Genomic DNA, 104,880 nt, shown 5'->3' with positions numbered 1-104,880 from the left:
TGTCAAGATATAATCTCATTGGCTCACATGTTGTTAGAGTCTTGGCAGAATTTTAGACAAGCAGGACAACAGCAGCAAAAGAACAGAACGCTCATTTTCAACAGTGTTTACCAGGGATATAAGAAGAATGTAACCATGGCATGGCAGATACCTAACAGACGCCTTGTAAGGTCAAACCGCTGGTACGGAGGTGAAAGGCTTGATGAGACTTGGCAACCCTGTCACACCTGTGTGTTGCTCTCCTAATCTTTTCTCGTCAGCTGTTTAAGCTTTGAATAATCAAACGTCAGCACCACTGAATTCTTTACACACTCGTAATTTTATACAGCTTGTTTGCATCTCAGCTCAAAACCATGGCTCAACATAATTCATTTCTGAAGTTAGAAAGGAGGATGATTCATGTTAAGGGGGGGAAGAGGCAGCCAGTTTGTTACATCCTCTAGACTGTGAAATTAACATTTCTGTACACTTACAGCATCTAAACTATTCAGCAATCAGGAAATGCTACATTTAAATGCAAGATATCGTTAACCAAAGTGTTTTCTTAAGTATTCTTGGGGCTGGCCAGCAGGGACGCTCATGGAAAGGGAAGCTTGGAAGGCTTTGGGAGGAATACAGCTAAACACAATCTGCACACAATTTTAATGTGACTAGTGGACTAAGCCCCTGTGCTTCAGTGCCAGGGTAGCAAAACTGTCATCACATCATTCCTTATTATCCACTTTCTATAATGAGTGTTTCCTGTCTCTGTCTCCCTCTCACATCTCTAAAAATATGCCCCATGTAATCTCATTTTTAAAGTCAGCACTGGACACTAATGTTCACATAATGTTCACATTGTTGTCATTACAAAAAGCTTTATATTAAATCAAACAGTCTCTTCTTCTCTTTTTTTAATGTTCAGCTCCATCCAAACACTTATTAAAGAGCTGATGAAAAAAAAAAAAACTAAATTTCCACAACAGCTCCCATTATTTTCCAAGTACAAGAGAAAATTGTTTACATGCAGCTCCTGTCATTTTCATGCCATGACAATACTGGGGAGCAATTTTAATCAGGTTTCTGGGCATGTCACAACACAGAATGTGCTCTTTTCAAAGTCTCAGAAAATGTGCACTGCTATTAAATGTGCTAGCTCTGTTTCTGATATTGCTGGTTGTTGTGTGATTAGTATCATATTGTCCCACACCATTTCAAGAATTGGTATGGCATCTAGCCCACTGACTAAAACTGGGCCCTCTCTTTGACAACGTTTGCTTGGTGAAGTTAAAAAAAAAAAAAATAGAGAGAGAGAAAAAGACATGTTTTGGGACATAAAAGCTTGTTCCTGGAGCAGTCCCAGTTTTTGCTTCTTCTTTTTTTTTTTTTACAAGTACACTGTCTGGCCAAAAAAGAAATGAAAAAAAAAGCACCACCTGGATTTAACTAAGAAGATAGGTAAGAGCTTTCCATTAGATAATTAGCGCAGTGATTATTATCTCTCAGTTGGCAACAGGTTGCTTAACCCCTAGTGAACAAAACAACCATGTTCCTGGATGCTGTGGCAGTTTCACATCTCATACAGTGTCAAAGAGGTCACAAAGAGCATGCTGAACCAAAAACCTTGTTATGATTGCTTTGGTCTCTAGCACATTTCCACAGCTGCCTTCTAACTGTCTGCAAACACTCACCGTCCACTCTGCAAGTGGCAGTGAAAATGTGAAAAGTGCAACACAATCTGCCAACAAAGACTGTTCACCTTCCTAGTAAAAGCTTCTGAAATGTGTTGGCTGCAGTTGTTAGAAACAACTTTTATTGAGAAGGTGTCCTTGTCCAAATTGTGAAACACAAGTTTTACTCTGTTATTAGCGAGTGTTTGCAGACAAGTTGAGGTCTTCCATGCAAACTACAGGCAATTGTGGCAATCTGCTAACATTCAAAGCAATAACAATGGAGTTTTTGGTGCAGCATCCTCTTTGCAACTGATTTCACCTGCCGACAACAACCTCCAGCAACCAATCAGGGAACGGATATTTGTCTCTAGCAAGCAGTGGTTCGCAGGGGTTGTCAACTACTTTCTCAGTCTGTGACTGGGGAATAGGAGACTGCTAAAGCTAGTGGGTTAAGAACTGTCCAGCGCACTATTAAACCCTGGAAGGATAACTGTGAACAATCATTGAGGAAGAAATGTAGTCAGAGTAAACGTGTGGTGAAATGCAATCATTAAAAAAAATCAAAGGTATATCCCATGGCTGTGTTTAATGAAATTCATTATATTTTTAGCTGCGCAATGCACAGAGAACTCAAGGGATTGGGACCAAACAGCTGTGTAGCCTAAAGAAAACCATTTATCAGTGAAGCTAATCGGGAAAAAAGTTTTCAATTAACCATAGACCATGAAGACTGGACTCCAAAGCAATGGAAACAATCTGGTCGGATGAGTCCCTGATGCAGAGTGATGGCTGCATCAGGGTAAGGAGAGAGGCAATGAAGTGATGTGCCCATCATATGCCTGTGGGGAAAATCTTATGATCTGGGTTGCTGGTCAGGTCTACGTTCATCTAAAAAACATCAAAGGACCAGGTTTTCAATGTCAGGATTCATTGAACTCAAATTGTTTCTGGCATTGTCTCTTTTTTGAGCCAATCAGCCGCCTCTCCGTGTGGTTTAAATCTGTGCTCTCCTTTTCAGACTCTCATTCGTGAAACCCACCTCCTCCCCATCCCCACCTCACCTAAGTAACTCAAAGCTCCATCCAAGCCTCAGTCTACCTCTTCACCACATCAGTGTATGGACCCTGGGGGTGTCCTGTCCTAAATCCTATCACCGCTGGGATTTTGTTACGCCATGATGGGTCTAATTATCAAATACCATTAAATTCACTTGAATAACACTATCCTTGCACTCAAAGTTTTTTTTTCCTTCAGTAAACATTAAGCAATTATTTTTATTAAAAATAAAGTGTAACATATTAAATTAAAGGTTTATTTTTTGAGGGTAAGGATTATTGTGTGAATGTGAGTGCGAATGGTTGTCTATCCCTCTGTGTTGGCCCTGCAACAGACGGTCGCCTGTCTGTTGTCCAGCGTGTACCCTGTACTCTGCTTCTCACTCCATGGTAGGTTCAAGGTTCTTTATTTGTCACATGCATAGTTATACAAGTATAACACACAGTGAAATGTAGCCTGACACGCTCCTCGACATGTGCAAAAAATAAATTGGGGGGGGGGGGGTGTAGAGGAAAAACATATATATATAGTATATACATTGGGTGAATGTGCAGTAGTAGCAGCAAGCAGGTGAATTCTGTACATTAATATGAATAGACATCTGACTATTTTACAGGATAGACAATATAAACATATTTAAAATAAAGGAATTGAAATGTACATTGTGCCTTGGTTTAGTGTCTGGAAGAGTCCTGACTCAGTCAATTATAGATGATGTGAGAGGGCGGGTGTGTGTGTTTAGAGCACGGATGGCTTGGGGATAGAAGCTCCTCTTGAGTCTCTCTGTCCTTGCCTTCTACCAGAACCTTCTACCAGATTGCAGAAGTTGGAACAGTTTGTTGCCAGGATGGGACGGGTCCTTCAGTATCTGCGCTGCTCTAGTCCGGCATCTCCTGGTGTAGGTGTCCTGAAGCGGGGGGAGAGCAATCCTGCAGGTTTGATAGGCTTTAGTCCCACTAGAAGAAAATGGATGGATAGGTTTATTTATTGAAATGACTAATCACTGAGGAAAATCTGCTTGGTATAAACCGTATTACCCTATTACCAGATTTCCTTATTAGGCTAAAAATCTGCTTCCTTTTTTGCTTCTTAGATACAGTGTCCAGAGCTGTGAGTAATGACTTGCTATGACCCAAAGCACTTCAAACATAATACTGTTTATGCACATACAAGTTTAGAAGTGTATGTCACTTTTTTCATTCTCTAACTGTAAAATAAAACCACTTGGACTGACTACTGATAAATGAGAATGAATCCAAAAGGTGGCAAGCAACAAGTCTCATTTAGTCTCACCTCTTGTTTAGCTTTTAATGGATCACTCAAAATTAGTCAGTGCTGGGAACTTAACTCACTAAAACACTGTTAGTCTGGCCAAACAGCTCTATCTTTGATTCATCTGTCAAGAGCACATTATTTCAAAAAGTCTGTTTTGTTGCCAGCATGTACACTGGCAGAAGGTAGTTTTGTTTTAATGTTCTTTTTGGACAGCGGTGGCTTTCTCCTGACACGCCTGACGTCCAGGTCACATTTCTGTAATCTGTTTTAGACATTAGACGTGTACTTTGACCAAGTGTTGCATACTTACAGACACCGCGATGAAATCTGGGGGTTCTTGAAAAGGGTTTTTTTTCTCAAGTCTCCAGCCAGTCCTGGATAAATGGGCAGTTGCTTGAAATCTGTGCCACTTGATGGTACAAGACTAATTTATTGCAGATAATTTGGAGATTTTTTAAATCTGTGCCAGATATTCACAATGCCCTTTGAGAGCTGTTTAGATTTTGGCATGAGGACACTACATGATGCACATGATAGGAGACCCTATGTCTGACAGTTACATAACCCAGGTTCCATCTGTCAGAGGATTGTAACTACAGGGATCTGATATGGAACCCCTAAGTTTCCATTTATCCAGTAGATAAGTGGTATATTTATTTTTTCCATGAGACAGATTTTTTAACTTATTCATTGCAATTATAAATAGGATCTATGACAATTCCATGTCAAGGCTTTAGTAATTTATAAACTGCCTTTCCCTGAATAGAAATAAAGAGTGGCTTATTTTTAATTACTTACTGTTTAAATAAAATATATTTTAATTGTACACTCACAAGCAACTTTATTATGTACACCTGTTTAACTGCTCTTTAACACAAATATCTAATTAGCCAATTATGCTGTTAGGCATGCCATTTCCCTGTTGTTTCAGAAGCTGCTGATCTACTGGGATTTTCCCACAAAACCATCTATAGGATTTACAAAAAATGGTGTAAAAAAAAAATTGACCAGTGAGCTGCAGTTATCTAGGTGAAAATGCCTCGTTAATACCAGAGGTCAACAGAGAAGAATGGCCAGACTGCTTTGAGCTAAAACAAAGGCAAATAACCACTTTTAACAACCTAGGTATCCAGAAAAGCATCTCTAAATGCAAAACATGTGAAACCCTGATGCAGATTGGCTACACCAGGAGCAGAGGGGCACACCGGTTGCCACTAGGGTGCCATTAGAGTCCAACCTGTGGTCAGGCGCTGTGTGTCTTTGCTTTCTCTCTCTCTCACTTCCCCATCTAATTATTCCTGCTCCCAATAAAGGCAACCCCCCCAAAAAAAAATCTTTAAAAAAAAAAAGCATTTGACATAAACGACATGAAAACATGGATCCATCGTGCTTTTTGTGACTGGTTCAAGCTGCTGATGGTGCTGTGAGCATAGTTTAAACATCAGTCTACCAGAATGGTGATTGTATTTTGTGTCAAGATGGGTACAAACCTGAGTCACTAGACTCTGCCTGGAACTACTGTTGATGGATTAAGTGGACCACGGTCACTGCTCAGGAATTACCTTGTTTTTTATTAGATTTTGATACTGACACTGAGTTGAATTGTTGAAGATATCTGTAATTTTCTGTCAGTAAGTGCTGCTGTTGGCTGCTGTTACTGAAACTTTTTTGATGTGGTTCTATCATGGGCAGACTCGCATTTAAATAAACTATAATATGATGAGAGAATGTAACCAAACTGCCAGGAGTCCAGAAATGTGAGGGTCACATGTCTGATCTGCCGACGATAACTAATTGAAACAGCATTAAGATTAACTATATTCATGTAGGATTTCTAAATTTTGAACCCTAACTTCAGTTCAGAAGTGAGGCTTAAGGTGAGGAAGAAGAGATTATGAAAATATGAATGCAAAAATTTTAAATACTCTGCTTGAAACAGACTGAATTTTAAAAATTCAAGTAAGTTATAATTGTTATACTGTTATCCATTATTTTCTTATTCTTCTATCTGAAACAAGAGAGTGATTAAAAAAAGATTCTCTTTCTGTCCTTCATGATTGCTGCTCTTACCTGCAGAATATAGGCATTGTGAGGGGGGAAAGTAATGATAATTTCTATGTAAACTATGAGTGATTGGATGTGATCGCTACCACTTATCACGTCCAGTATGGCAGACAGCTCTTTAACGACGTGTGTGTGATGTCACGTGCAAAATCTCTCTGAAGAACGTTTCCAGCACCTTGTTGAAGCTGTGCCATGAAAAATGGAGGAAAAAGTGGTTCCAACCTGGTACTAGCAAGATGTAAGTAATGAAGTGATCAGTGAGTATATCTTCTGTTATCAGTAAAGTTTCAGATTTAAAGAACTATCGGTATCAGGTGTGACTCTTTAGATACAGATGGTGTCTCCTGCTCCAGCTTTAGCTTTCCTCTGAATGACCTGTAGACTTGTAGAGTGCTTGAATTGTGGGTCTCTGTCAGGAACATACAGAGCAAAAATGACACAAGTCAGGTCCTTTCCAAAAAATCATCAACTTCTTAAAGTGTCATACAGCTTACAGCTTGTAGGGAATCGGATAGTTCTGCTGTGAAGGATCTGACCAAGCATTAAACACCTGGGCTGACAGCAGGAGGAAGAAAGATGCTGTTACCATGCCGCCACTTTTAATTCAGTCTGTGTTTTAAAAGCAAAACACCTGTCGACATAGGGCTGTATTTGCTTTGATTACCTTCCAACAGCAGTCCAGGCTGCCAAAAATGAATTAAGAAAACCGCCGTGCCAGCATTCAAGCAAAGACACCAGAATCCCAGATGGCTAAAGTAAAGAAAACAGTCTTATCTTCAGATACCTGAAATTAACAGAAACAGATTCATTTTTTCATAGAATGGACTGTGACACAAATGCAGTGTTAACAGGTATAGAAGGCCTGGTTAAATCGTCTCTTTCTTATGTTCTTTATAACCTTCAAATAGCAGTTTACAACTCACAAGAACAACAGTTTATTTTATCAGATATTAGGTGGGCTTTCCAATCTGGAAAGGTTTAGAGACTGGCAACAGTTAAATGAAATCATAGTTCAATGTAAGTTTCTATTTGGCCCATTTCATGGGTCAGAATCTGAATTTAATATTAGATAATAATATTCATTTTAATATCATCGTGATATCAACACTTAAAAGGGACAAAATGTGGGTGACACCCTTCCAGCTAGTGTGTGGCAATAAATATGAATAATGTGCAAAAAGTAATACAAAAAGTCAACAATGAGACACAGCCAGAGGGCATGGAGAACAGTGGATGACATAAATTTGCCAAGAAATTGTCAAGAACAAACAAAAGCAGACCAAGAATGTAAAGCAGCGCTGACATGTTGCTAACTTGGAGCATGAGACAGCCATATGGGTGAGGTATTTTGTTTTCTCTGTCATGCTTTCTTAGCAACGACTAGACTTTTGATTTCAAAGGGAACCTTATGTTGGCAAATCATATTTAGAGCTGCAATATGTTTCTCTGAACCGCAGTTATTTATCTGTGCACACGTCTCTGAGTGTTAACAAATCATTAGCAGTGGCCTGAGGTGGTCCTTGAAGACCGTTTTCCAACATGAATCTCCTGCAGCCAGGACGAAACAAATCAAGGAAGCATTTATCTCACTGCAATAATGAGTAATAATGATCATAATTAATCAAATACTGTTCAGAAAGTCACTTCCCACATTGCGAATGACCCCAGCGCTTTATGTGTCAAAATGACAGATACCATATTTTATATTTCTAAGCAGGTAAGTTAGGAGGGTTTATCCAAGTGCTAAAGTTGTCATTCTTTCTTTTAATAGCATTTTAAAATAAAATATTGCAGACAGTAAATCATATAAGTTATAAGAAAATTACATTTACGCCAGTGCTTGAATTTGGCCCAGTATATTCTATACACCGGACGAACTTTATATCTTCCAAAGAATATTTTAGGGCACATGGGACTTTGTCCAGCCAGTCTGTATGTGTTTTGTAGACTTGGAGAAGGCATTGGAGTGCATTCCTCAGGGTGTCCTGTGGGGGGTGGTGGAGGGGGAGCTCTCATTACAATTGTAGTGAGAGCTTTGCATAGCCTGCAATAAGTCAGACTGGTTCCCAGTGAGTGTTGGACAGTGCCAGGACTGTTTTCTGTCACTCGTCTATTGAGATTAAAAAATAGCTTTTTCTGGGGAAACCTAACAATGAAGAGTCAACACTGAAAAGATTACAAAGATTTTAATATTAAATATGACATAAATACACATAAAACAAAAATAAAGCAAGTCAACGAGCAAGATAATACAAAATACTACTGCAAAACTAAGGTGCAAAATAAGATAATGCTGTTTCGCTAAGTTCCGAAAAAATTCTGGCTACATTAAAGACGAGCATCTTAGAGAGGACAGCCACATCTGGTCAGGGGGTTGTTGGGAAAAGGGGGAAGAAAAAGACAGCATAGGGAGACGGGACAAAACACAAACTAAGGGAGAGAGAAGATGAAAATATGACGTGTTGCTGAGATTCATAAACACGCATCTGCATCCACTGGTAGCTCTACATTCCTGGCTTCACCTGTGGTTAAGAGCTCCATGTAGTGACCAAAAGAATGAGATTGTGGATACACATGGTGGAAGCCTTAAAGATAAGGTGAGGCGTTCGGCCATTTGGGGGGGATTCATATGAGAGTTTCCACATTGGAAGGAGCCACTTGAGGTCTTTGACTATTTGCACCTAGTCAAAGAGGGATGTCTGTCCAGGAGGAACCTCCAGGGTAGATTCAGGAAATGCTAGAAAGATTATATCTCTAAACTGGCTTGGTGTCCTCCCAGAAGAGTTATAAGAGATGGCTGGGGAGATGGAGGTCTGGGCATCTCTGCTTAGACTGCTGCATGGATGGCTGGATGGATGTTTTATTGGTATGTTTGGACCTGCCCATTCTCAAACAGCAGGCATATTGGTTCCCAAGGATTGTAAACCATTGTTCTTGAAGTAATAACCACAAATCTTAAATTTTAGCCATCATTTTTATTCCATGTTTATTTTTGTTTCTTTTGACAAATGATGGCTGAAAATGAGAATTAGCTACCACAGTCAATTCAGCCAGCAGAAACAGACCACTGCTCTGTCATAACCAAGATAAATTTCTGCAGCTGTAAGTCGGGCATGTTGACACAGTGTTCTATACCATAGCTGTTAAATAAAAACAATTTGTTGGTTCATTACAGATAAATGAGAAAGAAAGCTGCAAGTCAGTTCACATGACCTCTGATTAAGTTGTCAGCAATCACTCTCAACAAAGTCAGGCATATCCTGGGAAAGCTAAACACGCTAAAACAATAAAGTGATAAGCAGTTAGCCGCACTGCTGTATCCTGTCTGTCACCATGCTGGCAGGGCTTGCTTACGCTTGGAATTCAGAAAATCACACTAATGCAGACACATCGTGAGTGTAAGCCTGAAGATATGTCTTCAATATGAAAGTGTAAATTGCCAAACATCTGTGATAACATTCGAAAGGCATCGTATTTTACAATTTGGAAAGCATAAAAGGAACCTTGTTTTGAACAAGAGAATGAGAGCTTGTGAGGGAACAGCATGCACTTTAGCTTTTGGAGTATGTATACATACTATATACTACCTTTAACCTGTTCAAGTATTCTACTCCATTCACTACCACTGAGATGATCAGACTGGGATTTGCTAGGAGAATACAACTTTCTGCAGGGCATGGACTTAAACACTGGGTTCTTAACCAAACAGTACATGAATATGATGAGAGTAGAATGACTGCTTGTGTTAAATTGTGTGATTTGGGTTGTTTTTTTTTGTGTCTCCCACATCTAGTAGGTGTATTAAAAAGGCTAGTTTCTACACAACTCTTAGACTGTGGATGCACAAATCTAACAAAGAGTTTGCACCCTAATTATGGTATTCATCTAAACGTCTTTTTAAATTTCACACACACAAAATAAACAAAAAAAACCCCAAAACCAAAACATGTTGCTTACTATGTGACCCACACAGTGGCTACACTGAACCATTTGACAAGCAAGTGCTTCACCACTGACACTACACAGAAGAAGGAAAGATTAAAGGAAAGAATACTGTCATGCAAAATCACTGCACAAAAAACATTTCGGGAGTTGAACCTTGCAATTAAAAATCAAATGCCTTACCACCACCACCAGCATGTTATTATCAGGGTGGTGGTAATTTAACCTGACTTAACTGACAGCTAATGTTTAATGGATATGAAAAAACACGAAATATCTCTAAATGTTTCATGTTATTACAAGGAAAATAACAAACCAACCACAAAATGATGGCCAATAATGCAGTGGCTTCATAACCGCAGTGGCATGTCAGCTCTCTGCTCTCAGAATCGGCTTTATTGACCAAGTAAGGGTATGCACACAAGGAATTGGGCTCTTCTTTTCTCTGCTCTTGGTGTACTTAACAGAATAGAAAACAGGCAATAGCAAATACATTTGTATTTATATCTGCAATGGTGGATGAAGATGTTGGAATGGCACGTACCACCAGCAGACAGAAGAAATGGCTGATATTGAAAAATCCTACTAATGGCTGAACAAAGATGGCAGCACAGGAACAAACTCTGATAAAGGCAGTGTAAAGACAGTCCAGCACATAACAGCAGGGTGCAAGATGCTAGCGGGAGGTGAATACATGAAACGGCAAAACCAAGTGGCTGGCATAGTATAGAAAAACATCTGTGCCAAGTATGCTCAGGAAGTCCCGAGGTCAAAATGGGACACGCCTGCCCCCAGGGTTGTTGAGAATGACCTAACCAAGATCCCGTGGGGCTTCCAGATCTTGACGGACAAACTGGTCACAGAACATAGCAGAGGTGGAAAAGTAGAGGAAGACTGTCGTTGTGATAAATGTAGATATATCCAAGTGACAGCAACATCAGGAAGAAGGAGCTTGAGAAACGTGAGAAATAACAAGGGAGGAGCTTGAAAAGGGGAAGGAAACAGTGATCCCTGTGGTAATAGGAGAACTTGGGACAGTGACCCCCAAACTGGGTGATTGGCTGCAGCAGACCCCAGGAAAGACATCCAAGACCTCTGTTCAAAAGAACGCAGTCCGAGGAACAGCAAAGAAACTATGCAGGACTCTGTATCTATATAAACTTGTGTGTGTGTGTGTGTGTGTGTGTGTGTGTGTGTGTGTGTGTGTGTGTGTGTGTGTGTGTGTGTGTGTGTGTGTGTGTGTGTGTGTGTGTGTGTGTGTGTGTGTGTTCATCAGAGTGATGTCTTTAAAAAGAAACTTTACAGATGTCTGGTTGTTTTGGCGAGTTGGGGAGAAGTTGGAACAGGTTGTGTCCAGGGTGCAATAGGTCTGCTCATTTCCTGATTCTAGATTTGTACAAATCATGAATCGATGATAAGTTGACATAAGACAGAAGATGATCCGGGTAACATATTGTAGCTACCCGATGGGGCGGTAACTACAGACAAGTTTGTGTCAAAGAGCTCCAAGAGTCATGGGACTGTTTATTTTCAATTTCATGTGTTTTTGTTAGCAGTGATGTCGTTATCATGCAGGCGTCTTGGATCTGTTGGCTCTTCGATTGTTTTGTGGGTGTTGTGGGTTTTTTTACCGCTAAGTGTTGAGCTTAGCTCATCCACTGAGGAGAGACTCTGCTCAGTGTTCAGGCTTGGTGTGAGCTAATGCTCAGTAAAGCAGGTTTCCTGCAATTGCACGATCTGTGAAGCACGGGATTCACAACTAGCGAAATGAAGCGTCTGCTTTACAATCTTCGTGCAAGAATTAATCTTTAAAACAAGCTAGTCTGTAATTTCCCTTGCAAGGAAATAAAGAATGGCAGACCGTGAGGCAGCTGCTTATTCTTATGAGCATCGTCTGCGCCCGGCCAAACAAACTGCTCTGTAGATATTAGGCAAATTTTTTTCCATGGTGCTGTAGACAGATAACAGAACAAAAGGTTGGACTGCCAACAAGCAAGGCACTGTTTTCTGTGTGAAACACTAACTCATAGGACTTTTGTAACTTAGCAGACATCCACATAAAATAATAAAAAAGGATGACAGCCTTATTTATTGTTGTCACGTGTTTCAGGTCCACTTCATGGCTCAGCTTTTATTCCCATTAATCAGACCCCAGGTAATCGTAAGAAGAGAGGAATGCACTCTTATTTCTGAAATCAACTCAAGGAATATTGCTCAATATAAATAGGATGAATTAAAAATGCTTTTCAGCTGTAACACATTTGTGTCAGTGCTAATGATATAAACCTTCACCATACAGATAGCTACTGTAGAAGCTATGTGGTATTAACCAGTGTTCATCACGGTCCACTGCCACTAAGCTGTGTTCAAGGCAGGATTCATTTGTTTGTTGATAAATAAACACGAACAAAAACTTTCACATGAGGACAAAAACAATGACGAAGAAAAATGAGATGAAAATATTCTGGAGAGCTCAGAGCCAATTAAAACTCATTAGGTCGTGTAGAAAGATGGATGAGTTTGGAAGTGAATCCCTTTGTGCAATAAGGTTAGATGTGCACATTTGGTTTGCCCCCAGGAAGCATTGCAGATTTTTTTGTTTTGTTTTTTTGGAAACAGTACAACTGACTCCCATGCTCTTTGTAAATACGCTTTGTAAACAGTGTCGAACACCTCTCACTGGTAAAAACACAGCAAACTGAATCTTTATCTGAAGAATATATATTAAATTTATATTTAGTCTGCTAACCTCATGATATTTAGTCAATTACAACTAGACTAAAATTACAAATATTTAGAGGCCTAAATTGTGAATAAAAGCAAAAGAAAACTAAATGAAATCACTAAAACTAAATGACATTTCTGCCAAAAGCACTATTAATTTAACGATTAGATTAAATAAATAAATAAAAATTGGACGGTAACCTCCTTTAGTTGTTGTTTGGTAACTGACGAGTAGTTGCACCAACCAACTGGTCACCCAGAGGTGCAACGTGCAACATCCTTAACCTCTGGGCAATATTGTCAGTTGTGCAAGTTGAAGCAACCTGTCTCCAAACAAATCCATTCTGTCTCAGACTGCCTCCAATCACTCTTAGACAGATTGGCAAATGTTTGCACATAACTATTGTCTAATTAACAAACACAGACAGATGCCAACATGTTGCAATTAATCTGAGTCAGTGTGTCCCAATGAGCACAACTCATCTCTTTGACATAGGAGATGTGACTCAGCTGGTTGCATCCTGGTTATATTTCTATATAAAAGTAAGCTTTTTGAATGCCTATGCCATTTAGCAGTTAAATTGCTGTTCTGCACCAAATATGTCAGTATTTGTGGAAGAATTTCAGTTATAAACACTTTACTGAGTCACCAAAAGTCTTCTGGTCAAAGTTCACTGAATGTGAAACACTAACCAGTATAAATAAACATTAATAAACTTTTTCCGTACAAATTATCATGCGGTATGTGTTTCGTACATGATCATTCATTATACTGAATACTTTATGTACATACAGCTTTGCAAATTTCACAGTCCTTGTAAAAGTGAGTGTTAACTAGAGAACTAGAGAACCTGATGTGTTTTCCAGGGGTAACATTACGGCTGCTGATGAACTAGGAAGCCAGAAACATGAGGTCACATTCAAATAAACTTCCCATGTCATACGTCTCTGTCACAAATGCACAATGGGACAACAGAAAACCTGTGTTTATTTCACTTCTTTGCAATAAATCACTTGTGCCTTCACATTTTTCTGGCGGTGAATGTGTCATTTATTTTATTTATTTTTTTCTGAGTAACAGCCCTACAAAAATGCAAAGTGCACAGGGGGCTACTAGTCTGTTTAGACATGAAGTAACATGCAACTGCTTTCCTGGTTAATGATCCTCCAGGTGGTCTGTGCAAGGATCCAACTGCTGATCTATCTGTGCTGCTGTAGGAAAACTTAAAGAAATGTTGCTCTATGCTAAATGGTTAATGTATACTGCACACTGATTAATGTGATTTTGACCACATCATTGTTGTTGGTGCCAGTGTGTTCTCATTATTTCAGATATTTCTACTGAGATTTCCCTGCTCAGCCATATTTTATATTTTTCAGAGTGGTGTGAAAAAGATAAAATACCTAGTGAGCACAAGTTCTCTGGGTGAAATTGGCCTGTTGATCCCAGAGGTCAGAAGAGAATAGGGAAACTGCTCTGAGCTGATAAAAAGGCAAAATTAACTCAAATATCCACTCATAACACCCAAGGTATGCAGAAGAGCATCTCTGAATGCACAACATGTTAGACCTTAGATAATAGATGGGCAGAGTGTGCCACTCCTGTCAGATAAGAACAGGAAACTGAGGCTACAGTTCACACAGGTTCCCAGAAGTGAGAAAATGTTGCCTCTGCAGAGTCAGAATTAGGTGTAAAGAACATGAAAGCATGAATCCATCCCACACTGTATGACTGATTTAAGCTGCTGGTGGTGGCGTAATAGTGTGAGTGATATTTTCTTGGCACACTTTGGGCCCCTTAGTACCAACTGAGCATCATTTAAAGTCTACATGAGTATTGTTGCCGACCATGCGCATCCCTTTATGGCCACAGTGTACCCATCCTCTGAAGTTTTCGGTTTTACATAACAATGAGTTCATTGTGCTTCACTGGGTCTCCAGAGTCACCAGATCTCAATCCAGTGGCACACCTTTGGGTGGAAAAGGAGATTCACATTGTCATGTGCAGCTGTGTGATATTGTCATGTCAATACTGACCAAAATATCTGAGGAAAGTTTCAAGTTTCTATGCCTTGAAAGATTAAAGGTGCTCTAAAGGTGCCCCGGTGCTAGCATACCTAATAAATTGGCAGGTGAGTGCTGCCAATGAACAGACCTACTCCTTACTGCCAAGTGCATGAGAACTACAGTTCCTTAGATTACCCTTTCAGTATGTTCATTGTGTTTACATACTATTAACAGGGATTTCCCCTGTAAGTACAGGATAGACTAGAATTAAAAAGTGCAGACAAAATGAAAGCAAGGTGTCAGGTTCAGTGCCTGCGGATCGATGCTTTTTGATATGACAGGAAAAAAAGTTCTGCGTAAATATTAAAACAGTAGTTAATCTATCGTACAGCACGCCACTGAGTGACTGCGTTTATCCGCTTTCACTGCATCTCAGGCGTGAAAAGAAACTAATGATGGTTAAAATCATGTTAAAAACAACAAATTTCAAACTCATAAACATTTACAGCAAAATCATCAACCGAATGAAAACCAGTGTTCGATGGGCAAAACTACATGTGATGAAAATGAACACTGATACTCTATAACAATACTTGATTAACCTAAATGGCAGCCCACACACACACATGCACAAAAAACAATTATGTTTGTCACAAAACGGACAAACAAACTCAGGTTACGGTGGATTTTGCTAGTAAATACTACAGCACTGTTAGCCCTGTGGAGATTCACATCTGGGTAGCATCAAAAAGACTAAATCAGTCCTAGATTTCAGGGTCAGGTTGGCACCAAGTGCACCAGATGATCCTGTTTGTTTGAGAATTTGGCTTCTCAGAAGTTCACTGGAGACATCCAAGCTGGTTTGGCAGACCAGTGTGGCCGATACGCAGTCGAATAACAACCAGCAACAGGACTTTTAAGTGTTGACAAACCAGAATGCAGCATTGTGCTCATGATTACACTTGAAGAAAGACTTGATTGGACCATAGATATATAATATTACAGCCTGTCATGAGGACACTGCCACACTACTAATGCAATAGTTTGACTTTCATTTGTTGGCAAATGTGCACTTCTGGGCAAGCGCTCGGGTTAGGCATTTATTTGCAATTTTCATCTTGTTCCAGGAAGCGTAAGGGACACATTTCTTTTATCTCTTTTTCAGACGTTTTAACATTTTTCAATGCAGCTACTCTGTCACAACATTTCAGAGTCAGAGGTCAAGGTGTCAGTCAGACAAGTGCTGACTTGAGCGGATTACACACTGGCCCAGTGAGAGCGTTGGAAATGCACATTACCCTTGAAGACAAAACAGTGCTGCTAATCCTTTGGTCAAACTTTTTTTTTTCCCACTATATTTTTAATTTTGGAAACAAATATTTCAAATCGAACGCAGCTTCCAGCACTAAGATCTGGAGTAATCATTTCCCTAAACTCAGCCATAAAATGCTTAAATCCCACTTCACTGCTCTCTTCCAAGCATTAGCTTTGTTGATTTATGGTGCAGCCAAGTGGTGGAGCAATACAACACATGCTGCATATCATAATCAAAAGGTTTAGCTTTCCCAGAATACACTAACACGGAATTATTGCTCAAAACTGCAAAAAAGAAGGGCGTTGACACCAGTGTAATGACTGAACGATGAGTTTGTTCAAAGCATTATAGAAAATACATTTAAAGGAAATTTATGAAAATCCACTGGCCAAGAAAAGAGATGATGCTGCACACTAATGCATGCCAGCTGTAATCTCTGAGTTCACAGCTACAAGTGCTATTTAAGACTTTAGGACTTGTCATTCACATCGCATTTTATTGATTATTCTGCAGTAACAATGAGGCAAAAACAACGTAAGCACAGACGAGAACATTTTCCTGCAAGCTTGATTCCAATAAAATCAGTGCGTTTCATAAAACAAAACAAAAAAACAAATGACGTGCCATTACGTTTGTCCTGCCTGGCTAAAATCACGGGCCATAGTTTGACACGTATCAATCAATCCAGACTCACCGAAAGAAAAAAGGAAGCCACGGTTCACTGACTTTTCAGGGAAGATTTTTTTTTCCACCACATGGATGCCGTGTTTGCCACGTTCTGTCAGAAGATCTTTCTGTTGTATTGACAACAACATCTCTTTTGGAGGAACTTCTCGTAATTTCGCTGGAACGCATCGCCAGTTTCAGAGATGCGTGCATCTGCATAATAAACATGAACCAACCACAAGAATATTACTGAACAAGCAAAAGTCTTACCAAAATAAACCCTACAGGATTTCCCCATTAATTGAAACCATCTGTTGCAACCTCCTGCAAAAAAAGATGAACCCTCTGACAACATCCCTGTGTCTAATGCACTGGTGACATGTTTTGCATGTTTAGCACAGCGCACATGCTCAAGGACTGACCCTCAGCATTTGTTTACGCGACACTGTCACGTTATCAGAAGTTGATGCAACACTGTACAATTGTGATATCTTTATTTGCATGATTGTGAGGGGTTTTTTTTCTCAAATCTGAGAGAGCCAGGATACAAAATCTTCCTTGTTTTTGTTAAATAAAATAAAATAAAATACAGCTCTGTCCCTATACATCTCAATTTCATTCATGGAAACAGTGTTTTATAATAAAGTTCAGATGTGCAGTCTGGCGCCAAGCTTTTGAACAGCCTACTACATGTGACCTAATACTGCAAACATTTGGCTGAGTGAAAGGTAACACGGTATCTCATAAAATGTTGATAAACGTCGATGGTACTTACAATGAGGAAATGGGAATGAGGCATTAGCTGTGTCATCAGCTTACCTCCGCAATAAGCGGCCTCAAAAATCTCAGGCGTAGTTTACATGTAGTTAACTTCAGTATTAGTGCAACTGCTTGCACCAGCTTTACACCAGCATCTACAGACATAAAGATTCATATCAATTTTATGGGGACGTTGCACAATGAAGGAAGCACATCTGCATTTGTCTGCCACTGAAATCCAGCTTTACTCTGTACTGGCTCCGAGACGCAAGTTGGATTTGTCATTTGGTGATAATCACTCTATGACCTACCTGTTATTGTCATTCAAGGCCACATGTGGTACTAAACTGAGGTAATCTCAAGAGATTCTGATGCACTGCTGCTACACATGGAATTCATATAAGGTCGCTCTTTTGGAGCTGGAATATTACGTCAACATTAACCTTATTTTCAGTATGCATTTTTATGCAATCTGCTCCTTTTAAAAAGGGCTCATGAACAAAAATCACTGTGAGCATTCATATCTCTATTTTAGATCTGAATTTGAGCCGTCAATAGAATTAAGCATTAAACTCTTAATTCAAGCTTTACACTGCAGTTGTGTTAGTTTCCCCTAATATTGCACTTATGCAGGCATGTCTCTACTGTTGTTTACATCTTCATTTGAATGCTTGTTAATATGTGTCAGCAAGGGTACTAAACAAAAACTATGTAGTTTGATGATTTAGAACCGCTACATGGTTGCCTTTGAGGAAAAGTGACTGCATGAGGGTGTCAACAAAGTGCTGGAAACATTTCTCAGAGATTTCGGTCCATATTGACATGATGATATCACACAGTTGCTGCAGATTTGCCAGCTGTGCCTCCAAGATGTGAATCTCCCATTAAAATTACTGGAAGATGGGTAGCCCGTGGTCAGAAGGGGAAGGACGTGGTGAGCAACAATACTCAGGTAGGCTGTGGTGTTTAACAATGTGCAAAAAAAAAAAAAACACCATTTCACCAGCAGCAGTATGAAACGTTCATTGAAGGCAGGATGGAACAATGCATTCATGTTGTTTAGTGTTGTAATGAAGGCTCAGAAAGTTCCCGGGTTTATTCAAAAGAATGATTTGCAAAATGTTTTCAGCTAGTGAAATGCAAGGTCAGAAAACAGGCAGGTCCATAAATCCTTTCCTCCACAAGATTCTGTCTCAGCAAACACCCTCAGATCTGCTTCAAGGCTTCTGCGCAGAAGAGAATAGAGGTAAGTAAAACTCAAAGGGAAAACACACAAGGAAGAGTAGTCTGTTTACTAGCAGTGTTAGCTCAACAATCAGGCATCAACTAAAGGTCTTCAACCTTCAGGCCGATGAAATGATTGTTGACAGGTGAGCTTGTTACCTGCAGGTGTGCAGAGTGTGGTTAACTTGCTCATAAACTCAGAAGGCAGAACAGAGAGAGAGAATAACACAGAGAATAGACAGAGAGGGGCGAGTCAGCACAGGCGGACTGGGAAACCATGACGTTTACACCAAATTCTGACATTAAAACGTTAACGTCACAGTAAAGACCATACTTTAATCACCTTTCTTCCTCATTCTGATGCTCAGTTTGAACTGCAGCAGGTCATATTGACCACGTCTACATGCCTAAATACATCGAGTTGCTACCACATGTCTGGTTGTTTAGATATTTGCATTAATTAGCAAAATGGTCAGTGATGACTGTGCTAGTGTAAAAGTAAAACGCCTGGTTCCTGCTTTTTTTTTATTTCAAAGCAAACTTTATTCATGTCACATAATTTGATAATAGTAGCACAGACGGATGATGATTATGATACACCCTGACATAGAATACAGGAAGTTTCAGTCTCAGTATCACGAGTAAATAATATTGTTATCACATCTGAAACTAATGCTTTAGTTCCTTTGCTCACTGACTGCATTCACAGCCATGATGTTCTGCAGAATGTCATCTTCTGAAAGGGCTTTAAGAGCTTACTCATCATGATGAATAGAAACCTTTTTAAGGTCACTTCTTAATACTGAAGAAGCTGGAAACTCTCAAAATTCTGGCATCTTACATTCTTTCGCAGTCTCCGGGGTTAACTATGAACCATCTGGTCTCGTCTACAATCACATGCAGGAAAACACACTGTAACAACCTCTGCTCATGTAATCCCCTATAATTCCCCACATAACTATGCATGAAAGTACTTTAAAGAGGCATCATTGATGCTTCCGATGCTACCTAATGTGCATGAAGCAGTAGGTTTTATGCTTGCAAAAACATGCAAACCTGGACCCAGTTTTGTATCCTTGACTACAGATCATCCAACTTGGGAGGTATCTAAGCAAAACAGCAACAGAAATATTGGTTTGGTTTTTCTTGTTTGTTTGTTTTTTCTCAGCAGTCCAATCTGTGGCATTCTTCTGGGAGGCTCTTCCTTTTTTAGCCAAAGCTACATAAATACAGGCACTTGTCAGCAAACAGTGTAACCCTCTATCCTTATCTTAATCTCCCACTCCACAATCACCAATCACAATCCACTGACATCAGTGTGCACCTGCCTTTTATTGCAAAGGTGAATTATTTCTAAGATCAAATGTCTGTTTTAAAGAATTTAGTATGAATTGGCTGAATCAGTGATGTGCAATGAATAATAACTTTATTTTTTATTACAGCCAATAATATGAATCTGTTCACGTCTTTTGCAAAAAATAAATAAATAAATAACTATAATGCTGTTTCTAATAATAAAGCAATCAATGCACTCAATTTATTAAAGAAAATCTCTTTCCTGTCTCCTCTTATTGAAAACTAAACATGATAGCTATTTTGAAAATAGCTATCTAGACAGCCATATTTTCTAAACACCCTACTTGGATTACAGTAAATCTTACCTTTTGTGTATTTTCTTTTGTTCAGAGTATTCTTCTACAAGCCAAATGTTCTGCTTTCGTCAGTGTTGCTTGTTTGCATCCAAAAGGACTTCAGATCGGCATGTTTTTTTCTGCTTTGGCAGCCTGATGCAAAAGCATGGAGGTCAAGACAAGTTCTTCAGTTCCAGCTTCAGCTTCTGACTATAATCAAATGCAGCATCACATCTATGCGGTGCAGGAGACAGCATGGATCTTCATCCATCCATTTTCTTAAGCGCTTATCCAATTCAGGGTCTCCGGGAAGGTCCTGGAGCCTGTCCCAGTAAGGGTGAGAGGCAGGGTACACCCTGGTCAGCAGTCCATCACAGACAACTGCTCATTTTCATATTCACACCTAAAGCCAAATTATTAATCACCTAACCAGCATGTTTGGAGTGTGGGAAGAAGGAGAGCTGCTGAGAAACAGGGATAAGATGCAAGGTTCAAGCAGAAAGGACCCTGCGCTGTCAGGGGGCTGGGTCTACGATCCAGCATTTTCAGTTATGTTATATTTTTGATTTCTTATGTTATATTGAAAAAATGTGAAGTTCTGGTGTTATTATTAGTTAAGGTCTAGTTGAGTTTTAGTTTAGTCAATATGACCATCAATGCCCCCTGGTTTATGTTTCATGTTTCCTGTCCAGTCTGCGTGTCCACACAGTCAAGCTCGTGTGTCATGTCTACGTTCCATTATATTTCCCATTTTATTTTGAAAGTCTTGTGTTTCCATGTTCAGTGTTTTTAGTTTTTAGTTAGTTCCCCTGTGGCGTCAGGTTCATTTGTTTCAGCTGTGTTCCCCCAGGTGTTTCCACTTCCCTCATTATCCTTCTGTGTATTTTAGTCCTCTGTCTTCCTCTGTTCAGTGCTGGTCTGTCTCTGTACCTTGTGTACAGCCATATAAAAGCTCGCTTTTTGTTTAAACCTCAGTTCTTCTCTCCCTTGTCTGCATTTGAGTCCACACTGCAAACATACCCAGCCATGACACGCGCTCACTTACCTCCAAAATAAATGACTGCCTGTTGCAGAAACTTTCACAGCCCAGCTGCTACTACAAAATCAAACATACTTTGATCTAACTTTATCTTATATAATCTATTGTTACGTGAAAATTTTTATTGGATTCGTGTTATATGGAATAAAGTGTTTTGAAATTAAAAAATAGTCACATATAGAAACTATTCTGTCATAAATCACCGTAATGTATAGAAAAATATTTAATGTTACCTGGATATGTTTCCATCTTTATTGTCTAGGAAGTTCATTGTCTTTTTTTTTATTCCTGACTATATATCTTCTTATTTTTTTGTAATACTTAAACTTAATCAAAAAGTGAAGAAAAATAGATTTTAACCATTGATGAAAATGGAGTAGCTAGCTAAAAAAATGACATAAAATGAGCAAAATTTAAATAACGCTTCCAAATGAGACACTCTACTGCCCACTAACCTGCTTATGCTTATGTGCATATCCTTTTAGCATTCTTATATACTGCAGGTAGCTGTCCCTTCTCACAGACAGCAGGGACAGCTTTGGAAGTGCCCTGTCTGCATTTAACTGAAAAAATAAATAAATAAAAGGATGCATATTACAATTAAAAGCATTGGAAAAATGTTAGCTGTTTTTGCAGTTGTTTAGTAAGAGTTTGTTTCTCCTCTAAGAGAAGTAAACCTAACAACCAGAGGCTTTTCCAGGATTTCTTAAATGTGGCACAGAGGACACAAAGAGCACAGCAGGAAATACAGCAGGAGAGCTCAAGAAGATGTGGAGGGTGAAGGTTCCAGGTCCCAGTGGTAATTGGAGCACTCGGTGCAGACGAGTGACTCCATCAGATACCAGGGACAACATCAAAGATCTCTGTCCAGCAGAGCGCAGTCGTAGGAACAGCAAAGATATTGCGCAACACCTCGAAGCTCCAAGGCCTCTGGTAGAGAACCCAAGCTGGAAGTATAGACCGCCCACAGGAACAAGAGGGGACTGTTTGTTTTTTTTAATATATAAAAATTTCCCTCTTGCCCCTGCATGCGGTATTTATCACCCTCCACATCTAATTGAGTTCTTCTCTGAGCCCTTGGTTCTTCTCCAGCGTGTCATGTTCCTTCTTCCTGATGTTGCTGTCATTCAGTACAGCTACATCTGTCAGTACGCCTGTTTTCCTCTGCTTGTCCCCCACTACTATGTCCGGTTGGTTAGCCATCACCGTTTGTTTATCTGTATCTGGAAGTCCCACGTGATCTTAGCTCGGGACCTCGGGACTTCCAAGGGAAACTAGGCATGTTTCTGTATACTATGCCGGCTACTTGATTATGGCGTTCCCTGCCTGCTAGCACACTGTACCCTGCTGTTATGTGCTGTATTGTCTCAGGGGCATCTTTACACAGCCTACACCTGGGGTCTTGCCTGGTGTGTCAGACCCTCTATGGATTTGTTTTGTTTTTTTGTTTGTTTGTTTTTTACGACTACAGTTAAAAAAACGAAACAAAGCACTGATCAGTCTGGGTAATGAGCTTTGAGAATGTTTTCTGTAATTTTACACATTTATTTCTTACTATTTAGGTCCAAAGAGTTGTACTGACAGATTTCTTTATTTGTCACAGCAGCTTTTTCTTTATCATGTAGAAAAACTTTACACTGTCAGAAAGCTGAGTTTCATTGTGCCAGCCGGTGTGCTGTATGCAGACTGTGATGTAAAATGAGTTTAACACCCCTGCACTGCACTATGCAGTGTGCCTGGACTCAGTTTCCCATCACCACTGGGACCACTTCAGACTTTACCTTCCACATCTGCTCCAGGTGTTCCTTCAGCCCCTGGTATTCCTCTTTGTTGTGGTCTGCTTAGATCACAACATTGTTATCACACAGCAACAGTGTTTCGACAATGATACAGTTTTGGAAACAACTGGTTGGGGGTTTGAGTCCCAAGGCATGAAACGTGTAAAGGTCATCAGGCTAGACCAACAACCTGCGGCTCCGGAGCCGCATGCGGCTCTTTAGTCCTTATAGTGCGGCTCCGGTGGTCTGGGAAAATAAATTAGTTTTTTTAAGTATTTAGCTGAAGTGTATTTTATTTATGTTTATTTATAACTTGTAGTTCTAAATTGGAAGAGTATGATATTGAAATATAAAATTATATTCTATTATTTTTTGATCGCTCAAAATAAGCCTCACACTCGCGGAAGCCGGCATACCCGCCGAAACGCCATGCCTTTATCAAGACTTTCACCCCCAGGTAGGCCAATTATGGATCTTCGGATCCACATTATGTCAGCAGCTCCACCGTGAACTATGTTAACAACAAACACCGCTCGCGCCTCACAGATGACAGCTTACAGTCCTGCGTAAAGATGAAGTGACTTCGTACAGCCCCGATTTGCAGACGCTGTGAGCAGAGGTTCAGGAGCAGAAGTCCCATTGTAAACATACCACGGCAGACCCGATGATGTTTCCATGAACATGCTTTTCAGCATCTACCACTTTTCACACACGGTTGCTGTACGCATACAGCCGGCTGCAGCTTTTCAGCTCACAGCCCGACACATACCAACAAAACAGCATAGAGAGCACAGACGTTAAGTGCCGCTCAGGTGCGTCCGCCTCCCCTGCAGCGGCGCTGCAGACCACGCCCCGCCACACACATTAACCAGGTGAAATACATATTTAGGCAGAATTTTGCAAATATCTATTTTCATTTTTTTTTAGCAGCATAGTGCTCACAGCAGTTTTTGTTTGCTACATGGATCATTTTAGTTCATGGGTGTCTTTCCTTTTGTTATATTTCTTTAAGAGTTCAAAATGTGTTAATTACATAAATAAAATGTAATTTTCTCTGTAGCACTTCATGGATTTCACAAGCAATAGACCTTACTTGTTCACACAAAGCATAAAGGTAAAAAACAATATATACAGTGTTATCTTCATTTTAGATGTCAAAAAGTATTGGCGGCTCACAGTGTTTTCTTTTGCGTGGAAATCGCGTCCTAATGGCTCTTTGGGTGTTAAAGGTTGCTGACCCCTGGGCTAGACCCACATGCTACCCAAATCTACCTCAGAACATGAGCGAGAAGAATCTGAGTAAAGTCTTAGCGGCTTGGCCATCACCTGGTTCAACAGTGTCAGGTGTTGAGAAGTCCTGATTAGAAGTGGGCCGTGCTAGAACATAGCATTCCTATTTTATGAAATTGTAATTAATTTAATCTTATTTAATAACAGCAGCTTTTATTCTGGGTCTTGGGGGAATCCTCATAACAGTCAAGATTAAAGAAGCGGTTGTGCAACGAAGTTTGGATTGTATGTTACAAGTAAATTATGCTTTTAGACCAAAGTATTATCCTTTTTTTATTTTTTTATTTTACATAATCAATCTGATATAGATCTGGACAACATGCAGTTGCTCTGCGAAGAGCAAATGGAACAACAATCATTACAAATTCCAAACTATTAAAGTGCTGGAAGTGGAAGCAAATACCAGAAACAGTTTAATATCAGATGATGAGCCACCCATGTGTTTAATCAATCCTTTGCAAAGATTTCAGTTCAGATCAATACAACTTTGCTCGTGCACATGGGGATATTAGGTCATTGCGTTAATAAAAGTTAGATGCTTCAGCCACCTGTGATTCTGAAGGAGAAATATAATATGGAAAATAAATGCCTGACTGAACAGACATGACAGCAGATGTAGCTGCAGATCAGTGGATCATTTTTCTGTGAGGAAAAAAAATTCCTGGATGATCGACTGTAAAAAAAAAAAAAAAAAAAAAAAATTTAAATCACATGCCGCTGTATCTTGTGATATAGTCCATTTACTCACAACAAAGCCTTTGCATGCATTTGTTTCAGTGAGAAACATTAAATATTCCTGAACAGATACTAGTTCACTTGTTCCAATTGCAATGGAGCAGATCACATAATGACTGATTTAATTATGGCAAACTGTCTACCTCTACCAAGAAATAAGAAAACATGTGGTCTGAAATACCAGCAGAATCTTTGATCAGAACAAAGAAGAGAAAGTATCTGGCCTAACCATTCATCCATCATATCTCAAAAGCACATTCCCTCACATACATCCAAGTCGAGTATTGGGAAGACGGCCCATTCTTTTTGTCTGGCTTTTCATTAAAAAAAAAAAAAAAAATCCAAATCAGTGGGGTGACCTTATAGAGTGGAGTATGAGAAAAACATCACTGTAAATCTGTGGACACATTCCCTTGTGTCTTAAGACTTAACATAAAAGCCAAACTGCTTCCAGAGACACATCTCAAAGGTGAAAAAGACCTGCTGAAGAAGGTGGTTCTCACCTTTTTAGAAACCTAACGTTTAGCCTTGTATAGTTACCTTTTCAACCTCTTTCTATATGTGTTACCATACAGAGAAGAAGTGCAATGCAGCAGCGGCAGAGACGGAAAGGAGGACCGGATCCAGCGTCTGGAAATACCACAGTAACTACGCAGGATTCCTTTATTTCCCAGGACCCTTCTCTGTCCTCTCTCAAAGGCTGATAGTCATACCATTTAAGATAGAACACATCATGCAATCCAGAGACTGTGCCCTTGTCGAACACAAAGGTTAAAACTCAGACATAACACTTGATAATTGCGCTTGTATAAGATCTAGTATGATTCATATTTTTTTCCTTTAGAAATAAATCAGCTAGACAGAGAAACACACACACACACACAAAACAATTTGGCACAGTTAATCAGGTTTTGACAACTCAACCAACTGTTCTCAATTTGCACTTCTTTTGTATAATTTTCGGTTTCAACACTGTGCTTTGGTGTCAGAGCTCTCATTTGGGTCACCTGCTCTCCCTCCATAAATTATGGCTCTTTCCTTCAGTTATTAGGCTGTGTAAATAGAGTCATCAGTCTTTTAGAAAGTTGCGCTGCAATTCATAACCGGCGGAAATCCATGTCCTGACCTCAGTCAAGACACAAACAGTGAGGAGACAGACGGGGAAAACGAATTTCACTGTCCCTTTTCTCCTTTATGTGTGAATCATGCCTGACTGTTTCCATTTGTGTGTTTGCATTTCATCCTTTTTTTCAGAGGCCAGGATGTAGCTGCTAGCGAGGTAACGTCATGGGTTTTCGGTGTCATGGAGTACAGTTCTTACCGGGGTATATCCCATTGGTAACTTATGCAGAGAAGCTAACTTAGTCCAGAGCAGGTTGTGTTTGAGCAAATATTACTCTTGGAAAATAGCATCATCACTCCCAGCAGATCCAGCGGGCCTCAGTGTCCAGAGAGTAAGAGGATCTTTAGTTTCTAGTCAACACCACTGAGCTTCAACAAGAGACAGACAGTAAATTTTAAAAATTCTCCCCTTCCTTCAATTTCTTTCCTTTTTCCTCTGTTAAAGCATTTTTGTGTAAGTTTTTCCTTATCCGAATCCAATGTCTAAGGACAGAGGGTACGATTATATACAGGTCATTAAACTGCCTGAAGCAACGTTTTGTATAACAGGTGTGTAACAGGAAGATATGACCTGGTTTTAATTGAAAAATAAGACTGTTCAAGCTTTAATGTGACATGACGTGAACTCAAATACAAAAAAATGTTTTCCTTTAACTTCTACCAACATTACATTATAAGTAAAGCTCTCTGTGTGAGACAGCTTTACAGATATTCAATCGGGGAGTCACATGCGAGCAACTTAGACGTGGTGAAGGCCACCTGCTGAAGCTCAAACCGGGCACAAGGGAGGGGAAGCAAGGCGATTTGAGTGACTTTGAATGTGGCATGGTCGTCTTTAATGTTTGCATAAAATGCAAAAGGGGCCCAAAACCAGTGCCAGGGAAGTGTACCTAATAAAGTGGCCAGTGTGAATACTTCTTAAAATATTTTTTTAATGGAATCAAATCCTGGGAATTTTTTTCTACAGTTGCACAGTTGTTTTAAACTGAGAATTATTGTTTACATATGTAGTACAAAGTTACATGTAAGCTCAGTACTTCAGTCTCCTATATATTTTGGAAGCTGTAATTTCCACTTAGTCTGGATACAGGCTTATCTTATAAACGATGATACCCACTAAAGACTAAACTGCCTGACACTGCACAAAATAACTAAAATAATCCAAATTAACTCCAACTACAATGCTAAAATATCTATTCATTATAATACTCAGTATTAATAATAATATCAAAAAATATTTTTGAGTACATTTGGACAGTATTACTGATTTACTTTTGCCAAAGAAGAATATTTAAGGATTGTAACTTTTCCTTTCTGTAGAGTCTGTCATATTTTCTTGGGAAACAGATGTGAATACTTCATCCACTTCTGTTACTGAACACCAGTGAAAGACAACATAAAGAATATGGAAAGGAAGGAAGTGACTTTCTGGAGGATTTTCCTTAAAAGAGCAACGCTGTGAGAGGCTGTCTTTCTGCTTTAAGCTGAGTGATGGTGATTTGCCAACCAGTAATTTACCACTCTAGAGGAGTTCATTCATTTTCTTATCTATATTATATCCATAAAATATAAACACAGACTTATTCTTTGTTATTAATCTACTTAAGGGAGACACTAAAAATGCCTTAGTGCCACGGTGTGATGTAGAGCTGCATTCACTCACTGGAGTGCCCACACAAGATAAGAAGTGAAGATTATAAACAAAATGTTCAAAGTATTTTCTCACACGTCCGGCAGCATTTCTTGGAAAGGTTTTACCAGCAGGCATGTTGATAATAAAGCCAAAGATAATAAGGGAAGAGAGAGGGAAATGGCAAAGACAGCCAGTCAGATGATATGGCTTGGAGGTATTCAGTTTTCTAAAGATTCACTCTGAACATGATGTTCACGAGAGGATAGGGTGAGGTGGGTTTTAAAAAAAATAATAATAATTTCTAAACTTCTTGATAAATGGACTCCATGATTTTCTGGTGCATTAGTGAAGGATTCATATCAGCTGTTTTCACAGCTGTTCTTCTCAGAGTCGTGCTTGAGAGAAATTAATTGCATCTAAAATTGAATTCTAGCTATTGCAGCTCATTGTTGTGCTGCAGGAAAGCACCTAATCCTACAGCACGGTGCTGTAATGACCAAAAACGATCAAAGAAAAGATAAGCCAGCTATTCGGTTTTGGTTGGAGATGCTTATTTATTATGACATGAAAAATAATAAAGGATTAATAGAAGGAAAGTAGAAGTCTGTGAAGCCTGAAATTTAGTTACATTTAAATAAAGTAAGAAATTTGTTATGCTTACTCTCAGGCAGAGCGTTATATTGTCCAGGGGCTCAATTGCAAAATTACACTTATCTTCACTCAGGTGCAAGCATCATAAATGACAGACTATAAGCAGCACGGTGATGCGCTGGTTAGCACTGTTGTATCACAGCAGGCTGAGGTCTGTCTGTGTGGAGCCTGCACGCTCTTCCTGTTGCCTGTGCGGGATTTCTCCATCTACTCTGGCTTCATCCCACAGTTTAAAGACAGGCCTGTTAGGGTAACTGCAGGGTTTAAATGGGCAACAAGTGGGATGCATTAGCCTTGTGATGGGCTGTTGACCTTTCACTGTATGACAACTGAGAAAGGTTGGGAATAAATGGATGGATGGTATATTACTGTAGACTCAGTCATTTTCTTGACCTTCTTCGAACTCCAAAAATCAAAACCATGATTGTTATTTTAAACAGCTGGTAACATTGCCAGTGTTTGTCAGACATCTCATAACTTCTGTATAATACAACACAATATGACAGGCCTGTGATGGTTTAATGGCATTTTACATGTATGTTGTCAAGCTGGATCACATAATAAAGTAAAGGCTGCGCTCTTATAGGACCATTTATGACTATAACCCTGAAAGCGCCACAAGTTTATTTTGTGCTTTAAAAATTTTGGAAATATATTAGAAATATGCATATTCTAATAGAAATACAACAAAAAAATCAAAGTTTATCAATTCTTAGTCAACGTTGTGATAAGACCCCATGAAATACCTTTTACTACACGTGTAGTGGATCGTGGTATATGTAGAGCTGCAGTAAAACTGAGATGATCTCACTTCTTCCATTAATAAAATTTGCCCTTGGGAAACTACTTCACATCCATTCAGATTAACACTGACATTACGGGAGTTGTACTGCGCTGATGTGAAGCCCCACTTTTAATTTTTAATTCACATTAATGTTTGTGATGAAAGGCGAGGGGAGTCCTTTTATTTAAAATAAACAACCAAATAAAAAAAATCACCAGCTGAAAATTAAGTGAGAATCAACCACCTTGACAAATTTCCAGAGTAAAAGCACAGAATTTAACTGGATATAATCAGTCTTTGAATTCCCAGACATATCCATATTTTGCCCTTTGCTATTCAAAAATGTTTCATGAGGAAAACACTCCCACATGATTCATGTCTTTGAACTTAAAACAAATCCCTCCATAGTTTCTGAATTCCACTGGTGGTAAGTAGTCTTTCTCCGAAAGCCAAGTGGGCTTTAGCAATATGGTCTTTGTTAGCTATATAGTCGCTCTTTCAAATAATAAATCAATCACAACTGTTCTGAATTCCTGCAGTTGTGACGCAGTCTTGCAACATACAAAATATCAGTCAGTCCCTCGTCAACTACATATTTACATTTAGTATTTAACCCTTAATATCCTGGGGATATTTTGTGGCATTTTTTTTTCATGCTTTCATGCTTTGGCTGTGCTGAATGAATATAGCTCATATTTAAATTTTAGAATTGTTGTCTTAGTTCCTGAAATTAGCTTTAAATGGCTAAGCTACACAAACCCCCCACATTGTATCCTATTGCTGAAAAAACAAACCGATTAAAAATAATTTAAAAATAATCTTTTGATCCCACATTTATCGGCACATGCATTCCTTTATGTTAAGACTTTATTTTGGACTCCTTGCCTTCGATTTTTAATTTTTACATTTGTCCACCAGGTGACGCTATTTTTTAACCATTCAAAGCATGCACCAAAATTTCACCCTTTTTTCTGTTTTCTGCTGATATGGCAAATGTTTCCTGCTATTGATGTTGGATAATGGTGTGTGAGCGTGTGCACATGTGTATGAGTGTATTTGTGTGATATCTCTGCAGCAAGAACCAAAACAAACTTGGACTTTATTCTGGTTCTTGCTCAAGACGTTAATGCAGCTGCACTGCAGCCATGGTTAGAAGTGTGAGCAGTAGTGCAGGGGCAGTCATTTTGGTGATGGCAAGACCTTACAGTGCACAGGCTCTGGAAATGATCGTGCACTATGTGTGTGAAGATAGCGCTTCATCCTCCAGCTGGAGTTCAACTCTGACTCATCTGAAGGTGAAAGTGGAGAGGAGATGGTTAAAGCAGTGAAAGGATGGATGCCTAAAATTCTAAAGATGCAATTCTCTTTTGATTTTATAGATGAGTGCAGCAGAGTTACAGACAGATTTTGTTGATCTGTCTCTGGACAGTGGTCTGGGTAGTAGCTGGTGGGTTATGACTTAGACTGTAGAACCCCCACCTGTTCAGAAAGTGTAGTAAGTTTTGTGAAGTATGTAATCATTCTGATAAGACCCTTTTTTAACACCTTTTACTATCCAAATGTTCAACTGCTTATTAATTCAGGTATGTAATCGGGGGTTACAACCCAGTGCATTTAGACATGAAGGCACGATCAAGATCACCTGCTGAAATTCAAGCAGAGCATCAGAATGAGGAAGAAAAGTGATTTAAGTTACTTTGAAGGCAGCATTGTTGTCAGTGCCAGACGGGCTGGGCAGAGTATTTCAGACTCATACCATACCAGAGGTCAGAGGAGAATTACAAGCTGATAGGAAGGCAACAGTAACTCAAATATCAATACAACTGTTCAGAAAGTGTTGTATGTTTTGTGCCATATGTCATCACCACATGCTGATTTTTTTCCCCTCTCTCAAACAGTTTTAGTTTGCTAGGCAGTGATTTGTGTATTTTAGATATTCCACCAAAAATGCATTTTAAAGAAAGATTTATTTTTTGTGTTATCATCACTTATGCTGCTGAAAGATTTTCACATAGGTGAACCTATTAAACTAAAGGCTATTGTACTATACTCTGTATTAGGTCCTACAGAAGAGAGGGATTCACATCCATCACGATCTCCATGGATCCCATATCTACCTGAGGGCCCCATTTTTTTTTTCAGAGGATGTCAACAGAAGATAGTTTTACTGCTGGCTATAATCCACAGCAGACACACAGTGAGCAGTCAGTGCATGGGACAAACAGTGAACCTTGGTACAGGTGATCATCTAGATAACGACTGCGTTCAGATTTGTTTTTAACCCCAGAGTTATGGTTTATTAGCTTTATGAATTACCAACAAATAAATGAACTACACCTGTGTTTGCCCTATCCTGAGTATTCAGGATAGCTAACAGCAAGCTAATTGTTATTTTGTTTTATTCTCTTTTGCTTCAAATGCCTCAGAATGTCTTTAAAATATAATAAAATGAATTGATGTTTGAATTGAATTCAGTGTCTTCAGTTTTAGTGTCCTGGTGTTACACATGGGATGTACCAAAACTGCTAGATATGATATAATTTTAAAGGCATACTAGCCTTATCACAAAGTCAGGATGTTCACACATACAGCAGTTATGACCTGATCTGCACATCTGTATCACACCTACTTCATGTGGACCTAAACATAATAACCACAACATGATCGAAACCAGGGAAAGAATCAAAACTTGGATTTGAGTCCACATGTAAACATGTTCATGTATGAAGTTTGACCTGACAGTGGGGCGAGGTACAAAAAATATAATCTATTAAAATATGATAAATTAAATACCACTCAATACTTCTATCAGTGTACAATCTAAAGAAAGCAGTAAATCAATAACCCCATAAATTGAAAAAGTCAAATACTAATGTACATGCAAACATACTCATTGTCAATAAATACTATTACCATATAAAACTTTATAAGTTTACGTTTACTGTCTGCAAGTTCATATCTCTGTGGGCTGGATTATCCAATGGGCATTCTGGGTAAGAGCCTAGGGGTCCACACTTGGTGGCCCATCCATGCAGCATAAAAATTGGAAGCACTGATACAAGACTCCTCCTGAGAGACTCCTGTTTTACTTGCAAGGAGCCAGACTTTCCTGTAATCTTTAAAGTGGTCTTGAGCAATAGTTCTTCAGGTTTTTTGGACATTGGCTGCATTTTCACTCATTTTCAGTCCAGTCCTTGTACCTGACTATTTCCAAAGGAATGTTGTTGTTGTTTTTTTTCATTTGTTAAGCCTTTTAACACCTAAGGAAGTTATAATGGTCTTTTTTTTATTTCCCAGTGAGACGCAGTCCTCTCCTTAATGATTAGAAATCATTTTGCACACATATGTCGAAATCTTTATGAAAAATCAAAGTTTGCTGGAGCCTCTCAAAGATTTGTACCCAGGGGTCTGTAATTAGTTGATCCGGGTATCCTTTGCATTCCTCAGTATGCTCAGTGCCCAGCATGTTCTGGTCCCTGCAGACACACATAGAGGGAATGTGTGGATGTGCTGCTCTGCTGCCACCTGGTGGTGAGGCGCGGTACCAGCCACTGCTCCGCGGAGCATTAGCACAGTTGAAGATGGCGACTGGAGTCCTTCAGAGAGTCAGCGGTGGTTTGGGTCGGGCTAAAAGCGGGGCCCACTCGGCCGGACAGCTCGCGGTGTGGGGCAGGTGGGGCAGTCTTCATCGTGAATGTTCAACAGTCATCTCTGTAGCTTCCTGTGTTAGCTGTGTAGTGTTTTCAGTGGGGATCTGTTGGTGGCTACGAGTAGCCCGGTAAAGCTAGCCCAGTGACTGCTAGCCAGCCCACTGTGGCCTTTCAGCTTGAACTTAACCAGGAGCTTCAGCTTATGTGCGTTTATTTAGTACGTGATATTTAAGACTAACGCTTCTGTCACTGTTGGGAAACTCAAAAGAGCAATAGTTTCTGTCAACGTTTGACAGTAAGTATCTAAAACGCTCAAGGTCAATTTGACAGTTTATATTGCTACCTTGTAAAAAATTGCATGACTTACAGATAGCATGCAGGTGCACTGATCACCGTGTGCATCAGAGGGTCTGACATTTTCAACTGAACAACCGCACCAAAGCCCCTAAAACAGATACTACGTGGCTGTGCATGTACATATAGACTAGGAAGTCAGTCATTCCGAAGTCGTTGCAGTGTCCGTGTGTTTCTTTTTCATGGTGGCCTGTGTTTGCAGGGGGTTTGCAACTTCCAGCTGTAGAAATAGAGAGGACAGCTGGTTCAAGTCACTGTTTGTGAGGAAAGTTGATCCCAGAAAAGATGCACACTCCACCCTACTGACCAAAAATGAGGAGAGTAACCTCTATAAGATTCAGTGTAAGTTGCCTTTAGGGTCCCCGCATTACATTAACAACATTTTGACCTTTAGTAATGAGACTTTTTTTCTCATTTAAACTTTTGTTTCAGTCCATAACGTCAAGCCAGAGTGCCTGGATGCATACAACAAACTCTGGTGAGTGCTTTGTCATTTGATGTTGTGAACCTTTAGTGCAGAGGAAGCTTTACCATAAGTGGGAGGAGGATCAAGGACTGGACACTTCGTGTAAAAAATTATCCAGTCTATTCCTGTAAGATGATGTATGGGCTGGTATGACTTCTGTCCTCCACAAACCAGACATGCTCATACCTAAGATGACTGGAACCCATGGACTTTAAGCACAACACATGCTGGTCGTACTGCATTTAATTATTTGGCTTCTCGTTTGCCACAGTGAGGATGTGTTGCCCTCCATCCACGCTGATAAGTACTACCCCTGTGAGCTGGTGGGAACCTGGAATACCTGGTATGGAGAACAAGACCAGGCTGGTAGGATTACTAATATCAACACACACAGACATCTGCGGTATAACAGCGCTGCGATCCGCACAGTTTGCAATCAGCATGCGTGTTACACCGCATATTCACGTGCAAGTACAGCATCAATCATTAGCTGTCTTGCAAGCTAATGATCAGGAGGTGTTTATTTTTTTTGTTGCAGTGTTTACACCACAGTAATTTCCCTCCCAGTATTTATTTACACTAACCACAAATGGATGTAGTTATGTCAGACGTTAAAAGCCGAACATCTGGATATCTTTACTCTGCTACGTGATGATCCTTCTGTTTGTACTTGATGTGATGTTGTAATTGTGACAAATTGTCTCCCCAGTGCATCTGTGGCGTTACAGAGGTGGATACCCAGCTCTTACTGAGGTGATGAACAAGCTCAGGCAGAACAAGGTACTACTACACGGCCCTTTGCTTTACCCGGGGGATTATAAGTCTGAGTAAGCTCACTGATTAATGTCTGTCCATTGCCAGGATTTCACAGCCTACAGGAAGGAGCGAGGAAAGATGCTGTTGTCCCGCAGGAATCAGCTCCTCCTGGAGTTCAGCTTCTGGAACGAGCCAGTACCCCGAACGGGACCAAACGTATACGAGCTCAGGACCTACCAGCTCAGGGTGAGTGGTTGAGCTGCAGCCTGTATCGTTGTCAGGACTGGGCTCGGTGTGTTAAAGTCTGATTTCCAGAATGTGTTCTACAGCTCCAAAATGGGCCACATAAATGCAACTGAAACAGAAACACTGAAACAGATGACTGTATTCAGTGAGGATTTCTTACACCAAGTTTAACAATGATGCCTTAAAAGCTAAACGCACTATCAGTGTATGAAATCAGCAAGTTGCTAGTTTAACAAATGTCTCATTCTGGTGGTTTTCTTTACTCATTTTCTGCATTTATTACACTTTAAAACTTTGCCTGTCTGTCAGTTTGTATTCAAGTGATTGCTCCCTAGTTTACACTTAAGGAAATTGTGCAACCGTTCACAGCACTAGAAGAGCTTCCCTAAACTTACATGGTTATATTTATTATAAAAAAAAAAAAAAAGGTGACAGATAGTATTCACTCTTCATGATCACACCTTTTGTCCATGGACAGACTTTAAAGACTCTCTGGTAAAAACACAATTGTTTATCTGCTGCCACATCTCACTGCAGCAGCTCGGGCTTGGCTGTTAAACTATCCATCCTTTTCTTACCTCATGTTTCCCATTTAAAACTGATGATCTCCATCCTGACATCCTTCTGTGGACTTAAATTACTTCTTTCCCCTCAAGCTGTTAGCACGACACTCAGGATCATCCCGAGTGTTGTGCTAACCATCACGGGATGATCACTAACGTGCAGAAACGCTTAATCGAAACCACGCCATCCACCGCGGATTAAGTCATGCTTTTTATAATTGAAAAAATCAAACTGTCTCTAGACCAGCACCCCTCTGTGACATGTGATGAATGCTCGCTATTATCCCCTCATCACAGGCTGAGATTGCATCTTTGAAACAGCAGGGCGTTTGTCGTCTTATGCACCAGAGAATGATTGAAGCCGCTCTCTCGGGTGTAGTTGTTCGCATTGACAAAATACCTGTGTTACTACCTCTTTGCCATTTTTTTTTTCTTTTTCACATTAATATATTTACTTTGGAAAGAAGTTCGAAAGTTCTCCATTACATATATATATATATGCTTAAATCTAATAAAGAATATTGTGTTTTCTCTCTCGCAGCCAGGAACCATGATCGAGTGGGGTAATTACTGGTAAGGCAGCCTGAATTCACTTGATTCACTGAACTGTACTTACAGAACAGTTGTACTACATGAAAGCTCCCTCATCACACTGTCATTAATAAGAGCTATTCCACAGAGACACCCCCACGTTTGAAGCTATGCTGTCATTCCCTCAAGCCAAGAATCAAATGCTAGTGTAACAGTGTGTACACTACAAACGTGTATATAATAGTTGAGTAATGTGAGCCTGGAAAGAGCCGCTGCGTGGACTCACAGAGCCAGCAGATCAGCATTTATCAGTAGGTGCAGCAGCGAAGATTGTGATGGATTAAATTGAGGATTGAGCTTTCTGCACAAGCCTTTGCTTTCCAGATAAATTTCTTCTGTCTGACCATAGTTTTATTTCTTTTAGTTATTAGTGGTTGGGATTACATATTCAGAAGAAAAGTTGTCATTATCCTGCAAACTTAGCCTGTGTGCAGTTTTATATGTAAATATTATTACAGGTATTATTTGATTTTTAAGTTAGACATAAGATTTTCTGCTTTGAAGCTTTATGCTTTGCCTTTTCCTAGAAAAGCACACATGATTGATTGATCTCCCCCTGTTCCCTGTGCTTTTCAGTAATCATGGCTAGGAAATCAGCCTTAATGCAAAAAAAACACACTGTGACAGCTTTTTTATTTTTTATTTTTTTTATTCTTAATGTTTGTATTCATTCACACTTTAACCAGCTTTTTTTTTTTAAATAAACCTCCAAAGTCCTGCAGATAATGCCAGTAAAGCTATTTAATATAATTTGTGCGGTTAAAGGTTTAAACTTCTGCTTCGTATTTCACCAGTTTGATGAGACTCGAGCTTCATAGTTTTCTATCCAGACAGTGATTATGGTTTGAATATGTTTATGTTTGCTTTGGGAGGAAAATGTAATAGATTCAAAACATTCTCCTCACTCGTTTCACGAAGACTTGGCCAGTCTTTAGATTCATAAACATGCGTACAGTAAGTCATGATGATGTCACGTCTCGCGGTCGGATGTGATGTTGGAAGTTATAATCGCAGCTAAAGGAGCAGGTTGCCATCCTGCTTTAGCTGAGAAAATCCAGTCGTGTGAATTAATCAGGAGGTATTCGGGGATGATGTTGAAATCCTTTGAATGCTGGTTAAATATTTCGTGTGTGTGTTTGTGGTGGTCTGGTGTTAAGCCAGATGAAGCCTTTGTGTTTTTTTTGGCCTGTGCTGTGACCAAAGGTGCTTTTGTCTGCAGGGCCAGAGCCGTTCGATACCGCCAGCAGAACAGAGAAGCTGTGGGAGGGTTTTTCTCACAGATTGGAAACCTCTATATGGTCCATCACCTCTGGGGTACGTTCAAACACTTCCACGCTGACTTTAGATAATTACGCTAATGTTGAAATCATTAGTTGCTTCGCAGAAAATCAACAACAGTTAACAGTAATTTATCTTGGATATACATACCAGAAATGTCATGTTCCAGATTTTCTGCTTTTCTTTGTTATTATAGAGTTAATATATTTGGATTTTTGGGCTGTTTGGTCAAAACAGGCAATGTGAGATTGTCTCCTGAGGCGTGTAATTGATAGATAAATGTGTGCAATGTTAACTGAGGTAATTATCATCCCAATTTGCAGTACACCCAGCTCTCCAGAGAGCTTTAATCACGAGCAAATAGTCATTCCTGTGAAAACTGCTTTGAAGTCTGCTTGAAGGGAGTGTGCAAACTTGGTTCGTTGTGATGTGAAGTCAGAGCTTTGCGCTCACCTCTCACATAATTTACGTCACTCAGACCGAAGCGGACCAAAACTACAACAAATCTATTAAAACGGTCTCACTGTTCTCAAGAATGAGCATACAGCTGTGAGGGAGAGACGGCCCTCTGTACACTAGGGATGAGGCGATTTTCTTGATAGTCCTGTTGCCCACCCCGAGGCATCGCTGTCTACCCTCCATAACTTATATGCACAAAAAAATGTGCATGGGTGAAAGAGAAACAGGTAGCCTACATTAGTTTTTCTCACTTCCATCATGAAGAAATGCTTGCCTGTTAACATACAACATTTACTGATTGGGTCAAAATAGGAAACTTTTCCCCATCTGACATTTTTGTTGGTGAAAAACTCAGCTGTGTGTGGAGGACATGGAGATCATGCTATATAAATAAAGTTGAACTGAATTGACCTACAGTTCTACATAATCTAGTTTGGGTTTTTTCCTGTGTAAAATATTTCACCTGTTTATCCTGCTTTCTTCACTCTGCCTCAGCACACATAGACAAGACAATGTTAGGATCTCTGTAAATCCAGCCTCCTGTTTTCTCCCATTGGATGATGAATATGATGGAACAGCAAACGCAATTCGCACACATACACATTAACTTAAATGTGCACAGAGGTCTGTGTTGCAAGTGTGAGTTATGTGTGGAGGAGTGACATGAAACCGTGGCCTGGCAGGTTGAATTTGTTATTAATCGCAGAACAATGAATCCGCAGGGAAATTAGATAAAAATCACCTTAAAATTGACCACCATCTATCCCTGACATCATCAGCACAACCCCACAGCCTAACAAGGAAATTATGGTTGAGAGGTGGCAGCATATTGTCAGCTTCAGACTCTCCCTCCACCTGCAAGACTTTGTCTGTTAACAGATGGGGGAAGCAAACAAAATATGTGGTATGACTGGTCTGTCTACTCCTGCTTGTGCTGTTGTTGGTCTGTCAGTCATCCATCAAGGAGAGCAAAGAGCTGAAGTGAAACTGAGTGTTCAAAGCATTGAAAGTTTCTGCTGCAGCCACAGTCTGTGCTTCTCATGCTGTATTTTGTCTTTGATTGGGTTTTCTCCCATTCCTGGGAGAAGCACAAATGTGGTTGAGATTTTGGAGGACTGCACAGGAGCACGTTTAGTGGCTGAAACTGCCTCTCAGCAAACCCGCACAATCGCTGTTCCGTAAATTAAGCAAAATTTAGCAACTAGCAGGTAAAAACAAAAAAACAAGTGGAGCCATCAGGAGCTTGAAAGTTGGTGGAGAGCAAAGTGGAGCTCAAACATGAGGAAACATTTGTTAGCTTGTCTTTACAGATGCACGTGTCCTAAAAATGTCTTCCGTGATTAATTTGATCATTACAAAGTTACTAGATTAAGTCTTAACTTAAAATCATGTACTTATACTGCAGCATTATAATGCAGTGATTTGTTAATTACAGCTTACAAGGACCTTCAGTCCCGAGAAGACACGAGGAATGCTGTGTGGCAGCAGGAAGGCTGGCACGAGGTGGTGTATTACACAGGTGAGCACAATAAGTCTTTTTGTAAACTCAAAGCTGTGCGACTGAAAACTTTACAAAGTTTTTTGTTGAGTTTGTCACTTTCTGAGCCTCAAAGGTTTTTAAACTCATCTTTTCCCAGTCCCACTCATTCAGCACATGGACTCAAGGATCATGATTCCCACAAAGGCTTCGCCGCTGCAGTAAAATGAAAAGCCAGCTGGAAGCTGACATCGAGCGGCACCTCCTTTGAATGTTACATCAGCATCATGGGTTCAATCTTTGTCAGTGCTGCCAAACAACGTCCATTCTCTTTTTGTTAACGTCTGTTTTATTACTGAAGGATGTCGCTTGGATCGAGTCGGGTCTCTGAAATTTATCTGCAGTTCAAATAGTTACTGAAAGGCTCCACGCCACTTTTAAGACACGCAGTATTTTCTGTGTGAGTTCAGGTTTGGGAGGGAGTGTTAAAATATGTAGATGTGTTTATGTCTGAAATGTGGTGCCACATCAAAATTGGTCCATGGAGAGATTTCATTTCCAAGGTTAGAGCCAACCAAAGTTACTTGACAGGAAAAATCAAAAGGAGCAGCTGTATGGCGTTAAAGTGTGGGAACAGCTAGATTAAAAATAGTACTGCTGAAGCTCGCTGCAGGAGCTATTTATTTATTTAATGTAACTTTAAAGTACATCATGTTTTTAGTGTGCTGAGAAACTTTGATGTAAAAGCCATGCCATTTCAGACTGAAAAGAGATCCCTTGTATGAATAGAAACTATATTTCTTTCAAAATCATAAGTGTGTGAAATGCAGATACCATAATTTTATATTTGATGTGTATTATGAATCATTGTTTTACTCCTTTTGGTTGCTTTTCGTGGATGTCCCTACATTTCCTGGTAACATTAATGTTTAGTGGTGCTGTGTTTGTAACTATGGCTTACAGTTTTTCTTTTTCTCAGGACGGCATGCGTGGTTTTAAAGTCCGTTTTTATCCAACGTATCTTAACGAGGCACAAATCAGTTAAAACAGGTGTTCTGCATATCAGTGACTGAGTGAATTTGGTACGCAGGTGATCACAGTCACGCTGCTTTATACCGTAACGGTTTTTATTGTTAAAGGAAGCATGTTGATCTGGTGTTTCTGTTCAGAGGGAACAATGTAGAGACAAGGACAAGAACACAGATTAAAGTCATTCAAACAGCGAAGTGGACACTCATCTTTTAATGCTGTGTTTTTCTGACTTGAGTCACTACACTGTCACTGACAGGTCTGCTTACAGCTCTTACAGAACAGAAACCCGATTAAAAAAAAACTTTCACTTCTCATTGCACGTGCCATAATACAAAGGAGTCGTTCTAGTCCACCTAAAAGCTTTCATGTAAACTGCAAAAACACTAAAATAATCTTTTTAAGATTGTCTTCCATGTAGTGTTTTAGTACCTTGTAGTATAAAAAAGGGCAACATAGCTATTAAAGTTACGATTGCTCCCACTAGTATAAACATTTGATTTAATATAAAAATCTATCAAGGTCTAAGGAAAAACGTCCACTTGGTAAAATCTACCAGTGGCACACCCTTAGGTGCAAGTATAACGTGTTAAAAATCATAAACTAATCTTTGAGCACCTTTAAATCTTCTCCAGTTCTTTCAGTAGCTCCCCAAAACTCGTCACATACCACGAAGACCTCTCCTTGACCTGCGGCCTGACGACATTCCCGCCAAATCCAATGAAAGCGCTCTGAAGACAAAATAAAAGGGTGAAATACTGTAATCACACTGTAATCGCTTTTTACACTGGCAAACGGCGACACTTACAGCTGGAGGGCAGGCCTCAAGATCAGTGGCACCATCTCCGATCATCACCACAGTCTCATAGCCGTACTGTTCCTTCAGCATGCTGATGACCTTCCCCTTTCCTCCGCTCTCAGCTGTGGGCTGACTCTCATCAAAACCAGCGTACTCTCCTGGAAGATGATATTTTTATTAAATTTAATTTAACCAGTCAAAAGACCTGACTTAGATTAAACCTAAGGGTCTGTTGTGTATATTCAATGATCCATTCAAAGGGTTTAGCCTGGACTTCCACTCATGTGAGAACAGAAGAACATCACAAACAGCCCGCCGCTGGCTCTTACCGTTGAAGTAGAATTTGAGCCGGTTGGCGTAAACGTGATTCAAAGGGATGTTTAGCTGAGTGGCCACGTGTTCAACAATGCAGCGGAAGCCACCTGAAATGAGGAACACCTTTATGTTGAGCTCATGCAGACGGTCCACGAGCTCCCTGGACAAAGAAATGGAAAAACATCAACACTCAGAAGAAAATGTTTTTTGACATTCACATGCAATGAGTTATTCTGCTGCCCTGTGCCGTGTGAAGTTTCCTAAAATTTAATTACAAAAATGCAATAATGTAGAAGAAGAACAATTTCCAGGAGACACGGCTTTGCCACTTTACTGCAAAATGAAATAACACAAGATGCACTTTATTTATCCCAATGCTGGGAAATTTTTCCTTTGTTTTCCTTTGTTACAGGAGTTGAACACAAACAAATTACAGACTGTTGAAATAAGGAGAACGGTATGTGGCTCAGTGAAATCCAATACAAATATGACCAAACACATGACTTAATAAGGTAAAAACTAATCAAAAAATAAAATGGATACAAAGTAAAACCAGAACGTGGTAGCTTATCCAGCTCTCAGTTCACAGATTGTTGCCTGGAAAATGTGACCAAATGTGATCTCAAGCACAAGTTGATTGTAGACTTTTAGGACTGATTAACCAGTAGTGATTACTGTGGACAGACAAAAGTCTTTTCCATTCTTGTTGGATACAAGATTTCAGGGCCTGATTCACCACATTGTTCATTTAAGCACAGGGCAATTATTTTTCAGTGTCAGGCCAGAGAGATAAACTATGAGGTGAGCGGTTAATGGGTTAGGCTAGCTTAGCGCTTAAAGTCAGAGTTTTCTGTGTCAGGAAGGTGACTCTTTCTCTAGATCAACATAGCATCTTATGCTGAACATACTGACCACGTCCAGAGCAGGTTATGTGTTTAAAGTTTGAAAATCTTTTGGAAGTGCAAAATTTTCTCTGACCATTTGGATGTGCATATCTTACTAATGCAACCAAAAGAGAGTGTGCAGTAAAGTTACAGTGGCACAAAATCTACTGCAAACTCACAGAAGTGTACATGCGCTCACTTGATGAAGCAGACAAATGTTTCTATTCTTGATCCCAAGTGTCGTTCACATCGCTAGAACTGCAGATATATTTTGTTTGGGTTTTTTAAGGCAGCACTCCAGAACCAACTTGTTTACCACTATTTTATTGAATCACAACATTTCCGTCCAACTGAACTTCATCAGGTGCAAACATTTTGTTTGTTTACCTGACCTGATGTTGGTCAGCTGGACGGAAACGTTGTGATTCAGGAAGAAAGGTCAGCAGCAGTATTTCACAGGGTCTGTGTCTGTCTTGTGTGTGAGAAATTTTGTGTTTCACAGGGTCTGTGTCTGTCTGTGTGTGTGTGAGAAATTTTGTGTTTGTATGCACACATTACAGCTGGTTTGTGATTCACACTCTGAAGGTTTTGCTTTCTGCATTTTCAGCCGACTCCTATTTGTTTTTGGCAATAGTTTTCAACCATGCATTCATATAAGTTATTATTATAATGTGGAGGACAACATCTACCTAAAGAGGTCAGTTATTTCTACATTAATTCACCTGACACCTGGAGTAAGCTGAGGTGGGTGGTCTGTTATCAGCTTGTTGACTTGTTCTCTGGAACATCGGATGATGGAAAGACGCTCAGTCAGGGCCTTTTTGAAGGTCATTGAGCCGCCCATGGCTTTGCGTGTCCTGAAACGTCCAAGTAACACATTTTTGTTTGTTCTAAACACCCACAACAAATCCATTAAAAAAAAAATAAAAATCCACCTACATTTCAGTGACTGCATCCCCCACACCACAGAATTTGGCGAGTTCATCAATGCCTTCTTCCTTGATTACTGTGCTGTCCACATCAAAGCAGACAGCTTCAGCTCTCCTGAAGAGCTCCTTTGTCTGCGACAGCGTTGTCATCATGCTGGGAAATTACATTAAAAAAAAGATGCAGTCTGGTGAAACAAATTTCACTGCTGCAGATGCACACTGTGTGTGTGTGTGTATGTGTGTGTGTGTTGGGGGGAGGGTGTAATTGTCATCAGCAGGGTCCCGTGCTGCATTTGTTGATTCAACGTGAGGTCTGTGATTTTGGCCAGCGGCTGCCTGATTTCACTAATGCACTAAGTCTTGTATAGAAAGGATGTCTTTCATCCAGTGGAGCAGCAAACGCATCTATTCACTCAAATACCTATGTGCAATCGACGGGGATCACCTCCCAGCCGATGATGTGTGCCAAAGTGCGTTACAAAAAGCAGTGTGCTTAAACAAACCATAGGAGAGGCCCGGGATGGACATACTCTGCGCGTATTGCGTCACCCAGAGGGTCACTACTGAGGGGCAGCATAACCAACAACAAACGTGAAGACACTGAAACTGGGCCTAACGGTTCGTATCTGTCACTTTGATATAAAGTGACAGACATATAGTCATGAAAATGACGATATATCACGGCTGTACGTTGAGAATAAGCGGGCTGTTATCTGTCCGGTGCAGCTGATTTGAACGCTGCTCAACTGCCGACAACTCGAGAGACAGCACCAGGCAGGAAAAAAATACTTAAAAACATTAGGACAGTCCTGTAGTACTTACCGGCGAGTGCAGCGACGATAAGGCACGAACAGCAGCTTCAGCATAAAAGCCGACAGCTCTCGGTCGGCTCGTGGACGAGGAAGAAAAGCACTGAATGGTGGGCCAATCAGAGAGAAGCCGATTAGGGCCCGCCCACTACATCACATGACGACACCAGCGGCGAAAGAGGGAGAAAAACAACTACCATAAATAACGAGCGCAAAGGCGAAAGGAAGCGATTGAAAAGAGACAAAAACGAAATAAAACAACAACATTAAGTCACATCGGCTTCAAATGGCCACTAAGATATGTAACAACTACAAAAGAGAGAAAATTATGAAAAAGAGACACAAACAAACCTCCAAAATTTGCAAGACACCAACTTTTAAGAGGACATGAAACACTAAACATATAAAGGCTAATTAACATCATGGAACCCTGCTCTCAAAATCAGGCACAGATGTGACACTGTCTATGAAGCTAGATTTAAGAAAAAATATGGGCTCAAATTGTGGTTATAAATATTTTGTACTTGTAAATCAGTTTTGTAAATCAGAATGCGTATATTTGTGCATCTGTAGATAAGAATTTGTGTGTGCGTAAAAAAGATTTGTGTGTGTAAAAATATTTACACAAGTTACTAATTCTTGTTAAGGTCTGGTTACAGACACAAAGCAAACAAAAAAAAATACGTGTGAAACTCTGCACTCAAGTTTCAACTTACAAGTACGAACTTTGACCCGATTTTTCTTCCTTTCAGCCGAATGGTCAATGTCATGACAATCACAAATTTAACTAACAATTTTTTTGCTTTGTATCTGTAACCAGGCCTTAACAAAAATAATTTGTAATTGGGGAAATATTTTTACACACACAAATCTTTTTTACGCACACACAAATTCTTTTTACACACACAAATCTTTTTTACGCACACACAAATTCTTATCTACAGATGCACAAATATACGCATTCTGATTTACAAGTACAAAATATTTATGACCACAATTTGAGCACATAACCATGCTGCCACATCAGGCTTAACCACCCAGTTTTAGGTTTAGTCAGTTTCGTCTGTGTAAAAACAGCATGAAGTACACATTTACTTTTTAATAAAAGTAAAAATATACATTGAAACTCCCACTGTCGCCATATTTCCCCCTATTTACTATTTAGATTTGAATATCTCTGAGTGTGTCAGGTGTTTTTTCACCTGTTCTTAAACTTCTTGACCCTGGTCCCAGACAAAGACCAAACATTATTATAAAAGAAATAAAACTATGAAAACTAAATAAATAAAACATCAAATATAAAGTACACAAACTCTGAGCACAAGTTATTACCATTAAGGTATTTCATATCTGTACTCTGTACATAAAATAAATGTCATAATTTATTCTACACTGTTATACTCTTAATGGGTATAATTTGCTGTGTGTTTGCAAAAATATGTTTTTACATACAAAAAGCAGGAAAAATAATGCACATATGATCTGATCACCATTTGCTGAGTCCACTGTGTGCATTTGAAGATGAATATGAATTTACTTTAAACAATTATCTTGGCAAAATACAGCTTGATTACTAGATTGATTGATTATTTGGGCATTTTGCATGAACATATACCAAAATTCATAATATTCAGTTAATTTTTTGAATGACACAAACAATATAAACATACAGGGAACATACAGGGAAGTCAGACCAACCTATGACATGCAATGTAAAAGCCCAAATAAGTTATAGAACAATGAAAACAATGTGTGTGTGTTGCCTTTAGGTGTTGTAGATCTAAATAGGTTTTGATGTTTTTATCTGTCATCATTACCAATTAAGTTTACATGAAATAAAATGTGTTAAATAAATAAATCAAAAATATAAAAAAAATTAACATTGACATTTAAAACATTTTTTAAATAACACAAAGTAGGTGTGAAAACAACACAAAGATATAAAGAATTCTCAACATTTTATCCCTGGAAACGTTCCTGGATATTAGCTCCTGTGAAAATGAAAAATGACTGAAGAAAGGTAAGCAAAAAGCTCCTACAATAAGCAAAGAAGAAGAAAAACAACCATAAAGGTTAATAAGAAGCAACAAGAGGCACACAGAGCTGTTAAAGAGGCGCGAAATTAAAAAGACAGTTCAACCTGTGTAAAATTCAATCTAAAGGCTTTATCTATGAGTCAGATTCTTTAAAGAAACTGTGACGCTCTGATTTAATATGTGCTCCAGTTAACCTCCCATCCAGAAGGGGGCGCTGGTGCACGCCGAGCTGTTTCTGTTTCACCCGCCACAAACTGGAGGGAAAAGAAGAGGAAAAGTCTTTAGCGTGGTTTATCCGGACGTACTTTGGTCTGCTGAAGATGTGGCCTTATAGACATCATGTAGAAGTCACCGTGGAGTTTTGTGAATGGAAAACGTTCTTGAAGAAACGAAGGTTAAAATATGAGGCTGTAGCGTGACGCAGGTGATTTTTTCCCCCCCATTCAGGTTGAAGGTATTTAGTTAACGGCACGTGTTTCCATGCACACGTGGTGGACCCGATAATTTGTGTAAATTGTGTTCACTTGTGAATTAATTTACTTATTTTCCGTAACGCCACCATGCTGTAAGAACACTCTCATAGGTTGTAACTATGTGGATAAGCTGTTACCTGACAGCTTAAAGGTGGAATCCTGTGCAGGATGTGCATTTGTGTTTATTTGTGCTTTGTCGTCGTTGCTTGTTGCACAGGGTGGTACTGGAGGTGATATCCGGAGTAATCATGCGGGAGCTCCCATCCTGAAACACGCAGATCTCCATGTGGCTGAAGCGACCGGCAGATGCACACGGTTCTTAATATACTATAAGGTACAAATGAAACACAGGGGAAGTGACTGAGTTAGTTAATGCCAAAGCAAAACCACGTGTCTTTTCAGGATATAACCAGGGTAAGTGTGTTCCCAAGCGCAAAAAAAAAAGTATTCCACTTATAATAATGGATTGGATTTATATAGCGCTTTTCAAGGCACCCAAAGCGCTTTACAATACCACTATTCATTCACTCTCACATTCATACACTGGTGGAGGCAGCTACTGTTGTAGCCACAGCTGCCCTGGGGCAGACTGACAGAAGCGAGGCTGCCATATCGCGCCACTTATCCCAGTCTGTTCCATCACTACACTTTATGTGGCTTTTATTCAGAGTGTCTATGGAGATGTTGTTTCGTACTGAATATTCTGAATGGAAAGTTACTTTCAGCTGGTCCCTTATTCATAAGCGGTCACCACAGTGGGTAGTTGTTTGAGTTGAACCACTGCGTTAATCTCAAGCAGTTTGGACTGCTGTAATGCTCTATCATCCTTCTTTTATCATCCTTCTATTAGTTGACAAAGCACTGAGTGGTTTGGCCTCCCCAGTATTTATCTGACTAGGTCAGTGTCTATAACATAGTCTGACCTCTCAGATCATCATGCAGATGTTTAATTGTCCCCAGAAATGCATGTAATTCCTCTTTTCACTAGCATCTACTCAGCTCAACTTGGTTTTAAGCGTTTTCCATTAAGTGGTAGTACCTGGTACCAGGTTGTTTTTGTTTTCTTGGCCAGGGTAAGTCATGAGAGCAACTCTTTCATAAGACTCAAACTCACCATTTTTGAAGGGGAAACGAGGGAAATTACTACACAGTGACTAAAACAGAGTAGAATGGAGTGGAGCCGAGGAGGTGTTGTTGGAAAAAGGCAGTGAAAAATATTGTGCCGAGGGTGCTTTTCAGCTGCTAGTGCTCCTGATCTTTGGAACGAGCCACCTGCTGACCTGAGATCAGTTACAAACAGGCTCAAAACCTTTTATTCTCCCAGAACTCGGCTCATAAGTGTGAACTGGTGTTTTACTACTTTGTAGTAAGTTTTATTTTGCAGTTTTCATTTTAAACCTACATACCTTTTTATGTTTTTATCTTCTACCCATTCACTTGTCAAGTGAAAGGTCATTGATTCGATTCCATCTGGAAATGAATTTCCCTCTAGGGGTTGTATCAGGAAGGGGATCTGGATATCAAACATGCAAAGCTACCCTCTGCCGTGACTCCTTTGCCAAGGGAACAGCCGAAAGCTTGAGTGTAGTGAAATGTACTCTATAAATAAAATTACAGCTTGAATTTTGAATGCATGGCTGAATTCTGTTTTGCTCTGGATGTAGTAAATACAGTCAGACACCATGCGACATGAATGCTTTCACAAACTGACTCAGCAGGATGAGGGTGCTCATTGTGCTTCTCATTCTTACGTCAGAGTGAATACATCAACGGCCTCGTTCCTTCAAAGCGATTCAGCCGGTATATTAATGATCTGTTGCTCAACATTGCTTGCTGTCTTCCTCCCTGTTGATGCTCTGTGCTGTTGGCTTGTTTCCTGTTTTATTAGCTCAGATTTATCTCATAGCTTCGGTTCTCCTTCTGTTTCAGCGTGTCTAAACATTTACATGAAGTGCAGCTCGACCTGTCGCCAGCCTCTGGGGAACTTCCCGAGGATGGTATGTTATTAGACTTGTTAACTTAAAGGCATGGGCGAATTCTGGTCCAGCTGCTCTGTGCTGGATACAGTCAGACACCATGCAACAGCCACGTCTCATTTCCACTAAATTAGTGGATGAGTGCCTTCCTCAAGCTCATCCAGCTGCGTGGGAATGAGTACAAACACACATTTGGCTATTCCTGATGGTTTCATATTGATTTATTCTGTTTTTCTAAATTCTGCAGGATGAAAGCTTCCAAAGCAAGACTGTGGGGACAACTGTCAACACACTCAAATCTGTCTGAAGTCGGTCAACCTGTGATGTTTTTTTTGATGTGCATCTCACTCTGTTGATAATAAACTTTAAAATTGTAATTATTTTTTGTCTGTGTGTGTCAATGTTCTACTTCAAGCTTAAAAATGCTGCAGAAAGACAGAAAAGCACAGAATTGCAGAGCTGAAGTACCCCTCCATTTGCAGGACTTGGGGTTTTACATGTTTTAATAAATAGATTCATAGCATACAAGTTAAAGTTACACTTCCCTTGAGTTGCTGCCACCAGAGCATACTCTGCATATCGATTAAGTAGGCACATAGTTCTCAAACTGTAAATCACGCAGGTTTTATATTCCAGCCAGATAAACTGCAGGTATTTCCCACAAGGTTTCACAATAGAGTATAGACTTAACTAAACTCTCCATTTTCCTCCTGAGTCACTCTTTAACATTTGAAATATAAACAGTTTTTAGAGTGCAAAGGCTATAAGAATACCATGTAGTGCTGAAAAAAAATTTTTGTTAATATACAGGGTGTATCAAAAAAAAAAATTGGAATTAAAAGCGCCTTAATTCCACAGCCATTCGCCGTTTAACGATCAAAAGACGGACGTGCTGTTAGAGCAGATTCGAGTTTTACATGGTTGCTGGTAAGAACAACAGCAGCGACTCCAGACATGCTCTCCAAAGTATGGGCGAGGTTTAACTGCAGAGGGAGACACATCAGGCATTTGCAAACGTAACTTTTTGTATATTCAGCCATGTACTTTAAAATTTACCATAAGTTTCTATGTTCATTAAAAAGTATAGCCTTTTGAAATCTGATTATTCTTTTTTGATACACCTTGTATTTGAGGGGCTGCATTCGATCTAAAGAACAGCAGCTGCATTTTCATAGGACACAAGCTGACAATGGGTTGAGTACACTTTTAGAACAAAGCAAGCACAATGTCACCAGTGGCATGGTTGAAAATTTTGCCAAACATTTCAGTCCTTGAGATAAATCAATCCCCCTGTAGTCACTACGGCTGCTTTTAAAAATGCTGCATTATGCATAAACTAGTTGTAGCAGTTCTTTTCTACAAAGAAAGAAGTTAAAATGTTTCCCCATGTAAAACTCAGCACGTGTCAGTCCACGCTGCTTGTTACTGGATGGGCTCGTCCGCTTCAGTGGCGATCGAAAGCAGGATGGTTTTGGCCGTGTTCTCAAAAAGTGCTGCTCTGTTCTGGGTTTGGCCCTTCTTGACCCAGTGGCCGTAGATCTTAAAGGCGCACGCATCTATGAGCTTGCGGATGGGCTTCACAGCGTACGGGTCGCTCTTTATCACCTCCTTGGTGATGGGCTTGGCACGGCGATAGTTGCAGTAGATTCGCATTGTAGCGAGAACGGTCAAGCAAATAACCTGATGGAGAAAGTTCAGAAAAGGTTATGGTTTCTTTATGAACTATCAAAGACAGTAAAGTTGTAGTAGACAGAAATAGACAGAAATTTAGGGGGAGCAAGATCCAGGTTTTTTTGGAATTAGGGTTATATTTTGATCGAGATATGATAAAGATACCATAAAATATATCCCTCAAATATGAAAACTATTACGATTTTTAGTTTGATAAAATCTTGTGTTTCTCACCTTGAAGCGCCTGAACGGAGTGAATTGTCGTACTTCGTGCACCACGTACTGTGAAAAGAATGAGTGGTTCAGAACATCTGTAGCTGTGAAACGCTGCTTTGGATCCACCACCAGCATCCGCGAGATCTGGAGGAAGAATTATTTTAGTTCCAAGGTTTCAACCTTATCACCTAACTTATAAAACTGAGATTGCAACAAACTGCAAAAGTAAGATTACCAAATCTTTGACCGTGTCTGAGCGGTCTTCCCATTCAGGAGAGGAGAAGTCGTACGTCCCCGCTAAGATCATGCGCAGCATCAGTATCTGTTTCCTGTGCCAGAACGGTGGAGAGCCCGCGAGCAGCGTGTACATGATAACACCTGAACTCCATCTGCAAACACGAGCCAGAACAAAGTTTATCTAGTCTGTTCACTGTGCAGTGTGTACATGCATAATCTAATCACCTGGAACACGTATTAGCCGAGCCACACAGATAATATGAGTCATTATTTTGTACACAGATAATTCTAACACACTGCTGAGGTGCATAAGATCAATTTTGGTAACATGAGAGTAAAGCTGACACTCCCTCCTATTGATATTTTTGTTACTTGGTAACCGATTTCATGGTCGCTCACATGTCCACAGCTGTACCATATCCTGAATGTCCTGCGTCCATAGAGCACTCAATGATCTCAGGAGCAAGGTAACCAGGAGTCCCACACACCTCTGCATTACAGACAGGAAGAGTAAATACATGTTATTAAAGGGAGCATATTCCCTGATCTTTGTCAACATAAAACCACTTTTACAGAATTTCAAATAACGCTTAAGCGCTTAAGAGGTGTTCATTTACATGTATTCATGAGTCTATCCTTGTCTACATGCAGAATTGTTCTTAGGCAAGAACCCTAAAAATTGCCCTCAGTGTGTAAATCAGGCGTGGAGGCCATGGATTTTGAATCACTAGTTAACCTAAACTAAACTAATATGTTTAGACTGTGACGGGAAGCAGGAATACCTGATGTAATCCCACACAGGCACAGAGAGAACATGCAAAGGCTACAGCCAGGATTTCAACTGGGAATCTTCTTGCTGTGAGGCAACAGTGCTGACCACTCTACCACTGTGCAGCCCTATTACAGCTGTGTGTCTGCCCAAGGCACTCTCTGACTTCTGTATGACCTCTGTTCTTTATGTGACCCATAAATGATCCTGTGCTGTTTTACTATTTCACTGTGTGGAGATCCCCCTGATGGTCCTTTAAAGACCTGCATGGGCAGGTCTCTGCAGGAACCTGGGTAGATGTGGAGGGAACACCAGTATTTTTCATGACAGAACTCTGTCACCACTTTCCTATACAAAATACACACAGACATGTCACGCAGAGTTTTAAGACGCCCGCCATTTCCTTCGATTTGATTCATGCTGGTGGATCTAAAACCCATCTGAATAGATTTGAGTCAAATTTGACCCAAACGGTATGTAAGGGTTAAATATTTACTATCCTCATTGTCTATTAATATCTCTACAACTACAAAAGTGACACACAAATAGATGATATATTAAAAGAAAAAAATAATACAGTATCTTAGGGAAGTGTTTGGACATCACATTCAATGGGAATCAGTGCATCTCTACTGGAGAGACAAAACAAACTCTTTCAATTTAACTCAGTGTGGTTCAATTTTATTTATACTGTTTAACCGATCCAATTCACAGCAATATTCACCTCAAAGGGATTTATACTGCACGCTAAAGACCCTGAAAACCACTGTGTGAGTGAGCACTTTGAAACAGTGTGAAGGAAGAACTCCTTTTACCACAACTGGTTGGACAGATCGAGCTACTTCCAAAAGAGTGACTATTGTCGGTGACTGATAAAAAAGAATTGTGTGAGAGGTGGAGTACAAACTTTTTGGGTTCTGAAGGAGGGCACGGCAGAGACAGTGTGAGAACTTCTGCTCACAGCTTCTGATTCTCCTCGTTTTTATCATCATCAAGCCATTCAGCATGCTCTCATGCCCTGTGGATGGAGATCTCACCCTGGAAGAGAGGTCTACATCCCGCTAGAAATATTACATTACGTTGAACAGCATTGTATTGATTTGAGAAACTCAGTACAAACTATGCCAATGTTCCACCTCAGCATAACAGAGCCACAAGATCCCCTCACTCAAGAGATTAGGTTTTTCCTTTAATTTAACATCCATCTTTAGGGAACATTTATAGCATAATTAAAGTATTATGCATTTAGACATTAATTGAGCACATTTAGATTAAGTGCTGCTGGGTCAAGTAGATCTCCAGCCTAATGGAAGAAGCCCATTACGTCTTTACCGACTGAACAAAACTATCCAGCGATGCACAGTTTCATTAGACGCTTGGCATTTCGCACTGCTAATGATCCGACTTCTGAGAAGTCTATTTGAAAGGTCAGTGTACTGTGAGTGTCTGGAACTGCAGCAAATAGATCAGAGTGTCCTGTTTCTTAACCTTTGTAAGAGCAGCTAAGAGAGCAGGGAGCTGTTGTGCAACCAGACCCAGATTCTCCGCTCACCACCAACAGCTGATGTCCTGACGAGTGCACTGCAGGCTGTAAACTGTAACTTTAATATTCACTCAACTCAGTGGTGGGTCTGAAATGATGCACTGGTGTTTAACTGTCAGCCAACCTGTGAAAGTTTTTAATGCTTTAAGTATTTTTGTCATCTTTTGACAAGTTGTATGATTACAGCCACCAGGTTTCTGAACTGCTGACACACCTTGCAGTAATGGAAGCTTTCACTGACCTTTGAGCGTCTGTCCTGGCTGAATCTGCACAGCGAAACCAAAGTCAGTGAGTTTGATGTTCATGTAGTCGTCTAAAAGGATGTTCTCGGGCTTCAGGTCCCGATGAACGATGTTCTGGGCGTGGAGAAACTGGACCACCTCCAATAGAGACCGCATGATCGTCCTAAAGACAACACGTACAAACCGTTAAAGAGTCCTTTTAAGAGTTAGCGGAATTTATCTGTCTTTTTATTAAATAACATGCTCACTGACCGTGTTTCCTTCTCACTCAGTGTAACTTTTTCTGTGAGGTAGTCAAAAAGTTCACCCCTCTTCATTCTGGGAAAAAGAAACTAAAAGCTTTGGTTGATTTTCACATAAATACCTGTTCAGGAATCATCCATGTGAAACACTTACAGGTCGAAAACCAGGAAGAAGAAGGCCTTGGACTCATAGCAGTCTTTGAGCTGAACTGGAGAAGAGAGTTACTTTGATATTTGGCCATGTTAGAAGAACAAAGTTTAAACGAACCCAAGTTTTTCCAGTCAAACTGATTAAATGAAGCATGCGTACTGATGTTCTCCTGCCCGTAGACTTTCTTGAGGATGTCGATCTCCTTCACCGTTGCCTCTCTGATCTCTTCGATCTCCTGCGGCGTCATCTTGTCAGAGGGGGTGATGTCGATGATCTTCACCGCGTACTCCTGAGACGTATGCTTGTCGACGCAGCGGCGCACCACGCTGCTCACTCCCCTGAGGATGAAAAAAAAAACACATCAGCCGTCCGAGCTGCACATCTGTTGTTTTTAGGTTTGGGTAGGAGGGCAACTTGTGATAACTGCTGGATAAAATGTTCTGTGACCGTGTCTTTCATCATGAATCATGTGTTTAACCGTTTCAAAACAGCACTGTTTTTGGTCAGAAATCAGTGACATGGTCAGACTAAAGGAAAGTATTGTGTGTTTTTACCATCTTATCAGTCTGACAGAGCAAGTAAAAACAGTGAAGAATGTGCTTGTCATGAAGATTGTCTTGTTTATCATTAACGTCCAGGAAAACAGAGAAAAACATCAAGTAAGCAAACTGAAAACCTTACTGCTGAAATTAAATTCAGAGGGCGATTTATGAATGAACAAGAGAAACTTCAGGGTGACCACAGTAAAGGAACTCCAGTGACTTTTCTCTGAATGAAGAATACTAGAAGAAGGACACATTGTCCACATCCTGTGACCTCCTGACCTGCATGTGGGAAAAGGGGGTGAAATTACATAATCTATCAGACCGACGGCCAACACTTTGTCTGAAGCGTGCTGAAGTTAATAAATGTGGCCTCCTTGGATAATGTGTCTTACGTAACAGCACCACCCTCTGACAGCTGGTGGACTGAATGACAATGAGCAGGCCCTGGCTCGGCTCCCATTTCTCAGGGGCTTGTGGGAAACTTTGGGGAAAGTGCTTGTTCTGTGCAGAGGATGATAGCTGTTTGAACTGAGGTCTAAATCTGAGGTGTGTTGTAACATTAAATGAATCTACAAACTAATAGCAAGTAGATATTTTACCATTTTTGTGTTCTGCCTTGCTACTCTTTGAAGTTATTTTGTGTAAACTCTGAAGAAGAGACGAGTTGGGTTAAATTCACAAACAATAAACCATTATTGTTTTTTGGGGTTTTGCTCAAGTGGATCTTAATCCTGGAACCCTCACGTGTGGCTACATATAGGTCTAGTTTACCTAATCTTTAAGAGGTAAAACTGTGCACTCTTTAGTCCAAAGTCCAATGGAGAGTTTTCTGCTCAGCTCAGTTGGGTGAACCTCTGCTATGGGTCACGTTACAACGACGGTTTCGTAAACATACCTTCCCAGAATCTCCTTGGGCTCATACTTGTCGTAGAACTCTTTGGCTCCCACCCAGTCAGGGATCTCCTCCTCCTTGGTCATGTTTCCAGCTCAAGGCTAATAGTACAGAATTATCTCCTCTTGCAGCTGACCTCAGGCTGCAGGCAGAACATGCATTCAAAACTCCAGCATTTTCACTAAACACAGCTCTACTTTAAGGCTTTTTGCACATCTGATCACACTAGAACTGCTTCCAAGCTGTTCTGACGGATATTCACCAGTTAGCTGCTTCACCAGCAGGAGCTGTCCAGATAAGATGTGTGTTTGGGCACCAGGCGTGCCAGCTGTATTTTGTAGGCCATACTGTTAAATTTAAAGCTTTATCAGCAGAATGTTAAGTAATTAAACTGCATTATTACAGATCAAGCTACTGAGTGATACTTAAGTAATCATAATCATCAACAAATGAATCATTTAATTGTAATTATTACCAATAACATTATGTAACATATGGAGTACAGTTACTTTAGGCATTTTACACCTACTTAAGTATGTTCCCTTAACTGCTAGGGCGTCGCCATAGACAGCGATACCTTTTTTCCTTTTAAATTGCAGTGTGATTTATTTTAATCCATTTTATTTATCTTTAAGTATTCTTATTTCCTTTGGTTGTCGCAGTGCCACTCCGTTTAAAAATTACTAGAACGTCCCTGATCCCAATTAATTACTTACCTTGAAACTACATTTTAGTGTTTACAGGAGACAAACTTCTCATATCTACTCATTTGGATGCACTTCCGGCGCAAAAATCTCAAGAAAAGCTTCAAAACGATGATGATTATTAGCATTATTTCCATGTTTTTAGGATTATAACGGCCTATAAGCAAAGTTATTATTAAAACCTGTCAGAATATAGACAGGGCTGAAACAGAAAAATGTGGAAGTTCTATTAGTGTGGAGATTTCTGAAAATCATACATCACTTTGAACCCTTAAATTACTGAACTCATGATTTTTAATGGAAATCAGTTCCCACTTCTCCATCTGATTACTTACATCACAGGAGTTTTTAGAATAAATATTTTCTGCAATTCTGTGAATAAATGTGCAAAAAAGAGCAATGTTTTCATAAATATCCAACAGAAAACGTGTAGTTTGGACATTCTCTTTTTACTGTAGTCAGAAACGAGACTGGCCAGTGAATGCGCACTGAATACTGAACAGGAAATTCGTATTTTACAGCCTGTAACATGTGCCAACATCACTGTGTCGCTTCAGTTCAATAAAAGAGCAGTTTGAAAAAATGATGATGGTCTCAGTAACACGGCTGTGGTTAAATTTTCCTCTTAGATGCTCTAACGCGCAAAATATCTGATTTTTAAACATCTGATTTTAAATGATTAAAAAAAACAGATGGGCGACTTTTTCCTCCCGTCGTTACAACATGTACCCACCTGTCTCCTTTCACTTCTTCCAGTAAAGCAAACAAAAGTCCAATAAACTCACAGAACGTGTTTTGGGTGAATACAAGAAGCCATCGTTTCAAACTTAATGTCATACCAAACACAGCGCAGACTAATAAAGCAACCCACGCCACCACGTGTGAACCCGTTCAACTGCTCACTCACTGTCCCAGAGTGACCTGCAATATAAACGCATTAAAAGGCCGGCGTCCCTCACCGTGTCCGTCAGTCCCTGATACGAAGACAATCCATCATCAAATCGCGCACAGTGAGTTTCTGAGGACGAACAAAGAGCTGCAGTCAGACTCCGGCGCTATGGCGCGTTTGCGGGTCTGCTGCTGCCATTCTGCAGAGGGTGAGCTTTAATGTCAGGTGCCAAAAATAACTATTTGCTTCGGCAGATGCAGAAGGACACCCTGAATGAGTCCTTACAAAAAACCCCATCCATGAAATAATACCCCGCGGCTCGTGCTCTCGCCACGACGCTTTTAGAGTCAAAACATTACTTCACGCGCAGGTTGCAGCTCGTGAATTTTGCGCTGAAAGCAGAGTGACGGGACAGGTGCGGGACACCCCTTTGTAGCTGCTGAAGTCTAATTAAAGAAAGCACAGGTGAAAACAGAAATGCTTCAGTGTAATAATACAGAGCGCATATGATGAGGAGATGTGGGGGAAAAAAAACAAAAAACAAAACAAAAACCATCACAGTCTCGTTTTAATTCAAGTCCTTTATTAGTCTGAATCAAACCCAGCAGCCAGAAGGTGAAAGTGGCCTTTTTTTCTCTCTACAAGTCTTGCCATGAGACAGGATTTAAATTAAAAGCATGCACTGACAACTGAAAATAAACCTCAAACATGAGCTAAAACCAAAATATATAAACATTATTTATAAAACTATGATTACAAGCTCTGCAGCAGTCTGAGAAATGAGGCTGTCCGATGACAATTGATCATTAAAACATGTTTATTGATTGTGAATTACACCCTCTCAGTATCTTTAATAAGGAGATGTGATCTTCATTCTGCAGATAGCATCTCTTCTCATGACAGACCTGTAGAAAGAGATAAAGGACAGTTAATACTTTAAATCGTTTAAAATGACTTAACATACTTAGGTTAAGGCTCCCCCTTATGGCCACACTGGGTATTACAGGAGTTTAGAATAGTGCAAAGTCATTTGGCTTTGATATGTGAGCGACAAAGGGCTCATTCAAAGCCTCGATGCTTGCTGGGTTAAACTCAGTTTGAAAAGAGAAAAATGAGACTGAAAATGCAACAGCTTGATGTTGATCTAATTGATATGCATCAGGAAGATCCAGTACTTTAACAGAATTTTATGAAAGGAGCATGCTGAAAATGTGCAACAGCTTGTGCGTCTACCCCCCCATACGTAGTAAATGTTTAGCTAGCTGCAAATGCAACAGAAACTATAGCATTTCGTAACTACACTCACTTTAAATATATCAAATTACTAGGGGTGCAACGATACACGTATCGATATTGAACCGTTCAATACAGTGCTTTCGGTTCGGTACGCATATGTATCGAACAATACAAAATTTTTAATTTATTTTATCAACTTTCCTTCTGACGATGCTGTCTGTGTTGAGCGCTCAGTGGATCTGCGCTCGACAGTGCAGCCTAGGCGGAGTAGTCGAACGCAGATCCACTGAGCGCAGGGCAAGCTAGCAGACAGAAGTTAAGCTCTTCTTGCAACATGGCAAATTGAACCTCCCCCACCCTCATTCAGATGTGGCGTTTGGAACTACTTTAGTTTTCATGTGACATATGACCCTGAAGGTACTAAAGGACTAAAGTAAAACAGTATGTTGGATGTGCCACGCAATGCTCAATTACATGGGTGGGAACTAGTGTGTTAGCGCAGTTAGCTCGTTAACGTGTTGGCCGTCCAGCCCCATGCACGGGGCGATCGTTAACGGAGATTTGCAGTGTTGTGGCGTTAACGTCATTTCAACGAGATTTACGCTGACAGCACTAGTGGGAACACAACGAATATGACTGCACATTTACGCCGACATCATCCTAGTGCAAAGGCAAGTGGAAGCAGACAAAAACAACAAGCATACATGCTACAAACTTTACCCGAGTCATTTAGACAGCCGTTAGCACATGAGTCTCCTTATGGGGACCTGATATGTTTAATATGCTGCTGAGAATATAGACCAGAAGAAGCGTATAGTATAGCTTTTATTTTGGAAAGAGACATTTCTCTGTAATAAACTCTCTTTTCCAAAGATGAGTGATTCCTCAATCAGATACAGGGCTCGCAATATCGCTAGCCCGACGTCCCGGGGCTAGCGATTTTTCCAGTCGGGCTACCAAAATCTATCTCTGCCCTGCCCGTCGGGCTATCGTAGGAAGGAAAAATATATGTCAATGCTTTTGCATTCTTTTGGAAATGTAGCTGGGTAATTATGTCATTGGCATCGGTGAGCCACTGTCAATATGTGACATATTGAAGTCGCGTTTGAATTTGCGCTTGTTTTTTGCTTTCACTTTGCAATCGTGCGAACTGTGTATAGAGAGCGACAGCACTGATCTGTGAGTGATGATAATTTGTGCACCAATTCCTCTGACATCGTCTTATCAATCGTTAGCTTACTATGCAAACATGACAAGTGAAATCTCCCGCAGCTTAAACATGTGAGAGGTTGATCGTGCAGAGAATCGCTGACCGTTGTGTGTGTGTGTGTGTGTGTGTGTGTGTGTGTGTGTGTGTGTGTGTGTGTGTGTGTGTGTGTGTGTGTGTATAAAAGCAGCAGGATATATATTTTAGTTCTGCTGAGCCAAATAAGACAGGTCAGGGTGAAGAAGTGACAGCCAAAGAAAAGCTTTCCACAAAACAGAAAAGTTATGACAAATCAGACTATAAGGCAAAAAGAAAGTGCAGCTTTATGGTTTCATGGACAAAAGAATTTCTATGGCTGCGATATGACGAGCTATATAACCAGGGGTGCACATAAGTGGTCCGCAGGTGCGCATTCGCTGTCAAAATAAAGATAAGTTGCAACGCGCGTTTGCGTACATAAGATTTTCTGGAGGAGGACAGACACTTGTTTAGAACTCTTAAAGATGTCGAAGAAGCTCCTTTAAGCAATTACTGTGGTGTTCCTCCACCTCCAAACAAATGTCAGAAGGAGTCCGAACCACAAAAGAAGCACGTATTCTCGGAAAAGTGGTTGCAGGAGGTGAGCTGGCTTCAAACAAATGCTGAACGCACAGAGATGTGGTGCGGAATGTGCCGTGAAAATTTAATAAATGACAAATTAAAAAGGCATGAACATTTTTTTTGTATTGAAAAAAATATCGACCCGTGACACCAAAGTATCGAACCGAACCGTGAATTTTGTGTATCGTTGCACCCCTACAAATTACTAATAATGATGAAAAGCAACGACTAGAAGACAGAAAGACAGCAGTCTCCATTTATACAAAGCCTGGACGTGTTTCACTCACCATTAGCAAACCTGCACTGTTTGAGCACCTCACTGAAGCCCTCGCAGAGCTTGAGGTCGCTCTGGTTTTGGGCACACTCAACGAACTGCCTGAGCTCGTAGGAGCAGGCCTGCTGCTGCTGCTGAGGGGCCCCCTGCTGGTACACAGGCTGGGCCTGGTATGGCTCCTAATACACACAAGGCAGAGGATTAAATCATGTGTGTGACAAAGATCAAAACAGAGTTTAACATGTCAGAACAAGCTTCAGTTTTGTATCACAAAGATGGAATATCTTCCATTAATGACACAAAGTAAATCTATTTACACATCTATCGATAAAAATGCTGAAATATCTAAAACTGCGATCCTCAAACTGCTCAAGAGCGTGTGGTTTCCAAGTCCTTTTTGTCATAAAGAAAAGCAGAGTAAATGATTGGTCATCACTCATATCTTAAAATCTACTATGAATGTAACTGCATAAAGATAATAGTGATGTACTGGGTTCAGGGTTAATGAGACAAACATCATTATGCATATTTCCCTGCACTTGTGTGAATGTAAATAAACCACGTTTGACCTTTGGACTTTTGTTTTGGTTATAAACGCCCCAAATATTTTTCATAACTGATGTTTACCTTCAGCAGCAGCTGTGTCTGTATTTTCAAATTAAACTTATCACATGTGTAAACATAAAAAAACCAAAAAACAAACCCAGATTGAGCAGAGGGAGTAATTCATCTTTAATCAACCAGCACTGATTGCACACAGGAGTCTTAATGAAAGCAAGATGATTCCTTCACTGCTTTTAGTTAAAAGTCTCAATTTTCATCATATTGTTTCCATCTGGCTGTTATACTGAACTACCACAGTGCATGTAACTCCATGCGTTACATAAAATGTGGTGTTTGTTTGTCACCTGCTCCATGTTGCAGAGGCCCTGCATACTGTGTCTCAGACACCCTAATCTTCCTTGAAACTGTTCCAGTCCTGTGGCTGGCTAAACCTGGGCTTACCTGGTATGTGACGTCAGGCCTGGCAGGCTCTGAGTGTCCTCCGCTGAAACCTCCAGTCATGGCGTGACCGATTGTGTGGCCTACCGCCGAGCCTACTGCCACCCCAGCGGCTGTAGACGCCATCTGGGCAAACATACCCGGCTGCCTGGGCGCTGCGGCTGGCGTGCCGACAGCGGACGGAGGCGCCTGCATCGGAGCCGGGGCGTAGGAGGGAGGGGGAGCAGCCCGGGCCATAGGTGGAGGGGATGGTGGAGCCCGGCTGTAACAAAAACGTTTTGTTAAGAACTTTTTTAGCAACTTTACCAAACACAATCAAAAACAGATATGAGCTGACATCTGTTATTCCAGCTATTACTCTGAATCACAGCAAAGGTTTATGAAAGCTTGGATAAAGGTGAAGCTCTGATTCAGAGAATATCTCCACACTAGTAAGACAACAAAGAGCTACTTTCAGCTGATCACTTATTCACAAGCGAGAATAATATTCAGATGCTCTTCTTGATGCAACCACAAAGGGATTTGTGTCTCCTCCTGGGATCTGTTCTTCACTTGCTAAGAAAAAGTGTTATCCCGTAGCTGGATAAAGTGAACTTTAAACATGTCACTGTGGAAAATAATCAGTCTTTCCCTAAGCAGCTTGGCCTTACAGGTGGAGACATTGGTACAAATTATTAAGCACCAAGAGTCAAATGTGTTCTTGCAATTCTTAGTTTCAGCTATATATTCAGCTTAGTTTCGGATATATTTAGTGAAAGAGAAATGAGGGCACAGAGGGATTATTCTTCCCACAAGGAGAAGAGAAACAGAAATACTTCCAAGCATTGTGCGACTTATTTCGTTATAACTCGGAAGAATAAAGTCTCAGTTTAGCTGCAGGTTAGAAGAAAAACTATAGAAGCTGATGCAACTCCACTGGCTTTGCTAGCATGTGGGGATTTGTACAGAGGAAACCACGATAAAGACAATGACCTTCATCATTTTCACAACACAGTAACTTTCTGAGCAATACCCAGATTAACCGGCAATTAAGCTTTAATTGAAATTATCCTTATAAGATACTTGAAGCACTTCATGACCTGCACTTTCCTGGCTAACATACGGCACTATGACATTACCTAAACGTTAGCATTTGTGCTAACTAAAAATATCTACTCTACCTTTCTTTAACAAAAGGGAATTAAACCCTAAGTGTTACCTGGCTGGAGGGGGCATCCTGGACGTCCGGCTTCTGCTTCCTCTCGGCATGTTGAACACTTAGGTAAGTTTACCTGCGGGTTTAAATAAATACACACTGACGCTGTCACACCGCTTTATATTCAGCGACCTTTAGACAATCCGGAACTTTCCGCGTGTTACATCATTTGTCTCCCGAGTAACTTCCGGTGTGCAGGATACACAACAAGGACGATTCCGCCAGGTGAGTGTTGCGTAACGCATTACGTTGTTCACCTAGGCTAAAGGTTAGAATTGTTTTCTGTGCCATCAACAAAGTCTTAAACGGTTTTGCTTTATTCAATATTTGTTTAAAAAAAAATGAACTCCGGACTGCTTTTACTTGCAAGCTGTTTTTGATATTGTTATATAATATTATTTACATGTTTCATATTGTAGGATCAAGGCCGTCTCACATTGTGCTTCATATCTATTTCTTTGTCCTTTAAACTGTGTATATATATCTGTATTTTTACCCACGAAATGCTGCATAAGGTTTATTCAGAACTTTAAATAAAAAGAAAAAAACACATTTGAACGCATGTGTGTCGTAAAATAAGTTAATTATTGTTTGCATTTGATTTAGTTTCTCTAAATCAGATATCATCCATGAATCTTCAGGTCCCCTCTTGCCTGGTAATTCTATCTTCAATATCCACTATCCCTCCTCTGCACATGTCCAAACCTTCTCAGCCTTGCGTCTCTAACTTTGTCTCCAGCTGCTGAACATGAGCTGTCCCTCTGAAACAATCTCGTCTGATCCTGTTAATTCTGGTTACTCCCAGTTAAAATCGGAACTTCAACTCTGCCCGATATGTTGCGTCCATCAATGCAGAACGGTGGAAAGAAATAAGAAGCTCTTTAGCAAAGTATATATTTGCATCTTCCAGCCCTTTTCTCAAAACTTGTATGGTGTCCAATAACTGGAGATAATTGATCTGAATTTCAGGTGCAGGACCATACCTCATGCACTGGTATATGCCTCCAGCGCCACAAGCTGTTTGTACTCATTTTCATGCCCCACACTTCTCCCCTTTTCCCCCAATTCAGTCACTTCTCATTAGATCTGCCTGGGATCTGCAGCCAGTCCCCTCTGAGGCCGTTCCCAAACCACAGCTTCAATTTGTGCTTTCTCAATCTGCTGTTATCAAACTGAAATAAGGATGTGGTCCCAGCTTGTTAAAAGCAATTCATAATCTTAAATTGATCAAGATGTTCTTTGCATCAGCCGTTACTTCAGTATTCCTAGAATTCCTTTCTCATGCTTTCTCATCCAATTTCAGACTTAAACCACTTTCTCATGTTTTTTGGGTTTTTTTGAAAACTCAAGAGGAAGAATCAACAGAGAAGAATAGACAGATGTTAAAATAACATTTCCTAAAGTTCACAGTTTCTAAAGTTTACTTAATCTAATCCATAACTATCTGCAGATTTCAGATGGTTGAGGGTGGAGTTTCAGATAATAAAACAATTGAAACTGTTGTTTATTAAACTGGTGTACAAGATCTTGAAATTATTTCAATACATCACTGTGGACTACTAGAACTTCTGGTCAAAATGAGCTTTACCTTAGCACAACTTTGGGTTTGGCAAGATCCAAATTAAACATTGAAACCAGTTTATTCCAAATATATTTAAGATAATTAATATTTGGATGATCTTTTCCTTGTTTAGGCAATTTAGACTTTGAAGTGGAAACACTGGCACTAGAGAGATGACTCAATGCTGTAACAAGGAGCTCTCTCAGGGGGAAGTGAGTCTTGGTTAATGTGTAACAATAAAACAACATTCTTAGATATTCAAAGTCACCCTTCAGTTTTTTAAGATGTAAGTGAGGCTTTTTCATTCCACATAAACATGTTTGCTATCTTGTGAAATCACCTAAAAAAGGCAAGGGGAACTCTTGTCTCCAAAATGTGAAGTGAGCATAAAATATTCATGCAATAATCCTTAAAAGATGCTTTATGTAAATTGCACAAAATACCAACAGATGTGTGTTTCAGAGGTTTATTCTTAAACAAACTTACTGATAAATGTGGAAAGCCAACATTTTTTCCATTTTCTGCTCTTTTACCAAAATATCTGGTCATGTACCAGTACTTCATTGCTTTTATAGAAATGTACACAATCTGGTATGTGCATGACTTATAACTATAAATTATACACAGATTTATAACTACAAAATTATATATAGCACTTCCCAATCGTCGTTTACCTCGCAACAAGGATTTCAATAAAGCAAAATGATCGCTTATTTCTTAAATTGATAAGTAAGGCCAAAAAGACGGACAAGTTAATCTTTTTTCCCTTTCTTCTTCTTATGCTTATGAGATTGTCCGCCTCCTCGTCCCCCTCTGTTGCCTTTCGAGCTTCTCCCTGTCCATGCTGGCATAGGAGGCTCAATTTCCCCAGGTCGTCCTCCTCTGTCTGGTACACTGCCCATCAACGTCTAGTGACACCAGAAAAAAAACAACAACAAAAAGAAAAAAGAAAATGCTTACGGTACTTAGCTGGAGTCAGAGGCATCTTCATTAAGGATCACAGACACGTTCATGATTGTACCTTGTAAACAGAGGTGCTTGTTCCAGCTTTGACCGGGTCAATGAAGGACTGATCCTCTCTGGCAGCGAGCAGCAGAGATGGAGACACTTGGGAAGAGCCGATGAGGGACGCAAGATTAGGCGCCGAAGCCAGCGCAGCACTGCGCTCCTGTAAATAAATGATGGACTGAATGGAGATGTCTGATATTCATCTTCTGCGTTACCAGCACATGCTCTGACGATGGCCTAAAGCCGACTGACATAAAAGTAGTCTGTTGCAGTTCAGTCAGACCACACGATGTCAGTGTTGTCCTAATAACACCCTGATCTTGCAGACAGTAACAGACATATACTGTATATAAAGATTCAACATAGCCTATAGGTCTAAAGAGTGAAGTAAAACTACATTTTTTTCTCCTAATGGGAAATCCTGTTTGCAAGACGACATTAGACAAATGGGTTCTCACTAAATTTATGAGCCTTCCTAATGAATTTATCATCTCAGTCAGCAGTTTTAAGTCCTATTTACTGCAGCATGGCATTGATTTTATCAATTACGGCACCAAGTAGGATTTAAAAAAAGAGAAAGATGATGAATCAGGGAATGCCTAACTTGCAATCACTCCTGCATGAACACACATCCACCCTCCTTCAGTTTGAAGATGAAAATGATGACAGTCAAAATCTCAGATTGAGGCTTCAGATGTGCTGCTCATCTTCTTTATTACATACACTCTACTTGTTACAGGTGTTAGAGAAGGCAGGGTTCTCATGCATTTTGGAGATATTTGATGCAGATGCAAATGAAGAACCGCAACTCATTTTGTGCATTAAATAAACTTCAGAGTGCTGCTTAGTGTCTTCAAATGTTACTCTAACCTGGGTTTCTTCATTCTCAGTCACATTAAAGTGGACCTATTCCGTGCCATATTTTCTGTTGTATTAATTCTCATATTTAAACAGTCAAAGTTTCTAATGAGGTAAGCATATGAACAAGTAATCCCTGCAAACTAAACATTTAGGCTTCAGACTACACTAAACGCTCAGTTTCAAACACTTCTTTACTACTCTTGCATTCAACTGATATCAGACGGTAAAGACACCCTTAAAATGGTCATCTCGTGGATACGTGCTGTATTCCATTTTCAGTGAGAAGTTGGAAATTTCAAGTTTGCAGCTGGAATTTTCAGCTAAAACCCTGAATCAAGTTGGACTTCCCACGTAAAAAGTCAGAGACATCACACCAACCCTACCTTTGTAATCCGAGGTGGCAGCGGTGAGAACTTGTAATCTTTACAACCAGTGTTCTGTATTTGTGACTGCTAAATAAACCATACACGTGGTACTGACCAGGCTCTCTGTGCTGAGGTGCCATTTTTAAGCACAGTAAATAAATGAATAATCATTATGTTATACTCCACACACTGCCTGGAAGCCTGCCATGGGGTTTACTTGGTACGAAATCACTCGCAGCTCCAAAATCTGACTTCCGATGTAAAAGCTCCACCTGCTGTTCAAAGCTTCTGTTTGCGAGGGGCACCCAAGTAGAAGAAATCTGCCTTATGCTTAATTTATGCTACCAAGGTTGTGTCAGTATTTGCCTCTGGAGACGGGTTTTTAAACCACCATTGCAATCGAACAAAATCTCAACTGTGCAGTGCCCCATGTGGAAGACACTGTGCATCAGTTAAATGCTGATTGGTTGAAAAGTGGGCCGGAATAAGGAACAGCAGAGTTCACCAGAAGTGGAAAAAATACATTATGAAAAGCTGAGGAAGGGGCTACAGTGCACACTTTTCATTGTTTTTAACATTCTGTTTCACTTCAGCTCTTTGCATGTTAGAACTTCGCTCTTGTCTGCAGCTGGCTGACAGACTGGCAATAGCACAGGCAAGAGCCACAAGAGCACAATTTTTATAGGGCCCACATCTGACAGGAGACGCCCTCTGCAGGTAGATGGGCAGTCCAAAGCTTCCTCATGCACTACCACTGCTGAACTAAGATTTTCTTATTAAAAGGGAATAGACTGAAGAGATGAACCAAGGCTCAGAGTAAAATAACCCAGCTAACAGGCAGTAGGAGTTTATAACAGAGTTATTTAACATTCCTACCTTTTGTTTCTCTCCCCATGCAAATGATTCAAGCGTAACCTGAAAGCGCGTGACCATCATTTGTCGCCGACGCCGATAGTCCTCGGACAGAATTTCATTCATTTTTTTCACTTGAAGCTGAGAAACAGGCAAAGATGTAAATGCCACATTAGAGTCACGTCTAAAGTCTTGTGAGCTGAAAACAGGCCTGGCAGCTTACCCACTGCTCTGAGCTGAGGCTGGTGCTGAGAAGAGGTTTGGTCATGTCTCCACTTGGTAGGCGAGAAAGCCTCTCATTCACCTGCATTAAAGCAAATGTTTGTAAACTCCTCTTTCAGTGCTTCTCAGTCTGTATTCGCAATTTATTCATGGCTCAATCTCTGTTATTTCAAGCTTACCTCGTTCAAAACGTCCTCAAACCGAGAGGAGGCGTCCATGTTGAGAGCACGCAGAAGTAAAATCCATTCTGCTTGCATCTCTGCTTTCCTCCTGTTTTCACCCAAACCGTCATCGCCTTCGTTTTCCTCACAAAAGTCACGGCTCAGATCTTCAACTCGCTGCTCTTTTTCAGAGTCCGCTTCTGTCGCCCGCTCGTCAGGATATGACTCTTTGTACTTGATAATGTGAGCTGCTTGCAATTCTGATACAAGGAACTCTGCAAGATGTGCAAAAGATCACTAAATCCACGAGCACTGCAATCATCTGTTCTTACTACAACAGTATCCACCACAGTCCTGTTTCTCACCAGCGACTTTGTTGAGAGTGGATGGGTCCAACACCTCGGAGGTCAGCACAGCGAGGGGAGAGGATATGTTTGATAGTACATTTTTCAGCTCTCCCGCCAGCAGCACATCACCTGACCCTCCTGAGTCTAAAAAAGGACAATTAAGCCAGTTTATTTAACACATTTCACTGCAAGTTGAGTCAGAAAGATCTGATTTTTTTCATGGCTTATATTTGTAACATAGTAACCATCAGTTTGTTTACCAAAGCATGTTTTGGTTGTAGTTATATAATGCACATAAATTACAGCTAATGTGAGGTGCATCTCAGTAGCTTCATATTAAATTAACTGCGGGTAAAATTATGAAAATGGTGTCACTATCCAAATGTTTCCAAATCCAATTCTACTCTACATGTGAAGATGTTTTGCTTTAGTAGAGCATCTGTCAACGTGTAAAAAATATCCTGTTATTTTTATTTATTTAAGGCATCTAAATTGGCTGTTCTGTAACTGGTTTGGTGAATTAATGTGGATGTTTTCAGAAAGGACTTGCATTTTGTTTTACATAACATAAGAAGTAAGGTCGATTCTTAAGCAGTTGCTTTGCTGAGTCGGCCCACTTGAGACCACAGTGACCCCTCTGCGTGAAACAGTAAAAAAATCCACAATCCTGAGATGGTTTCCTCCTTCCTTGGGAGAATGCGCTGTATTAAAGGCAATGGTTAAACATGAAAAAGCCTCTCTCAAAGATTTATGAATGAAAATCTCAGGCCTGAGCCTCACCTCGTAGCTCCGGGCAGAGAGTCCTGAGCTCTGCGCACAGCCAGCTGAGCAGCGGACAGGGAAGCTCGTCACATCTGCACCGGGAGAGGCAGCGGCTGCCCGGGTACCTGACCAGGAAGTAAGTGGAGGCGACAGGTGAGATTACCTATTCACCTGTCAGGCGTATCGGCAAGTGTCATTATACGTCAAAAGCCCAGAAAGCAGGCAGAGAATAAGGTTTCTCTTCTCAAATTAAAGTTTCGTAACGACGAAAAACAAACATGTTAATTACCCCAGAGCTTTAATGGCTGAAACTGTCCCCGCGCTCCTCTCCATGAAGACAGGCGTGTACGACTTATTCTTTACTCTGCGAAGTTCAAGTGTGTTTACAAGGGGTGCTTCCTCCTTTAACATCCAGGACGCTCACCGCCCCCTGCTGGCCGGAGTGCGCACAACAACTTCATAAATAACCAAGTCATTCACTAGAGAGGGAATGAATAAACAAAGGATAAATTACAGAAAGTCCAACGATTTTACAAAATATGAACACAAAAGTACAAGATTGTGGAGCAAGTGTATGAAAAATTATAAAAGTTAACAGTATTATTTGCCCCAATTTTAAAAAAGAAAATAAGTAATCGTGTTTTTTTTAAACAACAACATAATTATTAAAAAATATATAAAAGCAAAGCAGAACAGAAAAACATTACATTTTGTATGAATAAGTTTAGGTTATTTTTCTGTTACAGAATTAGTGAATAAAGTAGTACATTTAGCTTTTCAAAGGTTTCAAACTATTCGTGTAATACTTACTCTCCCTCAACTTTCCACTTTATGCATCTCTATTTGACGGCATCTTTTTAAAACTTTCTCCCGTGATATAATGAAAAAAGTTTCACTCTGCCCCCACACATCACACCTTTCTCACTTCTTGAGGGGAACAAATTGTCCTATAAGGACGGAATACGCGTTTGTTTGCCCGTTAGGGGTCACCAGAGGTCTTGTATAGCCTGCTGTGTTAACCAAAGATAAATCTGCTGGCATTAAGTACCTTAAAAGGTGGGATGCAACTAAACAGATATTAGATACGTGATATGTGATGTTTGTGTAATATATGTATGTATTGTTTTCTGCTACTCAAATTTAACTTTAAATCAGATCTCAGTTGTCATGTTAGAATACAGATGTTTGAAACGTGAACACAGCTCCATTCATTAGGACGTATTAACACCAGCTTCCATCCTCTGCTCTGGAGTGAATATTATGAGCAAATTAACTAGATTAATTAATTAATGTCTGTTATCTTGTCAAATTATCATTATGTACAGTGGCTGAACATGAACTCAACTAAGAATATCACAGTCATGTCTCCTGTTCAGCTGTTTGATACACCATTTACGCTGAACACTATTTACTGCTCTCAGCACTATCCTGCGTCTTGCTGATGCAGCTGATGTTTGCTGCAGTGTTATATGCAGTATCCCTGTTGTCAGGGATTTTTTTTTATTTAAAACATCAGTGAGAGTTTTATGGTGGATGGTTCTGCTTGTGTAGCTTGAACTCAATAGGCAGCAAATGTTAGATGAGAAAATCTTGAAGTAAAGGGTGATGCTCCTCTGTGGCCTGAGTCATCTTTTCAGTAATAGATTTTATAAGCAAGTTTGGCTTTCATTGAACAAATGCAAACATGTTTCCTCTTCTCATGTCTGACTCTGTGCACACACTCTTAAACACAAGTACTTCAAGGTCTGAGTGTGCTGTTCAGCACACGTGTCCCTCGTTGGACTTCACTGCAGGAGGCATGTGAGCCTCCTCATCACACTTACGCCACATCAGCTGCCCCCAAACTAACAGGAACAATGGAAACAATGGCAGCGAGGCGTGTTGGGCCCTGATGTACAGTGCGTCTGCTTTTGCCGCCATATGTACAGAAGCTGCGGCTTCCCTGACTACAAAAGCCTTGCCATGCGTCAGGATGCTTTGTCTTTTATTCCCCTGACACTGCCCCGTGCTCCATGAAACCTTGTGAAGGCTGACCCTTGACCCCTGGAAAGCGTCTACACAATGCAGGCAGAAACTCCCTTTGTTTATAAGGCTAACTTGTTAACCACTTGCTGCCTGATTAAAAACAGAGTTCCACCTGATTTCACGAAATACTGACTTGCATACTTAAAAAAATGAAGATATAACCCATTTCCAAAACTTTACACTAACAAATTATAAATAACTGAGAAGATTAAACTAAAAGAAATTGGTAGTAATAAAAAAAAATCTCCATGTGTAAATATGTGTACTTAACGTGGATGCATGGAAAAACAATGCAGTCCTGTTCATGTGAACAAGTGCAAAATAAACATGCAGATGTATAATCTTACATTTTACAAGCTGTATGCATACTACACCCAAACAGGAGCATGTAGAAGCTCATTCCCCCCCCCCCCCCTAAAAAAGAAAAGAAAAAGCTTAATAAACATATTCAGCATGTAGAGAAAAAGGTGTGACTTGTGTAAATGGATAAATGAGACAGAGCGAGAGAGAGAGAGAGAGAGATACATGTAGCTTTGAATAAAATAGAAAAACAGGATATAAGAACCAGTCTATTTACAATTTAACGCTTTATTCCAGTTCAAAGTGCTTCAAAAGTGATAAACTGATAATAATAAAAAAAAACCCAAATTGAATGAAATGAAACCATAACAAATAAATTACATTTAAAACGGCCTGTAAGTACCATCAAATTACATCAAATTAAGAATAATAAATACTTTTATCAAAGTATGAAAACATATTTTTAAAAAAAGCAGAAACACTGGTTTTTGAAGTTTACTGGTATCACATGTGTGCATTTCGTGATGCTGCAATGGGACGTCATCTGTTGTTTGACTAATGTCCTCCACAGTGAATGATTATAATAAACAATATGCTGCAGTCCGGTAAAACATCAAGAAAAACAGTTCCCACTGTTTCACAGCACCATGCAGGTGCTTGTGTGTCTTTCCATTTTCCATTTTCCACACTCTGAGCCCTGCGGCAGGGCAGGTATCGATGTGGTTGCCGAGCTGGGTGGTGACAGTTGCTCAGGTGACTGAAACCAACACCCCACGGAGACAAACCGCCATCTGCGGGTGACAGAGGGAGGGAGCAGCCTGCTTTCACCAGACAGCTCCAACCTTCGGTTCGACTTCACTTACATTTACACTCTGCTCGACTCAGCAGCTACACGCAGGTGTCATGAGTGGGCATCCACAGATGCGCGTTTATGGCACCGTTCCCGCGTGTTTTCTTTATATAAGAAGCTATAATAAGGTGTTATTGGATTAGCTATGGATCGACTCGATGATTGGAGCTTCAAGTCCAAGGAAATAATGGACCTAGAGGAGGATTTCTTTTTCCACTATGGAGCGGAGGAAATGACAGATTATCAGGACCCCAGTGAACTTCTGGCTGCTTTAAAACAAAAGGAGGAAGAGGTTATTTTGGCAGCCCAGCTGGGAAACGCATTGCTCCTAGAAAACCGCCAGCTTAAGGAGAAGAGCGAAAAACTTCATGAGCAATACGCAGAGAAGCTGGAGGTAAGGAGAATCCGATTCCCTACAGGTGAACTAATAATCTAGTAGGTTTTGTAATAATCTAAAACATTCTGTGAAATGTTCGGGTTGAAGTGTTTAGAATTACGTCATGGTTGTTGCTGTTTGAAGTGGGCGGGTAAGAAGTTTTCCCGATGTCCAAAGATTGTATGCTGTTGTTTCTCTCCCAGCTTTACGCACGAAAACGCGTAAAAATCTTTCTAGCTCTATTTATTTAAGTTAAGGTGACCAACTTAAATATTCAACATTAATGACATTGAGTCACCTGAGTCATTTATTGGGACCTCCGACCGCACTATTAACGTGTTCTCAATATTTTGGCCATCCCATGAAAAGACATTTACAATTGTAAATGGAAAAAGCAGCATAAAAAAGGCACTGCTAAGGTGTTCCTACTAAACTGGTTGGTTTACAAAATAATGAATGCAATATATTCAACGTTAAATAAGCTGTAACTGTATAAAGAAACTATAATGTAAGCAGGCAGAAATGCTAGTGCGTTGCTAAACTTTACTAACTCTCTCTGAAGCGATCTTTTGTGTTCTCCCAGCGACTGTAAAACTATTTCTATCTTAGCAGACCTGTCAGTACTGAAATTCCTTCTAGGTAGTCTTGCTGCATACTTGTGAGACACTTCAACTCCTCACGAGATCTCAGCAGTCAGACAGAAAGTGTAGTAATAAAAGCGAACCGGTGGCATCCATGTGTTTGTCTCAGTCGACTACACCAGCACCAAATCATGTTGAGAGGCTGTGATATGAAAATAATGACCTCATTGCTTTCCCCGGGTGATGCTGATGTCTCTATCAGATGCTCGCATCAAGTCAGGTATGGCAGTCACTTAAATCACACCAAGGACAAGACAATGGTGCGCTAGTGTCTAAATTGATGTAAACGTGCTGCGTGAACTTTTCTGATTGAATTTGCCAGAGAGGTGTGGTAAATGTCTGGAACAGTCATTTTCTTGAGTGGGGGGATTTTTAGCCCTTATTGTCTTAAGAAAGTTGAGAGAAGGCAGGAAAGTTTGAAAGACAGAGAACAGGGGAAGATTCAGACCCAGTCCTCTTTATTTACCTTACACCTTATGGGTCACCTGCACAACCCATTGAGCTAAAATAGTGCTGGATCAATCAGGTGTCATGGCAAGTTAATGCTTGGATGACTTTTCTGTTGACTGACAAACTGACTGATCTTTTAAGCTCCAAAGGAATGGATGAAAGCAGAGTGGATGTTTTCCTCTTCTAGCTTTAATGATATCAGCTACCCTATTGTTACGGATTCAAATTACAGCTGTTGGACATTTCCTGTTATCCGTCAGAGCACTAAATGAGGTTGACAGGTGCTTGTGCTCACTCAAATGCCTTCCAACAACACTCTCACGATGCCAAACGGCTTCATTTGCTGCAGTCGTAGCTAGACAACTGAACTGTATTTACTGCTTTATATTTTAAAATCTTTGTTTTGCTACACCCACCCTAAAGATCACCTGTTAAGGCATTTATCTTTTCCACCTCCGATAGGAGCTGGAGCAGGGAAAACATGAGGTGCGACTGAAGCTGGAGCGCCACCAGTCCCAGTGGGAGAGCCAGATGGGAGACCTGGAGCGGGATGCGAGGGAGCTGAGCGCCCAGGTGGAGCAGCTTACCCGGGCGCTCAGCGAGGCTGAGAGGGACAAGAGTCGAACTCAGCTGGAGCACAACGAGAACACTCAGCGGCTCCAGGAGGAGCTCAAAGCTGTGAGTCCCACACCTGGATGGGTAGATTCATGTTTTTCATCTTTGCTCAAAAAGTAACCGAGCCTCAGTGAAACAAACACCGGCAGTAGATTCAAAGCTTCAGGCCGTCTGAGTACAACTAGATAGTTACTCAATCCACCCACTGAAACTCGGTTTTCCCGTGTGAACTACTCCGGTATCAGCCTGACTGTATTTGATCTAAAGCAATGCCACACTCTGAGGATATTTGAAGGCTCATAGCAAGGTCACAGCTAAAATACTTCTACTACAAATAAGTGTTTTGATAAATGAGAAAGAGAGCGATAGAGCTAGAGTCAGCTGGGAGCTGCATATCAAGACCTGAGCAGTTTCCCTCAGGCAAATCAGCAATGTCAAGTGCAGAGCAGGAGGGAAACGACATGTAAACAAGAGGGGGAGGGAAACTTCAAGCATGACTTAATTTTAAATCCAAGAGAGAGGGAGGGAAGCTTGGAAAATACCTGGAAGAAGCTTTATTCAAATTCTAGTTCAGGCAAATGAATTAAACTCATTGCCGTATAATTATTTTAGCCACTTTTTTATGTCATTGTACCTGTGAAATGTAATAGAAAAATGTCCTAGATAATCTATTAGACATATTATAGAAGCTTTTATCAGAACATTATAATCTGTTACGTTGGTTTATTCAGTAACACAAAGTTAACCTTTAACTAGCTTGACATCATAAGGACGCTGACAACATGCCGCTGACTCACGTCTTCAGGAGTTCATGAGTGTTGAAGTAAATTATTTATGATCATAAGTATCTGATCAGAAATGCAGTACACTGTACACAAAGCAGGCTGGTGACAGCTTCTTATCAGTGGAGCTGACTGGATCACACAGCTGGAGCAAACTTGAGTATTTTTCCAGGCTGAGAAAGTGAGGATTGTTTTTCTCAGCGTTGCTGTTGTGACGTGCTGCGTTCCACACGACAAACCTCTGCTCACGCAGAATGAACAGCAGACACGAGCTTGTAAGGAGTCAAGGTCCACGAAATAAGGAACTGTGAGCTTCCTTCCCCCTCTGTGGCTATACTGAAGGACTTGGTGTGTGGAAATCAGACTCCCTAGAAGTTCAGGAAAATGCCAATTTAGATAAAAGCTTGTATCTCTCTGTTTGAGCTGTTTTAGGGGAGAGGGAGGTGGAGGAAATACTTTATTGGGCTGCCCAGTGTTAGCCAAATGTAACTCTGGTCTGTGTAGTTGTGAAGCTGAGAGAAGAGACTGAATCTTAAGACGCTCCATGTCTGACAAGTCTTTGCCTGATGTGGTGAAAGATACTGCTGCTTCTGTCGGACAGCTGTGTGGTGGGGTGAGTCGTGCTGTAATTCATTGAGTTTTTGTTTCTCACGGTTTTGACTGGAAGAGCTCGGTTTATTCATGGTGTCATGTTCAGGCTTCAGTAAGCTATACAGTAGGTTTCTTCTTTTAACTTAAAAAACAAACAAACAACAAAACTCAAGGATACTTAGGAAACTTGAATATGTCAATGAGCTAATCAATTGTAGCTGCTGTTTTCAGTTTATATACTTAATGTGTAATAGACAGAATTGCATTAAATTAATCAATAAATCAAAGCTGAACTAATCTTCAAAAAACAGAAATTACATTTTAATTTAAAAGCCGAATGGACCTGAGCTGGTTTGAGAAGAGAAGTTAACCATTAACATTGAGTAGAAATAGATAGTAAATGTTATAAAGTCATAAGAAATTTTGGGGGGGTTTACAACCACCACTAGGGAAAATATGTATTCCCTGACTGGTTGAAAGTGGTTCTTGGAGATTCTCGGTTCTCACTGGGTAAAACTGTTGCAAAGCAAGTGTTGCACCAGAACCTCTCAGTAAGGGCTTTGTTTGCTAGCAGATTAACGCAAGTGCCTGTCGTTTTTATTTTTTGTTTTTATGCTGGTCTCCAAGTACTTGTTAACTAGCCAAGTGTTTGTATAACCTGAAAAAGTGTGATGTAAACCAGAAATGGAGGAGATTCACATTCAAAGTAGAAGTTGCGGTACTGCAGCACTGCAGCCAACATGTTACAAAAAGCGCTTTTCAGTGTCAGTGTAACTGACATAGCTGGCAACTGTTTGTAGACAAGTCCGTCACTTCTATCCAAATTTCCACAGCAATATGCTAACAATCAAAGTAATCACAAGGAGGCTTTTTGCCAACCAACTGGGGAAAACATGTTTGTCTAGTGACAGGTGCTTGCCAGAGGTTCACTAATTGGTCAGGAGACCTGTGTGACCTGGGGCAGTTGACAGCCATTAACTTCTAGCACCCACTTGCAACTGATTGGGGAATACTCATTTTTCCCTAATGACTGGTGGTCAACCAGTGGCCAACTTAGCTGAAAGTTAAGGTAAATTAATTAAGTTGTTAATCAAAAGCATATTTATACAATTAAAATGGTTTGTTCTAATTGTAGATAAACATTTAAAATGGTAACTTAGGAGTGTAGAGAAAGAAATGTATATGTATAATTTTTGTATGGAACTATAAGCTAAAAAGCCCCTGAAATGAATTAAATTGTTAGCTAAAAATGAAAAAATGTCGAAGTTAAAAATTGTTTGCCATGTGGCTAGCATTTCTCAAAGTATAGATAAATAAAATTGTTATCAAAAGCATGGGTAAGCATTTGAAGTGGGTAGCTAAAAGTGTGGATAAACAGTTAACTGATTAGTCAGGAATGTAGTTTTTGTTTTTTTTAAATTAATTATTAGCTTAAAGTATAAAGAATTAAAATTGTTAGCCATGTTGCTGGTAGTCATTGAAAAATATAGATAAAAAAATATAAACTCTTAGCTAAAACTCCTTATAAAGAGTTAAAAATTAAATTATGTTTAAAAGACAGATGCATTCATTAATAAAATTCTAGCTGAAAGTACAAGCTAAAAACCTTCCGTTAAAACCAGCTAAAACGTTAAAATATAGATAAACAGTTGCAAATGGAGTTATCAGCTCTCAGAAAATGAAAATGTGATGAAAAAATGATTTTCCAAAATGTTAGATAAAACCTTAAAATGTATATAAATAGTTAAAATCATTAGCTGTATGGCTAGCAGCCATCAAAAAGCGAGTTATGGACTAAAAGCTAATACCTGGATAACCAGTTTAGGTGCTTCACTAACCATAACAGATAAATGGTAAGATGAAGCAAAAGTTTCTCACAGATGAAAACATAATCTGCTAATTATGAAACCGTAAGTAGACCATGACAGGAATCTGGAGGAGGATATAAACTGAAACCAGAGAGAAAAAGAATTTTCCAACAACATGAAAAGATTTGCTGTGAACTTCTGTCCTGGTGCACATGAGGAAGCAGCTGCATTAAAAACAATACTGATGCGTGCCAAATTGTCACACAGTGCAGACTGTTAAAACAGGAGCTCCGGAGCAGAAGCAAAGTGTTGAAAATCTCAGGGAGAGGTGACTGATGTCAGGGTGTTTTCTTACAAACCATCGCTGCAACTGTAAACCAGGCTGAAAAGACTTTGGTCAAACATGAATCACTCTCTATGTTCGTTTGTTAATTTGTCACTGGAGTTTCCTGGCAGTCTCATACAAGGAAAACCACAGTTTACCGTCTGAAGAAAAACATTAAGTATGACTGTAAGGAAATGAGATAATTGCATATAGTGAAAGTAAAAACATTTTAGTATTTTGCTGATTTTGGCTGAAGTCTTGTGCAACATTTTTAGTGCATTAGAAAACTGAATATAAACACATCTACTGGATAAGAAATACCAGACTGGAATGGGAGTATGATTACTGGATGATGAGCTGGAAATGCTGATAGTTTCCTGCATGTTTTCATGCGTTTCATTCGTTTCAATTGTTTTTAAAAAACAAACAACAAAACTCGGTAAGTTTAGGACTTTGCTATGAGCTTATTTCAGGTAGACCTGACTTACTGCTGGGGGTATTATGAGCTGACACTGGCCAATAATAGACAGATTGTACACAACCAGATTGTACTGGTTGTGGGATTTATTTGCCTCATGACTGGTAATAGCCCAAGGCAAATAGGATGACTTACTGATGCCAGCAATAAGTGTTTGTGTATTTATATAGTTGTTATGGATATACACTTTTTAAAATACTTTTTAACATATTATTATTTAATAAGGGGGTTTCTGTTCATTTCACTTTTAGTTTTTATTGTTTGGTTTCACTTAAGTTTCAATATAATATAACCTTTTAGATATAACTCAAACGTACTGTGTGTGCATACATACAGAATATTGAATAACTTGTATACAAAAAGAGTTAAGACCATTGCAGACAGGTGTTTCTACTTTTTTGGTCACTCTGTTGATATCTTGTTTTCTGTCAGGTTAACCGATGCAGATCACATTACCTTTTTCACTTCCTGCTTCCTACTCAGGGTCACATATCACTCACACCGGTAGCATTTTATTGGGCAGCTGTGACAAATCCCTCACTGTGTACATTGTTTAAGACAAGCCCCCGTAACCTCGGTCAGCATCACCAAGCTCACAGACAAAAAAGGAAAACACAATATACATTACAGAGAGATATAAATCTTTCATTTTGTTCTTTGATGTTGCACCAACGTTCCTTTATCCCAGGGGAAAGCCATCTTTTCTCTGTGCCCCCCAAGGGGCTTAGTTATAGCTGTGGAAGCCAGCTGTTGGATACTTCAGCGTGTGGACTCATGAAGGCGTGGAGGGGGTGGGGGGGGGGGGTGGAGTATCCTCCGTCCCCTCCTCGTTTTGGTGGCTCTCAGTGAGTCGGTGCCTCTATTGTAGAAAGAGGCCCATACTGAAATGTTCATTTTTAAACCCAGACTTCTTCTCTTCTCACTGTGTCTGCTTGCTTTTTGTTTTTATCCTTTATTCACTCACACAGACACACGCTTCCCTCTACTTATGTCCCACAAACCTGCCTCACATCCTCCATACTTTCAAGCTCTTCCCTCCAGCTTTTACTCTGGTGATGTCCGAGTTCACCATTGTTGTTTAATGTGGCATGATGATGTCACCACCAAGATCAAGATGCCCTCTGCTCCATCTGCCGTAGAGGCCGGCCTTTCATTTTGTATTATGTGGCATTGATTGGACCTGACAGGGCCCCGCCGAACTGCTGAGTAAGGGGAAATGAGGGTCCCAGTCCAGGACAAGGGAGGGCAGAAGGGGGGGCCTTTCACAGGGCCTGTAGGCACAGCAGCTTCCCAAATTTTTAATGTTGCCCAATCTTTTGTGTTTGAATCAGCTTTCAAGTTTTCCAATATTCAGTGTTTTATGGTTAAAGTTGAAAATGGGGGAAAATGAATGAATCACTCATGCTGTTAGCTTTTACATCTGTCCTGTTTTTGCCCCAGGTTTTGGAAGCACTGCAGGCTATCAGGAAAACCAATAACCAACCACATTTAAATTTAGTCAACTAATCCCCAGCTTCTTCTCATCTCAGCTTTAGCCAAGACTTTTATTTTCTTAAAGCTCAGGCTACAGGCAGGCTTCATTTTGGATTTTCACTTTAACTGATACGCGTGTGTGACGCCAGTCTCTGGCTGAGATCTTTTTAACCCTCTCCATATTTCTCATTTCATTTGCTCCCTTTGTGACTCTCCTGCGTTCGTGTTCTCTTTCTTCTGTGCACGTGTAGGCGATGGAGGTGGAGAGAGCCATGTCCACTGAGCTGCAGGCTCTGAAACAGGAGCTGCAACAAAAAGGAAGTCACAACAGGCAGCAGGACGAGGAGCTGATGAGTGCCATGAGAGAGCAGGCAAGTACTCTAATGCACACGTGCGGCCGTTACTGTGACTTTACAGAGGTGTAGCTTCATATTTATGCTAAAATATGGTCTTCTTCTTGTAGCATATCATATTTTTGTATCAATTTTTTTCTCAAATGCCTTTCTAATAATTACTTGGCATCAGTGAAGCGAGTCATAAATGAACTTCTATCTCTTCATGTCTGGCCCATACCTGCTGGTCATGTTTAGACCTACATGGTTCTTAAAATAACGTCTTCTAAGTAATGTTTTAAGCAAAGTAAAATGGCAAATAAACAGTCTGTCTAAAAAGTGATCTTTTCTAATACATAATGCGTTTTATTTCATGCAATGGATGTGGTGGTTACATAAAACAGAAGAATAATGAAAGTCCTGGACAACCAGCAGCAGAAACTGGGAAAAAAAAGTACTAAAACAACACTTTATTTTGTAATAATGGTTTGATTAAAGGTTTTTAAAAAGGAATATCTGTTTTGAAATGACTTTTGAAATTGTGACGAGCAAGTTCACCTTCTTTTTTGGATGTACTCCTGAATAGGATAAATACAGTCAGACAGATTCTCGGTAAATCATCCTTTTCTCGATAAATTGTTCATTTCCGAAAATGAGAAAACGGATAGCCTTCCAAGTAAAAGTAGGAAGGTTCAAATATCAGCTTCATTCCTCCTGTTAGTGGATTGTTTTGTTGCGATGCAAGGGAGTGGTGTGAGTTAGTGAGAATTTTCCTCCCTGAGGGGAAGAAATAACTTTGTTATCTGTATTTCTGCTTGTTTTTCCAGGTGTTGCGTCTCTCACAGAAGGAACAGGTGCTGGAGCAACGATTGGAGAGCGTTTGTCAAGAAAACGAAGAACTGAGGGCGAGTTTGGCCTCTTTGGACGCACGCTTGGCTCTGCACGACCAACTCAACGAGCAGCACAGCCAGCAGGTACAAACATGAATACAGTACAGCGCAGGCAAGACTGTCATTCGAGCTCCATAGTACATAAGCAATCTGATTAGAGCTCATTGTGGCAGCAAAACCGCATCAAGTGGTTAGTGCGTGACTAAAAGAACCACAATGACAAAGATTTTCTGCTCCCTCTCTGCCAGCCTGGGTTTCGGTGGGATTGCGGAAAGTACCGCTAAACAATCACCTCACTCCCGTCACTGTATCTCTCACCCGCAACTCTGGATTCCACTCGTGTTCGTTTAGTTTCATGTTTGGCTTTAGGCTGGAATCTGGCATGTCAGGATTTCTTTCTCTTGTTGGTACAGTCTGCTTACACGAGTCTCCTATTACAGCTCCTTCCAGAGCTCATTTGACTCTTAGGCTAAAAGCAGGGATCTGTGTAATCTAGCAGGATTCATAATGTGATTTTTATCGTAGCTTCTTCATCTGTCGGACGTGTTATCCTTGTCACATTTCTGTTTTCGTTCATGTGTGCATGTGCCTCTCGCTCTCTGTGCTTTTCAGCTTGCCGAGGCGCGGCAAGAGGTGGAGGCTGCACGGGGTCATTCACAGCAGCTGCAGGCCCAGGTGGAGGAGCTTCAGGAGGAGGTGTCCCTGCAGGAAGCCAGGAGCTACGGCGACACTTCCCTGCTGTCTGAGCTGGAAAGTAGCCTGGAGATAACAGGCCTCGGAGTCAGCAAAGAAGAGGTAGGTTTACTGATTAATACAGTCAAAGCATATTGTTTTATAAAAAAAACATCCAAAACATGCCTCATGTGGCTGATTGAAGTATTTCATTTCAATTTAATTTAAAAATATAAAGTTCACTGTGAATAAGAGTAAAGCTAATGGTAAGATGTCTCGTGAGTCGTGACCTTATACATAAACATCACTCCACTTAGAAGACAGAGTGATGAGGGAGAAAGGAATGCAGGGGGGCGCATGTAGATGCACAACATCATTGTAATCAAGTGCAGGTGATCTTAAAACTAAGAGAGAGACAATTTTACTGTCTGTGTTAGCCTCACATAAACAATCCTGCTCCTTTAATACTTATTTGAGCACCGATTATCTGTCAGTCCACAGCTTTGAAGAGTTAACGTCTTAAATTTCTCCTGTTTGAATGATGATTGGTAGAAACTGCAGTCCCAAACTGTTCTCAAGTTTACGAATTTGTGCCCCCGAAGCAGTAAGAATAATTTATCATTTATTTTTCTGTATTTGTATTGTTGGTATTTTAGTATCTCTAGGTGCAATAAGCATGACTTTTCTTCAACGTTGATTCTTTGCAACATTGTGATGTGTTATCCTGTATCAGTGTTATGATCTAAAATTATACGTACTGTAAAGCACAAACACACAAAAAAGTACTAGGAAAAAAAGTAAAATTCCTCTTATAGCACTAATGTGAATGCTGTCGAGTCACTGCAAGACAAAATTGGAAAAACATGCAAACAACTCTGTGTAGGAACAGCTGCACACTATCTCCATACTGTGGTTGGCTTTTGCTGCAGTGGGCCTGCAATGATTCACAGGTCACGTGCGTTTTGAGGGGAAACTGTGTTCCTGTGATGACTGGAAATGAAATGATCAAGTTGTCTTTCTTGAGAATGAGATCGCACATTTATAGCACCAGAGATACATCATTTATACTCTGAATTTTGGAAAGCGTTTGAAAATGTTGTAGCAAAAGCACGGTAGCTCTCTCTACAGAGAGGGACGCCATGCAGGAACATGTTGTGCGAGTTCTTGGTGACAGTGTGACAGCGTGTTTGCTGTCACACTGTCACCAAGGCGTGAAGCTCCTGATTGTACAGAGTGAAGTCCTGGATGAGGACTTGTGCAGAAGTCACGTGTTGGAGTTGTGTCTGGGAGAGAGCAGAAAACGTCTTCTCACCGTCCGTGTGTCTGCTGTTATTGTTGTGTTGCAGCAGGAAAAAGTAATGTGTTGCTGCACTCGTGAGTCACATTTCCTGTTTGTCATTACCACATTGTCGGAGACTTTCCACATTGTTGTCACATGTGGGGTATATGATGGCAATACCTCACTAAAACATAAAGCTCATTATTTTTGTGGCAGCCACAATTACTGTTCAATTTTTAAGCATTTTTTTACTCAGGCTGATTTTATTGTCTCTTAAATATAGAACTTTCTCAGAGTCAGGGGTGTTAAAACTTATGCAAACAACTGTGACTGTTTATCACCTGAAACTGTTCCTGTTTAGTTATTTTTGTTATGATCAGATAAGCACTGTCACGTGATACACATGACTCAGGTAAGTTAAATATGCCCATGAGGTAATGCTGACTCCTCCAGTCGTATAAATACATGATGTCATTCAAGACATGTGAGAAGAAGATGGGGAATGCTCGCAGGAACAGAGAAGAAGAAATAACTTGTATAACACACAGAAATTCCTTTTAATATGCTGTTAGGTCCAAAGCAGTAGGGTGAATGTGAAATGTAAAGCATACTGTAGAAGCAACCAAGAGTTTCTCAAGGAAAAGAAATGGGATATACTTCAATGGCCAAGTCAGTCGCCTGATCTCCAGGCGACTGATTAAAATCCTTTGCAGCCAGACTTCCCTGCAAAGGATTTTATGAAAAAGTCTGTAATTCCTAAGCAGTTAATTCAGTTAACTGAAAGTCTGCTTTTCAATCACATCTTGATTGCTTAATTTAAAATCCATTGTGATGGTGTGGTAAGGCAAAGAGTTTATGGACCTAAATGTAGGTCAGAATTCGAGCAGCATCCTCCAAGCTATGTAACTTTTGTTGCACGTTTAATATTTTGGTTCATGTGTTAATGCGGCTGACACTATTTTGAAAGTCACAGCAAGCACATATCAACACGTTTCTTCCTTTTTTCATAGTTAACGCAAGAAATGGGGTCCATCCTTCAGTTACTCCTCCCGCTGACCCAGGAGCTGAATGACTCAGAGCAGTCAGAAGTCGCCGATCAGCAGGAAGACCTGAAGGCCATGTTGCATCGGCTGAAGGGCGTGGCTCAAACTCTTTCACAGGCATCCAGGCCACAGGTGAGCTGCGCACACACGAACAGCAAATGGGGCAGGGAGAGGAAATGCGAACAAAAGGCTGACCTTGTTGTTTGAAACATGAGAAGGACGGGAATAGTACACTGTAGGTTTTGTCATGTCCTCGAATCATAAAGAAATGTACACAAAACAATCTGAAGTTCTGACGTCTAAGAAACGCAGGGCTGTACCAACACGGCAGAGCGCATTTATTGCTTTTCAAACACACAACTTACAGGTGAGAGATGCGACGTTTAACACTCCAACAGTGCATCTCTTTCTGTTGTACGATGAGAGACAATTGTACTGAAAGCAGAGTTATTTCCTTACTTTGTTTTTTCTTTGCTAGAGGTTGGACGCAGATGCAGGAAAAGCATAAATCATAGATCCAGAAAGCAGCCTGCTCACATACTATAGCAGTCCAACCTATCTACCCCCTAGTGGCTGTTTGAGGCACCACAGGGTGTTCACACAGGACAGATTGCTTTGCGCGAGCGTTTACAATAGTCCAGTTGTGTCTTGTGGCATTTATCTTACATTCAGAGCAGTAACATGAGTCTGTCAGTGTAACTAAAGGGGCCAGCCTCACCCCTTCCTCCGCGAGTGCACCTCCACAAGTAGGCCAACGCCACAGAAAGTCCTTTTGATGCACACACCGCTGACACCTGATCTCTCTGTTAATGCCTCTGTCCCAGGAGCTGAATCAGGGTTTTGTCGAAACGACGGGTGACGAGAGTGGGAATCTGAGCATGACACAGGAGCTGAGAGATCAGGTAACCGAGGGATGAACAGACCCGTCCGTCAAAGAGGGACAGCACCAGTTGTATGACAAAAAGGTTGCACCAGTGCTGACCCTACTGATCTTGATGCGGTATCTAAATTCAGAGATATTTGTGTGCCTCAGAATTGCATTTGACAAGCAGATAAACATTCATTATGTAGTATTTTATACTGTGGTCTAAAGAGCTCTTATCGTCTTCCTGCAGAATGTGCAGCTGCAGCAAGAAAATGCTGAACTGATGCAGAAGCTGCAGAGCGTTCAAGATCAAACTGAAGTTGTCCAACAGGCCATCAAAGACCGAGATGAAGCTATTGCGAAGTAAGTAATGAGTTTATTTATCCAATTCAAGTGAGAAAGTTCAAGCTTTCCAGATTACATGTTTTATATTTTTAAAACTGAAAAACACTAATTCCTAGTTCCCGAGCATGGCTCAGCCCTGAGTTTTAACTTGTTATGGATGTTAAAATCCTTACTTTAAAGATCTTTGTGTGACTTCTTTGCAGGAAAAACCGAATGGAAGAAGAGCTGGTGAGAAGTAAAAACGATATGATGTCTCTCAACAACCAGTTACTGGAAGCCATCCAACGCAAACTGGAGCTATCACAGGAGCTGGAGGCCTGGCAGGTAAACCACTCACTTTTCTCTGTAGACCTCCAGTCTAATGATCTTTCTCGCATCACTTTGTCACACTGTCCTATCATCTCGTAGCCTGTTTGCAGGGCCTTCTGCTTCAGCACATTCTTATTACGTTTAATCACCTGCATCGCTGATGGGAAGGCCACATTTTCAGAGGCACTGCCTGCGTTTGAGATTGATGTATCGGTCTGAGATTCTAGAGTAGAAAGTCAGAGACAGGCACCATCATAAATCTTCATGTCCTGACAGTTTGGAGGGATAAGAGCGGCATGTGTCTCTGAGCCCTTCTGCTGCTGAGTAATTATGCCAAGCTGAGCCATCTGCCTCAGTGTCTGAGCCTTCATGCTCTGATGAAGATAATACAGATAATATTTAGAGCAAACCACTGATTCACTTCTTTAAATACTGTGTTTCTGAGCAACCACAAGATAAAAACATATAAATTATAAAAAAATAAAGTAATGTAAGATTAATATAAATGATTATTTAATACAAAAGGCATGCAAAGAAAAGGTTATTTACTCAAACGGAAGTCAGACCGTTTGAGTAAATAAAAGTGACCGGTCATAGGCACTGACCAGTCACTTTATTGGACCAGTTTTGCCTTCAGAACTTCATAGATTTAATGAATCTGAACGCTGACAAGGAAGGTGTTTTATAACCTCTTTTTACTGTTATGAACAAATATGCCTAGAAGCACATTGTCTCAATCCATCTCCCAATGGTTTGATTTCAAGACTGTGATCAATAGCTTTAAACCAATATAGTTTTTCTTTTCCCTCCTCCTCCGGCTGCTGCTGCGACTCCTAAAGGGAGCAGATCATCTGCCTCCGTCTCACCCTATCCCTAGCTTCCTCCTCTGTCACACCACCCCTCTGCATCTCATCCTTTACCACAGGGGTGGGGAAACTCCAGGCTTCAAGGGCCGGTGTCCTGCAGGTTTTAGATGTATCCTTGATTCAACACAGCTGATTTAAATGGCTAAATTATGTCCTCAACATGTCTTGAAGTTCTTCAGAGGCCTGGTAATAAACTAATCATTTGATTCAGGTATGTTGACCCAGGGTGATATCTAAAACCTGCAGCGCATCGGCCGCTGCTTTACCACATCAATGAATCTTCTGAGGTCTTCCTCTTTTCCTCCTGCCTGGCAGCTCCATGTTTTTTAAAGAGTCAGTACTTTGTTGGTTTTCTCGTGGGACTTAATGATAACTAGTTTGCTTCTTTAATATTACGACTCTAGTACTAACATGTTATCTTTGCCAATCATGGGATACCAGACTGAGCCCCGGCTCCTAAGTCTTGCTGCTCAATTCCTCTTCCTCCCCACCTTTCCCCAGGATGACATCCAGATCTTCATCAACCAGCAGCTCAAGTCCCAGCAGCAGTTGGAGCAGCCTCAGAAGAAGCCCGCCTCCAACAACAGCATGTCATTCTTTCGCAGACCCAGCAGAACGGCTTCATCTTGGTCACGCCAGTCGTCGGCCTCCTCCTGGAATTCAGACTGCGATCAGGACAAAAACCAATCCCCGTGGAGGGACTGGTTAAGGCGGGGCAAAGGGGTGCAGTACAGCAAATAGTGAACACTAAGTGCTAGAACACTACTGGACTACTGTGGAGCAGATGCACCAAGAGAAAAGGTCAAAGGGAACTCACTAGTGGGGCTTCTTGTACACCATGTGAAGGAGAAAAAAAGCCATGAAGACAGAAGGAGCCACTGCAAACAAAGACTGAAACACATTTCACTGAGAGGCTGAGGCTTCTGAAAACGAAGACTGTGACAACATTTTTACAGAATTACAATTGAAGGTTTAACTGTAAATATCGCACCCTATTTTGTAAAATGGTGAATAAGCAGCTCAGTGGAAAGTATTTAAGATTTAACACATCAAAGAGAAGGATGCTCATGAAGTAAGTGATTAAACACTACATTTTTCGTTGTACTAAATTTGTCCTTATCATGTTGGATATAAGAAGTTATGTTTGTTTTTGGGTTTTTTTTATTGTCAATGTTGCTAAATGTGTTTGAGAAACGCTGTACGTTTTCTTGTACATGAAGAAATCTGTTATTTTTATAATTTTGTTCTCATAGTTTCAGTTAAAAATCAAACATGTTGTCTGGACATTGATATGGTCTGTGGACAGCAGAAACTCTATTTTATGTTAAGCACTGTTCAGTATTGAAGCTGCTTTGTACAAACTGACCAAGTCTGGAAGGACTGACAGAAAGTTTCATAAAACATTAAATGATACTCAGTCAGGTCTCATTTTTCTCCACTGTTTGTCTTCAAAACTCTCCATGATAAAAGTTATTTACTGAAGATATTCTGGCTTTAATAGGGGAAAAGCTGCAAGATTGAAGACAATACACAAATATGGAGATGGGGTAATCTGTCAGGAATTAAAGGAGGCTACATTGAAAGAAATGAAAACGATCAACCTACAGAGGGCTGAAGTCAAATGTAGCAGCTCACAGTATGTCCAAGGATTTCATCCTGATACCTAATGGCAATCAGGGTGCTGTTGCTTAGCCTATAGAGGTCTGTGTGTCCCTCCATGGATGTGCCTCCCCAGATAATCACTGACCCACCACCAAACCGGTCATGGTTTCTTCAATTTTCATATCTGTCACATGTGCTCAAGGTGAACCTGCTCTCATCTGTGAAAAGCACAGGATACTGGTGATGGACCTGCCAATTCTGGTATTCTATTGCAAATGCTAATTGTTCTCCACAGTGCCAGGCAGTGAGCACAGGGCTCACTAGCAGGTGAGGGACCAGGTATTGCTTCATGCTACCAGAGACAACAAACCTAGCCAGTAAAACCATTCCTGTGTTAGTGGTTGTCTCACTGTTGCCTCTCTAGTGCATATATTGGTCATTTCGTTAACACGAAAGCCACTGAAACTGATTAACAACCCACCCCCACGCTACTTCACTGCTCAAATTAATATCCCAGAAGTTTAACTGACTTGATTAATATTCTCATGAAAGCGTTTAATTTTTTGAGCGGTTTGATAATCTGAAATGGGCTTCTAACAATACGTCTGCTGCTGCCCTCTGCTGATGGCCAGCAAACATTTCAGGCTTTAGTGGGAGGCAGATGTGTCATAGCTGACAGGATCTGACACACTGGACAGACTGCAGCTGAGGTGCTAAAAAATAAGCAAATGTAGTTACACTTAACTCAGTCATGTTAAATAACTGCAAGTCAACCTTAAATCAGTCAACTGAGGTTTTATCAGATTTTTTAATATTTATAATTTGTGTTCAGAGTTGCATATGTTCACTGCCTTTAACACTGCTACTCAGAAGTGTTGATTTATTAAAGCCATGTAGTTTTGTAAATGTGAAAACTTCCAGATGTCGAGACATGGGTAAATTATCATCAGTGTTTGAGGTTCCTGAACTAAGAATAAAGCAAAACCAAACATGTGCAATAACAACTGCGTACTTCATTCAAGATTAATGGTAATAATGGTCTTATTAGAGTGGGTAGAATACTTACACTACTACTGGATATTTAGGTTCATGTTAGGTTTGCTTGGATAGCAGCTCTGTGGGAATTCATGAAAATTAACTTGTGCGTAAATATGTAAAATGAGCTCTGAGATAAGACGTCATAAACAAATCCAAGTAATTTAGTAGGAAAAAAGTGGGAGAGTCAGTTAAATCACAAAGACAACTTCTACAAATGAGATAGACTCAAAGACTCAGTTTGTAGTTTTGTTCAGGTTGCATCTCATTCGGTTCTGTCTACATCTTTTTGCAGTCATTCTGCATCTTGTGACTGTTTGTGTGTTTATATTGCATGTCTGTTGCTGTGTTGAACCTCACTTGCAATGATTTTATATATTTTGTTGTGCATTTTGCCTGTTTAATTGGTTCCTCTTGTCCCCCGTTTCCTCTCTTTTTTGTAGAAGCGTCTTTCTGCTGCAGGGGTTTTGCCAGCCATAAATCACAACTTCATCTTATAATCTCAACATTTTGAAATACTTGACTTCCAGTGTTAAGCACAATGATTGGTTCACACAACAAATCACACCTTTCAGCTTTTCATGTATTTTCAATATTTTTTCATTTTTTTCGCCCCCCCCCAAAAAAAAAATTATTTAATTTAGAGGACAGAAACAAAGTATCGATCTTATTACACTAATATCGAACCAATACCAATACAGGCTCTGAAAAGATATCAGAAAGGTTTACTATGGTTTTATAAACTGTCAAAACGTGTAAAAGAAAGAATGTAAAGTTTAGAAATAAATAGACTGAAAACAGGCGTTTACCACCAGCAGAGTGCTGAAAAAACGTCAAAACACACACACACACACACACACACACACACACACACACACATATATATATATATATATATATATATATATATACATATATACATATATATATATACATATATACATATATATATATATATATTTTTTTTTTTTTGTGTGTTTTTTTAAAACTTACTAACCCAAATGTCTGAGAAAATAAGTTGGAATTGAGAAAACTTGAAATTCCAATTTTAAGGCCATAATGACTCAATTTTTTTTAAACTTATAGATGGCAAAAAATAAAATATTATTTTATTATTTTAAGTGAATTAAGAAATTCTCCAACGCAATAATCACTCCTGACCGAACGGTGGCGCCGACGGACTGATACAGCTCGCAGCAGCCGTTTTAGGAAAAAGAAGAAAACGTTTACTATTTACTGAGGAACTGGCATTGGTTTCGTAGAAGCAATTTTATAACTCAAAATACACATTACTTCTCGTCAAACAGGTACGACAGCCGTCTTTATCGTTTGTATATATTATTGAGGTTGATAATACCTGAAATCCTCATTTGAGTTTATGAAATTAAAGTTGAAATCGAGCCTTGGTGACCCCATGACAGCTCAGCTTAGCAGCAGCAGCACCAGCAGGGCGGTCAGGGTTGCTAGCTCCACCTGCTAGCTAGTTAGCACAAAACCGTCAAGCAGCTCATCTTCTGCGCACTAACACGGCTAACGGGTGATGTGACTCTCTCAGAACAGCGTAAAGGTGACTAGCTGGGAAGTAGTCTTCGTAAAGTGGTCAGAGTTAAAGCTGTAAGGTGCTGAACTGATAAACCTGACTATGCACAGTAACTGTAATCTGCGGAAGAGGTGAGCTCTACCTAGACTGGCGGTCAGTCCATATGTTACTGTTAATGTTACTGAGTTACTGTTTGTCGTGCTAAAAACTTTCGAACATCATCAGAAAGTAGGGTTCAGCAGACCACGACCTTTTTGTCCCAGGTTATCATCTCACGATGTCTAATACACGTGGAGGTACACTCTGTTTTATAGTAATAACAACAAGTGCCCATTTAGACAGCTTACCATCTTCTTTAAACCTCGTTGATCCGCGTTGTGTTACTTTTATAGAGGAAAAATAGTGACTACAGATTATTTAAAGACATTTAAAATGCAATTTGAGGGTGCAAAACTTTAATAATCAAAAAATACAGTTACAGTCAAAGTGAAATCCTTCTATATGGTATCTGTCTCATAGCACTGCAGTATTGAAACAGCATGCAGGAGTGAATGTGTTGAAGGCATTTGCATATAAATACTTGTTTTAGGGTTCTTGTGGGTGTCGATGAGAACTTGCAAAGTGCTGTGTTATTGTAGACTAAAATTCATCTGAATTAGTACAGATCTATTCAGTTTAAATTGGGGCTGGGCGATATGCCCTTAAAAATTATATCATGATGTTTCAAGAACATTTGCTGCTGCTTCTTCTTCAGGTTGCTCCCTGTAGGGGGAAACCACAGGGGATCATCTATCACCATCTCACCCTATTCCTTGCATCCTCCTCTTCCTCTGTTACAGTAGCCATCTGCAGGTCCTTCATTGCATCCATGAAACTCTTCTGTGGTCTTCCTCTTTTTCTCCTTGCTTGGCAGCTCTATGTGCAAAACCTTTTATCCGATATATCCACTATCCGTCCTCTGCACATGTCCAAACCACCTCAGCCTTGTCACTCGAACAGTGTCTCCAAGCCACTCAGTTTGAGATGCTGAGTATTTCAAGACAGTTTGCAGTAATGATATTTATGATGAAAAAAACAACATAGTAAATGTTTTATTGATGCTTGCAGTCAGGTGTATTTATAACTATAAGTAAATGAAGGGCATTCTTTGCCCTTCTTTTGCATCGAGTTCCTGTCACTGATGATGTACTACCTAATTCAAAGTGTGAATTCACTGAAACAAGGTGTCATAATTATTTTTGGGTTTCACATCACCAGCTGCTTGAATCTCTTCCTTTATAGTCTGGTAGTACTTCACTGTGTTTTTCCCTCAAGTGGTGAAACAAGTTTGTTGTTTCCACCTTAAGCAGGAACAGTCTTCTTGAATATTTGGCTTTGTTGGAGCTCCAGTTTGACTAAATTGTCACTGGAGTCTTACATACAGTTCTTGCTCTCATATACAGTATGCCTCGACGTGTCTCATTGTTGTGTAGAAAAAAAAAAAACATGTCCTTGGTGGGCACTAGTAGTTTTTCTATGTAGGAAATTATTGCTGTTTAAATGTAATACACTGAAATATTTACTACCTATAATATTTAATAACTCTATTACCTTGTAAAGATGAAAAGAAAGTTATGATGACCATTAAGCTGTGAAACTAAGATTCAATATTCAAAGTGTTTATTGTCATGTGTCACAAGAGAAAAAGGCATTCCTCTGTGCAATGAAATTCTTTCTTTGCTGTCCACCCACAGATGCTGATGAATATATACAATAGAAATAGAACATATAAATACAAATAAATAAATGAAGACAGAAAAGGAGACAAAACATGGAGATTAGAAAAAGAGATGTGTGCAAAAGAGCTATAGCTTATATACTGGCTTAATATGTAAGATGATGTAAAATATGTAAGATAAACACACTAAAACCAAAAATGTTGTGAGAAGCCCTAAATAGCAAGATGTTATTTTAAGCCAGTGTTTGCAATTTAACAACTTAAGATTAAAAGGAATGTTAATTGTGTCATTTTCAGAATATATTTGTAGGGAGAGATGAGGGAGGTGCAGAGGGAGGTGTGGCGAAGGTGCAAAAAGTGCATTTAGCCTCCAGACAGTCATGTGACAAATTAAAGCAGAGCTACTGGTTCCCTTAAGGCTCTGCCTTCTTTAATAGTACTTGAGGTTGTGCAACTGTACCCTGAAGGCAACAACGTGCTGACAGTAAAACATGTTGAATTTGAGTGTGCTGGACAGATGAGTTTGGTAAAGTGGCCAACATCATGAAGATCTGCATATTAAATCAAAGTAACAGTGACCAAACGAAACAAAAATACACTTGTTTGTGTGTGATGATGATACTGTTCATTTAAGTGTGCTGAAATTGCCATCTGCCCCCTTTTTTTTTTTTTTTTTTTAAAAGATAGCTAGTCCCTAGAGCTGGGATCTTGGATGGAGTAAGTGTTGAGCCCCAATGAGATGACTGACCAGGGCAACAACAACCAGAACATCTCCCGCAACCCCTTTGCTGCCCTCTTCAGCTCACTGGCTGATGCCAAACAGTTTGCATCAGGCCAGAAACCTCAACAGCTTTCTACTCAACCACCACGTGAGTAGAATGATCACATTTCATACAGTATAAGAAGCAGTCAGAACATATCTGAAGTAGACTGATTTGTGTTGTGTGTTACTTTGGACAGAATCCCAACTTCTCCTAACATTGTCTGGAATTAAAGTGTGTAGGCTTTGAGGTAGATAATCATAGGTCACGTCCTTTTATAGAAGCCAGCTTGTCTGAGTGTGCTGATATGTAAAAGTTGATTATACTCTGTTGTGTGGACAGCTGCAGACACTGCTGATGACTAGCTATTCCTGGAATACGTTAATAAGGTCGGCTTGAAGTCCGCCCCAGGGGCACAGGTGTAGTTAATGCACATTGTAATAGAAAGTCTTGACAGATGACTCCATCCTATCACAAAAAAAAATTCAAGAATGGATCTTTCTGCTTACTGCCCAATGACAACATTTCTATCAGTAGACCCAAATGGACCTTAGCAACTGCATGCCTGCATCTGTGCATTTTCTGTAAATCACGCAGCTCCACCCCAAAGGAGGATATCCCCATGCAACAGTCACAGCATTTGCTTCCAGAGTTACTTGTTTATCTCAGATGTTGATTTTTGTGATGAAATTCCAGGTAAGTTTTTCTTCTAGTGATTTCTCTTGAAAGCCGCTGCACACAGCAGGGTTCCAGTGTTACCTATGTATCACTTCATGAACAATAAGATGATTTTTCTCAGACTGTGTTTCCAAATTCATGTTATTTATACCAAAGGTCTTTGCATGAAAACGGTGCACCACCACTTCTGTATCAGAGATTATTTTTGAGAGTTTTCTTGGTCTTTCAGATCATCCTCTGTCCCATTAATTGCATTTCTTAATGACATTTCATACAGTGAAAAATGTCAAGATGGAAGCAGTTTTATGCCCTTCTATAACTTGCCCCCTGATTTTTAGCCATCAGTCAAGATCATTTTTAGATCCTAGAAACTTTTCTCGATTTTCTTTTTGTTCGAAAAAGGCAGTTTTATCACCAGTTTGTAGCACGGATGAGATTTATCTATTTTTAAACTAGCCAAAATATTAATTTATTGGACTGTCTGTGCTATGCTAACCTGCTGCTTTATGTTTGGCTTTTGTATGTGCTTTCACAGTGGAGGACTCGGGTGAGAGCCAGTCGGAGTCAGAAAACTCGGTTTCAGACAGCGTTGATGACAATGACGACTCTGTGGCAGAGATTAGCCGCTCCTTCCGGTCCCGGCAGGAGCTGTGTGAGCAGCTCAATGTCAATCACATGATCCAGCGAATATTTCTCATCACTCTGGACAACAGTAAGTTGACTGTGATTTGCACGGCCCCTGGGTATTAACTCAGTATGGATAATATGGATCAAAACATCTATTCATGTTACTTCTTAGTATTGTTTGTGGTTTCTAAACTCAAAAAAGGGCCAAAAAGGTACAAAATTAAATGCATTATATCAATTTTGAAATGACCATTCTTTCCCTCATCAGTTAATTTCAGACTGACCCACCAGTGTTGAAATTAGGGCTCTGTGAGAGTCATACCATAGAGGTTTCACTGCTGCAGTACTTCTAGCTCCTAATCCTGGCTGGCTGTATGATTTTTGTCACATGCTGATATGTAAACTTTAAACTTTTTAAAATAATTTGGGCTGTATCTGTGGGACTTAAGCCCTACTAGGGTTGGGTGATTGATCCAGAGTCCAGTTATACTAAACCCCCAATGGCATTGCCGATGACCAATAGCATCGTTGCTGGGTGGCAGTCAGAGGAGCTTAACATGCACCCATTATTTTAGGACTATCCACCCACCATATTGTACAGTGTGTGGCCGTGACACAGAGAAAAAACAAAAGATGGATGTGTGGAAGAGAAGCACACACACATACCAGGATTATACATCGCACTTCCAATATAAAGGCATGTTCAAACACTGACATGTTATGCTGATTGATTTAGCTTTACTGTAAGTAATAACTTGAGTGGGCGGATATGAGGCAAACGGCTAAAATGGTATTAGGTTATAACATTTGCTGGCCATCCTCAGCCGTCTCCTGTGCTCTTTCCAGGTTATACCCACACACGGCCAAGTTTTTAACCCACAGAAACACCAACAGGGGGGGAAAAACTTAAGTAGATGAGATAAAGGAGTGTCTCTGCAAATTCAGTCATGTTAAGCTCTGATTTAAAAATCAGCCCCTAAGTTAGAAATACTCCATTTTCTCTCATTTGATGATGATGATGATGATGATGATGATGGATCAGCTCCACACACATCTAATTCAAAGCAGGTCAAAAATGGTGGACAAACTTATGTGCTCGCTTGGTCAAATCTGTGTTGTAAGTGTGTTATATCTGGAGGGGAGACATGGAACTATAGCAATCCAGATTCACTATAATGTAAACCTCGTAATAATGACATCAATTAAATGCATCAGTGTGAAAATGATATAGAATTTGCTTTAATTGGTCAGCTATCACCAATACCTTTGAATACTAAATACCTAAGGTAGGACTATTTAAAACCTTGTGCGTGAGAGGCTTGTGCAGACTAAAGTCTTGCATGCCATATTGTCAGCTGATTTTCCTTCTTTTGATCTAAAAGGCAGTCAGGTGCTGGGTGATGAGTGTGTTTCTCCTAAATAGTACCGAGCTCTGTTATTAGAGGTATTATTGGATGCAGCACACTGTCTTGATTTGCTGTCCTGTGAGTAACAAATGACTCAGCACCTTTTAAGACAATATAAAAACCATCCCTACTGTGAGGTCTTATTGTGTGAGTCTCTCCACCACTACTCAGGGATGAGTGATGATGTTGAGGAAATGTAGCAGTTATTTGTTGGACTGTTGATCTATTTCTCAGCACCAGTTAATTCAGTGCACGTAGTCTAAGAGATAATAAGTTGCCATGTGTAAAAACATCTTAATTGACTTTATTTTTTTATTTTCCCCCTAGGTGACCCTAGTCTGAGAGGAGGTAATGGGATCCCTCCTCGGTGTGTTTACCTGGAGGAGATGGCTGCAGATCTAGATGGGCAGGACTGGCTGGACATGGACAACATAGAACAGGTCAAATGTCAATAAAGTGTTTTTAATCTTATCACTTTTTTTCTTCCGTCTCATTTCTCACCTTACCGTGAACCTCTACATGTCTGGCAAAGTGGCTGAAGAAACCTCGTATTCCATCAGATGCAAAAACATTACATTTTGACGCATTGCGTAAAAATTGATTTTCATAAAGAAAATGCCTGACATGAAGACTTCGTTGTTTTAGGGGCTTTCGAAATGTGTTGGTCAGACTGATTTGTGTCAGTGATGCTTCTTCTTTTGTCCTCCAGGCCCTTTTTAACCGTCTGCTGCTGCTAGAGCCGGGAAACCAGCTCATCTATATGACGTCATGCAGTGCTGTTAACCTGTCTGCTGACCGGGATGCTGGAGAGAAATGTGCCATCCCTTACCTTTTTGCTTGTTATCAGAGGGCTAAGGAAGAGGTAACTGGGTTTTTGTTTTTTCTCCCCCCTCTGCATGATTGTAATTGTCGCTCTTTAGTGGTACTATTTTTAGAGATGGCCATCTGTTAACAGAGTATTCTAAGTAATTGGAACATAAAAATAACCCACACTTTTCCACAATTCATTCACTTTCTTTTTATCTCACCTCCAGATCACAAAGGTACCAGAGAAGTTACTTTCGTTTGCTGTTCGCTGTAAGAATCTGACCGTTTCTAACACACGAACAGTCCTGCTCACACCAGAGATCTACATCAGCCAGAATGTCTACGAACAACTTCTGGACCTGCTGCTGGAAAGCTTCAATGGAGCACGTAGGTCATGGACTGGGCCCAACTGTTTTGTCTTGAGTTTTGAGTAAAGTTATAAGTGTTATGTGTAAAGTTTTCTGCCTAAATGTCTCTGCTGTGATTCAGATCCAGACGAAGTGGTTGAATTTGTGGAGGAGGTCATTGCTGGCCTGCTGTCTGATCAGGAGGTGCGGACTTTTGAGGAGGTTATAGTACCGGTGTTCGACATCTTCCAGGGACGTGTCAAGGACTTGGACCTGTGCCAGCCTCTTCTCTACTCCTACCTGGATGTTCTCCTCTATTTCAGCCACCATAAAGATATTGCCAAGGTACAGAGACAGACTTTTAGCGAATGTTGTGGTAATGTTGTGCACCCTCTGACAACAGCAGACGATTTTAAATCCTCTTTTTTCTATGTTCACAGGTACTCGTTGAACACATCCAGCCCAAAGACCCAGCTAATGGTTTGCAGTACCAGAAAAGCCTACTGGGGACAGTATTCAATATATCCTGCTTGCTGAAAACCCCAGGTGTGGTAGAAGGGCACGGCTACTTCCTGAACCCTTCCCGCTCCAGCGCCCAGGAAACAAAGGTCCAAGAGGCCAACATCCACCAGGTAAACGCTTTCTTTTTCATTTGCTGCTCCTGATTTGTTTGCCTGTTTGCCAAACTGAAAATACACCAGAGTCAATGACCTTTTCTTCTCTCACTGGTTTGCAGTTTATGGGCCAGTTTCATGACAAGCTGCACCAAATCTTGAAAAACTTGCTCCAGCGGTCTGGTGAGACCCGCCACTTGCTGCTCACCTGGTTGGGCAGCTGCCTGCAAGCTAATGCTGGCCGAGCCAAGATCTGGGCCAATCAGATGCCGGAGATCTTCTTTCAGATGTACGCCTCAGATGCATTTTTCTTGAACTTGGGTGCAGCTCTGCTGAAGCTGTGCCAGCCCTTCTGCAGGCCACGTTCACCTAAACTGCTCACCTTCAACCCAACCTACTGCGCACTCAAAGAGCTGAGTGAGGAAGAGAGGAGGAATCGCAATGTGCATGCACGAGGTCAGTGTACTGGATGTCAGTGACCCTTATTTATAATGGTTTCAAGATTGTTAATTTAACGCCTTTGGTAATAAATAAACTGTCCACTTTTTCTTATGTCAGGTCTTGACAAGGAGACCTGCCTGATCCCTGTGCCTCCCCAGCAGCCGATGGAGTCGGCGCAGTCCTACAGCCTTCTGACTGAAAACCTCATCCTCACACAACTCACCCAGCATCTAGGCTTTCACAGGTAAACACAGTCAGACAAACGCAGATCTTTTCCATATAGAAGCTAAAGAGAATACTGAGACTTCCAACGTATGTTATCTTGTTCCCACTGTGTCTGTGCACTTGTCTGCATGCATAATGTGTGCATGCAGACTCCATGAGCAGATGGTGAAGATGAGCCAGTCTCTCCACCGGCTCCAGGTGACGTGGCAGGAGGCCCAGCGAACAGGCAGCCCAATGTCGGAGCAGCTCCTGGAGCAGTTTGAGCGCCTGATGATTGTCTATCTCTCAACCAAAGCTGCCACTACACAACCTGCCATGCTGCAATGTTGCCTTAACCTACAAGCTTCCACTGCTGCTCTGCTCGTTCAGCTCAGTATGGGGAACCAGGGGCCTGAACATGTAGCACTCAGTTTTCCCCTGCCCTCCCTGCAGAACACGATGCTCTGCTATGTACCTGGTACGTCAGATATTTCACTATACAGTAAATACAATGGGGTGAAACACTCAGGTTTACTTTTTGTCATACTGGGCCAACATGTTCAGCCTTTTAATTTCTCTTAATTTTCTCAGGATTGAGTTGGATCAGGTGTTTTTCTTTCGCCTCCTTAAATTTGAAGGTGTGAACGTTGTGTTAAAAAGCCTTACCCCACTTCATAAAACGTCATGCAAACATCATTTTGACGGAATGTTACCACACCCCACCGGCATGTAATAAATAACATCACTGATCATTTAATTGCGTTTTTGTTGTCAAAGTTCAAGGTGTGAGTTTGTAAATCACTGCAAGCTTTTGTACATGCGATTCATTCACAGCAGACACTACAGACTGGTTTGAAATGACTGCATCTGTGCATGCAATATCGCAGTTTTTAGTCACTCATCTCAATAATATTGAGCATTTCACACGATAGTCATTAATCTGCATTTTGTCTGTCAGAGTTTTTTGCAGAAAATTTGGGAGATTTTTTCATCTTCCTTCGTCGGTTTGCAGAAGACATCCTGGAGACGTCTGCAGAAAGTCTAGAGCAGATTCTAAACTTTATTACTGTCTTCATGGGTAACGTAGAGAGGTCAGTGACCTTATCGACCATGTCTGTGATTTCAGTCAGATGAAATGAAGAGTCGTTCAGATTTGTCATGTCTTGTTTGGACAACAGGATGAAGAACCCTCATTTAAGAGCAAAGCTTGCCGAGGTTTTGGAGGCAGTGATGCCCCACATGGAGCCGGTGACCCCTGGTGCTGCTCAGCCAATCGTGTTCCAGAGAGAAAGAGTTTTCTGCTCCTATAGACACGCACCCCAGCTGGCTGAGGCCCTCATTACTGTGTTTGTAGACATTGAATTCACAGGTACAACACAGTTTAGACTTTCTAGATTCTAAAGATCTGTAGGTGGAAAGCTGAAACAGCTGTTTGTTAACATTCCTGTTAAGTTAACTGTCAACTGTTACTAAGACCATCTGTGATTAAAAGAGCTCGGCTTGGTGAGGCGTAGTATTATTTAGGGTCTTTTTGTGAACAGTGAAGAAGCTAGGTTTTGTGTGCTCACCTGGACGTGCTCTGCACAACAAGATAAAGAGATAAACTCTGAAGTGTAAGCAAACAGGAAGGAGAGCTGAAACATGCGGGGTTTAAGGTTTCCTCTGGTCCCCCCCACAGGTGATCCTCATCAGTTTGAACAGAAATTCAACTACAGAAGGCCTATGTATCCAGCTCTTAAATACATGTGGGGAAAAGACAACTACAGAGAGAGCATCAAGGTAATGTTGATGTTCTAGATATAAATTTCAGATGTTAGATGTGTGATGATTGTACTTTTTAGCCATGCAACATGAAATTCCTTGGTTTGACTTTTCTTCTGCAGCCACCTCGTGCTCTCCTTTGCTTACATTCGGGCTTCAGTTTTCCTCACTTCTAGTAAGAAGCAATTCACTCCATGAGATAATGTGGTCAGGCATTTTGAGCGCAGTTTCCCTAATGAATTTTTAAAGCAAGACAAGGAAATCAGGTTTTCAAAAATTCTATCGACTCTTCTTTGAAGGCTCCTATTTTTTGTTTCTTTTTGTTTGATTTTGGTCCATTGCACACATCAATCAAAAGTGAAGAAGGGTGTAAGGTGGCAGTATTTTTTCCCCTTCCTCTTTCCCTTCCTGTTGATAACTGTTGCAAACTTAGTTGTGGTTGTAGTGTTATGTGCATATAATAACACATCATGTTGTAAACTGTTGGGTGTGTTTGGAAGGAAAAAAAGACTTAACCTTCATTTAACTGGGGGTTAAATCGCACCTTAAAATGGCACGACGTAGTGCTGCTCGGATCTTGTGGTGATCTGCTCTGCCAGCACTGATTCCACTGAGTGGAAAAAGTCACACAAGGCGGGGACAGTGTCGAATTCAGTCAACGAACCACTGGGGCACCTGATTTACTCTCTTCTCCACACTATTCTCTTTATAAAGTGCTCTACACACCCCATCATTATGGCCAACAGGTGGATTTTCCTGTTTCAGGGGAGCTAGCCAGCAATGAAGAACCACTTACTGCTTAAGAGACAGAGTGAAAGTGGAAAGTTTTTCCTTAGTTTTTTAACATAAAATTAATTGCTTAACACTTAACACATGCTGGTATAAACCCTTTTAACCATGTAGTCATAATAAGGGAACAAATGGATAGTGCATACCTGCAAACTGGCATAAATGTGTTTAATTTAGTTTGGTATGTTTTATTTCAGCATTTGGCCAACTATGCATCTGAAAACCTGGAGGCCATGAACCCCCCTCTTTTCCTCAGGTTCCTCAATTTACTGATGAATGATGCCATCTTCCTATTGGATGAGGCCATTCAGGTGAGACCATGATGTATTTTGACTTCACAACCTTCAGCCTTGGTTCTGTGTTATGTGATGTTTTTTGAACATTGCTGGAATATTATTCTGACATTATACAATATTCTGATGGTGAAATCTAGTTTAATCTATCAGTACTTGTCATCTACTGCATATCTCTTTCTAAAACGGTTCTATAGTAGCATCATTATTAATAACTTTATTGTTTTTAAAGATATTTTTGATGTGATTTAGACTCCGTTTTTCAGCTGAATCTTCTTTCCTCTGTAGTACCTGAGTAAAATCAAGATTCTGCAGCTGGAGAGGGATCGAGGGGACTGGGAAGGCCTGGCCCCTGATGCCAGAAGAGAGAAAGAGTCCAGCCTGCAGATGTTTGGACAGCTGGGACGCTTCCACAACATCATGTCCAATGAGACCATCGGCACACTGGCCTTCCTCACCTCAGGTCAGGCAGAAAAGACCGCTACACATCCTTTCCACTACACTCATGAACCCATTTAATTGTTGTCCTCATCCATTCACTGTGATTATTTCTGCCTTTTGCTTTTCTTTTTTTTCTCTTTCTCAGAAATTAAGGGTATCTTTGTGCACCCATTCCTGGCTGAGAGGATCATCTCCATGCTTAACTACTTCCTGCAGCACCTGGCGGGCCCTAAAATGGGCGCTCTTAAAGTCAAGGACTTCAGTGAGTTTGACTTCAAACCTCAGCAGCTCGTTTCTGACATCTGCACAATCTACCTAAACCTGGGGTATGTTTAAAACATTCTTCTACAGAGAAAAATATCAGTTTCCTTACATTTCTTTAATTGTAATCCCTGTTAAATCTGATCCTGAAACAGACTGTTGCTTTGTTTCTCCAACAGCGATGAGGAGAATTTCTGTGCCACTGTCCCAAAGGATGGGCGATCGTATTCTCCTACTCTTTTCTCCCAGACCATTAGAGTATTGAAAAAGATCAACAAGCCTGGGGATATGATTGTAGCTTTTGGACTCCTCGCTGATAAAATAAAGGTATCATTTTACTTGGAGAGGCTACCAGAGTAATAAAAGACGATAGGAGGTACTCATGAATGTTTGTTTCCATTGTGCCTCTATTTAGTCTCATGCAGACAGACAGCAGCAGGAAGAGGAGACATATGCAGATGCTCCAGATGAATTCTTGGATCCCATCATGTCCACCCTGATGCTGGACCCTGTTCTTCTCCCCTCTTCCAATGTAACAGTAGACCGCTCAACTATAGCAAGACACCTCCTCAGGTTTGTTCCTTTTTACAAAGCCCAGAATTGAAAGTACAGTCATGTAAAAAAAAAAAAAAAAAAAGAAAGTTTCTTGTGAAAAAATGAGAACACCCTCACCCTGCTTCCATGTTCCAAGTAGCAGCTAAGTGCTGCTAATTAAAGGCAATTGACTGACTGATCATAAGCAAGCGTGGCCGCTGCTGTAAAATGAGATGTTTTGGCAGTTTGTTGGTCTGAAGCATTTATAATGGTGTGAAAATGTGTTTGAACCCTTCTTGATTTCCTTTTTTTGTATGTTTTTCACACTTAAATGTTTCAGATCACCAAGCAGATTTAAATATTAGACAAAAATAGCACAAATGAACATCATATGCTGTTTCTAAATGAAGGTGTTTCTTATTAAGGGGGGAAAAAAAATCTGAACCTATATGGCTCTGTGTGGGGGGGAGTGATTGCCCCTCATGTCACTCGTGTCCTCCAAGGCCTAATATATTGTGAGATTTGAAAACGATCCATAAAAAGTTGTGGGTAAGTCAGTAAGTTTTTACTGATTTTTCACATTTGGTATGACCTTGACTCAGTTTTCAACAAAATGAAATCACACTGAGCTTTTGTGATGGTATCTATCATCTTGTCTACCATCACACAAAATAATATCTTGAAAACTGTAGATGCTCCACTGCTAACAAACAAAAATGAACCGATTATTTACTCCTTCCCTTTAGGGGGAAAAATTAACAAGTATGGTTTGTTTGCAAGGGCTACCAGGAGGAAGCATCTTCTCTTTAAAGAGAACATTGCAGCAGAGCTTAGGTTTGCAAAAATGCATCTAAAGAAATCACAAGACATCTGGAACAATGTCTTTTGGACAGATGAGACCAAAGTGGAGATGTTTGATCATAATGCACAGCGCCAGGCTTGGTGAAAACCAAACACCTCATTTCAACTGTCAGGCACGGTGGGGGAGAGATGATCATTTGGTCTTGTTTCGCAGCCACTGGGCCTAAGCATCTTGCAGTCATTGAGTCAACTGTGAACTCCTCTGTATATCAAAATATTATGTCAAATGTGAGGCCATCTGTCTGACAGATAAAGCTAGGCTAAACTGGGTAATGCAACATGACAATGGTGTCAAGCACAGCAGCAAATCTATGACAGAATGGTTGAAAAAGAAAAGAATAAAGGTGTTGCAGTGGACCAGTCAAAGTCCACACCTCAGCCTGATTGAATTGGCGTGTCATGACCTTAAGAGAGCTGTACATAAACAGATACTACAAATTTTAAGGAGCTGAAGCAAAGTTGCACAGAATAGTAGGCCAAACTTCCTCTACAATGCAAGACACTGATAGTCATACAGAAAAAAACGATTCATTAAGTTATTGCTGTTAAAAGTGGCTTTACAAAGTGGCAATTATAGGGTTTGTCTTGTAAAAACCTTATTTTTTTACATGACTGTATTCTGTTTGGATGATCTCTACACTGTCTGATGATTCATCTGTGAGATTGCCCATAACCATAACCTATATGATCCAGACATATGTGGATGTTTCTTTCCCTCTTCCGGTGTGATAAAACAGAAGGTTGACTATACCTGTGTGAGAACCTTGTTCACATACAACTGTAAATGATTAAGCCAACTGTAATTAATCAGTTGAACAGCTAAAACACTTTGAAGTCTGAAGATATGCTGGGCTATTTTTTGTAACTTTAAAAAAAAAATTTGTTTAGGGTTTTTTTCTTTTTACTGGTTTTAAATTTAGGCCTAATTTAGTTCTTTTAACACATTTAATCTGCATCTGTATGTCTCCTGCACCATTTATCATGCCCTCCCCACACAGAGTAACTTCTTTCCCCAACACACATACAAGCCCACTGGTTAATAGTTGAGAAGATGCTCTAATAGCAGCAAACGATACATTAAGTTCTATTTTAAAGTAGAATCGACAGACAGAAATAGGGAGATGATGATGGACCAGTGCAGCCCTTCTCCACACACATCATTTCAAAGAGGCAGATGTACAAGCACGACCTTAATTATACATGTGTACACAAACACATACATCTCTGTTGCAAGAGCGAAGCAGGCTAGATTTAGCCATCTAATTAGCCATCCATACATCCATTTTCTTCTGCTTAAACAATTCAGGGTCATAGGGCGAAAGGCAGGGTACACCCTGGACAGGTCACCAGTCTATCGCAGGGCTAACAGACAAAACACCATTCAGACTCACAGTCACATCTATGGCCAGTCACAATTAAGTTAAACCGTGCATTTCTTTGGACTGTGGGAGGAAGCCAGAGGAGCTAGAGAGAATCCACGCAGATGTGGGAAAAAAAAAAGCAAATTCCATGGATGGATGGAAAATGTGTTCATCTTTATGAAGTTGGTATATAGAAGTCATGACCATTTATTAATTGTGTCTGCCTTTTAGTGACCAGACAGACCCCTTCAACCGCAGTCCTCTGACAATGGACCAAATCAGGCCAAATGATGAACTCAAACAGCAGATCTTACAGTGGCTGGAGAAGCATAAGCAAGAAAAGCTTCAGTTGGGGCCCAGCGGCTAGCCCTGATCTCACTGTGACAAACAGCGTTGCCTCGCGCTGTTATTTTTCTTACCTGGCCGCACTTGCTCCTTTGCTTCATGGCAGATCCACAGTGTGCTTATTTCTTTGGATTTATTCTGACTCCTCCAGTCCAGCTGACACTGCATTAGCCTTTCCCTGCAGCTTCCATTCTTAATAAATCGTCCGTGTGACAACAGTCCTGGCAAACTGTAGCCCACCTGCTGGTAAGAACTTCAAAATCCATACACGGTGGCTGTTTTTCCTCCCGTGATGCTCTATTGAAAACACTAGCAGAGTGATACATCCTTGGGTACTGTGTTAATGAGTTAATATAGTCAGAAATATCTGTTCAGCAGCACTTTAATGTACTGTACATACTCCTGTCCAACCACCTGGCCCTTTATACCGGAAGGTAAGTATTTTTGTCATATTATCTAACTTCACTTTCATAAAGAGTATTTCACACACTGCCCTTCAAAGTGCTTTAACACCCCGTATGTTTGCACTCTTGGGTTCAATCGCAACTTGTAAATAGCATTAAAAGTGAGGCATAGCTGAGTCTGAATTTAATTGTGTGTATGACTTTTATTTCATTGACTAGAACATAGGGTTACTTGGAGGCTTTCAAAAAAATAAACTTGATCATTGTAATTAGACACGTGTAGCACTAAACAGTTGTTTGTATTTAAAGACGTATCGATAAGGCTCTTCAGATCTTCAAGCACCTGTCTGTAGTGAAGCACTTATTATCTCATCAGGATTATATAAGACCAGCCAATTAAGGTTAAAGGATAAAGACCATATAGATAAAATGCACCAATCTGAATCATATTTTAGGTCTCAAAGATGTCAGATTGAATATTAAATCTCCTTAAATATTAACTTTAATCTGTTTTGCTGTGACAGAGTTGTTCATGGATATTACAG

The 104,880-nt window shown here is 40.3% G+C and overlaps 6 protein-coding genes, 1 long non-coding RNA gene, 2 other non-coding genes and 1 pseudogene across 13 annotated transcripts; 6 read left to right on the top strand and 4 right to left on the bottom strand.

The window, feature by feature from the left end:
- Positions 1–30,537: 30,537 nt before the first annotated feature.
- On the top strand, positions 30,538–40,410 carry LOC113036247 (protein NipSnap homolog 2-like; annotated as a pseudogene).
- Positions 40,411–40,414: 4 nt separating this feature from the next.
- On the bottom strand, positions 40,415–44,092 carry psph (phosphoserine phosphatase). The gene is made up of 6 exons (XM_026192460.1): positions 43,966–44,092; positions 43,154–43,297; positions 42,937–43,071; positions 41,345–41,490; positions 41,025–41,173; positions 40,415–40,947 (listed from the first exon to the last, which is right to left on the bottom strand). The coding sequence occupies exons 1-6, from the start codon at positions 44,007–44,009 to the stop codon at positions 40,837–40,839; spliced, it is 729 nt and encodes a 242-aa protein (XP_026048245.1). The 5' UTR covers positions 44,010–44,092; the 3' UTR covers positions 40,415–40,836.
- A 2,121-nt stretch (positions 44,093–46,213) lies between these two features.
- LOC113035954 (uncharacterized) lies at positions 46,214–48,817 on the top strand. Its single transcript, XR_003274408.1, has 4 exons — positions 46,214–46,412; positions 46,679–46,795; positions 48,391–48,458; positions 48,685–48,817. It is a non-coding gene; the product is annotated as an uncharacterized LOC113035954 (long non-coding RNA).
- LOC113037070 (small nucleolar RNA SNORA15) lies at positions 48,093–48,230 on the top strand. Its single transcript, XR_003274569.1, has one exon. It is a non-coding gene; the product is annotated as a small nucleolar RNA SNORA15 (small nucleolar RNA).
- LOC113037071 (small nucleolar RNA SNORA15) lies at positions 48,487–48,623 on the top strand. Its single transcript, XR_003274570.1, has one exon. It is a non-coding gene; the product is annotated as a small nucleolar RNA SNORA15 (small nucleolar RNA).
- An 80-nt stretch (positions 48,818–48,897) lies between the features above and the next one.
- On the bottom strand, positions 48,898–56,964 carry phkg1a (phosphorylase kinase, gamma 1a (muscle)). Of its 3 annotated transcripts, none has more exons than XM_026191852.1 (11): positions 56,609–56,964; positions 54,949–55,087; positions 53,668–53,846; positions 53,512–53,566; positions 53,368–53,433; positions 53,115–53,278; positions 52,238–52,381; positions 50,961–51,051; positions 50,560–50,713; positions 50,343–50,468; positions 48,898–50,117 (listed from the first exon to the last, which is right to left on the bottom strand). In XM_026191852.1, the coding sequence occupies exons 2-11, from the start codon at positions 55,029–55,031 to the stop codon at positions 49,860–49,862; spliced, it is 1,320 nt and encodes a 439-aa protein (XP_026047637.1). In that variant the 5' UTR covers positions 55,032–55,087; positions 56,609–56,964; the 3' UTR covers positions 48,898–49,859. The 3 variants fall into 3 exon arrangements, with proteins under 3 accessions (XP_026047637.1, XP_026047638.1, XP_026047639.1); XM_026191853.1 differs by lacking the exon at positions 56,609–56,964 and adding an exon at positions 56,383–56,599; XM_026191854.1 differs by lacking the exon at positions 52,238–52,381 and having other exon boundaries at positions 56,609–56,949.
- Positions 56,965–57,101: 137 nt separating this feature from the next.
- chchd2 (coiled-coil-helix-coiled-coil-helix domain containing 2) lies at positions 57,102–62,247 on the bottom strand. The gene is made up of 4 exons (XM_026191857.1): positions 62,056–62,247; positions 60,861–61,119; positions 59,869–60,034; positions 57,102–57,443 (listed from the first exon to the last, which is right to left on the bottom strand). Exons 1-4 carry the CDS (start codon positions 62,103–62,105, stop codon positions 57,433–57,435), a joined length of 486 nt encoding a protein of 161 aa, XP_026047642.1. The 5' UTR covers positions 62,106–62,247; the 3' UTR covers positions 57,102–57,432.
- Positions 62,248–64,063: 1,816 nt separating this feature from the next.
- On the bottom strand, positions 64,064–68,577 carry LOC113035952 (protein FAM98B). The gene is made up of 8 exons (XM_026191856.1): positions 68,481–68,577; positions 68,210–68,316; positions 67,448–67,573; positions 67,101–67,357; positions 66,923–67,003; positions 66,724–66,840; positions 64,635–64,781; positions 64,064–64,521 (listed from the first exon to the last, which is right to left on the bottom strand). The coding sequence occupies exons 1-8, from the start codon at positions 68,522–68,524 to the stop codon at positions 64,366–64,368; spliced, it is 1,035 nt and encodes a 344-aa protein (XP_026047641.1). The 5' UTR covers positions 68,525–68,577; the 3' UTR covers positions 64,064–64,365.
- Positions 68,578–71,244: 2,667 nt separating this feature from the next.
- On the top strand, positions 71,245–88,033 carry LOC113036794 (BICD family-like cargo adapter 1). Of its 2 annotated transcripts, XR_003274498.1 has the most exons (11): positions 71,245–71,760; positions 73,296–73,511; positions 79,157–79,276; positions 80,065–80,211; positions 80,740–80,922; positions 83,089–83,253; positions 83,946–84,023; positions 84,237–84,349; positions 84,535–84,655; positions 86,008–86,578; positions 87,008–88,033. XR_003274498.1 is itself a non-coding variant. In XM_026193293.1 (10 exons), the coding sequence occupies exons 1-10, from the start codon at positions 71,512–71,514 to the stop codon at positions 86,245–86,247; spliced, it is 1,632 nt and encodes a 543-aa protein (XP_026049078.1). In that variant the 5' UTR covers positions 71,245–71,511; the 3' UTR covers positions 86,248–86,924. The 2 variants fall into 2 exon arrangements, 1 of the variants encoding a protein (XP_026049078.1); XM_026193293.1 differs by lacking the exon at positions 87,008–88,033 and having other exon boundaries at positions 86,008–86,924.
- A 1,291-nt stretch (positions 88,034–89,324) lies between these two features.
- On the top strand, positions 89,325–104,518 carry ube4a (ubiquitination factor E4A (UFD2 homolog, yeast)). Of its 2 annotated transcripts, none has more exons than XM_026192692.1 (20): positions 89,325–89,450; positions 92,088–92,269; positions 93,375–93,551; positions 95,200–95,312; positions 95,582–95,734; positions 95,907–96,066; positions 96,169–96,371; positions 96,467–96,658; positions 96,763–97,096; positions 97,199–97,325; positions 97,456–97,763; positions 98,244–98,376; positions 98,464–98,654; positions 98,964–99,064; positions 100,033–100,146; positions 100,417–100,591; positions 100,715–100,895; positions 101,010–101,157; positions 101,246–101,403; positions 103,818–104,518. In XM_026192692.1, the coding sequence occupies exons 2-20, from the start codon at positions 92,140–92,142 to the stop codon at positions 103,951–103,953; spliced, it is 3,234 nt and encodes a 1,077-aa protein (XP_026048477.1). In that variant the 5' UTR covers positions 89,325–89,450; positions 92,088–92,139; the 3' UTR covers positions 103,954–104,518. The 2 variants fall into 2 exon arrangements, with proteins under 2 accessions (XP_026048477.1, XP_026048476.1); XM_026192691.1 differs by having other exon boundaries at positions 92,084–92,269.
- Positions 104,519–104,880: the final 362 nt, after the last annotated feature.

The sequence above is a fragment of the Astatotilapia calliptera genome, chromosome 14 (assembly GCF_900246225.1).
Source record: "Astatotilapia calliptera chromosome 14, fAstCal1.2, whole genome shotgun sequence".
NCBI classification, from domain to species: Eukaryota; Metazoa; Chordata; class Actinopteri; order Cichliformes; family Cichlidae; genus Astatotilapia; species Astatotilapia calliptera.
This window is presented reverse-complemented; position numbering and strand designations above follow the sequence as displayed.

Coding starts and splice junctions, on each gene's coding strand:
- psph (XM_026192460.1), bottom strand. CDS start 44,009: ATGCTGAAGCTGCTGTTCGTGCCTTATCGTCGCTGCACTCGCCG. Junction 43,298..43,965: donor TATCGTCGCTGCACTCGCCG/GTAAGTACTACA, acceptor GTAATTTCCCAG/CATGATGACAACGCTGTCGC. Junction 40,948..41,024: donor TTGAGGCCTGCCCTCCAGCT/GTAAGTGTCGCC, acceptor TTTTGTCTTCAG/AGCGCTTTCATTGGATTTGG.
- phkg1a (XM_026191852.1), bottom strand. CDS start 55,031: ATGACCAAGGAGGAGGAGATCCCTGACTGGGTGGGAGCCAAAGAGTTC. Junction 50,469..50,559: donor CAGACACGGTCAAAGATTTG/GTAATCTTACTT, acceptor TTCTTCCTCCAG/ATCTCGCGGATGCTGGTGGT. Junction 50,118..50,342: donor CTCCGTTCAGGCGCTTCAAG/GTGAGAAACACA, acceptor TTTCTCCATCAG/GTTATTTGCTTGACCGTTCT.
- chchd2 (XM_026191857.1), bottom strand. CDS start 62,105: ATGCCGAGAGGAAGCAGAAGCCGGACGTCCAGGATGCCCCCTCCAGCC. Junction 61,120..62,055: donor AGGATGCCCCCTCCAGCCAG/GTAACACTTAGG, acceptor TTTTTGTTACAG/CCGGGCTCCACCATCCCCTC. Junction 60,035..60,860: donor GGCCTGACGTCACATACCAG/GTAAGCCCAGGT, acceptor TGTGTGTATTAG/GAGCCATACCAGGCCCAGCC.
- LOC113035952 (XM_026191856.1), bottom strand. CDS start 68,524: ATGGAGAGGAGCGCGGGGACAGTTTCAGCCATTAAAGCTCTGGG. Junction 67,358..67,447: donor CACTCTCAACAAAGTCGCTG/GTGAGAAACAGG, acceptor CACATCTTGCAG/AGTTCCTTGTATCAGAATTG. Junction 67,004..67,100: donor TTGAGGACGTTTTGAACGAG/GTAAGCTTGAAA, acceptor GCTTTAATGCAG/GTGAATGAGAGGCTTTCTCG.
- LOC113036794 (XM_026193293.1), top strand. CDS start 71,512: ATGGATCGACTCGATGATTGGAGCTTCAAGTCCAAGGAAATAATGGAC. Junction 73,512..79,156: donor TCCAGGAGGAGCTCAAAGCT/GTGAGTCCCACA, acceptor GTGCACGTGTAG/GCGATGGAGGTGGAGAGAGC. Junction 84,350..84,534: donor CGAGATGAAGCTATTGCGAA/GTAAGTAATGAG, acceptor ACTTCTTTGCAG/GAAAAACCGAATGGAAGAAG.
- ube4a (XM_026192692.1), top strand. CDS start 92,140: ATGACTGACCAGGGCAACAACAACCAGAACATCTCCCGCAACCCCTTT. Junction 96,659..96,762: donor AAGAGGCCAACATCCACCAG/GTAAACGCTTTC, acceptor ACTGGTTTGCAG/TTTATGGGCCAGTTTCATGA. Junction 101,404..103,817: donor ATAGCAAGACACCTCCTCAG/GTTTGTTCCTTT, acceptor TCTGCCTTTTAG/TGACCAGACAGACCCCTTCA.